Here is a 144,179-nt window from a genome sequence, read left to right on the forward strand (position 1 = left end):
CAGTGCCCAGTGAAATTATTCAAACTAACCAATCCAAAACCTGCTTACCCTGCTTGGCCCATTCCTCTCTCCCTCTGCCTCTTTACCAACCCTGGTGCTTCCCTGTGTGGCCCCCCATGGATCTGTGAGCTTACTAAACTATCTTTTCAATGGCAGTCATCTCTAGATCTGATGGCCTCACCATACTGAATAGTGAGATCTTTATTTTTAAAAAGAGTCATAATTAAGAAGAGAGTATATCTGAGAGATATTAGAGGTTAGTAGGACATGGTGATGGATTGAATTTGGGACCGTGGGGGAAGATAGAGGTCAAGAAGGGTATTTAGATTTCTAACCCGCAGGCAAAGAGAAATAACAGTAAACACTTCCACAACACCTGCAAGGTTCCAGACTCTGTTCTAAGCATTTATGTGTATTAACTCATTCGATTCTCTAAAATCCTGTTTATTATTCCTGTTTCACATAGATAGAAAAGGAAACACAGAGAGAGATCAAGAGAAGTTGAGTAATCTTCTGTGGCAGAGAATAGCTGACTAGCTCTCTTACTTCCTGGGAAAGCAGCTGGGCTATATATCCCAGCCTCCTTTGAAGCTAGATGTGGCCAAGTGACCGATTTCTGGCTATTAGAATATGGTGGAGTTGAGGGACCAATATGCAGCCCTTTGGGGCCTGACTCACAAAACTCTCTTATGTACCATCCATCCTGTGTGCTCTTGTTCCCTCTAGATTAATGAATGGTCTCTGGAAACCTCCTGTTGATGATGGTGGAGCCATAAGGTAGGTGGAGTTTGGATCCCTACATTAAGGAGCAGCAGACTTTTTCTGTAAAATACCAGGGTAAGTATTTCAGCCTTTGAGGACCAAGAAGGAGAATTAAAAATATTGTATAAATACTTCTAGAACCAACTCAATCCTGGCCATTTAAAAATGCAAAACCTGTTCTTAGCTCATTGGTCATACAAAAAACATGCCACAGGCCAAATCCAGACCACAATTTGTAGTTTCCTGAGCCCTGACCTACATCATCATGTAAAGAAAAGTCACCTGATGATCTGGAAAACTTTCTGGGAGCAATTAAATACACTGCTTGTTTATCAAACCACTGTAATTTGGGGACCATTTGATCCAGAGTTAGCCTTCCATTACTTACCCAAGACCACATAACTAGGAAGTCACAAAGTGCAGATTTGAATCCTGGTTTTCAAGCCTCTGCTCACTGATACTCACCAAGCTGCCTCTTGAGAAGAAGGATCAGTTCAATTAACATCTAACAAAGTGTGGGAAGGGGCAGAGGAGGCTCATTCTCATTGCCACTCCCATTCTAAATCTTGATTAGAAGGAATGCACAAAAACAAGCAGTAAGAGTTCTACTTTGTATAATTGTGCCTTGAAAACCCACTGGTGGACCAATTTTCATAAAAAGAGATCTTTTTTGGTACTGTCAAGGAGAGAGGCCTATTACTGTTCCTTCAAGGAGCAGGACCAATGTTTTTCATTTTATAAATACCCCCAAGTGCCATTTCTTCCAACTCCACCTCTACCTGCCATTTTCTAAGGAGGGTTCCCAGTTCCAGAAGCTCCCCAAATCTGGAAACATATTGCCCTTCTGCCGGAAAGAGGGGGAATGGAGAGATGTGTAGGCCTGGCTCTGGGACCATCCTGTACTTTCTAAGGTCTATACCCCTTAGAGACTTTTGACACCTTATTTAAAATGACTACAGATACAGACAAAGAATTTGTTTCTGCAACTTTATAGAAAATAAAAATGGGAGGAGGAAGTTCTGGTATGGATTATCCTGAACATGTGCACATCCCAAATGCTGGGTGATGTAATGTATCTGAAAAACGGGCCTTCCCTGGGATAAATTTACAAAGAAATAAACTGACCTTCTAAATACCATTCCTGCTGTTTCTTGCCATCTTTCCCCACCATGCAGGATTTGTTTACATTGGTGTTTATAGTTACCAGTTGGACTCAAAATAGCTGTTTTAATTCTGAGATTTCACTCATGGATAAAGAATGTGAAAAGTTTTCTGTGCTGATGTTTGCATTTTTAAATTAAGGGTGCAGCTAATTAATCTCCCCTCTTCATCTCAGGAACGTGAAGATGATTAATAGGAACAACGAGATTGTTAGAAAAGAAACCAGTTAATAAGTATATATTTGGGAATTTTCCTGAGACTCTGTTTTGTTTTTGTTTTTGTTTTTGTTTTGTTTTTAATTTTGGTTCAGGAAAGTAGATGAGAGAGATTATTTTTATTTGTACTGTACCTAGTGTTATAAAGACAAACAAATGATGACCTTTGTCTATATCATCTGCTGCTTGTGAATACTCCATTATTGGCTATTGTGGTTTGGTTCTATTGTGTCAAATTCTGGAAATGCAATGCACAGTAAAAGTCACCTTACACAATGCAACCAGAACTAGTAGTTTGCTGGCTGATTTTAAAAAGTCAAGGATAATAAAAACTTGAAACATACATCTTTAAATATTTTCTTTTAATTTAAAAGTCTAAAATGCGGGGCGCCTGGGTGGCTCAGCGGGTTGAGCCTCTGCCTTTGGCTCGGGTCATGATCTCAGGGTCCTGGGATCGAGCCCCGCATGGGGCTCTCTGCCCAGCGGGGAGCCTGCTTCCCCCTTCCCTCTCTGCCTGCCTCTCTGCCTACTTGTGATCTCTCTCTCTCTCTCTCTGTCAAATAAATAAATAAAATATTAAAAAAAAAAGTCTAAAATGCTTATATATTTACCATTTTTTCATGTAGTGTGGTGCACCTTCCTTGCCTTTGAGCATGAGTCTGTGCTTGGAGACCTAGTCAGTTAGCTTAAGTAAAATTCAATCATAACATACTGTCTAAATCCCAATTTCACTTTTTTAAAGAGGAGGGAGAACTTAAAGACATTCAAGAATCAATCAGAAAGTGAAATTATTATTTGTTTTTACATTTCATTTTGAATTTTTTAGAATTGTGTCGCCCATACAAAATGCAATGGCAATTTTTAGTGAGTCACCTTATTTAGTTCAAAAGCGCTTATCCTCTTAGCAGTTATGGGTGCAAGCGCTCTTTCCTTTTGCACTGATACTTCATAGATTTATAGTAGATTTAAATTATGTAACGTCAATAATCCACAAAACTTGCATAAACTGGCTTGGAATTCAGTTCCAACTGCATATAATTCAACTGGCAACAGCAAAAATGCACAGATATATAGAGAGCAACTTTAAGCATTTAGCTGGGTTTGTGGAAAGAATGAAGAGATGCAGTTACTCTTACATGAGTCCAGTGGGTAGAGTTCAGTTTGAAGATCCTGGAACATGTGTGTAAAGTGATGTTTTTATGTGTGTAGGTTTTCCAAATCTTCTTTGTCAATACATGAAATAAACATGGTAATGGTGACACCGCACAGACTAAGATAGTGTCATAGAAACAGTAGAAATCTTGGTGTCTAGCTTACTTGGGTTTGAACTTGATCATCTTTGTAATACCAGCAAGACGCCCTAGTATAAAAGCAGTTCTTGCCATCATTATTTTTACATGGACCGAAATAGTGGGAGTCTACTTAACACAGTATGGGTGCACTTATGTGTCGGCAACTATATTCAGGATAGACTTACAAATGCCTTGAAATATTTTCTCAGACATGAAACCCACAATGTTTGACTCTGAGTTATTGAGGATGAGCCATTTAGGATAAATAAATACATTTCTGTCTGATGAATTTCTAATCCTCTTTATCTGCTTCCCCAGCTTCAAAGAGACCAGTAGTTCTCAACTGGGGCACTGTAACACACATGCCTTCAGGGTCATTGGGAAATTTATGGAGGCTTTTGGATCAGTTCTGTGATTGCAGAATATGAATGGCATTTAGTAGACAGGGTTCTGGGATGCTGGAGTCCCAGCAAGGTGCAGGACAGTTTTGCACAAGTTTCTAATGTCTCTCCAGACACTCATGAAAGTACAACATCTATTTAGAGTTATATGAATGTTAAACAGAACTCTGTTTTATTCTAAAGACAAATAAGACAAGATTTTGAGGGAGGGATGATGTTTAGGAAGTCATTTCTGCTGTAAGAAGACATGTGTGTTCCTAAAAATGACTGTGCTATGCAAAATTGTGCGGTAAAAATCATGGCACATATTAGAAAAATGGGGTTAGGAAGAGAACTCAGCAGTGACACACAAAGAAAAAGCTATGGCCCCAGTAAGAATAGTAGCACCATTTTACACTCATTAAATGGCTAAGAGATACACAAGTACTACAATAAATATAGCACTTTATCTGAAAAAGTCCTGAAGCTAGCTAGTGAAAGTGGGCAATGAAAAAGCTGTAGTGTGTTATTGTGAAGTAGTGAGAGGAGGTTTATCAGAAACTGGACAGAAAGTCTCAATAACATACACTCTGTGTGTGCACGCAGCTCGGGATGCAGGTGGTGAAATGAGATGGCTAGTAGGTATTCGAAATGTGTGAGTGTGTACATGTGTGTATTCCTACAGGGCTCACCCAACTAAGTGCTGGTTTCTGGGTTCACCTCGTGTTTCTTGCTGAAAAAGCCATGCATAAACAAATGTGTTATGTTCAAATTGTTCCCTACCATATCAATTGCATTGGAACAAATCTTTAAACAAGTTTTACAGCAGAACGAACTATAGACTGATTTTTTTTTTCTAGAAGGGCAACAAACATGTAAATCAAGAAAAAATTGTATTTTGTTTTGTTGGGAGCTTTCCAAGATTTATTCTCTGTTTCAGAAAATCATGTCCTGGAGGCAAACGTTACTTGTGGTGCATGAGTCCAGCTTGCTGGTATGAGCTTGCCACTTTTACCTGTCATGCACCTGATGGTCTAGGTAGAGAGGCAAGCATCAAACTCCTTCATTATATCTGCTGTTGTAATCTTTCTTTATAAAGATTTATTTATTTGAGAGAGAGAAAGAGAGGTCGGGGTGGGGAAGGGCAAAGGGAGAGAAACTTAAAGCAGACTCCTTGCTGAGTGCAGAGCCTGACATGGGGTTCAATCCCATGACTCATGAGACCATGACCCGTGAGACCATGACTCATGAGACCATGACCTATGGGACCATGACCCGAGCCCAAACCAGGACTTGATTGCTCAAACAAATGAGCCACTCAGGTACCCCTTCTACTGTAATCTTTAACTGTAATAGTTAAAGACTATTGAACTATTGAGTAAATAAGTAAAAATGTATCATAAATTACTTTTCTGTCTTTTCTCCCTTGTATGCAATTAGGCTATTATATTGAAATTTTTTGAAGAAGCACTGTAAAATACCTATCAGGAAAAGAAGATGGCATTGGGTTTGACAAGATTATGAACCACGGATACACAGAATTTTTTTTTTCCAGAAAAAAGAAAGAGCTACCATAATTTCCCACCTTGATTATGGAAATAGCCTCTGCGCTGACCTATGTCCCCCTCACCCTATCAGATTTATTCTTTCCCCAGCATCATCCAGAAGTACAATGTGAGCCACATATATGATTTCTAATTTTCTGTCCCAACGTTTAGAAAGGGAAACATGGGAAATAATTTTTAATAACATTTTATTTTACCTGCTATATCCAAAATTGAATCATTTCAACATGTTATCAATATGAAAAAATATTTATAATTTTGAGGTATTTGGCATCCTCTTTATGCTATGCCTTCAAAATCTGGCATATGATTTATACTTATAGCATTTATCAATTTGAACTAGCCACATTTCAAGTACAGTTTTGAGAGAGAATTTTATGCTTTCCTGTGATAGTCAATACATAACTTCTGGTAAGCCAGATTTGACAATGCTATGGGGCTTCTATGGAGTTGGGGGAACTCTTCACAAAGAATGTTCCATAGGAATAGTAAGCCTAATGCCCTAGGACACCTATTGTATGTTATGAATTAACTTCTTTCCGATGCATGAGGATGGTCCTAGTTAGGTACTCTCCTTAGGAGATTTGAGAAAATAGTTAACTCAGATCATTTTCTAATGAGCTTAATTCTCTTCAGAAAAGGCTGTATTGTCTATTTTTCTTCTTTATCCAAAATGCACTTATTTTATTTAGTTCACCTGTTTCTGTTGAATATCACTAGATTTATAATCTCACTAGTTTCAAGAGGATAAGAGAGAACCATAGGATGTGTTTAGAGGGAAGAGGTGGGTCCTTGGTGATGGCAGGTTTTCTCCAAGAAGGGAAAATTCACAGTATGGTTGTCCATAAGTTTGGCTATTTAGAACAATGAGAAATAGTGGAAAAGAGAAGCCTTTTCTTCCAGGTTTCTCATGTAGGAGCCAGCATGGCAGCTCAGGTAGAGAAGAGAATATCCTCCATTTCTTCCCGCCCTCTGCTCCCTTTGTTACCATGGGAGAAAGAATGTCCTATGACTGCAAGACAAAACTCCCTTGATGACTTCTTCTTCCTCCCTCCTGTTTACTTATATGTGATAAGCTGAAAAGGAAGGCAGAATTTCTAGGGCCTTGAGACTACAGCTCTCTCCTCCCAGACCTCTACTTCCTGTGTAGAAGCTGTAGGATGACCTGGAACCCTTCTTGGAGCCTGGTCACATCTCTCTTAACCCACTGAAGGGTAGGCATTTAGACTAAGGCAAGATGTGGGAGGCTCCACATCAGTCCTGAGAAGGTGATGCATCCACATCCCAGCTTTTGACAGTGATTTCCAGCAGGAGGGAGAGGAGTCACCTACAGGGAGCCTATCTACCCCTTCATAAAATCAGGGGCTGTTGTTCCTTGGATGAGTTCCAAGGTCCAAGACTCAATAGAAAGAGGAACAACTGATAAGATTGCATCACCAAATTCCTTAACTGGCTATTTAACAGTGAGCATTGAACACAGTTCTATGAAGGCAGATGTTTTATGTTATTTTAGTTTGTTTGTTTTTGTTGTTCACTGCTATATATCCAATACCAAGAACAGAGCTTGGCACATGATGAGAGCTCCATATTTTGAGGGGGGGGGTCCAATTCTTTTTTTATTATTATTTTTTTCAGTGTTCCAAGATTCATTGTTTATGCACCACACCCAGTGCTCCATGCAATACATACCCTCCATAATACCCACCACCAGACTCTATATTTTGAAAATGGATGAATGCAGATAGAGGTGTGGGGTACGACTGGTGCTGAAGCTGGGTTGTCCCACTCAGGACCCACTAGCCACGGGTGGCTACTGAAGTTTAAAGTAAGTATAATTAAGTAAAATTTAAAATCCAGTCTCTCAGTTACACTCACCCCATTTCAAGTGCTCAATAGCTGCAGGTAGCTAGGACTAGGTGATTGTATTAGAAAGTTCAGCAAATAGTCTCTTTCTCCTTGAAAACGACACCTAACTTCTTTGAACCACAGGCTTTGGAGATGCATTTGTAAATGATATGTTGGTTTATCAACCTCTAATTAATTATTTAATAATAAAGCTGCCATGATGCTGCTCAGGAAATGTCATCACTTTATAATTCCACAACTAGAGTTGGCCTCAAAAATGATGTTCTTCAGGTTTTGCTTTCTAGAAACTATCTTGGAGAACTTATGAAAATCAAGTTTTTGAAAATTTCAAAAATGCATCTTTTTGGTTCACTCCCAAGTTGCCTGCCCTCCCTTTGGAAGTCTTCAAATGTCTTCATCTGTCCTTTTGTATGTCCTGAGTGATTTTCTCCAAGTCAGCACCCTCAACTATGACTAAGTGACAAGAAGTGACAAACCAGTCTCCTGCTTAAGTCTTTCTTGAGAGTGAACTCATTCTAAACTTCTTAGAGGAGCTCATTTCCTTACCTGTAGCTGGTACAAACCCACCTGACAGTTAAGGACACTACCCTCTTTCCACTGCCGAAGTCAAGAGTGCCAGTCACCTTTACCCCCTCTTTCTCTCTCATCCCAGACACCAAGTTGGTCACTACTTATTATCAGTTCTTCATTAAGCAAAACTGTCCCTTCTTTCCCCCATCGTCTGCTTGGATTGTTGCTGCTCTTATTTCCATGGAAATGACACAACTTCATAATTCTCCCAACTGGTCCCCTGCCTCCACTCTTTCTGCCTCAAATCCACTATCTTCATTGCTGCCACAGTGATTTTTTTTTTTTCCTAACTAAGAACAGCTCTAGCAACGGCAATGCCACTTTCTTGCTTCATCCCTTCCTTGGCTCAGCTCCCTGTTGCCTGCAGAGCCAGTTCTGATGTCCTTAGGCTGGATTAAGAATTTGGACTTTGATGTGTCTTTTTGGCTTAAGCACACACCACCCTATCACATACGCAGGGAGCCAGTTCCATCTGGCTTTTTACCCACTCTCTGCTTTACACACACTTGATCATCCAACATGCCCTTCCCCCCACTTTTTTAAAATACCTATTAGAATATGAACTCCATGAAGACAAGAACTTAATTTGTTTTGTGCAGCACTGTACACCAAGCACAATGAACAGTGTCCTAAGGTCGGTGATGAGAATTTCTCTGTTGAATAAGTCAATCTACTATTTTAAGGATCTGTTCCAAGGCCACCTCTGTGATGAAGCCTGTCCTTCCCCTCCCTCCATTCTCATCAGGGTAACTGCTTAACTCCTTTCCTTCGTGACAGCAAAAACACACCAAATTTACCATTGTTTAAGCTCTAACATCATATTACATACACTCATATACATGTCTTCCTTTACACTTGAACTCCTTGATGGCAGAAATACTTTCATCATCCCCAATGCCCATCACAGTAGCCAGTTCATAGTAGTCACTCAAAAATTGCTTTATGAATGAGTGAATACAAGAGATGATTTAGAAGAGGAAGCAACTAGAAGGGTTCGCACAAACGCACACACGCACAATGAGGAAAAAGACACACAAATCACCCCTATGTAATGCAATGTTTCAGGGTTTCTTCTCAATGAGAGACAGATTTTAGGCTGGCCACTTGTGTTGACCTTTAATTCACTTCTGTAAAACATAATTTCAAAAGACAGTCCGGCTTGTAAAACCACACAAGTAAGTTGCAAATCCACCAATTTGAGATTTTTATAATGGGAATACTGATAGATTTTGACCTTTAGTGAATCTCCACTTTCATTATTAAAAAGGTTCTACTCTTTTGTACTAAAGAACTGTGATTTGTGGATATTTTAGGGTATATTTATTTCAGTTGGTTTTTGCCTTCAGTCACCTGAGCAAAAATAAAGAGATTTCCCCAGTGGAATTTCAGATATGGATGCCTACTGAGAGGGAGGCAGAAGAGGAAATGATCGTTTGATTTATTCATGACTCTTTGCAGATGCAATGTATTCTGCCCATGCCCATGCTTAGGATCCAGTGACTCCATTTCTAGAGCTCACACGGTGGTGACCACTATCTGTCCTAATTGAATGACATATGGAAGCCACTGACTGTCTTCTCACTTGTTAAAAGCATTCATGCTCAGCATACCTCGGAATGGGCAAAGCCTAGCAATTAAAAGCACAGATGGTATGTTGGTGGTATCAAAATTTCTTTAGAAACAAAATCAAGAAATTAAAATGTAAAACAACACATTAAAAACTAGACACCTCAAGCATGTAATTGTATATTTATTTCTCTTTTTAAAGAACACTCCTTAATGTAATTCAATATACAAACTTGGTTTCACAGAATTATAATCCACTATATAGCACAAAGATAACCCAGATTGTGTGTGTGTGTGTGTGTGTGTGTGCATGCACACACATGTGCGTGTGTGCACACGTGTTGTTGTACCCCCTCCCTTTCTTCCATTCTTCCGGACCTACAAACAAAGGCTCTGCCAACCTTCCACACTAACCAAAGCTCATTCTGCAGGTTGTGTACAAAAGACATCATCCTCCCACAAATTCTCTTCCCTGGAAAGCTTCTTTTCCCTGTTCCCCCTGAGATAGCCAGGAGCCTGACACTCTTCCCCTCTTTAAGAGGGTGAAGTGGCTTCCCCTAAAGCTGATGCCAACCCTGTTACCATGTGGACTGGCTGAGAGGAAAGGCTGGTGAGAGGTCTCCACACCCCTTCCCTGCGTCCACTCCTAACCCTCAGAGTCCAAGCACGTCCCCGCCATCGCAGCCTTAGTTCTGGACACCATCTTGTGCAGCAAGAACCAAGGAGATCTGTAAGCCCAGGTCTTCTCCACAGGCAGCGCACAGCACTGCCTGCCAAGCCACCGGGCCGGCCGATAACCAAGCTCTACACAGTCCCATGTGCTTTGTCACTTTAATTTTTAAAGACACCCTAGCATAGGTCTGTGGCAACCTAGTGTCCAACTGAGTTACATAAAATTGTACCAGTGATGCACTTGTACATATTTACATGGGGCGGAATGTTTTCCCATATTTTTAGATGAGTATATAGATCAACATGTTCACATAAGACCAAATACTTTTAATATTATTTATAACTGATTTATAAAGCTTTGAAAAAACTCACAATAGCACATTGTTTACTTTAATGCTTTACGGTACTATAAGTTTAAAATCACAATCAGCACTTAAGTTATAGTCAATCCAGCAAACAAGAGACAAAAAAATTTACAAGAGTTAAGAACTGACTGATACATCCTTTATCTTTTTTTAACTAATGCATAAGTGCAGAATAAGATACTCTAGTTTAAATATCTTGTTTACAATATACATTTTTGTTCTAGTTACGCAACAGTAAATCCCATGCTTCACATAGAAAAGCAATCCACAACATTAAGAAAAAATGTACAATTTATGAAACAAAGTAAATAAATATTAGTATTACAGAATCAGAGCTGTACATAAAAGCTGTTCAGTTTTAATCATATAAAAATATGTTTTAGTGCAACCTCACATATATATTGATGCTGTTTTGCTTTACATCATTTAGATCCAAGTGTCCAAAAAAAGGAAAGAAATTACATTTATTACAAAGCAGATACACAAATTCTAAAATATGTACAAATTACTGCTAAAAAATGCTTATAAGAATATAAGCAAAGTAAAGAAAAGGCACAAACATCTGTACAATTTTAAAAGTACCAGACCCAATAGGTGAATTTCAAATTTTGTTTTGGTCAGGCTCATGATGACTTGTTAATTTACCTAATTCTTTTGATATAACAAAAGTATATATAATAGCAAACTACGGTAACTTAGGACAGGCATGCTATAAACTTGATTACCTCTATTTCTAGAAAAACAAAAACAAAAACAAAATGGGAAAAATGTGGAAATGAAAGTCTCCATGCATCTTAGATCAATGTAGTTGACTCTTCTCTGCTGAAGGCTCATTGCCTCCCTCTGTGCTTGAAGGTAACTCTTTGCCGCTGTGAAAGCCCGACTGTTTATCATCCACACGACTCGTGCCGTAAAATGTGGCGTGAGCTAATGCAGTCTGTGATGTACCAAAATTGTCCTTTTCACCATCATGCAAGTCAGGGTGGGTGGCTGAGGTACAGGGCTGACCTGGCTCAGGTCCACTAAAGTGTCTAATGCTAACATGTGCACTTTCCAAGGGTTTCTGGTGGTGGGCTTCCTGCACCCGCACTGGCTGATCTGCCCCAAGCAGAGCGGCCTCTTCTGTGGCAATCCGGAGAGAGGCAATGGCTTTTGTACAAGTCTGTATATTTTCCTCCTGTTCCCTCTCTGTTGCATTTAGGCTGTCTTCTGAAGTGCTCTGTTTCATCAACAGCCGAGGGGAGGAGGGCGTGCTAGGTGGACCAGATGACTGCAAAATGTGAGGCGATCGCTTCTCATGCTGCTTTGAGAGGACATAGGGATCCTTGGGGAAGGGTTCCCCAGAGGCTCCCTTCTTTTCCTCAGAGCCCTCCATTGGCAGAGGCAATGCGGGTGGAGGATGTAAACCAGAAAGGGCCGGCGGCATGGAGTGAACCATTTGGATCCCACCAACTGGCACCATGGGGATAGGAGCTCTCACTTGCTGCTGAGAGTGGAGTGGAAGATGACTGAAGACATAGTCATTAGGACCCTCAGGGAAAAGGCTGGAGCCTGGATGTTCATAAGCACCTTCTTGGTCTCCATAGAGACTGAAGTAAGGAACCTGAGGTAATCCTCTTCTTAAATTCTGCACGGGGAAGCAGAGAACACAACCTTTAGGACCTGGTACTCTTCAAGCAAGGTCAAATAGGTCAAGTTATTTCAGTCACTCATTCATTCACTCACTCACTCATTCAAAACACTTTAAAACTACCTCATCCCTTTACCAATTTTTCGCTTTTTAGGACACAAGAGATTTCTCAGTTGTCTTTTAGAAGCCTTGAATGAAGCTGTCAGTCTGTGAAAAGTGACTTTTGTTTTTAAACAGCAACACGATAAAACATGCAGTGTGTTTTCCACCAGGTACAGAGACACATTTCAGTTGTGTGTGTGTGTATGTGTGTGTGTGTGTTTTTTCCATAAAAGAGAATGAAAAGAAAATAATGCATGATTACCAGAAAAAGTTCAAAAAACACTAATAGTAGGTTTTTAAATTCAAAAGAAAGTAAAACAATTGCCATCTGTTTATATACTGGGAAGATTTTTAATATTTTTCTTAAGTGTTGAGTATAATTGGAGTGACAAGCCTGAAAATTGGCTTTTTTTTTTTTAAGTTTTCCACAGAACAGATGATGAAATAGTGGTGATAGACAAACTGGTTAGTCTGATGTGCAACACACTGGTTTAAAGGAACAAATTTCCACTCAAGAGGAACCCTGTGTGGAAGAATAGGTTCTTTATCAAATGATAAATCAAGGCCAGTTTTTTTAAGGCAACTATCCATCAAAATAGTTAACATTAAAAATGTCAAATAGTTTCAACTCATACTCAACTACACAGCCGAGAACCCAAGATTCTTATGTTTTAATATCTTCTGTTGATATTATCATGTTCATTTAAATACCATCTTGGCAATTAATGAATGAGGACACTTAACACTAGGGACCAGAACTCAGATCTTATGGTCCCAGTCCTGAAAGAGAATTTACTTTCTGTAGCAAAACTCAACTTAGACTATGAGATTATCAAGCCTGAATGAAATTAGCAGGGTTTTAATTCCTGAGTTCATTCTTTTAATGGACTGTCATCTAAAAGGTACGCAGTTCTTTTATTTTTATTTTTTTGAGAACTTAAAGTCAGGTAGATATAAACTTGTCAAGTATGATAATAAACCAGGAGAGAGACCCTCCCCTCCAAAAAAGTTCTAATTCATTTCAAGGATGTTTCAGTTCTAAAGCTCAGCGTATGCTCTATACCATCAGTGATTCATTCAGTTCTATTTACACTGTGAGACCAGCCTGGGAATGATAAATTAAGCATTATCTCTGTTACTCTGTGCCATGCTTAGCCCTTATCCTATTTTGGGCTATACCTTGTTCAAGCTAGAAACAAATTATTATCCTGGAAGTGCAGGGGAAGTGATGAAATCAATCCTATAATCACAAGGACCTCATAAGTTAGGGAAGGTGAGAATTTTATAATATGACAGTCATATAAATGCTACAACAACAACAAAACAACAAATCCCTCTTGTCTTTGCTCCAATCTAGAAAAAGTCATGTTTCCTACATCAAACATCAGTTAAGGTGGAGGAACTGTGACACCTACAGTCATAATCTTTGAAGATAACTAAATGAATCCTCTTTTAATTATAATTTAAAAAGATTCAAAGTTTAAAATGAAATGTAGCTTGGTCATTTTTCCATTTTGCTTTGGTTGCTATTCTGTGACATCCACTGCATACACCTAATCAGAATGGGGGTCTGTGAAGGGCCAAAGAGAGCTGCCCCATTCCATGGGGTCTCTGACTCCAGGCTAACAAAGGGAGTGATAAGTGAAGCGTCCTCTAACCCTAGGATATACTCAACACATTCAAAACCCATCAGAATTCTATTTGTGTTAAGAATGAAAGTGTCATATTCAGATCTTTGCTGATCAGCAATTAAATAATGACAACCCCAGAAGTAAGTGTGCCAGTAGAATTTTTACCATGTAAGCACTTCCACTCCCCCAAACACTGCCAGGCCTTTCCTATACATCCTCTTCCCCTGCGTTCACCCCTTCTTCAACCTCCAGAGAAACTCTCAACATGATTTTTCTACCTTGGTTTTTACCCTATCTGCAACTGTATTTTGTCTTATAATTTGAGCCTTCTCATTGTGATATCATTGTAAATCTTGGTAAGAAACGCCTCGATATGGAAATGCAAATAATGAACTCGTGTGGGTTGTGTTATGTGTATGTATGTGTGTGTGTATATATATAACCCAGGTACCAGGTCTCTCACCCCACTCATCTCTTCAATATTGTCAGTAGGTGCTCTGGAAGCAAATGCAAAGAAGGAGGTAGGAGTGTAAGGGGTTCATTGGGAGGCAGAGGAAGCAGGGGATCTGATGTGTGTGAAGGTAAAGAGGAGAGGAAGCAGGGGCTCAGTTGGGATGGATCTAGGCTCAGTCACTGGCTGGGGTCTGCAGGGAGAGTGTAACCTTAGCCTGAAAACTGAGGCCTATCCTGATGGCACTAACAGCAGGAGGCTGTCAGTTTACAGCGTTCCTCACCGCTGAATGGCAAATTCTTTCAAGGACAGAAATCTGCTTGGCCCACCTCCCTGACTGCCACAAACAGATTAAGAAACTGTGGCCAAGAGGTTAAGTGACTTACTCAAGATCACACAGATAGCAAGTGATAGAACTGAATGTTGACTCTTTGACTAGACACAATGTTCTTTGCACTACATACTGGAAAGCAGACACATTTCTCTCTGTCTCCTTTGCTAATTTATCTGCCAAAACTTTAAAAATGGAATAGGAAGGTTTTTTGCTTAAAAAGGTTGAGGCCAGGGGAGCCTGGGTGGCTCAGTCATTCAAGAGTCTGCCTTCGACTCAGGTCATGATTCTAGGGTCCTGGGATCGAGCCCTGCATCGGGTTCCCTGCTCAGCGGGAAGCTTGTTTCTCCCTTTCTCACTCTCCCTGCCTGTGTTTCCTCTCCCTCTCTCTCACGCTCTCTCTCTCTGTGTCAAATGAACAAAATCTTAAAAAAAAAAATTAAAAAAAGTTGAGGCCAGAAATCTTTAACATTTTTTCATCACCATCCTTGAGCCACATGTGTTAGACCCTCAAAAAATACTGAGGAATGAAAGACCTCCCCCCCCACCCTTTCTTGCTTCCTTGCTTCTTCCTTCCTTTTATCTATCTATATATCTATATATCTGTCTGTCTATCATCATCTATCTATATTAAAATTAACCACAGCACATTAGGACAGAAACAGTAGAGCAGTATGATCCCAGTGGTTCAGTATCGTCTCCTCCAAACCTGCTCCCTGGAAACTAGCACTCCAGGCTGATCCAGAGGATAAGTGTGTCATGTTAGCCTAGAAGATCCTTTCATGCCACAGTCACTGGCCTATGACCACTTGGCCCATATCAAGCAACAAGACAAGGAATTACTAAAAGTATTTTTATCAAAAAGGTTTATTTTTAGGGTTATTCTAATTTAATATTTTCATACATTATTCAGAGAGGGTACAGCACTCCTCCAATACAGCAATCATGAGAAAAGCTTCCCATAGTACTGTCACTTCTGTTTTGCCCTGGCAACATCACAGAACGATTAACTCCTTCTCTGCCCCTCAAAAATGATGTGAAAAAACATTAAATGGGAAGTGCTTTGGACCAACTGCCCCTTCTTCAGGGAGCATTCCCAGATCTATTCCCTCTTATCACATGAATGAAGCAGCAGGCTATACATTTTCTAAAGATAATTTAACTGGGTAATAGACCAATGACTCTATAGTTGGCTTTCATCAATGGTAAAGTTTAATCATTGTGTTAAGCATCCAGGTGAACTGGTATTAAAAATAAAAAAAAAAAAACTGGCTGCAAACTCAGTGATTAATAAAACCAATTTCTTTCCAACAACTTTCTGGTCATATATCCAAAAATTAGGTGAATTTCCTTAGTCCCCTCATTCAATTCCTTTGCCTAAATTGACTGTGAGTCGCTATTAGTTTTTAATAACAATAGTGTACTGGCATCAAAGGCTTATATTTTTGTGACTGCAATTGACTGAAGATGTCCAAACATCTCACAGATACCTCAGTCTCAGTCCACCCGGCCACAGCCAGAACAGGAGAGCCTCAACACACAGGCTTTTTGCAGATCTACGACTCTCTACTTACACTGTAGTGGCATAAACTTCAGAAGATCTCTCTTTTCTACTTAACACCACCAAGACACAAAAACCTGTGGGAATGTACCTCTTTTTCTTAGCTTGCTAATTCATTATCTTGGCAAACAAAGCATGTCCTGACTGCGTGCATGTTTCTGCTGTAATTGTATCACAAAGCCTAAATTGGTACCAACTTGTGAAAAGATGATGTTCGGGGCCAGGGAGTGAATTTCAGCAGGGAACTTTCCTGAAGTTTAAAAATGATACACTCAGCTCATGACCCAAGGTAGTGAAAAGGCAATGAGAGGAAGGAGCCTGGCCACCAGGACAGTGATAAGACGGAGCTGGAAATGGGTGGTGCCTTTGGCTGGAAGGAGGTATTGAGCCACACAACAGAAACCCAGAACAAAGAAAGAACAGCAAAAAGTAGACTCCAGGAAACAAAAACACATTTAAAGCAAAGAAACTCAAAAGTCATTCATCTGTCTATGCTAAGTGTCTGCTTCATTCATTTTTTTAAATCCTATACACACTGAAAGAAACATCAAGGTCTGCCATCCTATGGAATTAGCCAGGGCAGATGCTTTTTTTATAGATTTGCATTAGACCCACAGCCTATATTTAATTCATGACTGTTAACTGTTGTTATTTACATTTTAATGAGGGCATACCCTAGAAATCTCTGGAACTTTCTCCCTGAGATCTCCCAACTTTGGGCCCACCACCTCACTGAGCAGTGCACTTGGAGTGACTCTCACTGAGCAGGAGGTGGTAGTAATGACATGAAAAGCAGAGAGGTTCATGCCTTTGATTCACAACATACCACGGGGGTCACTCTCCTCTCCTAGTCACTCACTGGTTTCACATGATCGCTCACTGTGAGCAAGGTCATGAGTTTATTAAAAAAAAAAAAAAAGTATTGAAAATCAATGCTAATGCCTAATCCTGACTTGGCAAAGTTCTATAAGGTGATACCCCAGTGGCCCTGACAGTGTCTGTCTATACAGTTCTGTCATTCCAAAGACTTTACCTTTCCTACTCATGTAAAGGTTTCAGTTCATGTCCATAGTTAGTGAAGCTTAGAAAGCATGTAGAAACGCCTCACCTGTTCCCAGCTGGAAATGCACTACTGCTCTGATGCAATACTACACTTGGGGTAACGCCATAGTCGTGTTACTAACAACAGCATGTGAGAAAATGTCCCCTGCTATTTTCAGTAACCAAGTTCACTGTTCCCCATGAGAGATACCCATGTTATAACAAATTTCACATAAGTGTGTTATCAACACACTTTGGCTTTCACATTAGAAAGAGAAAACTAATCATACTTACAGGAGGCCCCAATACAATTGGTTCTGCTTGCAAATACTGCCCCATGGACAATGGTGGGTTATGGTATAAAGCCCTTCTGGGAGATGGTGCTCTTATGGTGGTCATGTATCTTCTCTCTCTTCTGGGAGAGAAGTCTCTTCTTGCCGTGATATCTTTCCCAGGTGATACTGGCCTCCTTGGGGACAGATGCCTTCTTGGTGAAACATCTCTTTGTGACATCTCTCTTCTCAATGCAGCTTCCTTTCTTGGTGAAAGATGTCTCATGGGTGACAGATCTCTCCTAGGTGATAAATGTCTTCTAGGTGATAAATCTCCTTTGGGTATCAGATACCTCTTTGGTGAATTATCTCGACGGGGTGAAGAGTCATATCCTGGTGAGGAATGGTGGCTTGAGGGTGAGAAGTCCCTCGGAGAGGAGCTGGGCTCCGAAGACAGCATGTACTCTTCATCCGCACAACTTGGGATGTCCAACCTGTCTTTGTCCGGTTCCGAGTCTGTACTTTTGCTCTGGAATAACCTCTGGTATTCTGTCATCTGAGTATCTTCGCATGAGTCACTTGGTGTCATCAGCTGAGTAACCTGAATACTTGGCAAAGTAACCAAATAGCTGATCAATGAAGAATGCCCCAAGGAACTATCTGAAGGAACCCCATGGGGCACAGCGCCAACATTCACAGGCAAGGATGAGAATCTAGGAGGCTGAGGACTGGTGCTTCTTGATCTTGTTTTCGGCGTCAAATCTCCCTGATCATCAAAGTCATCGTCATCTTCATCATCTTCATCATTATCATCTCCATCCTCACCATCCGATTCTTCGGCATCTGAGAACTGATGATCAGTTGAAATGCTGGACATGCTATGCTTCTCAGCTGCTTTGTGCAAATCTTCCATTGTTTCTGAAACAATTGAACAGACAGTGAAGATCAAGGTCCAAACGTCAAGGATGGGAGCTAATTTGGATGCCATCTCTTTCCAAAATCTCCCTTCCAGCCCCGAAGCCCCTAGATATAGTTTCATCTCTAAACTCCTATCACACTCACTAGGAACTTAGCTGGGAGACCTTACACTGGTTCTTATCCTTTTATGACTAATCTGATTCATCCCCATCCAACAAAAGAACTCTAGAGTAGGACCTTATGTCTCAAATGTCACATGACCCATAAAAAACACTCAACAAGTGGGTATGGATAATGCTGTTAATAATGAGGCTAGAAGAAAAGGAGAGCAACAATATGTCTCTATAGGTATAAACTTATATATAAGTGATATATCTCAGAAAGTCTGACTGGACCTCAAGTTTTCTATTCATGTTAATGATGGATTTTTTTTTTCCCTCTTAATAGGAATAATGGCACATTAAATTGTTTTTCAAATTTCCCCAGATGTTTCATAAAATCTAAATCCCTGTCACAACACAAGAATAATTAGATCTCCTTTACAGTTTTAGAAAGAAGTATTTTCATAGTGAGGCCTTTTTTCCCCTTCAGTCAGAATTGAAATGCATTTATTTCTTCTCAGTAGGTTGTCAGCAATTCAACATGTCAGATTTCTTCACTATGTTTCATATTTAATAAAATGAAATGTGATCAGTTTTTTAAAATATCGAAACTTGTTTTGTCACCCCAGCCACAAAGCCCCAGTGTGAAGAATGAAGAGGTCAGTCAACTAAATTTTGTAATACCTGCTTCTTCGTTTTCTGTATCATCCACTGATGTCACTGAAACTCCCAACTCCAAGCATTTCTTCATGTGTGCTTTAGACTTCATATGCTTTGTTAGGTTTCCTAGAAAACACAAGCAAAAAAAGGATAAATGAATTCATTACAAAAATGTGATGATTGCTCCCAAATTAGAAATGAACTATCTTGAGATAACATAGATTTGTTTCTACCCACTACCCCTTGCCTTGAACTTGATGAGAACAATCTGGCTCCTGAATACATGAACCACTCAGAACTTTGGCCCATTTTCAAGTTTCCTTCCCTCTAGAAGACTTGTGGAATAGGGTCATACCTTTTAAGAGCATGTTCCAAGCAAGACTGGGAATCCCAGGCTTTCCTGGCTGAGAAGAGATCTAATATCTCTGGCCCCAACAGGCCAGCCTCCTAGGCCTGGATATAAACAGGGTGACATAAACGGGGTCACATACCTCAGAGAAGGTTCAGATCAAACATTCTCATTAATACACCTGAGACCCCAGACCTTCTGGCACTGATCAAATTTAGATCAACTTCCCAGGCTCCTCACTGGTCATAAGAAAAAAATTATGCAAACTTATGCAAAGGCCAATCTTGTAAATAAATTCAAAGATCCATACATATACTTAGCTAACTACTTACAGGGAATATCATTATCAGTGTTTACCATCTATCTGTCTGGTATATGTTAGCAAACTTATGACAGTAGTTTTTAAAGTTCTGCAATATTCCATCTATTTTGGTAATTCCAAATATTTCCAGGCCGCTACAGTTCTTATTTATCTAAAAATGTTTCAAAGATCTCAAAAATTTTTAGAGCCAGGTCATCAAGAATTCCTAAATCTATAAATTAATTAATACATCTGTATATTAATGGAAAACACTGGCTTCTGCACAGGTGCAAGTTACCTGTGTATGTGGATGGGTGTGTAGGTAGGTGTCAAGATAATTTATTTAGATCTTAATATGTTTCTCTTCATCTATTTATTCTTTCTCTTTTTTCTCCATTTCAATAGGCAGTCAGGCTTTGGACTCTCATCTTCAGGGTAGGTTTTTAGTTAGAAATCTGGCTCTGAAATAACTCCACCCTGGCTTTGGTTGACTGAAGCCCTGAGCTTCTAAAGGGATTCCAGTGGGGGGGGGGGGGGGGGGTAGCCTGGAGGATGTAGGGGAGGAAGGGAGGGAGGGAGGGCCCTGAAAGAGAGGCACCGGGCTTGCAGGAGGTGCTCCTTCCACAACTGCGCTCAGCATCTGCACTCAGATGACATGGTTTGGGACAACAGTCACTTCTATGGAAAACTGAAAGGGTTTCCCAGGATATTGTGCTCATTTTAAGATTCTGAGACATTTGCACATTCCTGAAGGATGACAAGGAAATGCCAATAATGACCAAGAATAAATTATTTCCTGCTGAAATTCCATGACAGTGATCCGGAGCCAAATTTAATTTGATTTTTTTAAGGTTATAGAAACTAAGTCTTTATTTTTTTATTATTATTATTTTTTAATTTGATTTTAAAAAGCCTAGAAATGTGACATTTCTTCACATAGCTATACCCACGGCAAACCCTTATGCCCGGGGAAAATCTACCAGTGGTAATGACTAGCAGATTTGCAGTTTATAAAACCAAAGTTTGTATTTTCTTATGTCCTAGGGAGACTTGAAGAAGTTCTAAATAAAAGGCTTGACTGCAAAGGTGGATGGTATTTAAAGGACCTTATGTTTATCTCTTTTGAAATGCAAATGAACACTCCCTCCTCCTTTACACGGCTTCAAAGGAAACCTCCCAAAACAGAGATACTTCTTAATACAGAAGAAACAGGTATATTGAGAGTCTACTCATTTATACTTCTGACAAACCTGATAAGACAATTTAGGATATTGGCTATGGGAGAAAATAGGTACAAATTTCTCTACCAAAGATGATCTTATCTGATATTTATTTTTCTTGACAGGTAGGGGAGCAGAATAATGGGCCTGCCAATTTTAAGTTAAAACATAGGAAATCATATGAGGTTAGTGAGGGGATAAAAATCCATTAGATCTAAAGTACATCTACAGCAAACAGTGAACGTACTTCTACAAAACTCAAACGACCTCTAAGTTACTATTGTCTGTAATCTGAGAACACTGAGTGTATGTACATTTCCATGATTTTATAAAATGATGGAAATACAATCAAAGCAACTTTCTTGTATAAAATATTTTCATATAAATCTACCTGTAAAAGACAGAGTATCGTTTTAACGCAGGTCCTAGTTTTATGAGATTCACAGTTGTGGCCTGAGAGTAAGAAATTTTCTCTGTGCTGATAAATACATGGAACACAAGCTATCAAACTTCTATGCATAATTAATGCGACTGTGGATGGAGGGGCCCACCTGGGAGTCTGTGGGTCTCTACATTATTTATAATCTTGAAACTGACCATGGGCACATGCTTTCTTCCCAGCTGCTGCCTTGCTTTTCTAATGCCACTGCATGAACTGTCTCCCGGTGGTATATCAGTACCAGTGCAAAGATTATCTAGACCACACAACATTTCCAACAAAGAGTAATAGCAAGAGCAATCCAGGCAATTCTCAGCCACTTCCTTCGGAAACAACTAGCCTGGCCCCAAGTCTATAGCTCTTACTTAAGTCATAAAAGGAGCCTCATTGTCTCATGGACATCCTTTGACTGCTAACATAAGGGAGAAAATACATTTCAAAACCAAAACCGTCTTACTGTCAATGCAAGTGAGTTATCAAATGGTATTCAGAATCCAAGGTAGCCATTAAAAAAAAAAAAAAAAGGAATTTTCCTCTAAAAAGATAAGAATTGTACCTTTCGTTTTGAAGGCAAAGTTACATAACTTGCATACGTAAGGCCGGACATCAGTGTGAGTACGGATATGCTTTTTGAGCATGCTTGGCTTCTTACAGCGAATCCCACATTCTTCACAAATGTACTTTCCGCGTCCACGTCCTCTGACATATACATAATCTTCATTCGATTTATACCTGTTTAGAAAAGGGTAATGCCATGTGTTTTCAAATACTTCCAGTGTTTTATATATCAACCCAGAAGCTGTTCTTTTGAGGGGTACATTTTTTTTTTGAGTGACAAAATTTTTATGAATGTCTTTTATAATTATTCAACTTTACTTCTATGAAGCCTATGAAATTTATGCAGTAAATGCCTGAAACCACCAAAGAATAGATTTGGCATTGAAAGCAAAATAGAATTTTTCTATGATCTTCAAAATGGAATCGGGTCCCTCTATTAAGTGTAGATACAGGGACTTGGGGTATAGATGTTCAAATGGGCTTCCATAAATCTCAGACAGTTGCAGAGTTGTGTCTTACTACTTTTGGATTCGAGTGCAGACTCCACACAAGAAATATCCAAAAAGTTATACCAACATATTCAAATCAACGTGTATCATTCGTTAACATTATATCGTCTAAGATGTGCATGCAGAACACACACGCATCCCTCTAAATTTGCTAAAATAAGTATAACTGATAATAGAATTCTTCATTGCAAGTTTTTACTCTATTTTTACAATCCTGGCATGAGAGTGTCTCCAAAATTTCTAGCTTACACAGGCTGAGCTGAGCTCACCAACTGTTGTCTACAGATTTGATCCACTCTTCCCAAGGACCATGAATTTGCACTAAAGTAGAGTCCAAATTTCAAGTAGCTTCTGGTAAGTACTGTTACATAATAAAAACTAGAGATTCTATTTTTCAATCAAATTTGCATTTGTTTCCAGAAGAATTTAATAGAGAGGCTTGAAAGGATGTCTGAGGTCATCTAGTTTAATCAAATCAGTTAACCAAGTCTTAGGTATTCACTGTGATAATTCATGAAAGAAACCTATCCAGTGCTCAACCATCACATTTTGTTTAGACTACAATGAAACATGATCAATCATAGAGTACAGTAGCATTCTATTGAATAATTCAATGAATATCATTATCTTTAAATCAAAACTAGGCTAGAATTATGGGTCTAATGTCATTCTTGGAAAAATATTCCTTTTAAGGGGCTCTTTTTATAACTTCAAAATGTAAACTGACATATAAAATGCCCTAATTCACTACGGATTTAGTTTAAAGGCACTCCATTTACAGGTCTTTTTGTTTTGGTTTTTGGTTTTTTACATTCTAAGAGCATTGCCACTTCACCATTTTGTCCTAGTAGCTAATCTGTCATCAGGAGTAAAAGTTCAACTTCATTTGTCCAAACAACTGAAGGATTTTTAGGAGAGAAAATCCAACCGCATATTTAAATACTAACTCTGTTATGGATGCTATTCAATCTTAACATTATTTACGTTTTGGTCAGTACCAAAAGATCCAGGTGGGAATTATGTAATATCAAAAATACTGAATAGTCAATTTTGCATGTTTTTTCATCCTTTTAAATCTTTCCCCTTTCACAAAGAATTTCCAACTTCAACTTGTTCTCAAAACTTTCTTAAACTTCACATTTTATTTCACATTGCAGTTTGTAACAAAAGAACTTCAAGTTGCAAAATATCTTTCACCTTTTAATTTCACTCTTCTCTGCCCCTAAATAGATAATATTACCTAAGAAATATAGAATGGAACAAATAATTTTCTAGAAAGCTAATTTTCATCACAGAAGGACACCTTAAGCTTAATGTAGCCCATCATCACAGTTGGTGGGAAATGCATTTTATCTTCAGTTAACATAGTTTTATTTTTAATGTCTTACCTGTTTAACTTGCAAACAGTAAAATTCAGTATAAAATAAAGCTGCATATTAGAAAAATTTGTGCAAATAAAGTATTTTACCCTTCGACAGGTCTGCAGACCCATGAATCTACTTAGTACAAGAATTAATGGATTTTGAAAAAAATAAAAGCTATGTTTAATTAAATTACTAAATCTAGGAATTGCATAAAGCACACATCCACTTAAAAATTTGGTCAGTAATACTTCTTTTTTAAAGTTATTCCTTTGCAATTACCAAAATGAGAGGCAATAGCACACTGCTTGGAATGAACAGCTGGTCACGCACAGGCAGAAGTTGGGTCACAGATTAAGAAATGATTGGGATGTAGCCCATCCCACGGGACAATGAAAGGAGGAAGAAATAATATAAGGGCACAGTCCTTGTGGATCATAAAAACACAGCAATAAAATATTCACATATGCTTTTTCACTTATGTCCTTCGTTGGTGGAGATGGGCTCCCCTAAGGTAATAAGAAAGTTTCTGCTAATCTAGTACAAGTGCACAGCTATGAAGACTGCTGAATATAAGCATGTTGATTCAGTCACAGGGACCTCTTAGTCTCTGAGGAAAGATAAAATCTATATTTCTCTCATTTGTGTTAAAAGATGAGGGATGTCAACAAAATATCAAGACAGGTTTCAAGACTCCATACAACTATGGTTTCAATGTTGAAAATACTAGACATCCAAAAGGGCCAACACTAAGAGGAAAACAACTTTAATAATCCATCTCTACACTGGTGAATCTACATGGGAAACATATTTCCTATCAGTAAACATTCAATGTTTTATAATCAAATAAATAATACTATTCTGTCTTCCAAATGTAACTAGAATAAATTCATGCTCATAGAAACAAGTAAATTACAGATCTATTGCAGAGATAAGGCTCATTACAACATAATGCCCCAAATGTGGTTAATATGCTTTAATATTTTTAAGTTTTCTCTCAAGTGACTGACTGAAATTAAAATACATTTCTGTTGAAATTTAAAACTAGATGTTGCACATATATGTAATTTTTCTTTACCGTATAGATATCAAAGTCATTGGGACCTTATCACTTGTGTTTCTACAACTCAGGATTCAACATTTAAAAAGAAATTCCCAAAGACAAAGAGACTGTCACAAACCAGAAGAGAGAGGGAAAGCATGACAAATAAATGCAGTGTGGTACCCTGGCTTGGATCCTGGGACAGAAACAGGACACTGATGGAACTGGTGAATTCCTGACAAAGTCTGGACTTTAGGTAATAATAAAAGCAATAAAATAAACCATTAAATTAACTAGTTCTTAGAATTATACATGAGTGTATATGATTATATTTTTGTAAGCACACAATAAAATATGTCCATTAATATTACATATAAAAATAACTATAAAAGTAAAATTAAAGAAGGAATAAGCTTAGATGACATCAAGAGTCTACCAATTTAGTTGATTTCATAGTGCATGAGAGGTGTGAAAATTTAAAGCAGAAACTCAAATCTTATGAACAGGGACATTATCATTGAAAGTAAGCCATTGAGAGCAAGGGCATGAACTCATTATCTATTACCAGCCAGACTTCAGAAATGTGAATAGAGAAGGAATTCACCTTATACTTCCAACCAGAGTAGATACTATTTTTCCACGTGTACATTCGTGACTATTTTCTCTGACTTAGAACTGAATGTCTCACACATGCACGTATGTATCCTTACCCTCCTTCAAAGATTTTAATTCGGATTGGCTCCGTTTGTTTAGATCCAATATCTTTATCTCCATGAATATCTCCTTTCCCTCTTTCCTTTAAGATATTTCCAACTAGTTTCCTTTCTAGTTTGCTGCCAAATAAAAAGGATGCATCAGGTTTCATCTGTAGGACAAAAGAGAGAATCATTTCAAATGGTTTCCCCAAAACAGAAGAGAAGCCCACACATTCTGCTCTTCTCTAATCTCTGAAAATTAGCCTAAATTCCATTCTAAAGGGTTGCAGCCCATTTACATGAAATAAGGGATGTTAGAGATAAAAGCAGAGAAGAATGACACTTTTAACGGAATTATCCAACATTTTGTTAAAAAATAATACTCCTCTGTTGGCACTTACTCTGTGCAACACTAATAAAAACAGAAAACATGTTCTGTATTCGGAAATACCAATGAAAACAATATCAATTAAAGACATATTTTCAAAAATTGTTGAAGGGAAATGGTAACCGGATTAAGTAAAATAGATTTTTAAACTCTATTTGTTTCGTTAATAATTTGGTAAAAATTCCAAGTGTCCCTTTTAGTATTTTTTGTAATTTTACGTGTGAGGTATTAATTGTTCATGTAGGAACAAATCAGATAACCTCTTGGAAAAATGAGTTTGGGGAGAGAAATAGAGAAAATAAATTTTAGTAAAAAGTATTGTCAATGCGAACACGCCCCCTGGAGTTTGTGGAGTTCAGTTCTGACACATGCACACTTCCTCCCGGGTCTTTCCAGTCACTGTCCATTCCCATATTCACAGAGTTCTACGTCCTGTATCCACACTTCACAACCCCTCAATTCCTCATATCAAAAGAAAATTGGATCTGCTGGGTCACTAACACAGGCCAAAAAGGAGAAGAACCCAAAGGAATCGGTCCCAGTGGTAGAATTTCACGGCACCTGGATGAAGGAGAGACGTCCCCAAGACCCAGTTCACGGTCCGTGGCTTCTTCTCTCACTAGGGAAGGGAAATCAGTGTCGCGGAGGGCTCCCTCGACTCTAACCTTCATTTCACTTGTATGTTTTAGACCTTACGTCCTTCACTCTGTATTCTACTCAGCAAGCAAATCCACACTACAGGGCTTTTAGAAATGGTATCCATTACCTGAGCAAACTGCTTCCAAGCACTTGATGATGTAAGTTTGCCAGTTCCAGGTCTGTGCATAGCGGCCAGAGTATAAATTTCTGCAGTGATTTTTTGCTTGGACCTCAGAAGAGCCAGAGTGGTCTTGGTGTTCAATCCTGATGGGTTCGGGTTACAGGAACTAATGCACCATGAAGCATAAACCGAGGATTTGAAGGTGGCCTGTTGCACGTAATTGGGTTTTGTATAATTCAAGAAGCACCAACTCACGGTAGTTGTTGTCCGCAGACTAGGGAACTGAAGAATCTGCTGGAAATCTGCCACATCCGTGAAAAGAAGAGTTGAGTTTGCCATTTTCCTGCTTGGGCCAGAGGCCATGTGCACCAGCATGCCAACAGGCAGCTTCTGGCCCTTTCCTTGCTCTTCAAGCTGACTGTCTCCTGGAGGCAATGAGGAGCTCTGTGGGCTCATGCTCATATCAGATGCTGTCTCATCAATATCAAGTTCATCTGAGGACTCTCTGCTTTCGGAAGGCCCACTGGACTTCTGGCCTAGAGAGGGTGCCCTGGAGTTGGGTGGGAATGGCTCCCTCAAAGGCATGCTGGCGGATGGATGGTCTTGAGATGAGGAAGGGGACAGTGAGGAGAAGGAAGATGACCCCGACTGCAAGCCATCCTTTGGCTCAGAAGCACAACCTTGTCGAACCAGCTGGGGTTTCTGTGGGCGGGACATATCCTTCTTGATGTCTGAGCTGGTTAGCTCCACAGCACTGAGTTCCTCGACAATCTGTCCATACATCTTTTCTTCTTTGACCCTTTTCTGCTGCTTTGTTTCCATGAAGAGTTCTAAGCTGCTGGCTGGAGAAAGCATCCGTTTGCTACCTCCCAGCGTGGCCACACCGTCAGACGTGGAAGGCAAACATAAGGGGATGGAGGATTCCAAGCCAAGGGGTAAGGTCTGAGGTACTTTCCAGATGGGGTATTTTTCTAAGCCTGCATGTTGCCCCAACATCTGGGCAATGTTGAATCCTATCCCTTGCATGGCCGCATTGGTCACCAGTGTTCTTTGGGTAGTATTCTCGTCGACTTTGCATATGACAATTGCAGGACTGCTCTGCCCAAGTATCTGAGAAATGCTTGTGTACATGACACTCCCGTAGGACGGGACATGGGTCTGGATCCTAACAGGAACCACTGTTCCTGGCAAGGACTGTAAAGGCCCGGCATTTGCTGAGGCAAAATCTTCTTGAAGAACCTGCTCGGAGGGAGTATCAGGTGACTTGGTGCTCTGGTCTGATGGAAATTTTGGAAGGATGGTCTTCGAGTGTAGCCCTGATGTTCCTGAATAACATGGGTAAGTCTGCTCTTTTGTGTGCACATAATCAGCAGATTTCTTTCCAGTGTGCTCTGTAATATGCTCTAAGGGATAGCCAGGATGGATTTCTGCCTGGAAAGAAGGCTTGCCACAGCTCTTCTGAGGGTGCTGCATGAGGGCATGTGGGAAATGTGCCTGCCACCAGGGAGGCTGCTGAGCTGGTAAATGAACCATACAGACGGTGGGATATTGAAACTGAAACAAGGCATTCTGGATGGGAGAAAATGGAATAGTCTCTTGATGTGGAAATAAGTGCGGCTGCTCAGACAAGTGCTTGCTCGCAATGTAGGATGTTGGTTGTATCAAGGGATTTCTCAGAGATTCCTGGCTGTCCATGTGCACGATCTGCTGCTGGGCCAAGTGGAGTGGCCCTGAGCTCAGCTGGCCACAGGGCCCGACAACCTGCTTCCCGGGGTCCTCTGCCTGGAGAGGAGGCAGCACAGAGGTGGGGGCGTGGTGCCACGCAGCCCTGAGGCCGGCGTGCAGGTGCTCCATCTGCTCCTGCTTCACACTCAGATCTGCACCAGCCTCACCCTGGGCGATCTCCGGAGAACCGCTGAAGGACGCCTGCCGCACCAAGAAACATTTCTTCCTCTCCCGCGACGGAGATAACGTAGTGCCAGCGGATGCCCCTGCCACCGGGGCGTGGGACAGATTCCCATAATCAAAGGATTTGCTTCGGATTTCTGGAACTTCAGTTGGGTGAGGACAAGGCATCTGCTCGGAGGAGCAGCGCCGCATCTCCTTTTGGTGGTGGTGACCCGGGACAGACAATGAGTAGGACCCAGCAGGGACAGTCAAAAACTCAGAATGCTTCCCAAATTCATCTTGCTTAGGAGGTGCGCCAAGCTTAATGGATTCTTCTCTTTCGAAAGACATGGAAAAACTGGAGCTATGGGACAAGTTGCTTTCCTGACTGGGGCTGCGGGAGAGGCCGGTGCCTGTGGATTCAAAGCTGGATTCCCCTGAAGAGTGCTCCATATCGGCAAGGCGCAATCGCTTCTTTTTGGGTGGCAACTTCTCGGCTGGGAGCTGGGAGAGGGTCTCGCTTCTCTGGGGCCACTGGAACTCCTCCACAGGCTTATCGGGCTCTCTACTCTGGGTGTCTTTCTCCTTCTCTGGTTTATCAGGCTCCTCGGTCACTCGAATCTCAGGAACTTGAATGTTGTGCTGGCGCACCAGCCTGGGCTGCGCATGGTAGGACTGCTGCTGTGCATGCTGGGAAGGGGAGGGCTTCCCTCCACTTTCAGCACTGTCTGCCAGTGGAGCCCACTCTGGACTCACCGGGGCTTCAGAAATCTCACTGTCACAGGTCTCAGAAGGCGAAGAGGCTTTATCCTGTGCGCTAGCCCCCAGTTCAGCTGACTCAGACCTTTCGAATGAATTGGGTCGGCTCAGTGAGTTTGTGTGCTGAATCACAGAAATCACATTTCCAGGAGGCTTCCTGCCCGCTAGGTCTGACATCTTGTCTGAATCAGTGGCTGAGGGTGACTCCTCGGACCCAAGAGATGGGCTTCCAGATTGGAGTTGGGGTCGACAGTGCTCAAAGCGCTCAGAGTGGCCGTGAGAAGGGTTTTCGTGTCCAGACATGGAGAATCCACCTCTTAGTCCTTCCTGCATCTGCAACTTGGGGTCGTAATCTGAAGTCATCATGCCCATGGGAGTGCTCACAATGCTGCTGCAAATCATGGGGGTGTCCTCCTCATCTCCTACACTCTTCTCTTTCCGGCGTTTTCTATTTTCACATGTAGTTCCAAACACGGTTGGCACACCCTGCAATGGCACCGAGGGATCCATAAAATATTCGCCACCATGTTTTAAAGAGCTGAAGCAGGAAATGTCCCTGTAGCCTTGCTTTGGTGTCTCAGAGTCTTCCCACTTCTTGTAGGGTTTCCGACAGACATCATAGTCATAGCCCATCCGGTCCCCAGACATTAATTTCTTTTCCTTCAGGGATAAGCCTGTGATACTCTTTGACATTCTGCCATGGTGCTCTGCCTCCATGTGCCCCTCTTGTACCGAAGGCAGTTCAAATGCAGCTTGTCTTCTTAACATGCGCTGAGGGGGTATTCCTACCGTCCCTGGATAGAACACATCATCGGAACCAGACATCCTTTCATCAAATGAGTGACTTCCTCTCAAAGAAGGAGGAATACTTAGATTAGTTGCTGAAGAAGTTGGCATCGAGTTGCTTCTAATAAGAGGTGAAGAGTCCACAGGAGCTTCTAAGAGAATTGGGTTGCTGCCTTGGAAATTTGCAGGAAACAGCTTTCCTTCATTCCTGATAGATGATGGCATAGTCTGGGATTGCCTGGATTCGCTGTTGAATTTCGTGGATTTCAGCATGCTGGTTTGACTGGGGTCGATTTCTCCCTTGCTTGGGATCAGCTGTGAGACAGGATCTTCAAACATCTTGACATCTAACCTGGTGTTTACGTGAGGTAATGACTCCATCATGCCCTTTCTTCCCATTGTGGCACGCTCCTGACTTGCGGTTGTAACACTGAGTGTATTTCTGGGACTAAGCCGACAATATTTTCCAAAGATGATTTCTTCATAAGACTTTGCATTTGTGTTTGGAGGACTTATTTGCTGCTCTGCACTTTCTGAGCGAGAAAAGTAACCGGAGTCAGTACTTCCTTTACTGTGCGGGCTCAGAAGGTTAAGAGATGGCTCAGAATCTTGTCCTTTTTTCTCTGACAGTCTTAGTGCAAGTTTCTGTTTCACTGTGTGAGAATCATCAGGCTTAGTATTTAGAGACGGGTTTGGTAGCATATCAGAGCCTATATACTGAGAGCTTTCACTAGGTAAAGGAATCCCACTTTTGGGGATAATCAAAATGGGCACTTTCATGGGCCCTCCCAGTGATTCTTCCAGTGACCCATGATAGCCCCCTCTGCTGGCAATATCCAGTGGGATCGGTGGGCCAGGACTCATTTTCTCAGAAGCCTCAACAAATAAAGAGCTCTCCTCATCCGTGTCTGTACTCTGCTCACCGTCTGAATGTATTTCTGCTTCTACATCAATAAAACCAGCCTCGAGGTCCAATTTAGATACAGCTGACTCTGTGAAAGGGACTAATCCTGCCTTAATTGCATGGGCATGTGACTTCCTGTGCTTATACAAATTGCTCTTTGTCTTGAACGAGAAACCACAAGGTATACATGGATATGGCCGCTCACCAGTATGGGACCTGATATGTTTTTTCAGTACGCTTGGTTTGGCACATGCCCTGCTGCAGTAGGGGCAAATGTATTTGCCGGGCTTTTTGGGTTTGTGCTCCTTCTTGTGAGCATCTTCTGACTGTTCGATACTTTTCTGAGAGTATTGGCTATAAGCAGGGTTCAGACTTGAAATCTTTTTTCTAGGGTAACCACCACCGTGGCCGTGTATAGGAAAAGAAAATAAGTCCTCAGAGGCAACAGATGGCAAAGGGCCAGGGAAAAGCCACGGAGGGCCTTCGAGGCTCTGATGTGGCTTGTTGCTGTGCATGACCCCCTGTGGCAATGAGTGCTGAGGGAAAGAGAGTGAATGTTGGCATGAGTAAGGACTTGGACGGTGCGGTGGGTATTGCTTCTCTGTGACCTGCTGTGCCACGTCGCTAGGTGAGGCCAGTTTCCCAGAACCAAAAAGTTGTGCTGATGCTGTGTCTCCTATTTGCTCAGGATCTATTTGTGGTTGCCGCTGTCCTTCTTGACTGCCAAAAGTGCTCATCTTAATAACAGCTGATTGTTCCTGTCTCCATCTACCTGAAGCCTTATCAGTTTCTCCAGACCTTGAGGTAGCTTTTTGTCCTAGAGCTGTGTCCCCGGTGTCCATTTTGTTACAAGGTCTTCAGTGCTAGTTCACTTGAAAGCCATGCAGACTCATGCAGTGTCTTCCAAGCTGTGCTTTTCAGAGCTTGTTTACTTCCATGTTGCAGGGTGTCTGCAGACTTACTGAGTGCTCCTTCTCTTTGGAAACTTCCACACCCACCCCGTAGTCTTATGGGCATTCGATGGTAATTTCCTTGGACCAGGGCTATAACACAGTTCTCTCCATTGCAGAAACGTCCATCCAAAAGCTAAGTGCAAATCTATAAAGATTTCTTATGGCATTTGAATATTTTCAACTAGCATGAAATTGGGATGAAGAGCCTGGGAGAAATTTTGCCCATCAACTACAGCAAAGTTCAACTGCCAGTTTCACTAAGATAAAATGATCTGAAAGAAAAAGAAACACAAATAGATCGTCATAACAGTTATCTAGTTAGAAACCAGAAACAATCCCAAATAGCCAGGCTGACATTGGATAAATTGAAAATGATTTTTACTCTAAGGAATACTTTAAAAAACAAAAAGATTTTATTTATTTACTTTAGGGAGAGAGAGAGCATGAACAGGAGGGGCAGATGGAAAGGGAGAGAGAATATGAAGCAGACACCACGTGAGCGCAGTGGGACTTGATATCAGGACCCTGAGATGGCAATTTGAGATAAAACCAAGAGTCAGAGGCTCAACGGACTCTGCCACCCAGGCACCCTTCCAAGGAATGCTTTTTATAGCTGTTACATTAGTTCCACAATTAAAAGATATTAATTTCAAACATGGCATTAAGTCATAAGCATAAATTTCTTCAGTGTTTTAATTTTGGTCATCCTTTTATATACTCCTTAGTTTCAGTTAGAAAAGTATTTAAAAGAAAGCTTTTGATCGACATCATTTATGTAATCATAACATTTTTTAAAGCCTTCATTAAAATAAATTTAGAGCTATTTCTGACCAAGTTGTATAAGTTGCATACTTAAGTGTACTACATATTTCTCTATATGGACATTTTATAGATTAATATATGTATAATAAAACAAATACATGCAAAATATATTTCAACTATTTAAATATATCATATATTTTATATATATCTATATTTATATTAACATACAATACAGATATATTTTATAGATTAAAACCGGTGATCAGCAGAGCTAGCTAAGGCTATAAGAATTAAAGATTGTCCCAAAACTTAGGAAAAGGCAGGAAAGTAAACAATTATAACATCTTCATAAAAATTGAAAAACAAAACACATTTTTGGGATAGTTTGAAAATGTTATGATTACCTGAATGGTTTAGCATTCTCATGGACATGATTGTCTTGACGCTTCCTGGGTAGAAAATAAATGCAGTTAGGAAAAATTGTTCCATGAAACCACAACATTGCTATATATAAAGGTCAGTTTAATGTAATGTGCCCTAAAGAAAAAAAAGATTAACCAGTGACTGCTCTGAATATACTCTGCTAAAGCAGTAAACTTTATATTAACTCTGTGTCCAAAAACAACTGAGAGGGAAAAAATTATTAAAAATTTAGTAGCATTTTCTAATATATAAGATTATTATATCAAAACATCTTAGTTTTTTGACACAAGTAGCCTGGTTCTAATTAGTTAAATATTTTTTAATGATTTTGTTTATTTATTTATTTGAGAGGCAGACAGCATAAATGGGGGTGGGAATAGGTGGAGGGAGAGGGACAAGCAGACTCCCCAGTGAGCAGGGAGCCCCACACGGGGCAGGATCCCGGGATTCTGAGATCATCACCTGAGCTGAAGTCAAGCACTTAACTGACTGAGCCACCCAGGTGCCCCTAATTCCTTAAATATTAAAACTTGAGAATAGTGGAGGGCTTTTATTGAACCTATAGATTTGCACATTTAAATTTATATCACAACAAATCAAGGAATTCTCCAGATGGCTGTGAATGGCTCAGGGAAACTTAACAACTTAGAAATAATTAGATTTTAAGTGAATAGTCATCTTCCATAAGTGAATGGCCATTGTCATACCCAGAGGATTCTGAGAATTTCAGTGTTCAACTCTATCAATTATAATGAAAACTGAGATGCTTCCCTGATAGACAGTGTGGCAGTGCTTATCAAAGTAAGAAAGCACATAGTCTTTGGCCCAGAAATTCCATTGTTGGAAATTTATCCTTACAGAGGTACCTGCACAAGTGCACAAAGACATGCATACAAGGACAGCTTAAATTAAAATATGACTCCGTCAGGGGCGCCTAGGTGGCTCAGTGGGTTAAGCCTCTACCTTCCGCTCAGATCATGATTTCAGGGTCCTGGATCGAGCCCCGCATCGGGCTCTCTGCTCGGTGGGGAGCCTGCTTTCCCCTCCCTCTCTGCCTGCTGCTCTGCCTACTTGTGATCTCTGTCTGTCAAATAAACAAATAAAAAAAAATATGACTCCATCATAAACTCAGCCATTTAAAAAAATAAAGTACGGCAATAAGTACCCATATAGGAGCTCATCCAGAAGATAGTAATATTGAATGTTAAAAACAACAACAAAAAACTCACTGCACCCTAGGATGCATTTAAGAAAAACATGTAATCTACAGGGATGCCAAATGGCTTTTAACTCTCATTAAATTAAACTGCGAAGTAGAATCAGGGAGTCAGAAGAAGGGGCACATGCCCCTTCCTTATCTTTCACTACTTTTTAACTTAAGGTTTTTGGTAATTTTTTCTTTTTGTTTCTTTTTCTTTTCTTTTCTTTTCTTTTCTTTTCTTTTCTTTTCTTTTCTTTTCTTTTCTTTTTTTCTTTTTTTTTTTTAGGTTGAGAGAGAGATCATAAGCAGGGGGATGTGGGAGGGGCAGAGGGACAGAGAGAATCTCAAACACACGCCCTGCTCAGCACAAGCCCAAATCTGGGCTTGATCTCACAACCCTCAGATCATGACCTGAGTCGAAGGAACAATAAGTCTTTTGGGTGAGGAATAAGTAGCCCCCAGATATTTGTAACAAGACATCTGTAATCAAAAGTTCCTTCTGCTAAGAGCCAGAGATTTGTAAAGCAGTAGATGGAAAAACTAAACAATATGCATATTGACTTCGGTTTGCTGGAAAGTTTTACTATTAGATTGAATTTTTCCTCACACCTATCTTCTGCATACTTTTATAGGTAATAAGACAAAAACTGAAAGAGAAGTAATGGCCCTATAATACTGCAATGCAAATTTACTTCGGTCAGAGCAACCGTGCTAACAAGAATATGCAATGTCGAACCCAAATTGACTGAATTTTTTCTCTAATTAACTAAATATTTAAGGTTTATGTAAACACAACCACCATCAGACTTTTAATGGTGAATAGTACCCTCTAAATGGAAAGCACAGTGTATTTTCAACTCAACAGACACATTTGTGAGCCTTTCCTTAACTAGGAGGTAGAGCTTGAACTGAGTAATTTCTAAGTTACTTTTCATATGTAATATTTTACATGACTTTGACCTGTATATGCAGCTCTTTTGCAAGTAATAACAATGATAATGCTTATCATTAATAAGTAATATCAATGATAATGATATGGCATTTACCACATGCCAGATACTGGTACAGAGCTTCCTATGTGTTACCTTATTGGTTCTTCATGACAACCCTATGTGATAAGTGTTATTATACCTATTTGACAGAATCACGATCCTTAGGGAGGATCAATCTCCTTAGGGAAGTTGACTGTCAGAACCAGAGTCAAACCCAAGTTTGGCTCACCTCCAAGCCTATAAAGGTCTCATCTCTCCCATCCACTTAGGCTAGTAAGTTTTATCGTAACTTAAAATAATACATATTCAATAATACTTTCTCCTAAATATTGTCCCTTGGATTTCAATATTTCCAAACCTTAAATTGTTCATAGTCCTGGAAGAATATATGAGTTTTGCATGGTTGCACTATAGAAAGTGGCCTCAACATGCCACTTCCTAGAAATCACACAAATTCATAATTTAAATAATGTTCAAAATGAGTAAATTTTTGTACAATTTACAATTTGTATATATTGTCAAAATATAAAGTATTAAGAACAGTATTATGAGGACAGCTTCTTGTGAGAACATGAGAAGTTATTACAACAGACAATTGAAGTGCTTTGAAAAGCACTCCTTTTTAAGGAAAGTAAGAAGCTCACAAGTGAAAATTAGGCATATGGTCACTTCCCAGTCATTGGTTTGCCCAGAATAATATAAAATTTTGCTTTAAAATACTGACTTCAAATTAAGCAATTACATAAAATTTTTTGGAAAAATAGGATTGGAATAATACATTTAATAATTAAATAGAGTAAAATGTTTTATTTAGTAATGAGTTAATATCTTTATAAATCACACAGATTTAATTTCTGTGGTATACAGTAGTAAATTAAAACCATTATACCCTAAACAACACATACACAATTCTTATTCACTAAGAACATATTACAAAAAAGGAATTAAAATCACACAAAGGGAGTACTATTTTGCTATTAAAGAATGAACCAGAAGATGAAGAAAAGTGACATACCAAAGATTCAAAAGCCGGTATTTCATGGTCAGAACAAAAATTACCTAGAAAGTTTAGTTAATTGTGGAACTTAAATTTTAGGAAAAGAGCCTAATCAGGAAAAGTCAAAATCTACTATTTTATTTAAAAAATCAATTTTGCTGATATCACATGGGACCATCCTATATTCCAATAGCATTTATTATCCAGAAAACTTTAAAATTCAAAACTTTGATCCCAGTCAAAAAATACATTGACAGTACAATACAGTTATGCAAATAGCTTCTGTCAGGGAGACCACTCCCTTTTAAATTTCTAAAGACAATCCTACCTAAAATGTCCAACATGTTATCTCGAAACTGGATGATCGTCTGAACCACGTTCCCTACTCCAGGTCATACAGGAAGAGCTTCTGCCTGTGTCTGAACTAGAGGTCTCAGCAGGACTGGGGATCCCTCTGGTCTACCTTCCTCTAAAATTCAACATCTCATTTTTTACTGCAGTGAAAAGCTTAAGAATATCATGAGGGAATTGGGAACTACTCCTATTTCACATGTACCTTTTACATTAGATTTTAAACATAGCTGAGAATATAGCATTTCCCTTCAACACCAGCCTTGGAGAGGCTTCAAATAACTGCTATCCATAAAATCAGTTTCCTTCTCGCAGTTTCTGAGGCATATGGAGACAAATAGAAGGGAGAAAACATGAGTGATGGGTCCTTAGAGGAATATACTGATCATATTCTTAAACCATTAAAAATGTGACTCTTTTTATTAATCTCTTATCTATAGTTGTTTTATCTTGGAAATGGGAAAGAATTTTCCATGTAAATTGTATGTACCATAGATCTATTACTGGGCATAGCATATTTGTCTTGTTAAAACCAAACAGGATTTGGGAATGTTCCAAAGTCTCTTTGCTGCTCTCTTCAACTTCCAATCCGGGGAAGATTTCACTTTTAATCTCAAGGCTTTCAAAGTTGAATCCAAGATGAGATGATGACATTCATCTTTTTTTGTTAGGTGTTACTTTTACTAAGCAATCTAACTACCAACAATGGTAAATTCCTGAGCTTATGTCTTATTGTTTAAATGTATGAAAATGCTTATTAATAGGGAAATGGTAATAATATTATTATGACCCATCAAAAGTGCCCTTGTATGTACCTGCAGCTTTACTTACATTTTCTCAATAGACATCTATTTGGCACTATGAAATCCATAGTTTTGTGGTTAATTACAGCTATAATATCACCTCTCTATTGCGAAGCTATGTCTCATTTTCCATATTCCTAAATGTATGCTAAAAGTTAAATTTCCAGTTTTCCCAATCAATTGATATGTTCAAAAAATGTAATATTAGAGCAATCCTCATATGGGGAGAAAAAAAAAAAAAACAACCAGCCAGTTATTTCATTCTGTGAGATTTCTTTTTATGGTAAGCAAACCCACGCAGAGTCATTTTTGGCACCCATTGCCAACAAAGGAGAGATATTCCAAACACAATTTCGCATTCACATTTGAAATTTTCCCAATGTCTTTGAGCTCTACGAAAGGAGTGAGATATTTCGTTGGAGAATATGACTCTGGGGTTTCCTGTGGATGGTGCTCCAGCCGGTAGAAACCCTTCAGGCGGTAAAGACAGGCACTGCCTGGCAGCTTAGGCACATTTTTCAGAGGGGGACAGTGTTGAAAAAGATATTATCCTCTGCGTGGCTATTACATGGAAGAGTTGCCATTTTTTTAAAAGTGTGCCCTCTCTCTTGGCCACTCTTCACAGTCCCACTCAAATAAATTTGGCACCCAGTTAAATAATTTCCTCAGACAGGCCTTGAAAGGGAAGGCACAGAAACAGCCTCCCGTATAGACCTCAATAGAGGTCTCTTCAGGATAACAGCTGGGTGGGATTGGCAGGAAGGCAGGCTTGCTCTGCAGATGAATAAAGGCTTACAGTATCCAGAGCTGTCAATCTGGGATCTTTTGCTTAGAAAAACACTATCTTAGAAATAATCTTTACCTCAGGAAATTAATCATTACTTGTGTGGTGGCAAAAGTCAAGTGTGCATCGCATAATAACATCCTAAATAATAATGGTATAAAATGATTGGTAACAGACACTACCTCTCTACTTCCAAAATTTTAGTATTAAACATTTTTTAAAATCAAAGTGGTCATTTGGCCTTTTTTTGAGAATTAGGGGGGTATTATACTTGTAAACAAGTATGCACATCTTAATATAGCAATTACTGAATAAAACTTTGGAGGCTGTTTCCATATATTTGCTTTTAAAATGCCAGAGATCAATTACCAAATATTTTAAGAAATATATGAGCATCTCAGGGCACAATGATGGTCTCACAAATCAATACCACATAGGAGGACTGGATAAGGGGGAAAAGGATCTACAAAAAAACTGTGACCATTGCCAGAATCCTGCTGAATACAGACTTATTTCCACAGGATGATTAAAAAAAAGGCACCATTCTGAGAGCCAAATTCATTATAAATGCTTCTTTTATTAGTAAAAATCCCCATAACAACCTTAGTTCTCCCTAAAATAAGCCAAGTTGCCAATATGAGGAGGATACTGTATATTAATATAAAACCCTGCCAATTGAGAGAACTTTTAGAAAAAAGTAAAAATATTTCGATGATTACCCTCTAATTTGACATATGTTAAAATCCAATTTGATATTTAAAACCTAATGGAAAACTAAACTGTGTATTTTTCCACACTGGCTACACTGAGGGCATGATTGCAGATGTTTGTATAGTTTGCATAATTAGTCAAGGTATTTATGGCTTATTTTGACTGCAGGCTGCTTCTTTCAGTATCTTGTTCTAAAAGTTTTTTGCAGGGTTTTTTGTTTTGTTTTGTTTTTTTGTTTTTGTTTTTTTACAATTGTGATTTTGTTTCCCCCATTGTAGAACCAAAATAATTAGGATTTACTAAGTAGAATTTTACATGAAAATAAACCTTGCCAGAAAGAAATTCTCTTAAATGAGATTATCTCAACTACGGGAATTATCATTGCAACTGGTTTGCAAAACAAAACAAAACCTTCACAACCCCTTTTTCTGGAGAGGGCATATACATTGTTTCCTCCCCGATTTAATAAGGAAGTTGGTTTACATATGGGTACATGGTAGGCCAAAATTGCTTTTCAAGTTAAATATGAAAACAATTAGAATAAAGTAAAAAATTGTAGTTATTAACCTGTTATCCACATATCAAAAGACGGCATCACAACCATCGATGCCTTCCACGAGGCCGACTCTCCCCACAGGAACTCATGCACAACTTCGGGGAATCTAAAAAATGAACAAGACTATTTTTTAAATGATGGCACTTGTAGTCAATTTAAGAGGCATGCTTTCTTCATTCACAGAAACTGCTTTCTTTGAGGAAAGAAAATTTGGAAGAGGATCTCTCAAGAAGATTTTTTTTTTTTTCCTGAAGAAAAAAATTTCCTCTCTTTTAACGTAGTTAAAACCTTTTGAACAAGTACTTGTATTCAAGAGAATTGCCTATACCAGCAAAAGTGGGGGCAATTAGGAAAATAATGGTAGGGATATATCTTAACATATTGGAACTAGAAGTTATGCCTTGGCTGTGCATGACACAGTCCTGCCTTCAAGCTGAGAGTCTTATAAAACTTATTGTGGTATATCAGCAAATAAAGTCCAAAGGATGAAGTCTCAGATAACCTCGTCGCGAATTCTTTTCTATAGTTTATTTCAGCAATGTTATGTTCTGGGCTAAAATTAATTTCTGAAATAGGAAGCCAAAACCAACCAAACTAAAATCCTGAGACTTAACAAGAAATAAAGGAAGGGACATTCTCATACTTAGAATTAATATTTACCCAACTTTAATCCAAAGAAATGCATGCAAAGTCAGTCAAACTACTTAATCCAAGTAGATGAATCAATCAACCGTCTTAAGACGGTTTACCACCCCATACAAAAGGCCCATATAAAAATATTATTATACTATTCTTAGACGGTTATTGTATATTTGTTCCCTTTTTTTTTTTTTAATATTGTTTTTTCTTCCAGACCAGTTAGAGTATTGTAGGAAGGACTAAAGATTCAAGACATGGCAAAATGTGCCTTAATCCAGTCCCACTTCATGTGAGCATTCAAAGTGCTCAAAGGAAGTAGTTTGCTTTAACTTCCCCCCTTTCCACACCACCACAGTAGCACTTCCGGACCCCCTGTGCACTTTGAGATGTGAATCATTATAAGCAAGTAGGCCCACTTGGTTCCTCAAAAGACACAAAAGGTACAAAAATAGCTTCTGCAATTGAAGCAAGAACCTCGTCAGCAGCCAGATGAATGTGGGTGGTCAGATAAGATTCCGTTGCTGCAAAGGGCAAATTATTAAGCAAATCCTAGATTTATTTTCTTTTTAAAACTATGTTCTCCTTGCCTCAAATCAACGATTTGCTGGTACTGAAAATGACAAAGACAACCTCTACTGTTCTCCAAATTGAAAGCTTCATCAAAGCCAAAGAGCATGATTGATTAAATACTGAAAGAAAAAGACATATATTCTATAAGATAATTAACTATATCTATATTTTTATTTATTTTTTTATATCTATATTTTTAACAAACCAAATAACACCTTTTTAAAGAAAAGAAAAAAAAAAACAAGCTAAAGTGCTTTAAAAAAACACACACACACAAAAACTATACTTTGGCAATATGACCAACTCTGAAGTAAAGCATGGCATCCCTCCGGACAAAAAATAAATAAATAAATAAATAAATAAATAAATAATAAATCACTGAGCTATTTTGCACTCCAAACAACATTCACCTATGACATAAACGGACCAAGAATCTATAGATACAGCTATTTACAGGGAACAATAACTTGCAGTGTTCAGTGACTACATATGATTGACAATCCCATAGTCACTAAACTTAAGAGGTAAGTAAGAAAAAGGAGAACATAACCCCCAGAAGGCCAGCACGGGCATCCACTCCTTCCAACTGAGTTGCAAACTATAGATAGGTACCCAACCATTCCCAATCCCAGAAATCTTCATTCTTGCCAACAGCTTCCACAGGAAAAACAGAGCACAAGAGTATCCCTCAGACAAGTTGTGACAGGGCAATGTTCCCAGTTCTGAATCTGCTTTTCCAGGCTTAACTTTCCAGGACTATGGCTACTAGAAATAGGAAACACTTATCTCGTGACACGCACAAATATTTGGAATTTGAGATTAGAGAAGATCCCTCTTTTCCCTCAATAAGAAGATTGAAATTTCTTTGACATGCCTTACAATTCATAACCTCTTCAATGTTTGGTTTTCCCTTGGGGAACAAAAAAATCAGTGGCAGGGATATTACACTTACATTTTATCTTACAGAAACCTCCAGGTAATTAGTGTGATTTTAAGGCAAAGATCTGGGCGGTTTTAACATCAAAGATATGACACCAACCTTGGTGACTGTACACAAATAATTTTGTTGCAAATTAGAAACAGTAATGGCCTCTACAAGGGAGGCAGTTATTGCTATTACCATAAAGACCTGAAGATAACCATCTCAGAAAATGATTTTTGCATTAATTTTTTAAATGAGTTTTGGGGCCTGTTTCCTTATCAAAATATAAGACAAATCTTTCCTCAAATAGCTCTTGAGAATGTAGTGTGACAAGTTATGTTTATGTTCCCTGGAAATCAAGACTTCACACAGTATACTCTTAAACGATGGAACAAAAGAGGAGAGATTTTCATTTCCTTAACTTTGCTTTTAGGTTATTAGATTCATAAGAAATCATCAAGCAATGAAACTTTAATATTTAATAAAACTAACAATTTTAATTCAGGAAAAAGTGTTATTGGATCTTGTTAAATACCCCCACATCATTTAAAATTCTTTCCTAAATAGGGGGTGAAAATTATCTTTCACTTTACAAAGTACAGACTGATTTTTCTGTCACCTATAGGCTTACAGGAGAGTTCCTCAAAAATATTTTCCAATTCCCCCATCTCCAACATGTAAAAAATACTTGGAAAATTTGATCATTACTGTTTCTGTCCCAGTGGTTTCTCAACCCTTCTACTCAAAAAATCTTGGCATTAGATATTTATTCTTGGATGCTTATAAGGTATTGTCACTAAGCCAAGCAAGGAACATGCTGAGCTGTGATAGTAAATGATAGATGAGATAGATAGATAGATAGATAGATAGATAGATAGATGATAGGTAGACAGATAGATAGATATGTTTTAAAATATCCATTACTGGTAGGATTTTTTATTATTTCAAATCTCTATATTTTCCAAATTATTTTAAGACAAGTTAGGACTTAATAGTTTAATATGACTTTCTGATGAGTCTTGCAAAACATTAAAGCTTCATTGGCAAACTTCTTGTGCAAATATAAGTACCTTCCATCATTTTTCCCCCCTTAAGTTAAATAAATGCACACTAGATCATAATTTTAGAAGAGCCAATAAGATAAACCAGTTGCATTTTAGTTGTCACTATTAAAAATAATTATTATTCACATCAACTCTATGAAAAATGGCAAATAGGACTGGAAACAAGATATGGTCCTTCTGTTTCTCATTTAAAAGAAGCATTTAAATATGACATGTTTAAAAGAATGAACACTGCTCTTCACACACTAGAGAAGAGATACTTATATTCAATAGTAGTAAAAGAAATTCCAAAGTAGTAGGTAAAGATGGGAGAAGGGTACTTAAAGAGAAATGCAAGCTCATGATACATTTTATTAATTCCACCAGTTTTTTCAAGAGAGGCATCTTCTCCCCACCCAAAAAAAGAAAAAAAGAAAAAAAAAGGCTCTAAATGGGCCCCTGGTTCCACTTCAGAGTGTCTGGTGTGGCAAGGGTAAGAGGTGGCTGGGAGGTGGTAGAGAAGGCAGGCACATATGATGACAATAAACACACACACACACACACACACACACACACACACACACACACACTTTGACTGGTGTGATGGTTATAAGCTTAGATCTTTGGAAGCAGTTTGTAAATCAAAGTGAAGGTTGGGGCTGGGTTTGAAGTGGAAAGAAGAAGAAAAAGGGTTAAAGAGATACAAATAGGAAAAGGAAAAGGTAGTAATTTTTGGAACATGGAACAATTAATTACTGGGACAAGGCAGAGGCTCTGAAAAGTCACAAAATGTGTGTGGGAAAAGGGAGTTTCCACAGGAGGAAGTTGGGGCAAACTGAATCAAATTCACCTATTTTGTCTTTTTGCTTAGGGTTCTGGTTCTAGAAACTGCTTGTGAACATGATCCCAGAGCTACCTGTGGTCTTTGCTGCTTCTCAGCAGGTAGCTGCTGCTGGAGCACAGACAATACACAAAATAGAACATTGTGTAAATTAATATTACTAAAAACAACCAAAAAAGTAGGCGCATGTGATTTAGGGATATAACTTAAGTCTCCTTAACTAGATTTTTTGTCACCATTTTATGACACTTTTAGGCATTTGTCAATGCCCACTATGCACCAGAAAATGGGCTAAGTTAGCAAAATACAGAATGGGAGAGGTAAGCTCTCCATTTAAGACTTCAGAGCCTAATAGGGTGATATTCGTGAACAAATAATTTTTACAGAAAATAAAATAAATTCAATGGAAATTTTAATTTTCCTAAAATGAGTAAATGGTAGAAAAATTAGTTGTCAAAGTGTTTTTGGTGCTTTGACATAAATATAAATATATTACAGGGAGACCACAAAAGAGGGAATGGTCAGTTTTATCAAGAGAATTCGGAAAGGTTTAGTGAGGAATAGATATTGAGTAAGTCTTCAAAGAAAACTCTGTTAATACACAAAACTACACAGCTCTCAATGTTAGTTTGAGAAATAAATACACTTGTCTGGTATATCATTCCAGTTTTTCTCTAACTGTATATGCTTTTAGCGTGGTGAAATGTTAGTTCACAGAGTTGCTTAAAGAATAAGGTGTTCTCATTAATACAACCTTATGGTTAGGTAAAGACTACAGAGAAAATGATTTTTGTTTTAACATCTGCTAGTGATTATTTTCCAAAGTACATTAGGCTTCTTCTTGAGTTAATTAGAGTCTCCTGAACATAATTTAATCTTTCTTTGATGATTCAGTATCGAATAGTGCTCTCTAGTCCTTACTCTGCATCTGGGCTGTGATCATCTGGTATTGGCTATGCAAACTTCTCCCCACATGTGTTCCTAAGCACATGTTATATTTTCCAAGATCACAGTTGTAACTGAGATTTGTTTTCTTGACCACAGATTTGACATCAAAAAAGTCATATCTAACTTGTTTTAGGACCAGGTATATAACTACCCACTTCTATCATCATTAATTTTTGAATCTATTCTAAATCACACAGGGAGTAATAAGTACTGTGAAACATTTCAGAAATCATTCAATCCATCAGTCAACAAACAGAAGGAAAGGGTGAGAACCAGAGAAATCAAAAGATTTCCTTAAGGAGCTAACCGGTCATTATGATGGCTTGGGGCTATTGTTTAGGTCTTCAAACTTCAAGTCAATTATTTCCCACTCTCCACACTACTTCCTCTAATCTGGCCTTTATTGCAGAAACGGATTAAAAGGAATGAAGAATAAATAGTATTGAACTTTAAATGAGCAAAAACGATTATCATCCATCTTTAAAACTAACTGGTCAAAGAAACAGAAAATAACAGCAGCTAAAAACCAATGCTCCCATTGAACTGGCCAACAATTTTTACAGAAAATAAAATAAATTCAATGAAAATTTTAATTTTCCTAAAATGAGTAAATAGTAGAAAAATTAGTTGTCAAAATAATCAATTTCTATAAGTAGTCCATCATTTCATATCCAAACCAAAAATATTTATTCAAGTCTTTAAATGTATTTAATTTTCCAGCAAAAGCTATTTTCTGTTATCAAGCTTCTTATGTTCTTATAATGAAAAAATTTTTAAATTAAGCATTTTAAGTCAAATTATGCAATCACCTTCCCCAAAGCAAGGATAGCTCTTTCACTAAAAGCCAATGGAGGTATGCCCTTTGGTTCATAATACCACAATTTCACCAAGAAGGCCTGTGGAAATATGGTAACCCCATCTCCACAATTATTATTTCTCTGTCAGAATGGTGTATGTTGCCTTGTTTTTTAAAAAGGGCAAGAAGAATTAGATGTTTTGTATGATTAAAAATCTTACTATTTTTGGTGCAATTTTAAATGGGACAGTTTTCTTAATTTCTCTTTCTACCTCTTCATTATTAGTGTATAGAAATGCAACACATTTCTATATATTGATTTAGTGTGCTGCCACTTCACAGAATTCGTTTATCCGATCCAGTAGTTTTTGGTGGAGTCTTTAAGGTTTTCTATATCTAGTATCATGTCATCTGAAAATAGTGCAGTTTTACTTCCTTCTTAGCAATTTGTACACCTTTTATTTCTTTTTCTTGTCTGATTTCTTGCACAAAAAATAAAAATGTATTTAAGAATAAACTTAACCAAGGAGGTAAAGCCCTATTCTCTGAAAACTATCAACTGATGAAAGAAAGTGAAAACAACACAAACAAATGGAAAGATATTCCATGCTCATGGACTGGAAGAACAGATATTGTTAAAATGTCCATATTACCCAAAGTGATCACAGATTTAATGCAATCCTCATCAAAAAGCCAATAGCATTTTTCACAGAACAAGAACAAATAATCCTAAAATTTGACAGAATCACAAACGCCAAAGCAATCTTGAAAAAGAAGAACAAAACTGGAGGTATAACAATTCCAGATTTCAAGATCTACTACAAAGCTATAGTAATCAAAACAGTATGGTACTGGCACAAAAAACAGATGCATAGATCAACAGAGCAGAATAGAGAGCTCAGAAATAAACCCATGATTATATGGTCAATTAATCTTTGACAAAGGAGGCAAGAATATGCCAGGGACAAGACAGTATCTTCAACAAATAGTGTTGGGAAAACTGGATAGCAACATGCAAAAGAATGAAACTGGACCCCTTTCTCACACCACACACAAAAAATAAATTCAAAATGGATTAAAAACCTAATGTGAGCCCTGAAGTCATAAAAATCCTAGAAGAGAACACAGGCAGTAATTTCTCTGGTATCAGTCATAGCAACATTTTTCTAGATAAGTCTCCTGAGACAAGGGAAGCAAAACCAAAAATAAACTACTGGGACTACATCAAGATAAAAGCTTCTGCACAACAAAGGTACCTATAAGCAAAACTAAGGGACAACCTCCTAAATGAAAGAAGATATTTGCAAATGACACATCTGATAAATAGTATCTACAACATAGAAAGAATTTATACAACTCAGCACACACACAAAAACAAATAATCCAATTTAAAAAAGGGCAGAGGACATGAACAGACATTTCTCCAAAGAAGACGTACAGATGCCTCATAGGCACATGAAAGGATCCTCAATGTCACCCATCATGCACTCTTGGTGGGAATGTAAACTGGTTTAGCCACTGTGGGAAACAGTATGCAGGCTTCTCAAAAAGTAAAAAATAGAACTACCAGATAATGCCAGTAATTCCACTACTGAGTATTTGCCCAAAGAATATGAAAACACTAATTTGAAAAGATATATTTACTCTTATGTTTATGACAGCATTATTTACAATAGCCATGATATGGAAGCAACCCAAGTACCCACCAACAGATGAATGGATAAAGAAGATGTGATATATACATATAATGGACTATTACTCAGCCATAAAAAAGAATGAAATCTTGACATTTGCAACAACATAAATGGATCTAGAGCTAGAGAATATAATGCTAAGTAAAATAAATCAGAGAAAGACAAACACCATATAATTTCATTCATGTGGAATTTAAGAAACAAAATAAATGAACAAAGGAAAAAAGAGATAAACCAAAAACCAGACTCTTAACTACAGAGAAAAAACTGATGGCTACCAGGGGGGGCCGTCAGCGGGAGGACAGGTTAAGTAAATGCAGGGGATTAAGAGTACACTTTTCACAATGAGTACTGAGTAATGTATAAAATTGTTGAATCACTATGTTGTAGATCTGAAACTAATATAATGTTGTATGTTAATTATACTGGAATTAAAATAAAAATATCTTTTTTGTTTTCTTGGTTGTGATACATTTTTATTTTTATATTCCAATTCTTATTTTTTTCCCTTTCTTTCAATTCCCACTATTCTATCTCCTAATGTGATTATGGTAGGTAAATAACCACTTCCTGCCAAGCTATCTTAAATATTTACCCTAACTAAATATTTGGAAGATAAAAGCAGAGGAGGACTATTTGGCTACTCTACTCTAACAAGAAATACAACAGCAAAGTCGTAATTCCGATATATTGTGTTCTCAATTTTTACCTTTTCCAGTGCTTATGCTTACTCTTTGGTTGCTACAGGTAAACGTAAGTAAGGTAATGATTCCTTCTCCAACTTTCCTTTCACTCTTGGATGTGCCAAGATTAACATCAAGGCCAATGTTAACTTCGGATTATGTGAACAAAGAGAATAGAGAAAACAAATAGTAAAATAAGTATTATTTTATAAGTATGCATAAAACAGACTGACTTTGTCTGAAGGGAAAATCCATCTCTCACAGTAGATCCTCCCATGTCAATGGAAATAATACCAAAAGCAATGAATGCATAACTGAAAATAGGAATTGCATTTCGTATCTCATGCTACAACCAATTCTCAGGTCTGAGAGACAAAGAATCATCTTATCTCCCTACATCATGTCTACCCACAATAAAGATCCCTGAAGAAAGAAATCAAGGCAAGGCCTATGACATATCATATGTAACACCTCACCAGATGGGCCCTGTCTGCCTCTAATAACTGAGCAGCTGAAATAATCAATTCCATCTCCTCTCTTGAAAATTCTTACAGAGTGAGGAAGTTGACCCATGTGTCAGTGTAGAGGTGAGCAACCTCAGTAAGTCAAAGAGCACATCTTGATTTAGCATTGGATCAGCAAGGCACACGGACTTCAGAAAAGGACATAATAGCACACAGCAAATATTCTGAACCTCATTCAGTTATTATCAGAGTTCAAGAAAGCATATGATCAAAAAGGACTTGAACAACCAAGTAAGCCTCAACAGAGGTAACGTGGTTCAAACAGAAGCCATGTTTTACCCAAAGGAAGTAAGTAGAAAACCTTTAAAATTGCCTATGCTATGTGGTTGTTCAGGTACTCCCCTGACACTTTGATGAACTCTGGATGGCATTCATATTTTCAGCCCCATCTTGGAATATATTGTTGCCTACAAAGTGTAAGGCTAGAAGAATCTCCAAGTTTCACCAGGCATTTATAAGATCCTCTTGGGTAAACTCTGTCAGATAATTCCAGAATTCCACCTATAGGCCCTTTCACACAATCAAATGACATTTTTTCCAAAGCTTTTATAAACTAATGAAATGAAATAAAATATCATTGGAATGTAAATTTCATATTTATTTGAATTTGAATCCAGATATTGCTGATTTACTTATAATATATATGTAATCTAAGTATCATATATATTACATAAAAATATATATATTATATCTGAAATTTAGACAACTTCAATGAAACTTACCAAGAAAAACTGAATTAAGAATAATGTTCAGGTGTGGAATTCAAAGATAAGTAAGACAAAATTCCTGCCTTCAAATGGCATACTGTCTAGTAAGCAAGAAAACCATATAAACAAGCTAGAAAAGCAACAGAAAAATAAAGTGGTATTACGGATTCACATAAACAAAAGATAGCTCGGGAAAACTGTCTTTAAGAAACATGATCTTGGGCCTTGAAAGGCTAGGATTTGGCAAGCAGAGATGCAAAGAAAAGGCATTTAATGTGAACATACTGTTCAAAAGGGAAGAGCCAGGGATGCTAAAGAAACTGTGACTGGCATATTCAATATAATGAGGTAATGGAAGTGGGACTGAGAAGGGAAGGTGGTGGCAGATGATAAAGGAACTTTATTTGGTAGATAATGAGAGCCAGCAGAGGTTCTAAGCACACTGCCACAATCACAGAAACACTTAGCAAGTTCACATTTATAGCCTATATCTTTCCATCCCTTTTGGGGCAAATTTCTGCAAATATGTAGTCTGAAAAAAATTCAAGATTAAGAAGTTTGTTTCAAGATAAGGATGATGAGAAGCAAAGGGGGAAAGATCCAAGTAATAAGATAATTAGTGGAATAAACTCTCAGAAAAGTGGGAAAGAAAAGCAAACTCAAAAGCATAGATTAAGAGACCAGTTTCAGAAGAAAGAATGGAAACTTTTCAATTTTAGACTGGAAGGACAAAAGAAATAATGAAGCAAGAGAACCCTTTAAATGGAGAGGGGAAAAAATGGAGAAATTCCCTGAAGATGTGTTTAACCTACTCAGAAAAGTAGAAGGCTGATGAGGGTAGGAGAGGGAACTAGAGTTGGTGAGGGCTTCATGAGTTGAAACATCCATTTGTCCTGAGTTCTTAATGCATTTAACAGTCTTAGGAAGAACACTATTTGTTACTAGGCTATTTAAAAAGAGGGTTTTGCCCCAGAATACATGCAAAATTTATCTAAGCTGAGAAATATATCCAAATAATATGATATTATCATATCAAGTAATACAATAAACAATTACATTTATCCTTTATTTTTCAATCAAACTCTGAGGGTAATGAACTATAAGCCACTCTTTATTAACAGTAGATTTAAGACAATTAAAAAAAATTTGGGGTGCCTGGGTGGCTCAGTGGGTTAAAGCCTCTGCCTTCAGCTCAGGTCATGATCCCAGGGTCCCGGGATGGAGCCCCACAACTGGCTCTCTGCTCAGCAGGGAGCCCTGCTTCCTCCTCTCTCTACCTGCCTCTCTGCCTACTTGTGATCTCTCTGTCTGTAAAATAAATAAATAAAATCTTTAAAAAAAATTTGTATACTCTTCTGTTCTGTTTTTTACTGTTTTTTCGAAACTTTGGCTGAAGAAGTCTCTTTTATACTGTAAACGGAAACACTGACCTATATTAATTTTAGAACTCTTACTGGGTTTTAGATGATCAAACTATTAGTTAATACCTGGAATATGGATTTGTTATCTTATTTAAATAACTACATATATTCAAACACATTTGAAACATATTGAAAGTTTAACAGCCATGTGAATGTCTCACAGGACATGGGACAGCAGCTGGCAGAGTAGGAAGACAACAGATACTTGTCAGTTGAGTGAATGATGAAAAGAATTACGTGAGGGGCACCTGGGTGGCTCAGTTGGTTGAGCAACTGCCTTCAGGTCAGGTCATGATCTCAGGGTCTTGGGATCAAGTCCTGCATCCGGCTTCTTACTCAGTGGGAGTTTGCTTCTCCCTCTACCTCTCCCTTTCTCCTCTGCTCATACTCTTTCTCTCCCTCTATCTCCCCCTCCCTCTCTCAAATAAACAAAATCTTTTAAAAAAGAAAATAATTATATGAATAAATGTAAATAAATGAATGAATGAACTAATAAACGGGTGTGAATTCACCATGTGTATGTGTGTGTATGTGTCCCCAGCATGAGGCTTGCTTAATGACTGAAAAAGAGCATCATAAACCCTCATCTATAAAGCATGGAAGGGATCTTGGCCTGTGTACCACCATATCCAACAGTCAAGGACACAGAAACCCATTAAAACTGAGTGACTGACCTGAGTGGATTTTAAGAAAGTTGAGCATCCTAAACCTCAAAAAAGGATTAGTTTTAGAATTCCTGGCTCTTTTTCAGCTACCAAACTAAAGAAAAAAATTTGTGAAAGCTAGATGATATGTTAAAAATTTTAGGTAGGAAAAAAGTTAACAGAAATGTGTATTTCTTTTTTTTTTTTTTTTTTACCAAATAATAAGTGCAAACATTAACCGTATTAACTTTACTTAAAGATCTCATCTCAATACAGTAACTAAATTAACTGATCAAGAGTTAGGCTTAAATGTCTCGACCCTAAAGTAAACAATAAAATCTTAATTTAACTTGGTTTCTCCAGTTTTTCAGTCTCACTTTCCTGCCTTCTTATTGATTGGAGCAGTCATTTTCATCACTGAAACCTGTGAGATTTGATGCTGAGTCTAGTATACTTTTGCCAAATATAAATATATATATATTTTATATAAATATATAAATATTATTATAATTAATATTACATAAATATTTATATAAATATATTTATATATTATTTACATATGTGTGTGTGTGTGTGTGAGAAGATCATTGAAAATCAGGGAGAAGAAAGATGGCTCCTGAACTTGAAGCCCAGAAGCAACACATCAGCAAACTTCTACCTAAGAAATGGTCAAGACAAATAAGGCAATGTCGACTCCAAAGGCCCTTAGATATAAAAAGTCATCCCTGGGTCCCTGGGTGGAGCAGTCAGTTAATCGTTGGACTCTTGATTTTGGCTCAGGTCATGCTCTCAGGGTTGTGAGATTGGGCTCCATGCTGGGCATGAAGTCTGCTTAAGATTATCTCTCTCCCTTTGCCCTTACCCTCCCTTCCTTAAAAAAAAAAGTCACCCCTGGAGTTGTTCATGAATATTCCCACCTCTTGCAGTTTTAGAGTACATTTACTGCACTGACTATCAAGATGCCAGTCTACATGCTAACTACAAGGGAAGAAGAGGGCAGTATTTAAAGCACTGTAGTCAGACAGTCCAGTTCAAATAAATCACGGATCAAGCATTTACTAGCTTGTGACTACAAAAATCTTAGTACAAAGGTAAGTAATAATACCAAATGTCACCTACCAACCTCATTCAATTGTGAGAATTCAATGAGACATAATGAATTCAATGAACCCAAAGCACTTCGTAGACTATCTGACACATGGCATTTGTTCCAAGTGTTACTGTTGTCATTTTTATGAGTTACAACTGCCCTCAGAGACTTCGCGTGGGCCTTGGTCACTCCAATTCCAAGACTATATAGCACCAACCTAGAGTGCCAGGCGACCGCACTGGATGACAGTGGCTCACTTAAGCCTACTCTGGTAGTAACCTAAGCCCTTGAGCCTAGACAGACCACTAAGCATGTCCCAGGCACACAAATGAGGGAGGAGTGACTGGCTGCGTTCCGCTACATAAAGTTTCTCAGGGTTGACAATTATTATGGACTGAATGTTTGTATCTCCCTGAAATTCATATCCTGATGTCCTAACTCAGCATGGGGCTATATCTGGAGACAGGGCTTCGAAGGAAGTAATTAAGGCTGTAAGAGTGGGTCTGAGCCCATAGGATTAGTGCCCTTCCAGGAAAAGGCATCAGAGAGCGGTCTCTCACTTTCTCTCTCTGCACGCACACCAAAAAGAGGGTCTGTGAACACACAATGAGATGATGGCCACCTACAAGACAAGAGAATAGGCCTTGGAATAAAAACCAACCCTGCCAGCACCTAGCCTCTGAAAGTGTGAGACTTAAATTTCTGTTTTGAAGGCACTCAATCTTTAGTATTTTGTTATGGCAGCCTGAGCAGACTAACATGATAATTTAACACAGTTTTATAAAAGTACACGAAATTGTTGAGACAAGGGAGAAAAGATGCAATGAAAAGAATACTAGAATTTGAGTCAGAAAATCCATACTCCTATGCCAGTTTTAATACCTGGCAGCTGTGAAATCTTGGATAATTTACTTAGTGTTTTTAGCCTTCTTTCTTCATTCAGAAAATAAAACAAGAACTCCTCCCAACCACGGTCATTGTAACCAGACTGTGTCATAGTAGGTACTTGATAAATTGATTTTTAAAAGATAATGAGATCAAGTGGGTATTCAGTGAGGGAGAGAGCTATAGTAATTAAAGATATTGTATCTCATAATTCTATACTGCTACCTAAAGCAGAATATTGCAATAGTCAAGCTGTGTTTCATTCTATCAACATTTAGAAAATAGTATTGGTGGCCTAAGTATTCACTTTTTATGGTATCATTAGTGAATGAGGTGATTTTTTTTCAATGCTTTAATCAATAATTTATCAAAGAAAATTGATGATGATTCTATGTCACATTTCCCCCCCAATTCAATGGCTACTAAAGTATGCATTGCTTGCTACCATAGACAAAGAAAGGTGTCTATTCTAATTTATTTAGCAATTAAAAAGTTGTGTGATTTATAATTTTTAATTCTCCCAAATGATGACATGTGGAAGAAATTTGCCTGTTGCCAGGATCAAGAATTTTGTTTTTATTGAAAACTGGCTTTATGGACATTACATTTTAAGCCTACTTAGCATTCCTCTTTAGGATGGCTACTAGAGCACTAAGATCGAAATTTGGCGCCTTCCTCTAGGAAGTACATAGGCTTTCCTGGCACATATTTTGACAATAATATCATTTCTAGCTTCAAGTACTATTCCTACTTCTGTTTCCTATTGTCTCGTACTCACACTTACTAATATGTACATATACACATGCACTCCTCAATAATGGGAACTATTACAAAAGACATAATAAATGTAGCTGGGAACTGTTTCTAAAATTGAACCTGTTTGTATATTTCAATAGTGTTTGGGCAGCACAATTGCGAAAACTAATTGGTTCCAGGAATATAAAAAGTAAGTGGAAACTCCCCAAATATTTGTCTTTTCCCTCTGCTTTCACCTGTATTGATTCCAAGAAAAGGAAGGATTTCATAAATACAACAGCAAAGGTACATATAACACAACTCAAGAGAAACATTAATTATTTTTCCTTCCCTAAGGAATTGCAAATGAATAATATGGAAATAATATGCTCAAATTATATTATCTTTGAGACATGGTCAAATTTCCAGCTACTGTCAAGGCTCAGCGGCAGACATGGTAAATGCATCTGACATATTCTTGGACACAGATAACTTACACTGGCAGATCTACATAAAAATCCTGTATGGTGTACTGAAGGGGTTGGATGAATGTTTTTTATTTGTTGAACATCCATAAGGTATAAAATCAGATTTGGACACATGTACTTGAGCAAGTTTAAAATCTATTTGATCAGAAAGTATTTCAAGTCTCAAATCAACCTCTACATTTGAGCATCAACCATTCTAAATGTTACTAAAATTTCAAACAATGAATTAAGAGTCTAAAAACCATTTTTAGTGCCATTTTGATTAACCAGTTATATGTGATTTAATTTGATCTTTGTATTCAAATAACTCCAAATGCCAGAGAATTTGTCAGATTCCTAATTTGGGGTTTCAGTCAACATTGACCAGTATCCAATATGGATGGACATATTGGCCTAATTTCTACATTCTTCACACCCATATAAATAAATAATTTGTAGAACACAATTTAAACAAGGCAGCCAGAAATAATTCACCTTGACAACATTATAAGAAATAAAAAATAGATATGCTTTTGTTTCAGCTTTAAGAGCGGTTTGCCAAAATCTGCCATCCCACAAATGGTCTTAAATAACTGATGTTATTTGTTATACTGTATATTTGTTATATCTCACTTTCATCCTCTCTCATACATCACTGAAGAGCAAAGAATTTGCTTTAAAAATCTCATTAAGAATTCTTTCTTCACACAAATTCTAGTCAAAATAAACTAAAGTGGAGAAAAAATAAGCAAAAGCAATTAAGCAAATGAAAACACAGAGAAGATTGCAAAATTAAATATTTTATCATATTGTTTAATTTATCAGGCTTGAGCTGATTTCATTAAGGGCCTTAGACAAGGGCCAGAACTAATTTTATTGCAGCATCTGCTCTCTGATTTTAACATGGGTGTAAATTATTTGAATAGGCAGATTATAATACTTCTTTGAACTGATGAGTAGCAATGCAATATAGAGAAGAAAATGTTTTAATATTATTTTGCATATATACATTATGTTATTTTTCAAAGCTTATCATTTCACTCTCATAATATCCTCCTAATGTAAGAAGAGCATGAGGAAATCAAGGCTCAGAGAGGCTAAGCCATTGTCACAACAATATTTAATGGATCACACAATCAGTGCGCAGCTCCCTGGCCTCCTGTCCCCCAACACAAGGCTCCTTTTGTGGACCAAATGGAGCCTATAAACCAGTTAGTTTTAAGAGAGCATGTGTGGAATTTGTGGGCAGAAGACATAGGTTTAAGATCTCCCTCTCCCGTGGATTGACCTTGAATGGTTTCCCTTACTTTCTCTGAGCTTGAATTTCCTCATATGTAAAATGGGAATAAAGATGCTGGCCCACTGTTCTACTCCCCTATTGATAAGCCGACAATTGAGATGACCTATCAAAGCTGTCAATTTTAAATCACCAAATAGTAGATGTTGTTGTTGTGGATACTAATGAACAAAGCAGCTTTTTGCTGAAGAAACTAAAACAAAAGACATTCAAAGGCCTGAGCCTGAATACTTCCTACTTCCCTGAGTGCCCTGAATAAATTCTACCAACTAGTAACAAGTAACCAGTCAGAAAACTTTTTATACAATAGATTAATGGGACTTTGGGATGGCTCATCAAGGGCAGATAAGAGAGGCAAACAATTGCAACCCCATGAAAACCTGTACAAACTTCCACTTTCCTCAGTGTCATGCCTTCTTTATGGGCATGTAGGTAGAGCTAAGAAGTGGGAAACACCAACCAAGGTATTTTATCATAGCATCGTGTGATGCCTTTTTGATAGCAAGGAACAGAGATCCTGACCCAAACTCTCTATGGCAAAAATGTTACCACCATTGACTCACGATCCTCAATAGTCCGGGGGTAGTGTGCTTTCAGGCTACGCTTGATCCAGAGGCCTCTGAAGCCTTTGGGATTTGGCTTCTTTTATTGAGATTCTTTTGACTCTCTCCTCTGTGTGTCAGATTCATCATGAGGTTGGCCCCTCTCCTGGGAGTAGTAATGACAAAAGGGATTCCTGACTTCCTCTCTTCACCACCAAATCAAAGGAAGAGAAAACTTCTCATGGCCGCTCAGGATGAAAATCTTCTTTTGTGTTTGACAGGCACTGCCTACTATTATTGAGAAGCCCAATTCAGAATTATTTATAATACTCTTCTTGACATAAAATCACTACATTAGAAACAAAAGGAAGGATTTTCTAGGCATATGTGTACATACTCTTTGGACACAGCAAGCACATATGTACACAACAGGAAAACTGTCATTCCAGAATGGCCCTTTGTTTACAATGTTGAGTGACATCATCTCCATTCACTGTCTAAATGATCTGTGCCCATTTTAAAGTCCCAATTACTGTCTTTTTGAAGAAAGAATTTCAAATGTATTACTTTTGATAAGCTAACAACTCTTCCCTTTTTTCCACGTAAACTTGTGAAAGAATTTAGAACTAAACATTTTAATTCAATTTGGATTCATTTGAGTAGATCAAGTTTAGTTAATGCCTAAAAATATAAAAAAATAAAAATTATCTCTCCAGAATTTAAGAGTAACTATTTCATACTCTATTTTGTGTCTACTTAGACAGGAAATTTCTATTTAGAAATTAAACCAAATAACAATATAGTTAAAATTTTCTTTGAGATGTTTCTTTGTCAGAGAAAATAAGCTGACCAGAATATGAACACCCTCCATTTATAGTAAACTGTTGGTGAGGAGGTACTATTATAAATATTTTCCATATGATATGCTTAGGTATTTTGGTTCTGAGTACTATACCCATATTGTTTCTTTTCTCTCACTTTTTTCTTATGAGTAAGGAGTTCCACCCCTTGTCCCCTTTTCTTTATGAGAAAAAAAAATAGGAAAATCTATTTTATGAAAGAAGTCATGATAGCAGGTAATGAAGTTAAGGTTTCCCACAAACATATTTGTTACACCCTCCTATTCACTTCTCTCTAGTTTCTGGGGAAAAGAAAAAAAAGTCATATTGTTAGCACCTCTGAAGAGAAGGGATCACTAAGACAAAGTATCACGAAGCAAATATGAATATTTAAGGATTTTTAAAGGTGTTAATGATTCCCTACAATTTTTTTTAAAGATTTATTTATTTTAGAGAGAGAGAAGGGGAGAAGAGGGAGTGACAGTGGGAAAGAAAGAGAGAGAACCCTCAAGCAGACTCCCAGCTGAACACAGAGCCCAATTTGGGGCTCGATCTCAGGACGCTGTTTTCATTGTATCTTATAAAGTAAAAAGTATTAAATAGAGTATCAATGTAAGAATTTCTGTATGTGTGCATGCAGTGTGTGTGTGTGTGTGTGTGTGTGTGTGTGTGTGTGTACATATATACTGGTTGAATGACTAGCCATAAAGCATAGCACATTTCTTGTCTTGTCAGTCAGAAAGTCATCATCCAGGCCCCCATGAGGAGCACCTAAGTCTCTCTAAAAGCACATGGGAATATGAGTCTTGTCAACTTCAGGGTGAGACATGTTTCCATGAGGGACTAAAACACCAAGAAAAAGGAGAGAGAGAAGGTATCAGGTATTATCTTCTTGAGCACTGTGTCTTCCGATCCTATAGAATAGGGATTAAGAATTAGTCAATTTCTGGTCACTAGTAGTTGGTTTCAAAATCAACTAATGAGTTGGAAAATTAACACTTGCTCAAAGCAACCTCCCCACCCAGCCAAAAAAATTATCAAAAGTCCCAAACATCAGAGCTCTGTCAGCTGACTTCTATCATGCAAGCTAAAAACCGTAGTTAAAGTTCAGGCAAACTAGTGACATCAGAAAGCAGGGAAACCTCTGGGCTAAGATCTGGTTAGTGGGAGAGAACAGTTCCCTTGCAGGCTAAAAAGGAATGATACATCAAGGCTAAGCCCCTGATACTCAGACCTTGGCCCACACCCACTGATCAGTCTGAAATTTATTCACCTTCACCTTGTACATGAAAATCTACCTATCACTTAATGTCAATGAATAATGGCTTCTCTTCAAATGCGGGTCAAACAGCTGACGTCAATTTCCACCCCTCCCCCCCATATGTTAAAAACCTTGTTGTTGCCCAAGAAAACCTTCCCAGAAGTCTGATTAAGCAGCAAATATTTTCCCTTTTCTTCAGACTGAGTGTCTGGGTTGCAACACAACTAGATGGCAGCAAATAAATAAATAAATAATCAATATTGGAAAATGTCTGCATTTGGTGTGAAAAACTGTCTTAAGCACTCACAGATAATTGAAGCATGGAACCTAGCAGAGAAAACATCACCATACTCAGCTGCAGAAGTGTGTCTCCATTACTGCAATTTTAGATACTTATCAACCTTCAATGAACATCGATGATATGATATTAGTCATTATTAAATAGCAACTCTACCACACAAAGTGCAGAATTTGAGTTTAAAAAGGTGGCATTCCAACTGCCAGATGGCAGCTCCACTTGATTTATGTTTCTCTATGAAACATTTGAGTCCTTTCCAAGAGACTCACCTCAAGTGTCTAAGTATTTGGCCTTCATTTTTATACATACCCAAAATGCTCTGAGATAAGAAAGGCATGACTGATCATATTGAGTGAATTTATATACAAAAATTTATAAAAAGAACAAATTTTCTTACTACTTAAAGCATCTATTTGATGAGAAAGATTTCAATTTGTTTTTCAATTGCAAATTTTTCATTTTTCAAATTTCAATTAAATTTAAAACCTTAAGATAAAATCTTTCAAGTGGCTTCCTTTCACTATCCCGAGAGATGATAAGCAAAAGAAAAGAAAGAATTTAGGAGATTTAGGAAGAAAAATTCCTAAAAGTGCATGGAAAGTAGTCATGTCTACAGAAAGCATTTAAAGAACTTGTTCTTTTTCCCCAAACTGGAAATATCCTTCTGTTTGAGTACCGAGTGTCTCTCCCTGAGCTAACTACTAGCAATCCAAACAGAAACTGTCATCTCTACCAAACAACAGCTTTAGAGGCATCATAATTTTATCCTTTGCTGCTTCATGTTAATTAGCAAATAATAGAATTGTTTGACAGAGACTGGCTACATAGTGATCATTATGGAGAAGCCTCTCCATTTTGAACAGACTGGGGCTGGCAGGAGAGTCTTCACTGCATGGCAGGGAGAACCCCAGGCATGCACAAGGTGGGTTGGATGGCTCATCCAGTGGCTCAGCCTGCCCTTCCACATGTTCAGAGCACACCAGTAGGGAGAGGATCTTTCCCAAAGCTTCACCAACTATGCAATAAGGCAGTAGCCAGTATCAAAGAAAGAGGGAATGAGGGGCACAGAGAGGCACAGCTACAGGTAAGAGGTAATACGATAACATGAAAAGAACACTGGGCTCTAGAAGTACCAGTACACTTTAAAATACTTCGTTTCATTGAATTCTCGTGATAACATTGAAACATAACTTTTTTCCAGCCAAGGTTAGATAAGGCCAAAGAACAGACAAAGAAAGTAAATGTCAGGAAGAGGATTTTTTTTTTTTTTTTTTTTTTTATTTGACAGACAGAGATCACAAGTAGGCAGAGAGGCAGGCAGAGAGAGAGGAGGAAGCAGGCTCCCTGCCGAGCAGAGAGCCCGATGTGGGGCTCGATCCCAGGACCCTAGGATCATGACCTGAGCCGAAGGCAGAGGCTTAACCACTGAGCCACCCAGGCGCCCCCAGGAAGAGGATTTTAAGCTACTTGTCTTTTACTCGGGAACCCCAATATTCCCACTAATCCATGGCCACTCTCCTTCAGCACACTAATTCAGCTCCCCTGTTTATGTATCCCTGGATACATCACTTAAAAGTGGGCCTTGGTTTCTCCACCTATAAAATGGACTTCATAATTCCTGTCTTGTGACCTTCCTTAGTTATTTTAAGAATTAAATGAATCTATATATGGAAATAATATTAAAATGAAATCACTTGGTCATGGGAAGATCTGAATGCTAATTTCACGGCCCTTCTCAGTCACTGTTTTATAGGTATCTTCACCACAGGCCTTCTGTGTGAAGACTCAAGTTCTAACTTAAGTTCTAACTTCTAACATTAATATTTCACAGACATAGAGAGGTATCTGGCTTATTGTTTTTCATCTTTAAGTCTAAGTATAATCCTTTCTCTCAAGTGTTCTGTGATCCCCTACTAATGATTCATCACAATTTGCCATTGTTTTGATGTATTTATCTCTCAGACTAGAATGGGAGGCTCTTGCAGCTGGGAATTCTATCTCTATTTGTTAACGTACTACTAGCTGCTGTAGCAAACAAAATCTAAAATGCTTAGTGGCTTATTCACAATAACAGTCAAAATGAGGGTCCTGATGGATGGCTCCTCTCAATCCAAGAACCCAAGCCCCTTTAACCTATGGCCCACCATTTACAACAAGGATTGCAAGGCCACCATGATTACCCTCCTTCAAGCCGGCAAGAGGGGGAAGACATGGAGGGTCATCCATGGGAGGGTTTTAGGAGTCAAACATTAATGTGGCACACAGCATTTCCACTCACATTCCATCCACTAAAACTCAGCCACATGGCTCATGAACTACAGGAGGGATTGTGAAATGCAATCTAACTATGAGCCCCAGAAGAACAGGATACAGGATACAGCCAGTCAGGTTCTGCCACGCTTATAATGGAAACTTCAAAGACACTTCCTGAAGGAACTACAGGTATATCCAAGTCTTGGCCACATAGATATTAAGGGGAAAAAAAGGAACTATATGTAAAGCATATAGTATTTAGATCTAATTCACTTAAAATTCACTAATTCACTGCTTCCCTTCCTTTTCCTAATATACCCAAATCCAGTATGAAGGATAAAAACTATATCGTCAAAAGAAAAAATGAAAGCATCATAAGCAAAACCCTAAGTTTCCAAAAAAAGAATCACCCTATAATAAGGGAATATTATGGAGACAAAATTCACTAGCAATACATAAAGGAGAGATAAAGCATGACAGAGTGCACTTACTATTTAATTTACTAGAGAATTTTACACTTACCTAATACTAAGAGGTAAAGTCTTGTCATGTTTCTATATCTAAGTTAGACTATACATCATAAAACTCTGATGTTGATGCTTTAATATCTAAGTGGTTTCCATACCAGTTAACTTTAAAAACTGATCAAATGCACAGATGAAAAAGATACTTAAAATTTTTGTTGTAAGTCAAGTCGCTAAGCATACCAAGAACGAATGCATGGTCTTTTAAAGCCATTATACGAAACTGTAATAGGGAAAGTACTTTTTAGAAATTCACATTTGGCCAAGTCAAGATTGCTAGTGTATTTAATTCATACCAAAAGAAATCTATCAAGTATAATTTTAAACTCCACTTGGGAAATAAGCTCATACACCTTTGGTTCCTCATCACCCAGAAGTTTCAGGTGATAAAATATGATGCTTCTTGCTCCAATCCGGAGACTCTCTTTTGTTTAGTGGAATTTGCTTCACCACACAAGCTCTCAAAATAGGCTTATTTCTGCTATTTTTCTGACTATATTTTAAAAGAGAAATGACCTTGGTTTCGCAGATGTTGGTGAAATAATAACAGTTGCACAGGCAAGGCATATAATTAGTTGAAAAATAGGGTAAAAAAAGACTTCACCTACACTATGTGGGCACAAAGACTTAGATGCAGTGTGAAACAGCTGCTGTCTGGATCTTGCACAGCTGTAGCCAGCACAGAGGCAGAAGCACCAACTACACACGTGTGCACACACACATCACTTGGAACACAAAGAGAAGAAATCCTTCCGAAACTCAAGAGATTGCAGATGCCTACGCTGGAAATAAACTCAGTAGTTGCCTTCACCTCATAGGCGGCCAATATCAGGACAGAGCAAAAACAAGAGAGAGAACAATGACGTGATTCTTCCCTTCCAATCAAGAGCTGCCCAAATCACAGAGAAAGAACATCTCTTCTTTGGCGCCCTGTGTGTGGAAATGTTGCCCTTCATTAACCCAAGTCCTCAGGGAGGGGAACCTGGAAAGGGTGGAAAAGGAGCCAAAGTCTCTCATTTTCATATCAACCTTTGTTGAACTCCTAAGGGTTTCAACTTCTAAGAGGACAGAGCTCTTAAACATGAATATCAAAAGCTTTTTTTTTTTTTACCTGTTTTCGCAATCTCCTTTGATTATTTTATGAAAATTATGAGTCAGTTTACAATGAGTGCAGTGAACTCCAGTTCAAATTTTAATTATACATGGAAGCAAAATACCAGTTTATTTTTACCCAACATGAATAAATTCTAAAGGGAAGATTTGTTCACAGCTTCAACAATCATGTCTTAGTGGTGAAGGGCTCAAAGGACTTGGTAATAATTATAAATGAATACCACCTATGGCGGTGGCCTGGACACTCGTTCAAAAATCGCATCAATACTGAATCAGACTGACTGCCCCACAGAGGCTGAGTTTTGGAAGTTATATAGAACAATAGGTTCACACTCTCCTGATCTAGCTTGATACCTGGATAAACTTTAGAACATCAGGGTACACAATTCTAGTCCCTTTGGGACCAAGCAGATAATGAAAGTATGCGGAGTGGCATGGTGAAGATATGAGGAAGAGTAGTAGCCAAGAACCTACTGAAAAATGAACATCTAGATTTCATGTGAACTTAATGTGATGGACCAATTTTGATCTCCCTTTCCCCAAAATTCACAAGTTGAAATCCTAAACCCCATTGGGAGATGGAATCTTTGGGAGGTAATTAGGTCATAAGCATGGAGCCCTCATGTTAGCATTAGTGCCCTTGTAAGACAAGAGAGCTTGTATTCTCCCTCTCAGCCGTGAGAGGATACAGTTAGTTGGCCATCTATAAGCCAGGAAGAAGGCATTCACCAAGAACTCAACCATGCTGGCACCATGATCTGGGACTTCCAGACTCTAGAACTGTGAGAAATAAATGCTTGTTCTTTATGTCAGTCTATGGTACTTCTGTTATAGCAGCCTGCACTGATTAAGAATAGTTGGTTAATGGGATAAGGACAAAAGTGACATTCTTTTAAGAAAATAGGGCGACCGGAGCACCTGGGTGGCTCAGTGGGTTAAAGCCTCTGCCTTCAGCTCAGGTCGTGATCCCGGGGTCCTGGGATCGAGCCCCGCATCAGACTCTCTGCTCAGCGGGGAGACTGCTTCCTCCTCTCTCTCTGCCTGCCTCTCTGCCTACTTCTGATTTCTGTCTGTCAAATAAATAAATAAAAAATCTAAAAAAAAAAAAAATAGGGCGACCTAATAAGAACATTTGCCTGAATATAAGGCCATTTCATCTCAGCATGATGAAAGGCTGAAGGAATTACTGCAGGAAAAGTGCTAGAAAATTATTTTTAATAGACTTGAGAAAGGTGAATGGGGAATATCAGCCCTTTAAATTTGACTACAAAATTTCAGCCCTTGTCCAAAAAATAAAGAACAAAAAGAAGAAACACATACTCAACAAAATCCCTTAACATTGCACTAACAGATGTCACTCTGTATAGTGCTAAATTGTGAGGTATCCATGCTTTATGATAAACTATGTGCAAAATATACACAAGGTAACTGAATAGAAAGATGTGTGGTATAAACAGAAGAGTAATTATGTGGGTTGGCAAGGGCCAGGAGGCATCCTTAGGGAAATAAGGAGCCAGAGAAGCAAGATAAGTGTGGTGCATGACCTTGTGCCATTTCTCCTCGCCAGCCCCAACCTAAAGGGTAAGGCCTATACTACCCATGCAGGGAAAGGGAAGGAAGTAATGCTAATGTTCCTTTTAAAGGAGCCCTCCAACTCCCCCCCACCCTCAGAGATGCCAACAAGCCTCAGAGACTATAATGGTAAAAAGCTAAATCTCCCTTCACCTAAAACAGGAAGCCCTCACACCAAACTTGTTCTTTCCTTAGTGCGAGAACAGGAACAGAGAGGAAAAGGGGCCCTGCCTTCATTTGCTCTTCACTTGCTCTCTGATCAAGCAGGGCAGAGTTTTACAGAAAGAAATCTTCCACTTTACTTCTGGAAGAGGAGCTTATTCAGAAAAAAGCTACATGGGAACAGTTTCCAGAGAAGGTCTGAGAAGGCTAGGTATCTCTTGACCTAGCTCTATCTTTTCAAAAACTTTTTGAGTTCATTTTCAGGCATACTAAAGCTCTCCAGACTCTAGATATATTTTGTTATACCATCTACAAAGCATCCAAGAGGGACTTGGTAGAGATTGATGACACACAAGATATGTGAGATGCCAAAATCCTCATCATTCACTCATTTGTTCAACAAGTCTGTATTGAGTACATACCTTTAGGTGCTGTGCTTGGTCCTTGGTCTACACTGGGGAAACAAACAGACATGAGCTCTGCCCTAGAGAAATTCTGTTTGGTGGACGAACCTCCCATCATAGGTTAAAACTACTATTCTCCACTTGCATATAGTTTAATGTATATATACATTAACTAATACTTTCATTAAAAAGGCAGCTTTTATATCATGGCCGATACCATTAGGACCTTAGCACCTATAGGGTCACTGCTCTGCATATATGCCCTCATCCCAACTACTGTCAGTACTCCCACCACACTCAGTAGAGTTTGGAGAAATAATACATGAAATGGTTTGTATTCTCAAGTAGCTTACAATCTTCCTTAAGAGACAAAGAAATCTATTTGAAATATAAGTAACAATATAATGGGAAGAGTACCCTGAAGAATTCAAAACTGCAAATATTCCATAAATAGGGTGACCATAAAACTTATTATCCAAACCATTGCATTTTTCAGAGCAAAAGGTGGACTATTAATACTTAATACTGGGACTTTCCCTAGCAAATCAGAGCCTGTCACTTTTTTAATAAATTCCCTTTTTAGGGATGAATTCTGCAACCTAAAAACCAAATTTAGTTCCTTTCTCAAGAAATATTAATGGAATATTTATTATATTTAAACACTACAATAGGCTCTTTTAGAGACAGGCTTTGGGGAAGACCTCACAAAGGTAAATAAAATACAGTGCTTAATCCCAGAGAAGACATGAAAATTGCTCACGTGTTCTGACTACATTTTGTGTGACAGATAACCCAATGTTAAGCTTTGTGCATACATTATCTCATTTAACCATCAAAACAATCCTAGAAGGTAGCTATTACTCCCATTTTACAGATGAGGTTTATAGTGGTTATGTAACTTGTCCAGGGTCACACATATTGTAAAGGGTGGACGCTGTAACCAGGTTTGTCCCATTGCAATGTCTCAGCTCTTGTCTATGATAAGTACTATAAGAATAATCCAGGGGCGCCTGGGTGGCTCAGTGAGTTAAAGCCTCTGCCTTTGGCTCAGGTCATGATCCCAGGGTCCTGGGATCGAGCCCCACATCAGGCTCTCTGCCTGGCGGGGAGCCTGCTTCCTCCTCTCTCTCTGCCTGCCTCTCTGCCTACTTGTGATCTCTGTCAAACAAATAAATAAAATCTTAAAAAAAAAAAAAGAATAATCCAAAGGAGGAAAAATTGTATTTGTGGTTGGAGTAATAATGGATGGCTGAATGAAGGACAGTGGTATTAGACACGGACCCTGAAGAGTTAGAAGCCTTTAAAAATAGTTAATAGAGGGGAGAGCAACCCATGGAGATCGAACAATGAGCCAATAGCCTAGAGATGGCAAACAGTGGGTGAGTAAGAAGGAGTCAACTTGGCTAGTACTTTGTACTTTTAAATAAAGGAATTGAGAACTGTGGGCTGGGAAGGTCAGCTGAGGCCACTCTGCCTTAATGTTTAATTTAAGCAAATATGAAACTCAGTTTGCATGCTCTGAGTACACTCCATATTTAATTTGCATTGAGGATGACCAGTGCATCCAGACCAAGATATCTCGAAAGCAGAGTGCCTTATAAAGCTGGGAGAAAGGCGGCAGCTAGAAGGAAGACCAGCAGACATGTGTATCATCCAAAGACAGGCAAGGGTGCCAACTTGGGGCTGGACACGGTCCTGGAAAATCCCTGTAAGTTAAAATTATGTGAATCAAACCTTATTTTTCCAGTGAAACAATGTTATAATGATGGCAACATTTCATATCAATGTTCAAATACTGTGACAATGGTCCCATAACTTGTATTTACTAAAGAATAATATTTTCAATGTGTATATATAAATTAAACAGAGGGTGTTATAGTCCTAATCTTAATGAACTGAAACCATCCCTAGAAACAAAGCCTCTGTAGGATGGAGAGGCACTGTGGGAGGAGAGGCCAAAGTGATACCCAGGAGGAAAGCTGTGCACAAGGCCACAAAGCCCACCCGCTGGAGGAAAACAGCCATGGACAGAGGGAGTGACCAGTGGCCCCAAATCTGTGGAGTCATCTTGGGCAAATTGCCTGAGGTAATGGTGGGTAATGGAGCTACAGGGTGTCTCCCTATCTCCAAGGCTCCTCCCCAGCTAACTTAACCCACACACCATGGCTGCCACATGAAGCTTCCCAAAACAAGATCTCTAATCTTATTGTTCTCTTGCTCAAAAACTTCCAGTGACTCCCCATTTCCTACCAACTTCCAATCTCTAGCACTGTCATTTCTGACCCTCCAGAATCTGGTTTATATCTGACTATCCAACCTAATCTTCTACTACATCTACCCCAATAATCTAGGCTGTAGAAAAGATGGCTTAGTCATTATTCTTGAGCATGACTGTTTCCTATCTTTATACCCTGTTCAAGTTATGAGCTCTGCTTGGCAAACTCTCATCTTTTCAATCAAGATTTATCAACCTACTTAATACACACAAGATCTAGCAGGTGTGCCTGCTTCTCCACAAAGCCTGATATGTAACAAATGCTCTATATATCTGTTGGATGGATGGATGAATGGTTGAATGGTTGGATGAATGAATGAATCTCTTACCCGATAGTCATCTTTCCCTTGTCAGTGTGCCATAGTACACTTCTGTTCCTTTTATGAAGCTCTTTGCATGCTAACCTTCTTTCATAAATATCTGAATACAGTTCTTCCCTCCCTCATTACATGGAAGGCCCTTGAAGCCTGAATTATATTCATCTTTGTATTCCACACAAATCCAAGTGCAAGTTCTTTTATAACATATGTGTTTTAAAATATAAGAAATAAAGTGATATGGTGTACTTAGCAGCAGGTAACAAATGTACATAATGGACAATTTAATACATGTGAAGGGTAGATACTAGGTACAAGTGAGTACTTTAGTCGGTAAATGGGACCGGGTTAGCCTTAACTGTAAGTAGACAAAGGTTAAGTCTCTAGTCTGAAGTTAACTTTTGTCATAGACAGTCGTGGACATCACCTTCTACTTCTTCTACTGATACCTTTTAAGAACATTCTCCCCATCACACTCCCACAAAGATTCTAAGTACTGTCCTCCATGCTCCCTAGGCACTGTGTGCACGAACCCTTCAAAAGCAAGGACGGCACGCTACTGTCTAACTCTTGCTCCCCATGTCTCTTCTCAGTGCAAGGAAGTCAGCTTTATGATCTCTGTAATCCATCATCCCAAGAGCAGGATCTGGCCCATATTTGGCTCTCAATAAAAGTTTCTTAGTAAGCACTTTACTTTAGAAGTACTTACTTTATGTACAAATTCTACCACTAAGTACATTCATCACTGTTGACAAACCTAGGATATGTTGCTAAATCTCTCAGGGTAGTAGAACTTAGCCTGACGTTAACCCTGCTTCTTACCAAGGATGTGATATTGAACAAGTCACTGATATATCAGGGCTGATTTCCTAATGTTTCTCATGAAGATAAAAGTACCCACCCTGCAGGCTATGGTAAGAGCTAGAGGTTATGTAAATATGGCACCTAACACAGTTTCTGGCAACTGATGCTTGCTTCATAATGACAGCAATTGCAAGTATTACATTAAGAGGACAGGTAAGAGTAAATATTGATATATAATTTTTTAACAAACGTAATTTATTTAAAATGTTGAGTGTTTTTTCTAATCAAACATAAAATTTTGATTTAGAAACTCATAGAGACATGGACTACATCCTTGGGGCTATACATTATTTATCATGCTTCCAGTAAGAATGTCAAGCCAACTGGCAAAGGAAATATAATGGAATTTTTTAGGGGTTGTAGTGAGCTGATAGAAAAACATGCAAAATATAGCACAAGAGGTAAGGTTTAAGGTCTGTCTTCAATCTGATTTCTGTTCCATGAATTGCCAAGGAGAATTAAAAAAGAAAATCAGTGGGGAGGAAAGAGGATGTTTTCTCAACATTAAATATTTAAAGTGGATCGATAAGAGCACTTCATATCAAGAATTCTTCATCAGTCTCCATGACTCCCAAACATTAAATATGTAAGTGGTACATATGTAGGCCATATTGAGAAAAACCAATGTGGAAAATGTGTATCTGACACAGTTTCCAAAGAAAAGAATCTAGTGTCTAGCTTCCTGTGTAAACAAATGTCATCACATTCAAAGAACAGTACATCAGGAAATTCTCTGGAAGATGTCTATGTTTTCATGATGGGTGTGTGTGTGTGTGTGAGAGAGAGAGAGAGAGAGAGAGAGAGATTGAGATCTGATAGCATTCCACCACAGAATGACCTCAGAAGCACTATAAGACAAATCATTAAAAATGCAACACATGTAAACTCTCTTCCATTGTAGATGCAGAGAGGTTAGTGAGAGCAAAATGATCATTTAAGATCAATTTAAGAAACCTGGCTTCTTACAAATAGGAGAAAGTAGGTGGATTTGTCTGAACCTCTCTATTTACATCTTCGAAACCCTATCATTTTGTGCAATGGCTAAAATTTCATGCATGTCACAAGTCTTTCCCCTCCTCCCCTGCCACACAATGTGGCTGCTTTTAAAAATGTCAGATTGAGAATAAGAGAAGAAAGAGCCATTATTTTGAAATTTCACAAATTCACAACTGAATTTAAATCACACAACTTTTAGTTTATTTAAAATGGATAAAACTTTTGAAAAAGGAAGAGCCAGCAATACCTTGCATAATGCTATGAAAATACTTCCTAACATTCTCTCAACAAAGATTTCACAAACCTAACTCCCTATGATAGGTGTGTACATTAGGTTAAATCCTTTATTTAGTGATTATCTAATAGTGCCTTGAATTCTTTGGGTTAATGAGTATTATATAAATGAGTAAATAAGTATGAAAACGGGCTTTGGCTCAGCCTCAGGATCAACATGGAGTAGGAGGCACCAGAGTCATTCTCCTGCTTGCAAAGCACCATAAAGGTAGCTCTCAACATACTGGACATCCAACAGCAAATGACAGTGATTTCCAAGAGAAGGGAAACCTGTAAGGTGAGCCCTAAATTACTGCAGATTACTATCCAGAGAAAATTTTCACCATGGTCGGGAAGGGGAAATTTAAGAAGAGTCCAGTGATCTCCTCAAGTTGAAGAAACAGAGAGGAGAATGCTGGAAACCTAAAGTGTCTGGAGTTCACAGAGCTTGGTGAGGACAGCACTGCACAGAGAGAGCTCCAGAGAGCGAAGATTTAATAGAATATTGACCAGCACACACATATGAAGAAACCACCCAATGTAGGAGAAATGCCACTAAAAGTGTGACACAGAACAGTGCCCAGTACTCAGAAAGGGCCAAGAAGAGTGCCTGTTCCCAACAGTCAGAATAGATAACCTCATAATTATGAAGCTATCAGTCAGAGTATTAAGAAGGGTCTCGATCTGGGTTGAGGGTGAAGGTGGGGATTAACCCCAAACTAAATTCTGCTCTAGTCTTACCTAACAAAAGCCTAAAAGCAAGCTCTGAAAGGACCAAACTATTTGCCCAAGCTCAAGAATATTTTTAGGCATACAAACGTCACTAATACCCAACAAGGTAAAATTCTAGCATCCAATAAAAAATGATCAAGTATGCCAAGAAAGCAGAAAAATCTGACCCAAAACGAGGAGAAAAATTAATGGATCAGCACTGACCCAGAAATGACATAGATGACAGAATTAGTAGAAAAGTCATTGAGAGTTATTTTAATTGTATTGCATATGTTCAAGAAACTAGAGTAAAGAATAAATATGTTAAGTAGAAGCAATATGGTAGACACAAGAAAGGCTTACATTGAACTCTACAGAGGACAACCTCAAAATCTGGGAGGAAAAATACACTGGCTGGCGGATTTGACCTTACAAAAGACTACTGAACTTGAAGACATAGCAACAGAAATTATTTAAGATGAAACATGAGGGTCGAAATACTTGGCTCTACTCAAAGTCCACAGTTTCAAAAAAGTGTTTGTGAGTTGAATGAGGCCAATTGTCTGGATGATGAGATAAAATTCATATATAGTTGCAGATCCACTTAGCACTATGAAAAGAAAGTGCTTATTTTTCTATTAATAAAAGTATATGGCTTTATAGACCAGTCACTTTATAATCCTTCTATTGAAGGTTATATATGGTTTATAAGACCTCTCACCTGCTAAAGAACCTAAAATGAGAACTAACAAAGCTTATAAATAACTTTACAGTTTTAATTAACTAGTGTGACTTCACAGCTACATATATTATACATAAAATATATGCATATAACATATATATTGCAATAATAAAAAGCCCATGGGCAGACTATTACTTTTCAATAATTGTAGATCATTATATTAATGTGATCAAAACTGTTAGAAGGCCTCATTTCACTTGAAAAATTAATGTTTTTTGTCTTTTTTTCATTGAGTTTCTAACTGAGCCATCTTTTGGTTCATCTACATCTCCCAGTTTCTGTTGTTGAATATTCTGTATTCTGAAAATATCACTCACACTCAAGATTTCATTACTCAATATGCACTGATGACACACATATTTCATAAATTCTCCTTAAATTTGTCCCTTTAGTGTAATAAGAAATAGCATATTGTTAAATCATTTAAAGTGAATAATTTATAAACTATAAGACATTTTAATCTGGATTCCTCATCATCAAGTCAGATGATTTATAATAGAACATAAATTCAGGACCTCTTCACAATCTTTCTTTTATTACTTTATTGAATGCTCTGCAGGCCCATGCTGGTCACTGGAAATAGAATGATGAATAAGACACAACCCTCAAAGAGTTTATGCTCTAGGGTCAGATGGGAGAAAATAATTGTACACCATATGTGTGGTCAAGTATGGACAAAGCGCTACAGGGGCAGAAGTGAGAAGATGATTAACGGCCAGGGTGAGGGATGAGGGAAAGGAGGAAGGAAAACTACACAAGTGAGGTGACCTTTACACCTTGTACTATCTGTGGATGTTCACCCAATGGAGACATTGGAAATGACATTTGAGGCTGTACCTAGCAGCTGTAAATGCACAGAGGCATAAGGAAAGGAGATAGAGTTTAGAGATAAACAAATTTGGGTTTATAAATATAAAGTTATGTGTGGCATAATAATGATATTAGAGAAATTATCTGGGAACTCAAAAGTGGGTCAAGATATAAAGTACCATATATATTATGGTAAGGATTCTGGATTTTATCTTAAAACAGAAGGAAGATTTCTCTGTCGGGAACAAAAGAACTTAGGAAGCAGCGTGGGAAACATACTAGAGGTGGTTGGTCCTTAAGGCAAGGGCAATGGTTAAGAGTCTCCTGCAATAGTTCAAGAAAACACAATGAAGAACTGAATGGGACAGAGGGAGGAGCTGCAGATTAAAAGGATGTTTAGGAAGAAGAACCCATGGAATTTGAGAATTGGTTGTGTGCGTCTGTGTGACATGAAGGCAAGCAAAGAATAAAGACTAATTCCAGGGTTCTAGCTTGAAGGACTTACAGGGATGGTGAAGCTTTTAATGGAAAGAGGGAGGAGGGAACAGCCCTTAAAGGGAAACTACAATTCTGGGCGGGTAGAATATGAAATTTATTTGGGCTACTTAAGGAGAGACATCTAGTATATGGCTGGAGGTGCAGAAGTGAGACACTAGAGCTTTCACTACAGAATAGTCAAAGAAACGAAGGAGCATACAGACACTCGGTTGTTATGAATATGTAAAGTGAAAAAGCCCAATGACGTAACACTGCACTGTCATGCTTCTGGGCTGATGGGGGGCAAAATCAATGACAGAGACACTGAAGAGTAATTGGAGAGGCAGGGTGAGAGTGATATGAAAACCAATGCAGGAGAATATTTCAAGGAAGAGAGAGTCACATGTAGCTGAAAAGTCATAATAAGTAAGAAATGAACAATGTCCACTAACAAAAGGGTCATTGGTGTCTTTAACATGAATAACTGCAGGGGGGTAGAGATGTTGAAGCCAGATTCCTAAGAAGATAGGCAGTAAAGAACCTGACATCACTAATACAGATTAATCTTTAAGAAAATCACTGATGGAAGGCCTAGTCAACAGATTACATGAATACTGATAATTATTGTTTTAACAAGTAATTATGGAGGCCTACTATCTGTCAGGCAGTATACCGAGCACTTTATATGCATTAACTTTAATTCTAGAAAATTTGGATGTTTCTAAAACACTCTTTCTGTAATGCCAAATTTCCATCAAATTGCTGATCTTCTAAGCAAAATATCCAGCTTGGTTATCTGTACTTTAAGAATAAGGACTGTGTCTTCTAGATTTTTTTGTATTTTCTTTTTTTTTTTTCTTTTTTTTAATTCTTTTTTTTTCTTTTTTTCTTTTTTTTTTTTTGGCCCTATCCAGTGAAGTTTAAGGGATGTAGTAAAAATCCAATATCCTTTAAAACTCTTAAAAATATATTGAGTGCTTGCCATATGCATGACTTCATATTAGACATTAGAGAATATTTTTATTACACTATCCAATTCTACACAAGTTCAGAGGCTCACTGAAAAGACAAGACATGCAAGTGAAAATTTAAATTACAGCTTTAAACATCAATTAAGTGCCACTACATTTATAATAGTACGATATGAGCTCAGTAAAGAAGAGATTGCTATGAGCTAGTGTTGTGAAAGAAATATTTATGCAGCTGGTACAAGTTAAATAAGGGCTTGAAAATTCTGACAGGAAGAGACAAGGCTTTCCAGGAGATGGAAATGCCTGGGTGAGGGAACGGTTGTGCATCTCATGAAAGCCAAGAATTCATAGCCAACGATTTACTGAGCAAAATCTTCAACTGTATTGCTCTTTGCCCTGAGTTCAGCCCACTTCCAACATGTATCTTTTTTTCCTTCCCTATCTATCCTAAATTCATCTTTTATCTGTAGCTCAGGAGCACAAGTCTCTCTGTTCAAAACTATGAAATACTTTTCACCACTCAACTCCACACCATTAGCACGCCCAATGGATCCTCGAGGCTACTTCTGAAGTCCCTTCCCTGGGTCTCATTTGCAAATCACCCCCTCCAGGGGAGCAGGGAAAAAGGGGAGTTGAAAAATGACAGCTCCTTGAAGACAGGGCACACTTTTGTCCAACTGGAGTTGAAAAGCGTCGACAGGGCACATGAAGACTTAATCCAAAGAAAAGCAAAAGGCTATGCCCTTCAAGCTATCATTGGAGCCCAGATTCTAAAAAATAAAGTATAAATTAAGGCTTTGGGAGCCCCAATTTCCTTCTGAGACCCATGTAATGTATAGGCCTATCCATTTTAGAAATGTAAAAGCACTTTTTTTGTTTTTGTTTTTCCCCAGTCACTTGGTAATTAACCCGACTGAAACTCTGGTGTAAATACTGTGGCTTTGGTTTAGAATACATTCTGGTTGGAGTCAAAGCTTAAGAAAGACATGCTCTCAGTTCCAGATTCTGTGCTCCCACTAGATTTCACTTCAGCTATACATAGCTCATTTGACTTCTCTTCTGAGATGACTAGTGGTCCTATCAATACAATCTAGTAACAATCACAAGCCCACATCCAAATCATTTCATTTCTAATAAGCACTAGACTGTTACTACTAATTTAATGAACAGGAAGTACCTGTGTGTCTTTAGCACTATGCTGGATACAACAAGCATAGAGATAAAGAGATCATTACTAATAAGACACAAGATCCTCAAAAAACACCTTGAGATGTAACCAGTGAAGGACAACATAATTTTAAGAGTAAAGAAATTTACAAAGCAAGAGAAGGTAACTGAGGGAAAGGTGAAAAAAAAAAATATGTCTTGAGGAGTACCAAAAAGATGTGCAAGAAAATGACGTTTAAACTAGATCTTGAGGTGCCTGGCTGGCTCAGTTGGTAAAGCACGTGACTCTTGATCACAGGGTCATGAGTTCAAGCCCCACAGTGGGCACAGAACTTACTTTAAAAAAAAAAATTGTACTTAAAAGATAAATACATTAGATCTCAAAGGGAAGGAAAGAAGAGAAGTAAAAGGATATATATTGAGCGTGGACTAGACACAAGTAACACATTGTCACCTTGTTGCCACCATTTTAGAGAAGCTGAACCAGGACAGAAAAGCTAAGGCAGGACAACTGAAGTCACTTGCTAAAATGCCACACAGCCAGCTTCAAGCCTAGCTTTGTATATTCTGTCCAATGTGTGAGCTCCCTTCCAAGGACAAGGAAGCATTTCTCACATGGAAATAGGAAAGAATTATTATCGCTACAGTTAAAATTTTTTAAGAAGTGCCTCTTATAATACTTTACTCATAAAGAATTAACATTTTATGGCTGTAGGTATAATTTTCTATTTGTCTGTAAAAAGCTGTAAAAACCCAGTCCTTTGAAAAATGCCTGGGGCTCAAGGTCACTGAAGGGATTTGTGAAACTTTTAAAATCATACACAGTATGTTGTGTATATATGCATTTTTCCGGGAAGAAATGGTCAGGAACTTTTAGTAATCCTAAAGAGGTCTACGAACACCTCTTTCCAAGGCGAAGAAACTGCTCTGGTTTCTCTTCAGATCGTATAAATCTTTCGCCTTTTACCAAAGGCTAAGACACACTGACCTACAGAGAGTTTTGCCAGGCTTTTCAACGTTCTCCAAAAATGCATATATAAAATTCAGTTTCACATTTAAGGAAATACATTTTATATGTAATAGGGAAGAATATTACAATATTCTATTAATAATGTAACCACTTGATAATGAGACATTGAAGGGACACTTTCCCATGTTCCAATAACTACTCAGGATGTTAACAGTGAAAGGGTCATTTAGAAAGCTAATTTCCTTTTCATCATGCTCGTTAAGTGTTTACTTTAATTCACATCCTGTGTGACCCTATGGGAAAATTTTTAACTAATACTGGGGAAAATCCCATAGGGTTACACAGGATGTGAACTGGGCCCATACTGAGTTACCTTTGGCTCAAAAAATAAAATTAGATAGGTAAGTTTCACTTTCTGTTTGTCATAAGTTCCACTTTCTGGTTCCCAAAGTTTAGATTCATAGCATATCTGGGTTTCTGAATTGGCAGTGCAATAAAATCCCCAAATTCTCACTCGTTTTAAAATCATTTTTAAGGAATGATTTCTCAGTGTTGTATAGCAAACTCCTTCCTGCTGAAAATTCAAATCTGTAGTGCGAATCCAGACGAGCCTGCGGGAGCACTCTGGCTGCTGGAGCACTCCCAGAGTGCTCCTTCAGAACTGTGCTCACAGTTCAGCTGCCGTTTTCCATTTCCTGTGGAGAACACACATCATACCACTTCCCCTATAGAAAAAAGAAAGCAGCCCAGCTTAATTGCTGATGGAAACACTGTCATACTTTCCACTGGCCAAGCTTGAAACCATTACTGATCTAACCTTCATTAATTTTTCCACAACAATTTGCAGAAATGTCAGGAAGCAGCTGCACAAAAACTGATTAATTGTGCTTATCACCGCTACTTCACCAGGCTATATATATATATATATATTTTTTTTTCTTACAGTTTAAAAATAAAATTTGGGATTTTTCTGTTTTGATTGGTATTGGTGTGGTGTATCTTATTCTGAAAAAACCCAGGTCTATTTTTAACAACTTCCAATAGCCCAACATTTTCAAATCTGGAGTAGACCCCATGAAGTTTGGGACAGCATCCATGAAGGAAGAGATTGCTTCCTGCTGATTACTCAGTTATATCTGTTTAAACAGACGTTAATGAATTCAAGTCTATGGCAACACTGCATTTATTAGTCAATCACAGAAGCTAAAATTCACTTCCGAAATGTGAATTAGAAAATCAAGTGCCCTTTTTCTATTTTTTTTTTTTTTTTCACTTTCTTTCTCCCTCATCATCTTAGTTTGAGCTATACCATCTGTCCCAACCCATCAAGTAATGTATTGGGCATGTCTGGCAAAAACGAGTGGAACAATACACCTCCTAACCCCGAGCATGCAAGCAGTGAGCATCTATAAAAGTGGTACCAGGGCGCCTGAGTGGCTCAGTGGGTTAAAGCCTCTGCCTTCAGCTCAGGTCATGATCCCAGGGTCCTGGGATTGAGCCTCGCATCGGGCTCTCTGTTCAGCAGGGATCCTGCTTCCCCCTCTTTCTCTGCCTGTGTCTCTGCCTACTTGTGATCTCTGTCTGTCAAATGGATAAAATAAAATCTTTAAAAAAAAAAAAGTGGTACTAATGGAATCTGGCCATTTGGGGATAACTGGTTACGGCGAGCTAACTTCTCGAGAAGCCAGCACTCGGATTTGCAGAGGTTTGACTAGTTGGCAAAACATCAACTAGTGTTCAAGAAGAGAAACACTAACAAACTTTATTTTTCAAAACACAAGAATTCAGATATAAATTCTCCAAGACGTTGATATTTGTCAATGTCACTGACAAGAAGTCTTCAAAAGCAAACATCAGAGTACTGTCTTTGTCCTTGACAGGGAGACAAAGTCAACCCAGATCTAGCATTCTGCAACACTATTAAACTTTTTGACTATGAGCCTGTTTTTTCTTTCTCCATATTGCCTGATCACAAGGAGTATGAAGCCCAAGGGAGTGAAGCCCAACAGACTATGGACCAAATGACATGGTACCTTTCGGAGCAAGCTCCAAGAGACTAAAAGAGTTCCTTCTAGGACTGCATCATAATAACCCAAAGGCTGTCTTCACCCCAAATATGTAGACTCCTAGTCTAACCCCAAACAAAGGAAAACAGATCGGACAACAGTGGTGCCTGGCATTGATGTAACAGCTGGATGTGTAGCACCGTGGCCCAGATCATGAACAGTATCTCCTTCAAATTCCACCTCTAATACTTAACAGACACATAAATAACTTCTGGCAAGTTACCTACCCCTTCTGTGCCTTAGTTTTCCCATATGTAATATGTGGGTAATAATAACACTAAAATCCTTAACAGGATTATACAGTGCTTAGAAATGGCACTGACAAGTAAAATCTAAATATTAGTTATGAATTCTACATTTTTCTGCTGATATTTCAGGCATGCGTTAGTCTAAAATAAAGACGGAAGAATCTGACAAGGTTCCTAAATTAATTTAAGAGAGCCCAGGGGCTTGGCTGAAAGATTTCCCCTGCTATTACGGGGCTATCAATACTACCTAAAATTCCACCATTAAAACTGGGCCAAACAACCAGGGTTAAATTTTCTATTCTTTCTGTTGACCCCCTCAGGTATCTTAGGGCAACATGCTTTGTGATGCCTGGGGAGCAAGCACTGCTGGAGATAACCAACTCTCACCACCACCAGCAGCCCGCCTGGAAAGGAGAGGTGGGAGGAAGGACACCACAGGTTAGGGAAGTGCAAACAAAGGACACTGAGTTGGCCTTCACCATAATCAAAGGGTTTGCTGAATAAAACAAAGGAACTAATTCCCTGGCACTGAGATCAGGATTGAGGTGCCAGGAGGCCACATGGTCCAGGAAGGATACCGCTTGAAATTCCTGTTGTACCGTGTGACCTTAAATAACTCACTACACTCTCCAAGTCTTGATCTTCCATAGAGAAATATGGGATCTCATTCATATACATTGAAGCTTCTCATACTTCTTGCTGCCATGAGCCCCTTTGGCAGTCTGACCGCAGCCTGTGGATCCCTCCTAGCATAATGTTCTAACTGCATAAAATTAAATACAGAAGATTATAAAGGAAATTGATTATAATGACATACAACAATCTCAAAAAATTTTAAAACAGACTTGACAGTAATATATGTGATTCCTTATTAGAAATTAGAAACAAGATATAAAGCAAGATAATATCCACCATAATTTTGAGTAGTCATAATCTCAAAGATACTTTGAGATGTTAGCCACAAAAGTGATGATGTGAGACTATCTGTTATTTCTACTGGAGACAAAGGCACAGATATTGCTAAAACTACTGTTTTGTCTATTGCCTAATTAATAATGGAGGGAGGGCTGAAGTTCAGTTAGAGGTTAGTGAAAATAAAATTAGAATTTTTTTTCTAAATCAAATTCTCAGATCCTCTGAATTCTATTTGCAGCTAAGATCCCCAATGTAGGTAAATAATAAATCTATTTATAATTCTAGTGATCTAGGATCAATGATTCAATTGTGTCCCCCCTCTCTCCACAGAGAGTCTGCACAAAGGAAAGGAACTCTCTCATCCTTTCCAGATAGGTGGAGAGAAACAGACCTACAGGATGGAAGTATCTTTCCTCATCCCTATCCAAGGACTTGGAAATGAGTTACCCAAACACTCCAAGAACCTCTCACCCTTTGGCATATACAGATGAAAGGGCATCAATACCAATTAACCACAGCTCCCATTTCAGCCTCACCTGTTCACACAGGACCTCCAGGCCCCCTGAGAAGTCCCAGCCAAGTATTTCTGTAATGCCAGCAAGGGAGACTTACAAGAACCCACAGGCAGCCTGACAGTCAGTCACACCACCACCATCTGCCATTTCTTCCTTCCTGCACCAGCTCCCCCTAGTGTCCTCCTCAAGAAACCCCTCTGCTGCCACTGTAGATGGTGCCCCTCTTGAGCATGCCAGTGGTCAGGCATCCCACAGCGAGGCAGGAGGAGTTCTTGCCTTGGGTCCCACACTTTAGAAGGTTCACAAATACACACAAAAGAAAAGTATTGAGGGCCGCCTAGGTGGCTCAATCGGTTAAGCATCTGACTCTTAATTTTAGGTCAGGTCTTGATCTCAGGGTCAAGGGTTCAAGTCCCACAGTGAGCTCCACAGTGGCCGTGCAGCTTACTTAAAAGAAAAAAAGAAAGAAAAGAAACATACTGAAAAGTACATGTGCAACTCTGTCACCAGCGTCCAAATGTCCTGCAGCCCTAAATGTCCTAGCTCCTGACTGTTGCTGTTTAGGTGCCAGGACAATGTTTCTCTGTATCTGGTGAGCCAACTTGTTGCCCCAATCAAAAACTGACTGAGTCTGAATGCCCTGAAGGTTTGTGGGTTGTGACACTGCAGAGTGTGGACTTAGACACCATTTCAAAAGCAGAAAAAATGTGAGCAGCATTAATGCTTAAGTAAAAGAAAACACGGAGTACCTAGTCATTGTTCTCAAATGGCGCAAAGGCAACAGATTCCTCTGTAACAAAGAACTGCCAGGCATGCCATTTCTTGCTTCTCTTAGTGCTCTGATCAGTAGTTTTAGAAATCTCGGTGCATTAGTGCAGCATTTGGAAAAATTATACATGGTGCCCAAAGAACATTTTACAAGTAAACAATTCTCACTCTTAAATTTGTGATGATGTAAAGTGCATGAATCATATTAATTCTTTACATTAGCAACTAAACAAACATTAAATGCTAATCCATATGTACTTCAATTCATTGGCTAAGAAGATAATTACAAGGGTGCCTGGGTGGCTCAGTGGGTTAAAGCCTCTGCCTTCGGCTCAGGTCATGGTCTCAGGGTCCTGGGATCGAGCCCCACATCGGGCTCTCTGCTCAGCAGGGAGCCTGCTTCCCTCTCTCTCTCTCTCTCTGCCTGCCTCTCTGCCTACTTGTGATCTCTGTCTGTCAAATGGATAAAATAAAATCTTAAAAAAAAAAAAAAAGATAATTACATTTCCAAAAAAGTTAAGACACTTTATTTCAATAATTTTGGATTTAAAATGTTTTATACATTCATTATAATATGGACTTCCTTTTGATTTTAAAGTTATTTTGGATATTAAATTAAAAAATAGCTTTTTGAAAATGTTTAGCTTTTGAATTTGTACTTCCTCTGCTCTATATTATTAATGAAAATATACTGATATTTTATATACTTTGAATACAATTAACATTTTATATTTAAATCTCTTAGGTCATTGAGAATGAAAACAAGTAAAAAAAAAAGCAATAGAAAATCTAAAAGCATCATTCTGCTTAAATTTTTTAAGCTGGAAACAATGCAAGTAAGCAGACTTTTATCAAGCATGACCCACATAAAATTCACTAACAGAACATGACAAATTATTTAATGATCATTCAATTACTGTTCAAAACAACAAAAGTGAGCCCAAAAAGTATTCTCATCGAGCCCACGACTTGACCATCTTCTTCCTTATAAAGACTATCACTGATCAGGTTAAGAAGACTGTCTGTGGGCCTCCAGTTGAACTCTTGCCCTGAAGGCCCCAGAAGTATTGGCGCCAAAGCCAAATCCCGAGTTGTGTGTTCTTAAGGTCCAAACCAAGTGTGGCTTCTAACCAGTTCTCCCTCAAAACTTCCATGGAAGCAGCTCTGTCAGGTTTTTGCCTCCACTCTTCTTTAGAATCTCTCCGAGATTACTGTGTAAAGTAATCGCTGATCCAGTCCAAGGAGCTAGGGAGGTAACAGCACCCTTCACTGCCCCTCTCGGATATCCTCCACCCCATCTCAGCCAGATATAAAACCACAGTTAAATATCACTGAGTGAAAACACATACCAGAAGTGAAAGAGGAGGGGATTGTACAGTTTGAGTCTGAAGAAAACCATTTACCTAGTGTACCTTCTTTCCTCTTTCCTCTGTCTTCTCCCTGCCTCCAAGGCTCTTGGCTGACCTGTACTCCACCATCTCCACACCCCCGGTGCATTTCCCTACCAGACTACTCAAACTAAGGTCTCGTAGGAGGAAGAATGGCAGCAAAGGCCAAAGAGAATGAAGCAGGCCTTTTACATTTTTGTTCATTATCCAGTTCTGAAACTTGGAGGATAAATATTGCAGCAAGTTTTTTCCAACAACTTACATGAACACAATGAATGTTTTGAGTGGAGTTGTCCCTTTATACTTGGAAGTTTAGAGGAAGGACATTTCCTAGACATCTGGATTAAGGGACTGGGTCCTACAATAATCCATATCAACTTTTGTTTAAAGATCTGTATAAAGTCTTGATTTTCATGTTTTAAACAGAGAAAGAATTTTAGAGGTTTTGCAGATATATAGAGAAATCTCATTATATATGTGTGTGTGTATATATATATATATATAAAATACATATATAATAATATTTATAGAAAATCAAGAAGGTGGGTACCGGGATAGGGGAGGGCTGAGCTACTTGCTCAAGGTCTGTCAACTATTCTCTGAGATTCAGGACAAGAACCTGGGTGGCTTTCTGATATTTCAACCAATGTCCTTTCCAGTTAATCACTACTTCCTCCCCCCAACAGTGAACTACCATGTAATGTTCATATGTGGCCAAATAATATTGGCATTCTTCAATTCAGAAATCACTTATGAAGGCTTTGATAATGTTAGAAAACAAAACTTAGAAATCATTTAATTATTAGATCATCCTTCTTACAAGTTATTCTACGTATTATTATTAAATGTAGAAATGCAAGATCTAATTATAATAGACATTACAGAAACTACACAGAACATATCCAAACTTAATTCTCTAAGATATTCACAGAGGATTTAAGTGATAATGTTATTGTGAGTAAAAAGATTTAAAAATGTGTTCTTCAGAAAATGTTAACTAATTGCATCTGTTCTGAAGATTCATTCACAGTGCCAATGTTAACATGGAAATTATTTTAATTTAAATTTTTATCAGTTTTCCAAAATGCATCAAACATGTATATGTAAGATAGGGTACATTAAAGATAATAAAGGATGGTAAGTCTAGCAATATTTAAAATAAAATAATATCTTCAAATAAATGACATTATCTTCATTCACTGGCCCACTTCTATATTTTAAGCAAAATCCTAAGTAGACAGATATTATATCCCATTTGCCATACAAGCCAATCATGCTGCTTCCAAGAAACAAATAAAAAATACCTGATTTAAAAGTTGCTTTTCAATATCTGAAACTAGCTCTTTAAAACCAAACGTATCTTATTATAAAATCTTTACCTTAGGAGAACTTTCCATTAGGTAAGTTTAAATGGTTTAAAAATAAAATCTTATATGAGGAGCTCTGAATAGCTCTACTTTTACTGTAACTAGTGGAAAAGTTATAGATAACTAACCAAAGTATTTTAAGTCTTGTTCCTGCCAGCTGGTAAAGGTTCACAACATGTAAATTGAAAAGCACACATATAGTTCTCGATGTTTTGAAAGGACTGAATCTCTTTGACCTGTAAATGATCAAAGGGAATTTCATAATTAATTCTTTATCAGAATGATGCTGTTATATATTTCCTGATTAGACAGCGATTTTCCATGCATATACAATACACTTAAATTTCCATATTGGTCAGAGCCCCTCACTAGTACTGTATTTCCCAGTAAAAACCCATTAGTTTATCTTGCATTTATCAGAATCAAAAATATAATCATTGGTCAACTTCCTTCCATTCCTATTCTGGATGAATGAATGAATGGATGAATGAATGAATATATTAACTATATACACACATCAGAGTAGTTTTTGTCTTCTCCGTGGCTACAGATACAAGGATTAAGAAAATATATATGGTTTAGAAAATAATACAGGCACAAATGCAAACCATTTAAAAAATAAAACCAAAGTGAAATTAACTTATTTTTTCTCTCTAGAATTAAAAAAGTCCACATAAACGTTTTATCCTTGTCGAATAAATACTTCCAAACTTAGGTTAGGGCAGTCTTAAAATATGCATAATAAGATTTCATATTAACATACTTTAACTAAAGTATTTTAGAAAGTCTATAAATATATGTTAATATGTTCATCAACTCCCCAAACTTAAAATTTACATTTTGACAGAATGAAAATTGTTGCCATTTATAATGAAAATTACTGTCATTTATGCACATATTGTGTTTTATATGCTTTGGAAACAAAAGAACTTGAGATTGAGAGTTCTGTGATGAAGATTCTATAGGTTTCTCACATCAACTTGAATTTTAACTATTTAAAATAGAGGTGAACATGGTGGCATGTTACACTCACCCAAATATTCATGAATGTGTACTGCAAAACAATTAGGGGTATAAACTGAAGACCCTGTCCTCATATACCGTATCACCACGCTGACATGACAACACACTAAATCTTGTGAGACAGAAACCTGTGAGCCACATCACCACAAAAAAAGTAGAAAGTCATAAAAATGAGGCAAGGAGACATAATAAATAAAAGAGTAAAAAAGAAAGTATTAGCTGGCAAGGGACATATCCCTGCACTCTCAGATTTACTGTGCCCTGGGAGACGAGACTGACTCAGTCGCACCGTTCCTTCTCACTCCCAAGTTCGATGGCCAGCTGAAAAAATCTTGACAGTGCTTGCAAAGGCAGAATATGTCCCTACATTTGGGAAATTCCCCGAGGATATTTAGGCTTCTTACATGTATGCACAAAGAAACAAATATCTATGTTAAGGCTTCTGCTAAGATAGTGGGAAAAGCAGCCAGATAAAATACCTTGCCCATTCAATTCTTAAGGAAGGAGAATCCCACGGCTGTAATAGGTAAAGTCTGACAAGAACACACGGCAATTTCTTCAGAAGCTCTGAGGAGTTTCACTCCCATCAATCTAATAACTGGATTACTGTGTTCTAGCAGACTGAACATATAAGAAGGATGTATCTTATTTACAATGTTATAATTCTCTTCTCTACTCAGCTGCATTTCCCAGCCCCCAGCCAGGAATACAAGAGGAATTCAGTAAATGTTTACTGAAGGAGTGATCAAAGGAGTGAACAGATGAATGAAAGAATGATTATAAACACACTCACATTTACTATATTTAACATGTACTATTATGCATTTGTGGGGTTAAGGAGCAATTGCTTCTTCCTCTATTCTACTATTCCTTTTAATTTCCTTCTATTCCTTTAATTTTTTTTAAGATTTTAGTTATTTATTTGACAGAAAGAGAGAGAGAGAGAGCACAAGCAGGGGGAACAGCAGGCGGAGAGAGAAGCAGGCTCCCCACTGAGCAAGGAGCCTGATGTGGGACTCGATCCCCATGACCTGAGCTAAAGGCAGACACTTAACTGACTGAGCCACCCAGGTGTCCCTTTCTATTCCTTTTAAATTGCAAGGTAGTCTGATATAATTTTAAAATTCTTCTTTGTAACACAGACACCTCTGTGAAAGTTATTGTGCCCAGTTTGCTGTAATAATGGATTTAAAACAAACACACCAAAAATCAACCAAATATAACTATGATATAAATGTCACCTTTTCTCCTTTAATATGCTATTCATCTTAGCAAGGTAATTTAAAATTTTTCTTTAAGTTCTATTATTATTCCTAAATGTTAAACCATCAGACGTATCCCTCCTGCCTCCTAGCAGATTCTGCACCCTTCACCTGTTTCCTCACGGTGAATGTATATTTTGTCTGTTTATTGGCACACTAATATCCTTGAGGACAGGAAAAGAAGTGGTGTGTGCGTGTGTGTATGTGTGTGCACGCGCACATGGGCATGCACTTCCCTGGATTGTTCTCATGGAAATCTCCCACATGGGAAAAGGGCCAAGGAGAGCCTGAGGACTTCCCTGACCCTGAGCCAAGGGTGTGGTAAATGTACTCACCATAACCAGCTGGGTGCTTAAAGGGAAGGAGTGGGAAGGAGGAAGGGGAAAGCTGGTAATAAGTGTTGAAATCTTTTACCTGTGAGACAATAATCTAAGAATCTAACATTTTTTGCAATATTTAAATATTTTGTGAAGACTTCTCAGGACTAACATAGTCTCAGGTGATACCTTTAAGCCCAGCCAGAGCACTAAGATCTACCACGGTTTATATAAACTTGACCCATTAAGGAGGAATCACTGAAGGAAGTTCCGCTTTTTCTTTCACTGATGTAGTTTAATTATATATTCAAGATTAAGTTATAACTTTTAGGATGTTTCCACCCCTACCCTACGGAAATCCCTTCAAAAGCCACCCATGATCTTTAAACTGGAGAAGACAGTGGCCCTTCCTTAGATCAGAACACTGGTGACAGCTCTGCAGCACCTGATGCTGTTAGACATACCTTCCTTAAATATTGAGTTCCAGCTCAAAATCAGACACGCAATAGACAATAAGTAAAAGCTCTTCTTCCTATGAAGTTCCTTCCCCCTTAGCTTCTTTGATATTTGCCTGTCTTGATGTCCAGCTACAATTCTGATAGCTAAAATACCTTGGAATCTATCCTCTATCTGATTTTCCAGGCCCAGATGAAGCATCTTCTCCCCTGTATGCTTCACATTTTTCCTGTGTCAAAATTAATATCTCTCTCCTTTGTGTTCTCATAGCCCTTTCTTCTACTCCTGCTATGACAATGATCATGATCTGCTTTGGATTTTAGTTAACTGAAGACATATTTTATAACCACACCTAAGTTTTCAGCTACTTGGGAAGGAGACCACACTTGTTTCGTCAGTACACACCTCTAGCACCAAGCGCAATGTTTTGCACATGCCTGGCTTTCCATAAATATTAGTGGGATTCAAGAGTCTACTGAAGTTGTTGAACGGAACAGAATCTTTAACTTCTTGTTTCCCACCCCTCCATTGCCCATCACAAGCCAAAACCTGCAGATAATTTAATCCCCTCTGTCCCCTCCTGTGTACTCTATTTCAACCAGCCCAGTTTAGAACCCAAAACCTCTCATGGAGACTATTCCAATAGCTTCTAACTTCTCTACCTCCAAGTCTTCTACCTCTTACTTATAAAGTGAAATAAGGTATATTGCCAAAATGTAATCTAACCATGTTACTCCTCGACTCAAAAATGGGTAAAAGTTCTCTGATGTCTACCAGACGAATGTGCTAACTACACACTGAAGGCCCTCTACACGCCGGATCTCTCGACATCGTTCTTTCTGTTTCTTCCATGTCTCCTCCTCACTCAGCGAACACAGCATGTTAGTTTTCACTCCATGAGGACACCCATACCATCCCCCTGTTTCTTTGCCTATGTGCATATAATTCTCTCCACCTGTCAAAACATTGCCCATAGTGAATGAAGCCTTCCTCAGGAAAGACTTCCTGATCCCTAAGCCCTTTCCCCTCACATACCCACAAGAAAGTACATATGATTTCCTCCTCTGAATGGGCAACATGTTTTACTTACACATCTCTGGGGATGCTACTTAAGCTTTCTTTTATCCAAGTCAGGTAATAACAGTTTCATCTCTCTTTTAGATTTGATAAGCAAAGGAAAGGCTAAAATGCAGACTTCCTCCTCGTTTTATTCCTCTAACCACCAGAACACTAAATTGCATATGGCAGAAATGTCATAAATATTCATTGAATTTAACCTAAACTGAAGCTTTTACAAATAGCCAAAAAAGCTCAGGTTCCATGTAAGAAGGATGGGGGCCAAAGCCAAGTTAGTGCTGGCATCTGTGATGATTGGTGTTCTCAAAATTTCCACTTAAGGCTGATGACAGAATTAAGCTCTGCTACAGTCAATGAATAATTTATTTGTGCACAAAACATTCTGTTAATGGAAATCTTTTTATGGCTCAAGATCTAAAATATATTTACTGCCCTATAGTTATTAAATGTTTGCTTTAATCATTAGTACACAAGGTAATGACAAATGATAATTACAGGATCATTATATGCTCTTAAACTGATTTAATCAAGAGCATCTCTTCTGAAATTCAAAAACTCAGTGGATGGGAATGGGGGTGGACTACAATGGAACCCGCCAACTCACTGCCACCATCAATTTAAGAACCTAAAGATTTTGTTGTTAGAAACACCACCAATTGAGAGAATAACTTTAGATTCAAACAGCTAATACATTTTTTTTTTTATTTTAATGCTGAAGTAAAAATCCCACTGCTTCCCTGACGTGGACTGCTCCAACTGAATAAATCATAGCAAAAGAGCAGTTCATGTGTTTGCGCATTCCCTAGATTTCCCAGCCTGCCAAAAAATGTTCCTTTGCTGTGCTATTTCAGCAAGTCGTGAGATGACAATGATTATGCTCCTCAAAAGGAAAAGATAGCTATTTTCCCCATTTTTATTTTTGGACGCTGAAAGGCACACTTCTGGCTGCTGTGAGTACTCTGACAAGTACACATGTTCCTGAGGAGGTGAATTTGTGGGGGATTTTGGCAGGAGTAAGGTTGAGAAAACCTAAAACTATCCTAAGCTCTTGGGAAATATTTAAGGACAGCAACAAGAGGAAGAAGACTCAGGTCTTCCAGTGAATTCCTGTTTCCAACTATCAACCCTCATGGAAAAAGAAAAACCATGTAGTATAAAATATATGCTTTTTATCTACTTTTATCTCAAATTCAACTAGTTTACAATCAAGTTCATCACCCTATTACTGAAACCAGTTTCTCTCTTTACTTCTCTTTTCCTATTAAAAGTAACATTCAAACTCCCAGGCTCAAAACCTTGTGTCCTCATTGACAGCTTCCTTCTGCTCCCCTACCCCCATATTGCATAGATACAAATGCACATGTACACACACACACACACACACACACACACACACACACAACCACCTACACCCAATCAGGCAGCCCTATGCTGACTTCCTGCACACCCTCCCTTAGATTATCTGTGTCCCATCAATCTTTATTGCTACTCCTCCAGTTTAGGCCCTCCACACCTGCCTGAGATCCCACTGCACAAAATCAGATTAGAAGGTAATCTGGGTCCAACTGGTAAATTCCCAAAGGACAGGTTTAGGTACAGTATCCTCAGGTATATGGAATCTAGGAATAATGAGCAGAGGCCGTGACCTGTGGAAGTATCAGGAGAGTCTTAAGGAAAACAGTTGGAGCAGAAAGTAGCCACAAGGGTACCATGATGCATGCATACCTGAGAAGTGGGAAATTGAGGAAGAGATTGGAGCAGTTAAATCAGAAAGAATCTCCTGAACCTCAGTTCAAGTGTTCACTGAAGTTTTCTAAAAGTACCTCTGTCTGTGATGGAAGCGTGGGAGGAGAGGTAAAAGGCACCCCATGAACTGACAGCTCTTGTGCAAACTCGTGTAAGTGCCTCTTAAGTGCCTTCTGTGCTTTTAGGGACTCCTGCACCTACACACCCCATCCTACCCTCACCACTACCCTTGCACCCCACCTTGACCACTACCCCCAACCCACCCTCACCACTACCCCTGCACCCCACCCTCACCACTACCCCCAAACTGCCCTCACCACTATCCCCTGCACCCCACACTCATTACTACCCCTTGACACCCTACCCTCACCACTACCCCCTGCACCCACTCACCACTACCTCCAACCCACCCTCACCACTACGCCCTGCACCCCACCCTCACACTACACCCAAATCACCCTCACCACTACCCCCTGCACCCCATACTCATTACTACCCCCTGAAATCCCACCCTCACCACTACCCCCCTGGATCCTACCCTCACCATTACCCCTCACGCTACCCTCACCACTACCCCTGTACCCCACCCTCATCACTTCCCCCTGCACCCACCCTCACCATTACCCCAACGCCCCCTCGCCACTACCCCCAACATCCTCACCACTACCCCCCTGCACCCCATGCTCATTATTACCCCAACACCCCACCTCCCTCACTATAACCCCCCACCTTACCCTCACCACTACCCCAACCCCACCCTCACCACTACCCCAACCCCACCCTCACCACTACCCCCCTGCACCCACCCTCACCACTATACCCCCACCTCACCACTATCCCTGCACCCCACCCTCACCACTACCCCCACCCTACCTCACCACTACCCCCTGCACCTCACAGTCATTACTACCCCCCGACACCCCACCCTCACCATAACCCCCACCCTACCCTCACCACTATCCCCCTGCACCCCACCCTCATTACTACCCTCTGCACCTCACCCTCACCTGTCCCCCCAACACCCCACCCTCATCACTACCCCCCGCACCCCAGCCTCACCACTCCCCACCACACCCAATGCTGATTACTACCCCCAGACACCAGCCAGCACAACAGGGCTGGATTCATCTTCCTAATTTGCAGGCCTGATTGTGTCTCTCTTCTGCTCAAAAATGTTCAGAGCCTTCCCATCACCACAGGCCGAATTAAATGCATACCCTCCCTACCAGAGTCAAAGACAGCTGTACCCCACATTCACATTACATTTACACCTGTATCTCCTAGGAAGCCTTTACTTCAGAGGCCATGTTTTATTTTATCTCATTAAATCTTTTCAGAGGTCAATTGTTTTTGTTCCCATGGTCAAGACAAGGACAATAAAATGTCCTTGTCAGGGGAATAAAGGGGGTTTTGTTTTATTTGTGGGGGAGAGTACTGTTATTACTCTATATAGAGATTTCTTTGCATTCAAAAAGATCATTAGAAAAACACAAAATTTATTCTTACGGCTCTGCTCTGGGTATTTAATAAGTAGCAGACATGCTGACTCATCTCACTAATAATGATTAAAATTCAATCTGCACCCAGGTATAAATTTGCAGCCCCCAAAATGAACTTTAAAAAGAAAACACACAGCCAAATATTTTTATTGAATTAAACAAATATTTATTGAATATCTACTATTTTTTCAATCACCATTTTCAAGGCTGAAGAGGACACCCACAAAATAGACACAGTCTTTGCCCTCAAGCAGCTTATAGGTATATGAAAAAAATTTCACATAAATTGCTTTAATATAAAGCACAAATCCGTGCAAAAAGTAACGTTAGAGAAGTAAAAATTGTTAAGGGGATTCAGAGGGAAATGGTAAAACATGAAGATGAATCATACTAAAAAAAATAGCTAACCAGTTTCTCAAATCAGTAAAGTACAATTAACCAAAAAATAATAACGCAAATAATAGATGAGGTTGAAAACTCAAAGTTAATTTGTCTTTTGACAATTCATGGATGAGAAGTCAATGTGAGATCAGGTTCAAAAATAAAGATCTCTAAGTGGGTCATTTTGGCCAATATCCACTTCAGCAATTTATTACGAAAACTACCCAAGAGAATCAGAATCTCAAAGGCTATTCTTCATCTATAGGGATGCTGCCTGGAGTCTGTGAGATTCTCAAAGCTGGGAGAGTGTCTGGGTGAACTAAACAGTTGTACCACCAAGGAAAGTAAAGGTACACTGCCTCCAATATTCCCTATCAGACCTGATTTTTCTCCCAAACTTCCATATAGCGTCTATTTCCTTATTTGATTCAATTATTGGAGCATCCACAAAGCTCCAATAACGGAATACTGGCAGTCAGCCAGACCGGTGACGGCAGCTGGTGATACCCTATCTGAAGTTGCGGGAACTAGAGTTCAAGTCTGCCTCTACCACTCACTAGTGCTGCGACTTTGAGCAAATCACTCACTTGTAACCCCCTGAGCCTCCGTTTCCTCATACACAAAATAAAATGTGAGTGCTATGTACATAATAGTTATTGCCTAAAGTGAGATAATGTAACATGGAAGCCATTTGTAAACTGTATAGCATTACACAAATGGTAATGCACGTCATCAGGGAAACAAGGAATATAATTACTAAGTCCTGTTGCGTAGGTTGTGTGTGGAGAATAAAAGATGAGAGGTTTATCCCTCATAACCACACTTCAGTGCATGCTAAAGTCAGGAGGATAGAAGGATAGGCAGAAGGGAATATTATGAAATGATATAAAAGCAAACTTCAGTCGGCTTTCTGGCAACTAAAAAAACGCTCGTGGACCAAATGTGCTTTGTTCATACTGCTGATTTAATTAATGCTTGTTGACTGAATGATGAATACATGAAGGGGTCAGGAACTGAATGTGGGAATGAATGAAGACATAGCCAAGAGAAATGCATGAACAAAGCAGGAGGTATCAGGTATATGTCAGGAGTGAAAGAAATAATTTGGGAAAAATGAACCCATGTGGCCCAAGAAGCCAACAGTAATGGGCTCCATTCACACAGACTATAATGGCAGAAGAAACAGCAGTCCTGATAAATAGAGATTGGTTCTAGGCTTCCTATCATTCCAGCAATACTCATTCATAAATACTGACACCTTCTCCAGTTGCCTAAAAACATAAAGGACCCAAACAGAAGAGCTGCATGCATGCGAAAAACTATAAAAATGACCCCATATGAAAGGAAACATTTTGAAGGCCACAACACATTGAAGCTCATAAGGGCTTCTCTGAATTCTATGTGATAGCTAGAAAAATATATCAAACCCATAGAGAGCAGAGAGTAAATGTAATTTGCAACATTACCAAATCTTTACAAAATCTGCTAAAACATGTCCAAATAGAATGGATTAAATGTTTCCTCAGTTTTATTTTCCCTATTTGTGTAACTAATGACATATATATTTAAATTATTTATTTAATTTATTTACATATTCTATTTTATTATTTATAAATTAAATTTGGATTTCAATAACTTCTGGCTCCAAAAATTACTAACTATAATGACTATGTAATTCTCAGCTAAGTAATTAACTGCTCTGAAACCCAATTTTCTCAAATGAATATGGGATTCTTACTTTTTACTTTAAAGATTTTATTTATTTATTTGACAGAGAGAGAGAGAAATCACAATAGGCAGGCAGAGAGAGAAGGGTAAGCAGGCTCTCTGCTGAGCAGAGAACCCGATGTAGGGCTGGATCCCAGGAGCCTAAGATCATGACCTGAGCCAAAGGCAGAGGCTTAACCCACTGAGCCACCCAGGCACCCCACTTACTTTTAACTTTAAAAAGTTTAAGTACCTATAGCACAGAGCCAACTCACAGAACATGTTAAGCATTTTCACCTTCCTTCTTACCTTTCCTCAGCTTAAAGAAGAAATACCACTTACACAGTTCTTTTTTTTTTTTTTTTTTTTTAAGATTTCATTTGTTTATTTCAGAGAGTGAGAGAGAGGCCGCACAAGCAGGGGGGAGAGCAAAAGGAGAGGGAGAAGCAGGCTCCCTGATGAGTAGGGAGCCCAGTGTAGGGCTTGATCCCAGAACCCTGAGATCATGACCTGAGCCAAAGGCAAATGCTTAACCGACTGAGCCACCCAAGCTCCCCACCATTTACATAATTCTTAAATAATTACAACTAACTGATGCAATGAAAGAATATAAATTTGAACATATTGTTAAAGGTCCATAGTCCACCTAATGGTCCAAAGTTCACCTACCTTAAAATGAATAATTTCAAGACAAATCAAAAGCACTGGCTACATGAAAGAAAATGGCAACAAATGAGGAGCAATATTGTTGATAGAAAGATAAAATTGTTTCGGTTTTTTTTTTACTATATTTTATAAAAAGTGATATAAGAGAAAGATTATCCTAATGGTGATGGTTTTCTTTTCTTGGAAACTGTCTTCTATTTACTACCAATGTGGGGAGGGGGAATTAGGCAAATTTCTAAAATGTATTATTTGAAAAAAATATCCTCACTTGAACTAATGGGCAAAGCCAGGTTCACAGACAAAGTCAGGGAGAGACTGCTGATTATACTCAACGCAGATATCATAAAAAACCATACTAATTTCATATGAAGCGTTTCCTAACCAAAGTATTTGGTTTAATTGAGAAAATGTACCCATCTCAATGAGTTCTGTCTCCAGTGACAGGCTAAAGAATCAGTCACATGATTAATAAAGTGTTAAGTATTGTTATGCTTAAATAATGACACAGCTACCATTACCACTACTAACCATCCTCGTAAACACTAATAGTTGTTGAGCTCCTACCACCTGCCAGGAGTTTAATCCTCACATAATCTTATGAATTTACTTTACAAAAAAAAAAATTATTATTTTAAAACACAGTGACTCCCAGTATGCCGACTTTGAAGCAAAGGTTCCCAGAAAACACATGTGATAAACAATAAGGCTAGCTGTACTCAACGTCCTGGCCAGGTGTATTCTCAGGCAGCACTCAGACAGCATAACCTGCACAGTGTCCTAAACATCCCTTAAGTTAGGTTCCACCAGCCAAAATTTAACTATAACACCATAGGGTCCTTTGCGAATAATTGTAAAAGCCAAACTTGCGAGTACATGGAGAATTAAGTGCAGCAGACAAAAACATTTAGGTTAACGGTGCTCAGTATTCATTATCATTTTCTAATATCTACTCTAGCTATTAAGAATTAAAGTTTTGTTTTAGAAACTGCCTTTTAATGTTTCTCTTCCTGAAGGGTTTTTTTATCGAACTGCCTTATATCCCTTTAATTATCTGATTTTATTTCTTTTTCTGAATGGCACCATATGCCCATAACAATGTAAATTAATGGTCACAAATGAATCTTGGGCCATGAGCCTTACAGACAAAATGAAAAGATGTCCTGGGGTTTCCAAGCTTGGTATTTATTTCTGCACTCACTGAATTGAATACTCAAAAGCCACACTAACAAATCAGGTTCTAGGGCAGTTGTCTCAAGGGAGATCATTTCAGACAAACCTAAAGCAGTTGTTGGCTTCATATGAATTATACAACCATATCTCTGAAAAACCACCTGACCTCATCACGTCTTAAGATGTTGATAGGTGAAGCAGATACTATTAGTTTGGTTTCAAAGTCTGCTCCCCAAATGATTAGCCACTTTCTCCTCTTATTCATTATCATCCATCAGGTTTTTAAATAGCTTCAGTTCATTCAGAGGAAAATTAAATAACAAGCTGTACAATTTAGAATTGTGCATAAAATTTAGAATTTCAGAAACTCCAATCTTGTGACTGGACTAGAAAAATAAATATTTTTTCCAAATTTTCTGTTACTGTGTAAAGGGTTAATTAAAGCATGAGTTTGCCTGGATTAAAAAAAAGAAGAAGAAGAAGAATTACCAAACCTTAAAATCAGTATCATTTAGAGTTCGGATGCCAAAAATCTGTTTGACAGAGCAGGCTTTACTATACTGACATTTTAGCAGTAGCCAAAGTCCTGTTCCCACTAAATTCAGTCTTGGCAACACCAGTAATTTTCTAAAAGCCTTAACTCCTCTTGGTTAGGAGTTCTCTACCTCAAGAGCTTTCCACAAAACACAGTGCAACGAGGAAGTTGAATTGAGCAAGACTTAAAGGTTTCTATTCTTATCACATAAACCAAGTTTTCTGTAAAATGAGAATGGCCTAAATAAAGAAAGATACTAATTTACTCAAAATGTTCATTAGATTTTAGATTTGCCTCTGATACAATACAGTACAATTATACATAAATATCTCACTAATGGTAAAATCTGATATGTTTACATTATTTCAAGATTTCAACAAGCAAATAAGTACTAAAATAGTAAATAAAAGTATCTGGTCCCAAATTACAAGTGACAACATTTTCTAATTTTCTCATCTTTCTAACTGGTACATTCCCAGAAATATTGTAAACACTTACAAACATGTTCATTTAGATAGCATTCCAAACGTCTTTCACAGGTAGTAAGGGCCTCAAATCATCACTGCCAAAATTTCACATAAAGCTTAATATTTTGCTTAAAAGATATTTCCAATAATTTTGAAATCAAACCATATAAAAAGCACTTGACTCAACTTACCCAGCAGTTGACTGTTAATGAATTGGTAAAAGAGTGTTCCAACCAAATCAGTTCACTTAGTTTTTCAAGTGGATCTCATTACCATTGTCTTTTTAAAAATTCAAAGACTCCACCTAATGAGGAAAGGAAAACAAAAACAGAAACAAAAACAGTGTTTAAACCAGAGCAGCATCATGGGATCAATACATTAACAACACAGAAATCAAATCAAGGGACGCCTTGGTGGCTCAGTTGGTTAAGCAGCTGCCTTCGGCTCAGTTCATGATTCCAGCATCTTGGGATCGAGTCCCACATCGGGCTCCTTGCTTGGCGGGGAAGCCTGCTTCTCCCTCTGCCTCTGCCTGCCTGCCATTCTGCCTGCCTGTGCTCATTCTTTCACTCTCTCGCTCTCTCTCACAAATAAATAAAATCTTAAAAAAAAAAAAAAGAAATCAAATCAAGATTCTTACTAAATCTTCTAAGTTACTGTGCTTCTTAAGAGTATAAAACAACAAAAGCATCTGCTAACTAAACCAATCCAGTTTGGGGCAAAATGTATGTTCGAGCATAAAGAAAACAATAAAATGACACAGTCAATGTGAGAGCAGAAAAGTTTATTGTCAGTACTGATTGGCACACAGAAGCAAGAACTATATAATGACAGTTAGGATATGTAAAATTAGACGTGAGTAAAAGAGGCAACTGATTGCTTTAGAACTCAGTTCATTGATTCTTATTAATTTACCAATGCAATGCAAATGTGTAGGCTCTAGTTCCTTAAAGCAGTTAAGTTCTAGTTCCATATATCTCTGTTGAGGAATATAAACTAATACCTATAATCAGTCACTTGGAGAGAATTCACTGCCACGAATTTCAAAATCATCCTCAGAATGTTATACCTGGTCTCCCACAGAAAGTATTTATTCTACTAAAGACCCATAAACAGCTTGATTAGGTTTATAAATAATATCAGTTAATTCCATTCATTTTACCACCTTTTCTACCACCTTACACCTTTTCTAAAGCCCAAATATTAAATTACTATCTCAACTTCAAGAGAAAGTTTGAGAGAAAGCAAGCTATATCTCATCTGATGAGAACCTAAAATAAACGGATGCTGGAGGGCTGAGCAGAAGAGTAAGATACAGAGTTGGCTGGCAGCCAGCTACTCCCAAATCAAGTCTCCCCGGGGTAGATTTAGTATGTCTTAAAGTCCCAGAACATCAAACCCAACCATAGTCAAGTGAAAAATCAAAAACCTATCCCAAAGCCAGAAATACATGATTTTTATCATGCAATTTGGAATTAGCCACATATGGCCACATATGGCCACTCCTCTCTAATCCCAAGACACATAGTAGTAAAAATTAATTCAACTAACCTCAGTATTTTTAAAAAGGTTGAAATGATTTGCTATCCACTATTAGAAGGCAGACGCTCAAAACAAAAACAAAAACAAAACAAAAACGTTCCTAACAATGGAGAAGACAAATAGCAATAATTGTACACACTAAGTAGAAATCCACAGTAGTCATGGGAAATACATTTTCACTTCCAAGACAATCTACTGTCTAGATTCTAGGCTTGACTGCTATTCAGGAAATAGTTATCTAAAAACTCATGTGGATATGGTCTCCAAAGACTTCTTCATTCACAGAGACAAATAGTCTTAATTATTAGTCTAGGGTTCTTGCCATAAATACAGTAAGACAAAAGTTCAAATGGTTTGGTTATTTTTAAATTATTCTGGATCAACAAATATAAGCACCTATAGGAGTTTCAAAACGGTACAACACATCCATTTTTCACACTTGGATATCTAGAGCTGTGAAAATATTTTTGTACTTTTCTAGGACTTGGATGAAAGTTGCAAAGGCCCTTTCAAATAACGATTGGAACTTAGCTTTATAATACTGCCTCTGAACTACTGCCGTGATGGTTCTGCGCTAGTACAGGGTTTCAACTTATCCTTCTGTTGGTCACTTTCTGAGGAAAAGCGAGGGCACTTCCCGTCGGAATGGCTCACAGATTGGCTTGAAGATTCTTAAGAATCCTTTTCTCGCTGATTTGTCAATAAATAATGTGAAATTGACGTACACAAAAGTTTAGATCTACCATCCCTCTTCCTATGCTTATTTCTTAGAGCACTGCTTTCTTAAAGTATGTAGTTCTTGCCTCATAAAAGGACTTAGTACTTGCATGGGGCCAGTCATTAAGCCAGAATCTCAAAAGGTCTTTCATCTAGAATATAGCAAGTATGTTTTCGTTCCAATCTAACTATGCTTATCTGAGTGGCCAGTGATTTCAAATTACTTAGGAATTTTTCAGTGGTGGTACGGACACCTCACATCAAACCTCAAAAGCAGAAAGTACAAAATATATTAGTCATCTGTATGGATGATTTAGTAAAATGATTGCTCCTAATTAGCAAAGAAGATACGGATCTGTTGCCTACATAGCAGGTGTGCCTCATGTGTACAAACCACAATACAACATTCTTTAGAAATGTTCATTTCCTTAGAAATGAACAATGACACCCATGATATGATAGTAGGTTCCCTACGATTTCTATACCACACAGTAGTGCAATGCCTAAAATAATTGTACAACCTGATGAAAGCAGTTGAATCTAAACCTTCTTACCTTTATTTTTTTTTTTTTTTTTTTTACTGCTTGCCTCTACACATTAGGAAAAGGAAAAACAAAAACAATAACAAAAACACCTTGGTGAGTGGTATTTCAGCTTCCTCGGAAAATCTAAAAACATCTGAAACTTTGTATTTCAGTTATGTAGTCTAAACAATGGAGCAATTTATCATTAGCTAATATTTGATCATGCTTGTCACCAACTGGTCTATATTTTAGCCACAATGCTGAACCTGAGTGACCTTCTCTAACTGAATGGTTTACACCATGTAGTATACAGGAACCATGCCCTCTGAGTTGACCAGACCACTCCTTGAGAGCACTTCAGCTGTCCATACTGTTGCAACAGCGACACAGTAAACTTGCCCTTTTAGGAGCACACTAGTGTAGCACTTGGCACCCTGGAGTGTGCTTGTGGATTCTGTTGTTTTTATATCCCTGGACTAATCCTTTGTCCGGGTCCTGGTGTTCAAACACCATCCTTCTATTGATGACGAGACTGAGACGCAGAAGGTCACAGTCATTTGCTCAAGGTCATGCAACTAAAAGGCAGATTTCCTAACCACTATTCCACTATTTTTCTTTTACATCAATGAGCTTCTCTGAGCACCAAAGATGCTAAAGATGCTTCTTAATATATGATGGGAGGGAAATAGGGAAGGCAGTGAGTGCAAAGTGGGCGGCAACAGACCAGCAAATACCACAGGCTCCACACCACCCTCTTTATCATGGTTGCAAGTAACTTCCTTCTTTGTAAACCTAGTAAAAAACTGGCCAAGGAGAATAAGGAAACAGAATAACTTCAGACTTTTAGAGACCCAAAACATCCTGGCCCAAAACCAAAAAAAACCTCAATCTCATCATCCAAACACAATTATTAACATTTTTTTACAAATGTATTTATTTCCCATGGAAGCGTATGTTCACATAGATGTTCTCATAACACGTATAACAATGTATTCTGGTTTTTTCATTTAATATTTCACAAACACATCCTACATTTCCATGTAATTCATACAGTTCTCATTTTTACCAGCCATATAATATTCCATAGTTTGCATATGTAGTCATTTCTTCAACCATTCCTCTGTGTGGAAACATCTAAATTGTTCTCATTTATTTTTAACTCTAGAGATGCTACTAATAGTAGAGATACGATTCTTCCTTAAAAACATTAACAGAAATGGGATTAGTAAATCAGAGTATGAGTATTTTTATGGACTTCACATTTCTAGCCATACTGATGTGAGGAGATTGAAATCACGTATGAAGCTACCAACAATATGTGAGCATTCCACTTTCACAAAACTTACTCACTCTTTCATGTGATTAAATTCTTTTGGTGGTTTATTTAATGTAAACTGGCACTTCTGGGTTGTCTTTTTATTTAATGGTGACCATAATTACTCTCCCATTTAAAAATAATTTCATTGTCTTTCCTTTCTAATGTGAAAATTATCTCTACCCATATAATTTGACTACATTGTAGTCCTGTTTTTTCTTATGCATTTAAATGGCACTTTAATACAATGTATACATTAACTTCTCTACAAATTGTTCTGTACGCTCAATAAATGTAAAGATAAAGAATCGTTAGATTTTTAACCATTTAATATATCTGGATGTATTTGACAAGTTCCAAGTTATCCACATACCATTTACTAAGCTTGCTATATTATATTTTATGTGTTATTGCATCATAATGGGTCCATTTATAGGCTTCTCACTTTCTTACACTGATCTACATATTTAAAATGTAAACTTTGTTCAGACTGAGTAAATGTAATGTGACTGGCATTATCGTAGGAACTTGCTGTTCATGTGTTAGGCAGTTTTAATTATTACTGTTGTTTATAGTATGTTTGAAATCTACAGTAGGGCTAGATTTGATAAGCTTGTTCTCTTTTTTCCCCTCCAAACACTCCTTCATATTTCCTTATGTGTGCATAGATACTTGGAAATTTCTCACCCATTTTTCCCAGATTATATTACCTGATTAAGTGTAATATTTGCCTTCTGCATTCAGCCATACCCAAAAAATCCCATTAGAAGTTTTAATAGAATTGTGTTGAATCACATATAAGCATCCTTTCAATATTTTGTTTTGCCATGTAAAAAATAGTGTATTATCCTGCATCTCTACATTTATTACATTTTTACATTCAATAAATATTTGCATTCTAAAAAACCTGATTCTGTGTCTTCCCAAATTCCATTTCACTTGCTTAGAAATAGTTAATTTCTCAAGTTCAACAACTGAATTGTGTTACTTCCTCATAAGATCCCCTGAATAAAATCCTTTATATGCAGGTAAACAGTGATTAAATAGAAAAGTGTTAAGTTCCAGCTTAAATAAAACATCCTAATTGCCTCAACAATGACGAAATTAAACTATATAAATGACACAACCACCACAAAATAATATCCCACGGAACCACTTTATTTTCTTAGTATATTTACAAGACACCGCCCCAAATTCATTTAAAACACAGCTGAATGGCTGAGAGAACACTTTATCCTCCTTGCTCTTCATCCCAACCACTGTCTGCTATCTGAAGACTAGGTTCAAAGATTGAGCAAAACCAACAGAAAAATGCAAATAATTTAAAATTATGATAATTTATTTTAAAGATTTTATTTATCTACTTGACAGAGATCACAAGTAGGCAAAGAGGCAGGCAGAGAGAGAGGGGGAAGCAGGCTCCTTGCTGAGCAGAGAGCCCAATGTGGGGCTCGATCCCAGGACCCTGGGATCATGACCTGAGCCGAAGGCAGAGGCTTTAACCCACTGAGCCACCCAGGTGCCCCTAAAATTATGATAATATTTTCAACATAAACTTGACTAGGGGCTTCTGGATTGCTCAGTCGGTTGAGGATCTTCCTTTTGGCTTGGGTCATGATCTCAGGGTCCTGGGATGGAGCCCTGCATCAGGGCTTCCTGCACAGTGGGGAGCCTCCTTCTCCCTCTGCTGCTTTCCAGCTCTGCCTCTGCTCCTGCACTCAGGCTCTCTCTCCTTCCCTTTCTCTCTCTTCCTCTCAAATAAATAAATAAACCTTAAAAAAGAAAAACCCATAAACTTGACTGAGAATATTGTACACGTTACTGCACATTTAATTGAGTCCATGTGTTATCTTCCTTGATGTAACAGACCTAGGGACTCTCAAGGAATCTTGTATTTTATAGAATGTATGAGTACCTGAAGAATTCTAGACACCATAGTGAAAAGGAAGTAAGGGCAGATGGAAGAAACGGGAGGGGAAAGACCAGGAATATCTGCACGAAGATAGACAAATAAGGACAGAAGCTATTTTCCATCCTCACTTTGAACGTCACACTATGTGTCAAGTTGAGTGAAAGCATGAGTGACGTGCCTCTCCAACTTCCTGAAGAAAGAAACACACAGAAAATGTGGCAAATATTTAATCTGAGCCTTGTTTCCTGAAAGACTGCAAGATGCCCACAGATTTTCTTTCCCAGAGTTCAAAATAGCAAGCTGAGTGGGTGTAGCACTTCAAGTGCAAAAGAAAAAAAAAAAGGTAACTAAGGAAAAGGAAATCATACTTTTTGCTTCTCTGTATGAGAATTCTAAAAGAAGCCAGTTAAAGGGATTTTAATGATTTACATCTAGAGCTGTCTTGAATCAGGACATAAATACAGTCCTGATACTTAACCAGGGCCTTCTGGTCACTTTTAAAGGTAATAGTTTCTATGAAAAGACTAATTTCCAACCTCACTGGTGGAGTAAGAGCGAGCAGTTCCACTCCAATACAGCCAGGGACCTAAATGATGACAGTACAACACTGGCAAAAGGGAGATTTGAAGGTTCCTGGGGTCTCTACCCTTCCCAGGGAGAGAAACCTTCCCCCACAATGCTTTTAAAACTTTAACGTGCTTATGAGTCACCAGAGAAGTGTGTTGAAATGTGGATTCTAATTCTATGGGTCTGGATGGGGTCTAACTTGGGAGAGTTCCATGGTGATGCTGATGGCTGGTCTGAGGTCCCCATTTTGAGAAGAGCGGTAACACCGGTTTGCTAACAGCCAGACAGCAGAAGTAACAATCAACCAATTAAGAACATATGCAAAGGTGTCTCACACTGCACTAGCTGTTCTAAGAAATAATAAAGTAGACCATAATAACAAAGCCCTGAGCCAACATATAAAAACTATTTTAAAAAGTTAAGTGCCAAATACTAAAATGTGTGGTAGTGATTCTAGACATGACAGATGATGAGAACAGGAAGAGTTGTATACGGGCTAGTTTAGTGGCAAATGGTTTCCCAGAATAGGCTATACTCCATCAGGCTCCAGGTTTGGGGTGGTGTGGACAGAGAGTGTGCAGGAGCCCAGAAAAGGTAATGCTGGAAGACACGCTGAGAGTTCTCAAAAACGAAGACTGCAGTGTGCCTGTTTTGTGGGTGTAGATATTATCATTTGAAATTTTAACTTGAATTCACTTGAATCAGGTGACAGGAACTTCTGACTTTGTTTAAAATTTGTAAGTTTGGGAATGATAGCGCTATTCTAGGGCAGTAAAGAAATGGGTAGATTTACCTGAGTCTTATGCAAATTTTCTCCACTGGCAATAGCAACAGTATTATTAATGATATTTTAAATTTAAGCCTGGTAGCAAAAATTACCGTGAGTGTGTGTGTGTGTGTGTGTGTGTGTATGCATATGTATGCCTTTGATTAACATATGTCTCTAATGATTAACAGGTTTAAAAGCACTAGAATGTAACTTTTCACTACAACAGAATTAATAGCCTTCTGTTATTTGGAATGTTGAATTTTACTTTTATTATAAAAATAAACACTTTTTTCTTCTATAAAGTACTTTTAGATGGCACATACCCACACACACACTCAGCTCCAACATTATTCTTCCCTTTCCTCCCACACTGGCTGACAATGGGAAGAAAACACATCCAGAAACAGAATGAAATTCTTAATGAGTTATACCTTAGTTGTTTTTTAAATCTCCTTAGAAAATTCCTGTCAACCTACAATATTTTCAGTATATTGCCCAGTGGATTTAACAGGAAAAAAAAAAAAAAAAAAAAAAAAAAAAAAAAAAAAACCAGAAGATTGCAAAAGTCAATAAAACATTAAAAAATCGATCTTTAACTTTTTTTTTTTTTAATTGAAAAAATTTACGGGGAGATGGAGTACCTTTAAGCTGCAGGAGGGAAGGGAAGCATTTGAAAGAGAAATAATACATTTTAGCATTGCGGGGTCAGGTCAACAAACTTACTGAGTTTCAGTTCCATTTTTGAACTACCAACTTCATCTTATTGTAAGCAATAAGAAATGATATATGGAATACTAGCTCATTTCCTATTAATGTTAAGTGCCTAACTATGGTTTAACCACAGCTTTTCTGCCTTCCAGTTTCCTGTCCTACAAAACTTACTTCCCTGTGCTTGCTGGCAGATGGGATTTAGGAATGGATTATGGCAAAACTCTGCAATTTCAAAGTATCTAGACTTGAATGTTTAAAAATACCTGCATCAGGGTAGCTGTGGAAAGTAAGGCCCTGGCATTCAGATGCACCAATGGATTTACCTATCTCCCCCAATCTAATACACACACACACACACACACACACACACACACACACACTCATTACTAACAAGAAAACGGTATTACTACAAGGACCCTAAATTGTTGCTCATGAATGGCTTGCAAAAGAGAATGCAGTCCGGCCCTAAAAAGACCATGAAGTTTGTCTTCTAGAAATCTCTTCCCCTTTCTACTCTGAACTTTTTCAGGTGTCCTCCCCTTACTAGGTCATGGGATCCTGCAGGCTGCATTCCCCAACTACTGCAAAAAAGAGCTAATAATCATTTTCAGGCCTGACTGCCAAAAATGTAATGTGTTCTCATTAGAGAAAACAACACATGAATCAACCAACCTTGGGACATTATAAAACTTCATATAAAGAAATAAATAATAGTTGATGAAGAGATATATTTGGGGGGAACAAGTTTTACAAAAATGGAAGCAAGAGACCCCCTCTGTGGGAAATGTTATTATTAATCCTATTAAGATACAGTGCAAAGGACTGTGCCACCTAAACTGGAACAAGATATGGTCTGCTTTCAGTTTTCTGAGGCAATTTCTATTTGAATCAAACAGACAGTTAATCAATGAGAAACTCTCTCTCTCTGACTCTCTCTCTCCCTCTCCTCTCTCTCTCTCCCTCATGAGTCTGGCCCTTTCTTAGTTATAAGGCATAGCCCCGTTTTTACTCCCTCAGTATCTATCATTACAATCCTCTGTGTTTACGTGTCCACCTGCTTTTAAAATTACTGATTGATATTATCCAAAATGACAGCAGTTAAATTTGCAACAGCACAGGCTTCTCCCTGCAATCCCGGAATCATGGTGGAAATCGCTTCAGTTGAGAAAGATTTCCCGAGCCAGAATTTTTGTCCTCCCTAACCAGGCTGCCAGGCCCAGATCAAATGAAGGTCGATGCAACGTCCCCAGAGGAAGCTGCTCAACTCGCTGGGTCGGTTCCCCTGAGCGCTGCCAAGGAGGCCCTTCGGTCTGACAGCTGACCTGGCAGCGCTGGTGTCTTCCCCAGGCGGAGAGTCTCCCACCCCCACCGGGACGACACAGAGCACCAAAGCCAGCAAAGTAAAGCTGAGCAGCTGGGGGCAGCCACTTGTGGATGACAGGAAGGCAGGCTCCCTCTGCCGTGGGAGTGTTAGAAACCTCTGACGGTGGCCTGAGCTGTTGAAGTGTATACTGTGAGACAGGACATCCCTCCTGGCATTCTGGGTGAGTAAAGCCTGGGCCAGGGCAACAACAGCCTGGCCTGAGGACAGTCTGCTCCTCACATCAAAGCCGAGGCCCTGGGAGGCTGGCCAGCGGCCAGAGACGCAAAGAGCAGCAGGGGAGTGTGTTGCCTTAGGACAATAGCAAACCGGGACCGTGGTAGAGTCTGTGAATTCCAAGCACTGGGGAGGTCTGCTCAGAGATTTCACCCTCTCCTGTCAGGGCTGTGATTTAATTTCCTTTGAAGAAAAAAAAAAAAAAAAAGAAGAAGAAGAAGAAAAGAAAAAGAAAAAGAAAAGAACATACATTCCCAAACCTTCCGTCTGCAAAAGCAGACACCACAGTGCAAGTTAATGCACTCTGGTCCTTTTCAGCCGCAGCCACTGTCTAGAACAATACAGCTAAGTGAGCTGTGACATTCTCCCGCTCATCTTATTAGGGCATTAAGTCTAAGGGGTAATTAAGATCATTTAAATGCAAACATCACTGTTCCATTGCTAATATCCTCCCAGATCGTTCCCATCAGTTCTGTTTAATTAGAAGGGCATCACTCCTTAATGATAACCTGACAGTTTTGTTTATTTGACAGGACAAAGCAGAGAGTCTCATTTGGGGTAACAAGAACTGAAAGGAGAAGCGCCAAACTCTCAATCACAAAGATGACTCAGCTGTTGGACCTGAGAGGTTGTACCTGGAAAAGCTTACCCCTTGCTCAACAGACACGGGATTAATTCAAGAACCATCTCCTAGCCTCCTCACTTTGTAGGACAGCTTTTTGCACAAAAACATACAGAAAACAAACGAAGGGGAAAAAAGTCTGTAAGAGAGGAGAAGAAAACTCGATCAATCACTCTCCCTCCCCGGGGTCTTAAAAGGGGATTCCTAAGAACAGGGATAAATGCCATAAATGTCCCAGTGCCCCGTCAGGGAAGCAAGCAACAAAGGCGAACGTGGCGTACCTCCGCCTCTGGGGTGACGGGGCACCATCGTGAGAATCTTCACTGCATAAACGCTCATTGGAACAGAGAGGACCTTGTGAGTTCTCCTTTCAGAGGAAATGAATATGAGTTGAGATCACTCAACTCTAATCCGCCCTGTAGCTCAGGGTGAGCCTCTGGGCAGCCCATGCCCCGTTTAGGCAGCAGGCTGTCCTGGCCCCGTGTGTCATCCCTAGTCATGCTACGGGTGGAAGAGCTCCCAGCTCCTTGCTAATCCCATGTGCGGAAGGCCAAGGTACAGAGTTTTACTTGATTGCATAAAATGTGGAGCTATTTTCAGCTTCTGAATCATCATTCTGGCTGTTTCACCAGCCTTAAACCCTATTACAACCCTTTAGAAATATCTTTCCTATTCAATTTTCACATATTTTCACCTAAGCAAACACTTAAAGTAATCCTGGGAAGTTTCAAAAAGATGAGACCCTGACATGGAAGAAGGAGAAAAAAAGAAAAAACCTGAAAAGAGTTTTACAAGTATCTGCAATTGAAAACGGTCACCGTTGCAGAGGCGGTGGGTCAGGCCCTACACTTCCGTGATCTTCAAGCCCTTTATGAAACCCCTGGACAATTAACACCTAGCAGGACTTCATTCAGTGCTTGAGGACACAAATCGATTTTGTTTAAGTCACACTTCTAAGAGAGGAAAACCATTAAATGATGGAAATAAAAAAAGCTGCTAACTGATATAGGAAGAACCTAAGCTATTTCTGTAATAATTCCACTGGGATTGATGCTGGATAGTATAAAAACAGGATGTTTTGGTTGTTGCTCCTCCTAAGAGACTACCAAACCAGCATAAGACTACAAAACACATCAAAATTACAAATCTATGTGAAGTTTCTAGTATTAAGAAAGCCAGATGGAATTTTTATTCATGTATTTAAAATTTTTGCTCAATGTGGGATGACCTCTGGAAACATGCTTCTTGTTTTTATGAATGCCAAAAGGGAAACAGTTACATAACAATGGTCCAGCATCCTAGGGCAGAGAACTTAATCTTCAATATGGGATAGTCGCAGATGAGTCTTCACGGCTAAGACTTCTTATTTTTAAAATTAACATGGATTAATTCATGGTATCTGGATATCTGTTCTATTTAGTTAGAAGCTAATCCCCACAATATAAGGATTCCAATAACAAACTGTTTCTAATGTTCCTTCAATGCAACATTTTGAAGCTATCACTACTCAAGGATGAACTTAATATTCACGGCCTATGGATAATTTTAGATGGATAGGACTAGCACACTCAGATATACAATCTTAACTGTGTGTAGGAGGAAGGGAGAGAAGGATGGAGCAGGAGACAGGTTATCATCTCTGTAACTGAAATCGTGGTTTTTCATTACTTTTTGCCTAAGTCAACAGAAGCCTACATACCGTGCCCTTATTCTGACCCATAGCGCCCCATTTGGGAAGGTAGAATAAATCGGAGGAAGTGCAAATAGGAAATATTTGCACCTAAATATTCTCCCAAGCAGACAGCTGAGTTCTGCTGTGTGCACTCAGATGTTTTTTGAAATAGCTGGGAAAGTCACTCAAAACACCACACGTGCTCCCATAATCCCAGGAATGAGTCTCCATTCAAACCAAGCCCAAGCACCAAGTCAACCATGAGTCTAGGAAGGAAATAAATAGAAGCTTCTCTAACTCTCTGAGGTCCCAGAGCCTACAACAAATCAATAAGGCTGATGGTTTCATTTTTTGTAAAACTATAAAATACATCTTTTTAATATTTAACCACTTATAAACTTTTCTGCTCAGTGAAATAAAAATTTTGTTTCCTTTCTCACTATCTATAATATACTATTTCTGCCATCTGTTAGCATATTCAACAATCACTTTGTTAAGATTTTATTTTTTAACTAATCTCTATACCCAATGTAGGGCTTGAACTCACAACCCTGAGACCAAGAGTCACATTGGTTCAGGTGGTAGAGCATGTGACTCACTATCTATAATATACTATTTCTGCCATCTGTTAGCATATTCAACAATCACTTTGTTAAGATTTTATTTTTTAACTAATCTCTATACCCAATGTAGGGCTTGAACTCACAACCCTGAGACCAAGAGTCACATGCTCTACCACCTGAGCCAGCCAGGTGCCCCTCAACATCATTTACTAAGCACCTGTCACACATACTAAGCACTGTCGTGATCAGAAAGCACACAAATGTGGTTTCTGACCTCAGTGAATACCAAACTTACAGGCAGGATGAAAAGTGCTATAGTAGAAGTTACGGCAGGGCCCCCAGCAAGGGGTAGGTGTCAAGAAAGGGCTGAAAATGGACACACTTGAAATGGATTTGGAGTAATCAGCAGAAGCTTGCCAAGGCAGACAAGGAGAAAAACAAGTTTGAGAGGAAATAGAGTATATTCAGTTTTAGAACAAGCTACGTTTGAGGTGCCTCAGAAACATTTGAGTAGAAATGTCCAGGCAGACAGACAGGTATAGAACCCATAGGATACATGAGCTGAAAATCCAGTTTGGAACACCATGAGGGTCACCAGCATTTAGAGCTGATACTTAAAACAACAGGCCTGGGTACACAGTTTGAGGAGCTACAGGAAGAAGAGGCCCAGGGCTGTGCTTTGGGGAAAGCCACAACAACAGGGAATGTGGGAGGGGCTGGGAACAGGCGTAGGGCAGCAGATCCCAGTGTCACAGGGCCATGCAGAGAAAACTTCAAATGATAAACAGAGTCAAATACAAATCATCAACAGTAGGTCAAATAGGTCGAAGACCTGAAAGATTTCACTGAATTTCAAAACGAAGAGGTTACTGACACTCCTTTCTAAAGCAGGTGATGCAGTTGAGATGGGTGGTATAGAAGCTAGAACAGCCATTAGGATTACTGGTTCTAGTTTGTTTGTTTGCTATCAAAATGGGAGATATTTAAACACATTTAAGTTTCCAGGTTGAGAGACCCTTTTAGTAGCTGTGGTCCTGGGGTGGGGAGTGGGGGTGGGGAGTCTGAACAATAGTTTACTGGATTAAATGTTGGCCATAGTGAAGAGATACAACCAAGACTTCATTGTGTTAAAGTAAAATTTCAGATTCTCAACAACTAAGTCTAACTACTAATGAGGATTTATTGATTTGGGGAGCCAAAAATAATCAGTGAGAAACCATACGAAACTGGAGAAATCTTAAAACTTCTAAAAGACAAAGGTACACTTCGATCATAGAACTGGCCAGCTGAACACAATTTTATAGATCATCCATTTCAAGCTCTTATTTGAAAACAAATTTTAAAGCAATGCAATAATAACAACTTCCGTTGGGAAACATCAGAACCAAATTTAAATTGTGCAAGATGAAAGAAATTGCTCGTAACAAAGAGGAGGCACAAACTATCCTGTTTCAGAAACTTTCACACATTTGATTCAGCCGTCTTGATAGAAGGCCATAACTAAACCTGGTGATAACAAGTTATTATTTATAAGCATACCAAGAAAATTTCTGAAGCAACACTCTAGAACCCGCTGACCTCTCACACACTTAGTACCTAATAACTAACTCTTCCTGCTCACGCTGGGGTCACACCCCAAGGTGGCTTTCACCCTTTGTCTCAGGACAAGGAACCACTGCATTATCAAAGAGTAAACAAGGAATGACACGAAGTGAAAAATGTAGTTTTACAGTGTAATGGTTTGTGTTGTATGATTATAACTGAAAACCCAGTTTTATTCATGTGATGAAAAATTTACAAAACAATGCTTCTTTAGAACTTAAAAATGACTTATAAATTGGTTTCTGGAAAATATAAAAATAAGAGAGGTTCTTTCATACTACTTTTTAAAAAGTTTTCCAACTCCCTCTGTCTTCATGTTTTAAGAAATGAGAGAAAAAAAAAAAATCACCCAGAGGAAGCAACTTTATCAGGCCTGAAATAAATAAAGTCTGGTAATAAGATTTGACTCCCAGCCAAGAGTGGGGTCCACCTGCCCTCGGTCTGGGAAGGCTTAGGATTGTGCTTCTTTCATAGTTAGATACAGACATATACACCAAGCATTATCTCTTTCTTTATGAGATGTAGCAGATAGTTTGGTAGCCTAGATTCTCTTTAGACTGCTCTGGTTTCCATAAAAAGGAAGCTTAAAAGTTTGGGCTTACTACTGAAAGCATGAAGAAAATGAAAGACCTAGAAATAGTAATGGGGTTTGAAACAATCAGCACATAGAATGATAAAAATAATCAAAATTTACTGAATTTACCAAATCCGTGTGTTCCAGCAACATGCTACATGATTTATGTGTATTTTCTCATTAAATCCTTTACGAGGCAGGCACTAATAGGACCTCTCTTACAGACGACTTAAGGTCCCACGTTAAAAGAGCTTATCCATTGCCGCACAGTACAGGCTGAAAGTGGTTTTTTAACCCAGTGAATCTGACTCAAAACCAATGCTTTTGAAAACATATACATAGTAGCAATACAAAAAGATGCTTGATTTGAAGAAATCCAAGTACCCAGCAATTATTTGCACTCAGTTTTCAGTTTCACTCATGATTTTGATCTGGCAAATGAACCATCGGTGCCAAGCCAAAAAAGTGTAATATATTGAACCATTCCTATTACTCACTATCTATACTGGTGTGACTGAACCACATGGCAATAGTTTCAGGTGAGTCAACCTGTCTGCAACAATGATGGAACACTTTCACACTGAAAATGAAGGTCACTGCTCTAAATTGGGCAACAAAATCAAAATCTTTCGTATACAGCTCAAGAGTACTCTTTTACCCAGATCATTGTCCTAATTTACTTTGGCACTGAAAAATGTTTATTATTATAAAGTAAGACTAAAATTGATTTTGGGTTTGGAGGACTTTATATGTCTACGTTCCGCTAGATTAATTTTGGAGGGCAATTCCATGCTCTCCTTCTCCAGAAAATACAGTATTTCTTTGTTCTTAAATAAAAGCCACAAATTTCCAAAAAGGAAACAAAACTTCACTACATGATATTCCTTTAAGTTGTGTTTTAACTTTGTTATTGGGAAATGTCTTCATTTAATTTTTCTATCAAAAATTATGCTTTTCTTATAAAATGTTCATGATGAACTCTTTTTTCCCCTCATTTATTCAATTACTCATTCAACAAACAATTATGTACTCCCAAAGCTGTGGTTCTTGTCCTCATAGAACTTAGGGGCTAGCGAAGAACAGACATTAAAAACAGATTGTTACTGTGTAGATCCTACAACAAAAGGCAAGTCATATAATCAGAGAGCCATTTGAGAAAGGCAACTCTTTTCTAAGTGTGCACAATTTAAAAAATTTAAAATGTGGAAGCGAAGCATCCCTCTTGTCATGATCTGAAGCCTCAAATTTAGAGGTGGTTAAAAGAGACATATGTTAAATCCACCACAACTATATTTTCTTTCAAAACGGTAAATGTCCCAGAGCACCCGGAATCCAATTTGGAAATCATTCAGCACAGATGATCTAGAAATTTCCCAAAAGAAGTCACTGGCCACTATTTTCTTATTCTAGCTTGCACAGATTTATCACTGAGTCTAACACACCAATTTGTGCAATTTGACAAATTTAGAGTGAAGGGTTAGGGGAGCCAGATAACATGATCAGAATTGCAGAAAACCCTTCCAAGTCTTGAAGTAGCGGACTTTTCCTCTGTTACCTGTCTAGTCTGAAATGATAAACATCTGTCTCTTTGACAAATTGATGTCAAAATGTGTTATTTGCAGTCAAAAGCTCTACCACTGAGCTATACCCCCACAAAATTTGTTATTTGATGTAGAAACAAAAAGTAACTATTTTTTGTTCTTATCTTTCAGTTAATCTCAACTCCCCTTAGTTTAACTGCATACATGTACAACATTTATCTTTTCTTTTACTCCTTTTAGAGCCTGCTAAGATTCCAGCTGTTTTGTTATTGATTTCCTTCAGCTGGTATGTCAGTCCTTAGATTAAGGTGTTTGTCTTTTCCTCCTTTGGCAGACTTAGGCAGACTAGTCCATTTGGCAAAGATTATCTACAAGAGCATGGCCAAATGGAATTCAAGGAGACTGCCAGATGTCTATTTTTTCCACATCAGAGAGAAGCAAACCATAGACGGTCCAGCTTGTCTGCCCTCCAACTCTAGGACTTAGAGTGGGAAGTCCCAACAGAAAGGAAAGTCCAAGCTGCCTACTTGAGGGTCTCCTTGTGGATTTGGTGAAGAACTCACTTGGAACAGGCACAAGCTGGACGATTACACTTCATCTTCCAGCCTGCCAAAAAGGTTCCTTCTTAAAATAAGTCACATAGCCAAAGTTCCCTTTAATGATTACTACTTGAAGTCTGGAATGCCTCTCTCTAGAACCAGAGTCACAAACAGTGATTGGCATCCCAGACTAGCCTAAGGCGATGTAAGAAGAGTACTACAGAACCTGTATCACCTACATGTCATAGATTTTATTTGAAAAAAAATAGACACACTGAGGACTTGAGTCAAAAGGATATGAAACTATTCCCCCCCCTTTTCCTACATGGGCCATAAAAGTGTAGGTAGAACCCTAAGAGGTAAATAATAATGGAAGAACAGCAAGACACATTCTTCAGGGGCAGAGGGATGGCTCGGGGGCAATAGCAGGGAGAATCTTGGTGGTGCTAGTCTTTCCCAAAGGCAGCAGGGGTGGTCCGGTTACCGGTAGTGACTGGGGTGGCTGGGGTGGCCGGGGTGGCCGGATAGAGGAAGAGAAAAGCTGACCCCGAGAATAGGTCAATCAGAAACTTGAACAGTGGTGAAAAGGAAGTGTCCTCAAGCTGAGGGCAAGAGGAAGAGAAAGGGAATTCCTGCCACAAACCGACAGGGGAAATCCCCTGGTTTGGGTTGCTATTCACTGGGTCACAGGATTAGGAATATTCATCATTTAGTAATTTAACCCTCCCAAACCTTACTTTCCTTCTCTGGCTTCTTAAGGTCAAGCTTTCTGTTGTAAATGTGAATCTGATTCAGGCTGGCATATGTGCAGTGCTTCTCAGATTGGCTGTCTGCCTAGAGAGATTCTGAATCAGAGCAATTTTGACCCCCAAGGGACACTGGGCAATGTCTGGGCTTATTTCTGGTTATCGCGGCGGGGAAGGGGGTGCTACTGTCATCCGGCAGGTAGAGACCAGGAATGCTGTTTAATATTCTACAATGCACAGGACAGCCCCCGACACCGAAGAATCATCCATCCCCAAATCTCAACAGCACCAAGTTGAGAAAGGCTCTAACTTCCTAAGTGTGCTACGGTAACTTTCTGTGACTTGTTACTGTGCTTGTGACGTGTCTGAGCAAGTGATCATAGCACACAGATCCTGCAGGTCACTATATTATTAAACTCCATTGTGGAAATCCTGGTCAACTAAGAGAAATCCTACAACCAACATCATTCTTCAGATTAACAGAGTATGACATCCGATTTTCAACTGAAGAAATACAATCAAGAGAGCCAAACACTGAGAGCCTGGCAGGAAGGTTTCGGCATGAACCTGGTATCACCAGGGTCAAACTGCGGAGTTCCAGAGCACGGTGTGCTGCGAGGTCCCAGGTGAACGCGGACCTTGCCACCGATGCTGCATCCTGCTTCTTAAGCATTTCCATCAACAACGGCTGTATTCCTCACTGAGCGTCCAGTGACAACCCAGGAGTGTCTGCTCGCTCCCGAAATGCTCACAGCGCACCCCTGTTAAAGCAAAAGCAATCATCTCCCCTCAGGAAATCATTTACTGGGCTGGATGTGTGAAAAAGAATGAAAGCAGGGTCACGAATCAGGGCACAACTAGTTCTGTGATCAGGACAGGGGACATAACCTTTCTCTGGTCCTCTCTTCATCAGAACAGAGAAAGAGTTGGACTTAGTCATCTCCAGCCTCCTTTTCAATCCCCACTCCCATGATTTGTTTTCTTTCCAGATGGTAATGAGAAGGGGGCTGCTCAAAAGAAAGTTGGCAAAAGCGACCTTGTGAAGCCCTCTGCCCTGAGGGTTCCCATGGCGGGGTGGGGGGGGGGGGGGGGGTTGGTCTGTGAACCCAGCAGACCAACCACCCAGGCAGTGAGCAGTCCCACAAGAGAAGCCTTTTCCAACAAAAGTGAAAAATGGCCCCAAGCTTGACAGAGCAAGTCTCCTTTGAGCTGCAGGCTGTTAGAAATGATGACTGTAAGAAACCAAGGCACAACCTCCGTGTGTGCGCAGCAGGGGAAGGATGAATGATTACACTCTGGCCTCGTCAGCCACAGCCTCCTGCACAGATAGCCATCACCTCCCGAGCACCCTCTTCTCATTAGGAAGGACAGAGCAAGAGTACAGTGCGTTTTTAACTGTGCCTTTGTAATAAAAACACAGGCAAAAGCAAAATGGAAGGCAACAACACCACCAAATTGAGGAGCCTTGAGATGTAATGGACAAATGCTTTACATATTTATATCCATTTGGTAGGGACCCAAATTAGTTCTAGTTCTAGGAACTGCTCAGCAGGACTGAATTATCTGCTGGGATAGTTTCCATTCACTGCCCTACAATAAGAAAGGAAACTGTTTTCTTAAGTGTCTCCCCTACTTCCTCACACCACCCCCCCAATCAAGATTTTTATGCCCTGCTTCTAGAAGTTCAGATGCTTAGTGTGGCTATTTAAAAGTAACAGTGTCAAAAATAAATAAATAAATAAAAGTAACAGTGTCAAAGACAAACTCAGGCCCTATCAAGTAGAGAAAGTCAAAGACTGTATTCCTAGTCCTCAAAATTTTAAAAATCTGAACATGAAAACACATTAAAAAAAAAAAAAAAAGCCACAGTGGAGCATATGCAAGAGAAAGGGGGACAAATAAAAATCTATTTTTCTACCCTTTCAACTTTATCACAACTTCCCTGGGCTCTGTTTTCCCCACCCCTGGCAGAAACACCAGGATTTAAATATGCGTTTGAAATACGGGGCCTTCTGAAAAAGCAGGTTTGTTTTCTGGATTTGTTTTTTGTTTTGTTTTGTTTTGTTTTGTTTCAGGAAGCGCATCCACCATATGCATGTGCGAGTCCTGGACAACTACCATCTCACGATTTTTTGCCTCATGCTGTTGAGGGGGAAATGGCAGATACTTTCCCCCCATTTCACGGAGAACAAGACAGGAAGGGGTTAAACTTAGGTGGCCTTTCCACCCCCCAACCAAGTTCTACTTCCTGCTCCTCATTACTACTATCTAGGACTCTCCCCAAGCCACCCCCAGCGTAAGGGGGGAAAAGAATCCCCCTTCAGCTCCTGTCACTGCCATTGAAAGACTGCAGACTCCAGTACTTTTCTGGTAAAATGAAAAAGCAGACCGATGCCAAGAGTTGAGTTCCCTTTCGTTGCAAAGAATCTAACATGGCCGATGTGCTACCAAAAAATCAATAGCAGTAATGATTGCCTTTTTTGGAGTGGCCCGGACTGTCAGCAGGACAGGGGACACTGCTAAGCCCAGGCACAGCAAACATGCTTCACAACAGACAAGCATGAGTAATTTACTTATTAAAGAGATAACTGTAAAGGCTGATACCAATGGGCAAGTGTAAATCCTTCAATGCACAGACCAAGTGCTTGGCTGGGCGACCACAATGCTATGAGCAATGAAATCTAGGTTATGTTACTCAACTTCCAAAAATCTAATGCCCCTTTTAGCCTGAAAAAGATGACCTCTCCACGTGCACAAAGAAATGGCCTGCAAGGGAGAGCTCTGGTTTAGAGGGGCTCCCCGATGACACTGAAGCCACACAGGAAGTTGAGGGGAAACCTCTGTGACTAGTCTGCACTAACCCAGTCTTTGTGTATGAATACCGGGCAGATAAGGGAACTACTCCATTTCAGCTTGGCTCTAAAGCATTTTACATGATTCAGAAGAACACAAACCTAATCGATAATTGCCCAAACCATCCCTTCTGTGATCATTTTCCCCATGTTGTCCACAAATGCAGCGGTGATGGTGCATTTCTGAGATTCAGAGAACAAGAGACAACATCTCTGTGATCTCATTTTTACTTCTGAAATTGTTATTTCATTGCCACCAACCAGCAAACGTTAGCCAAAAATAAAGAGGGCTAAAACATAATTAGAAGGTAGAGCTTGAGTTAATAAGCAAATTAGAAAAAATATTATGTCACTTGCCATCAAATGTTATCTGTCAGCTGAAAATAAAAATCCAAAGAAAGAGGTTTCCAACAGTCTTTCTACAATAAGCTATTGTATGGTTCACAGGTCTGGGTCATTCACAACTCCCGGAAATAGCTGCATTTTCGCCAAATGCTCTTATTTTGTATGTTCCCACGAGCTTTCAGGACTTGTGCAAATTGTTTTCCAAGCACCATCCGGCCATAATGACCAGGTTACTACTGATAATTATGCTTGCCTGTCTATAGGTTTGTCAGTTAAAGAAATCCACAGACGGCTGTCATAATGAGCAGAAATCTACTTCTGGCACAGCTGGGCTGACCACAATGCATTAGAAAAACAACCCTCTTTGCAATAACCAGTTCTGGGCATCACTGGTTTAAAAAGACTAGTTTCCTGTTTTTCTCAAAAACTTCAGAGTGTGGGTATTGCTATTTTTTACCCCACCCACACCTTTTCTCTTTAATTGTTGAAGATTTGGTGCTGTAAACACCTAATCATGGGCATTTATATATATATATATATATATATATATATATATATATATATTATAGCTCACAGTTTAATTTTAGGTCAGATTTATCCTTTCCAAGCCAGAGTCTGCCCTGTGCCAAGGTGTGGGCAGGAGAGAGAGCTGGGGGCACTGGCTTGGGGGCTTCAGGAGAAAGGGAGCATCCCCCTGGAAAGGGGATCTCGACCCAGGCTTGGGTAATACCCAGTCACTCTGGCTAGGGCCAGAACCAGGAGCAGGACAATGGTTGGTTCATGTTGGTTGAACCTAGCTGGAGTCTGGTGGCCTTAATAGGGGCACAAAATATCAAGAGCTCTGCCAGACATATCACCTCAATTATTCTAAGTTATTCTTCTTCCCCACTTTGAAATGTTAATTCCTTTCCAGGAGAGATCTAAGTACTCATATGCAGTGCATAGTATCACAAAGGCTGCTGTTCCTTCTGCCTGACCCCATAAGGTCCCTGCTCCAATGTCACCTTCTCCCATAGCCTCTCCCCACCTAATTAACACACATACACACAAAGCATGTGTGCTAGTAAGGCTGACATACATCTGTCCCCCATACTAGGATAGAAGCTTCTCAGAAGAGGCAATACTGCTTCGTTTCCCCATTGTATCCCTGACACATGAACAGTACCTAGAAATGGCAGATGACTGATTAATATTTGCTCAGAATGAACGCCCCCCCACCCCCCCACACTGTTAATTCACTACCACCTTTAGCTCACCTCTTACCCCCTCGTGCCCAACTCTGCAGAAACCCTCATCATTGTACTGTACTTTGTTTGCTTCTGCCTTTCTTATGCACCCAGGGCTCCTGGGGACAGAAACTGCACCCTGCTCACTGCTCGGGACCTAGCACATAACAGGTGTTCAATAAACATCTGCGGACCGGTGTTAAAGGAATCACCTGTGATTGGGGCCAGGGCCAGGGTAGACACTACAGAAATATAAAAAGGGGTAAAACACAGATTTCTATCTATAATTTTTTCTTTTACCCATACTCTAGCTTTTGGTCACTGCTAGAAGTTTCCTTAGTCAACAGCATCAGCTCAAAGGCAAAGCAATAAGAATTAAGGTGCATAAACTTGTCAAAACAAGGTAGGGGGCGGACACAATTTAAAGGAAGTTGAAAGCAAAATGTTTATTGCTGTCCTGCTAGGCAAGTAGTTGAAGTAATATCCTCTGAAAGTCACTGAAGAAGGGAAAGGATGCTACTAACCAAAATTAAATCTTCATTTTGGTTAAACTTCACAATAGGGAAAATGTAAACATTTTTTCCTCCTATAGATTCTCCTTTTAAAAGAAAGGCAGAAATTCTTCAAAGGCCTCTATCCCCTCAGACCTTCTACATTTTTTCTGGAACTGTAAAAGGGACAAGAAAGACTCTGAGCCACAATTACTCACTGGTTTTATGTGATTCCCATAATGTTAAGAAGAACCAAGAGGATAAAAATTTAAATGAGCAGAAACAAATTTATAGTTTTATCACCTGTTTCAAGATTTTTAAAAATTACTGATATGTACACTAATACTGTCAAGTTCTACAAGCTATCAGTTACTGTCACTACTGGCCCTGAGAGTAGGCCTTATTCCTAATAAATTTGGCAACTTGTCTAAGTAATAAATCAACTTTTTAAGATGAGGTAAATCCTCTTTGATTCCTATGTGCTTCATTTAACTATGAAAAAAATAAAAGAGGGGCACCTGGGTGGCTCAGTGGGTTAAAGCCTCTGACTTCGGCTCAGGTCATGTTCCCAGGGTCCTGGGATCGAGCCCTGCATCGGGCTCTCTGCTCAGTGGGGAGCCTGCTTCCTCCTCTCTCTCTCTCTGCCTGCCTCTCTGCCTACTTCTGTCAAATAAATAAATAAAATCTTTAAAAAAAAAAAAAGAAAAAAAAGGAAAAAAAGAAAAGAGAAATAGAAGTTAAATCAACCAATATTTCACAGAAGACTTGGATCAATTTTCAAGGAAATTAAAAAGCTACTTAGTACATGCATACATCAGATAACTGAAAAACTCTGCAGAGCCACATAGCAACAATGACACAAGGAGGCAACAGAACAACATAATCAAACACTTAAGTGAATTCACAAAGGAAAATGGTTGGAATAACAAAGCCTCTTTGCTTCTGTATGTTTGGAAATAAACAAGATCATTGTTACATTTTGTTACTAAGGAGCAAAATCTTTCCCTACTGATTGACAGATCAGTTACAATGACCTTCCCCAATATTAATACTCACATGACTGATCTCTAAGAAGCAATGTGCTAATAACGACAAGCTCTAAAATATGCACTATAAGCTTGAGATGAATAAACCACGGTTTCTATATATGAAAAAAAAAATGGAATGCCATGTCTAATGTAAACCAAAGATCTAATGCAAGAACATTTGATGAACTATGAGCAACATGACCAGCCCAACAAAATAATTCTGTTTCTTCTAGGTGTCCTTGGGAAAAAACAGAATAGCACCATACAAAGAACACAAATTTATAAAAGACATATACATTTTGTAATCAGGTTGACGCAAAAAAATAATAATAATAACATTCCAAGAAACAGATCTTTTGGCTTTCTTTCTAACTCATTAATAAATGCCCTTAAAACTGTCCCTCTCCCTCTAAACAATTTAATGCTGGTTTAAGTTCTAAGTTGCCAAGCCCCATACTTTCAAATTATAAATAGATAAAATTCAGTGTATGGAACTTCTTTTTAGAAAAGGATTCCATTTCAAAGTAGACTCCTAAGAACGAAATGGTAGGCAGACCAGACAGTGTGGCAGTCTTACTGGAGATTAGAATTGGGTCCACCTGCAAGAGCAGATGGTTCCTCTGGACAGCTGCAGGAAGATGGGGAAAATAGCTTGAGAGCTATTGATTTCCATAATGATTAAAAGCACCACCAACAACAATAAAACAGCATTCAGGTTTTCATAATGTTACCTGAAAAGTTTCTCGGGAAATTTTCGGTTTGTAAAATTAAGGAGGCACATCAGCCTGGCAATCTCTGTAAGCCTCTGTTATCAATATTTTATACCTGAATCTTTTCGCGGCCCTACATTCTCTTTTCCCACTGTATAAATCTCCATAACAGGCAAGAAACACTAATAAATTAAACATGGTTTTAGCTAATATAATTACTAGAAAGAATGAAACAAATTTATTATACTAGATTCCAGATGTGAAGGACAAGCAACAGTTCTTCCTCAAACAACTTTACTACTTTCAATGGTTATATATATATATATATATATATATATATATATATATATACACGAGCAAATCCATTTATATATATATATAAATGGATTTGCTGTTGTAGCAAATGAAATATATAAAAATGGAAAAAAAACAGGTTTTTGTTATATTTTCCCTATAAATTCTCTGCCCCCGGCTCCATACATAACACACCACAAAATTTAATATGAAACCTCAGATACCAGAACTATATGCATAAATAAACTCTGAATCATAGTATGTTTGGATTTCTTTAATATAAGTCCTAAATACAAGCCAACACTTTTCTCAGCCTTGTCAGTGTTCCTGACATTAACACATATACTGTTTTTGGTTTCAAAACCCTAAATCTTTTTGGAAATTACAAATTAACTTCTTTAGACTATTAATGGCTATTAATAGTTACCATGCATAAAATAATTCCTAAAATAACTGCTTTCTGAAGAATCAAAAAGCATACAGGGTACAATATTACAAAATATTTCTAAAGACAGTGCATAGCAAATAACAAGTTATGAATCTTTCTACAGATTTAATTGAATTCTCAGAAATAAAGAGGAAATAAAAGATATTTAGAAAGTCTTTCCCCAAAGAGGTCAAATTCAGTAGTAAATGTCATGCCAGATTTAGAGTAAATCAGAAGTATCAAATGAAAATTTTCACAATACTTCACAGCTACCTACATCTAACCACACTTTTTACATACTACACATTTTGAGGCCCCACTCTGGATAACTCAGGGACAGGTGTTAGGATGTCCCATAAGGAATAAGAGTATTTCTTTCTATGGAAAAGCACACATTCCATTGAGAACTGATTCAAGGAATATTTACAGTTCAAACATCCTTAAAATACATTTCTAAGCAAAATCTTTATTTAAATTTCATCCTTATTATTTCATGGAACTTTTGTTCCAGTATGGAAAAATGTTTATACTGCTATAAACCAAGATCGTATTAAAAGGATACATATGTGTTAGCAATTCTCAAATTAAACATGCATGATTTACCTTTGCCTCTTCCACCAGAAAGACCACCCAGTAAGCAGATCCCTCTCTTTTCTTTCTGCTGCCCACTCTGAGGATTTCCCTCTCCTCCTAGTCCCGCAGCCTGGAATTAGAGCCATCTTCACTGGCTCTTTCCTTCAATCTCCAGCCTCCAGGAATGTCAGCAAGAGCCTCCCCAGATCCCTTCCACCAAGAACTCTAGAAGTAGCTAAGAAATCAGGAGTGGTAGAGATGCTGCTCCCACAATAGCAGAAAGATCCATGTTCCCCAATGTCACAGCTTCTCACTCGGAATGCCTTTTTCCAGAAAAACTAACACCCAGATATATAACTCCTTACCCATTACTAATACAGCAAGTGCTTTACAGGTCAACTCAGTTTTTGTGGTTTAGCAAAGAAAAATATAATCCAAGAAAACTGTTTGAAGTTGGCGGTATCTTATGTGCACACAGAAGGAGAAAGAAACTGGAATCTTTATACATGACACTTGTTCATTCAATTACTTTTTGAGCACCTCGTAGCTTCTAGATATTATACATCTGCTATTACATACCTCAGTTAAATGTCTTTATTCTGCTCTTTATTGCCTGTTCTTTTCTTTAAAATATTGCCTTTTTTGGAATTTCAGTTCAATCCACCCCACACCCACACAAAATTACATACAAAGAGGGGAAAATTCACAGCACACAATCTGTCATTTGCCTGGATGATACTTTGATTATGTCCCTCAATATTCTCCTTTCCTCAAAGGCCCAAACCCCAAAAGAATAAATTTAGTGCATTCCCTTACAAACTGCAATTATCTCCCATGGGGCTGAAACACTTAGAAAAGTGATCAATTCTCACCTTCCATAACATATATACACACACATATACATGTGCTAGAGTTTAAAATTAAAAAATAGGCTCTTCAAAAATTATTTCCTCTAGTAAGAGTTTTATTACAGTTCATTTGGTTTTGTTTCTATTGTAGTTTTTTTATTCTCTGATAAGAAAATAAATATATTGACTGTCACGATTGCTCTAGAAAAACCAAATTTCCTCTAAATGATCTTAGGTATCTAACACATTGCCATTTTTATCATTTAAGTTAGAGTTTGGACTGCTATTTCCATTGTATTTCTAAATGTTACTCAGTTAGGATGTGTGGTGCTGTGCATTAATGCTCTCAGGAACATTTTAAGAAAATGCTGAGTGATGAGAAAATAAGAAAACATAAAAATCATAGTTTTCATTAAAAATTAACCAAAAAAGACATTAGGGTTATGTTACAAACTAGTGAGAGTCTCAAGCTATTAAACTGAGAGAGCAGAAATGGAAAAAACTTTTAAAGACCACTGTTACCCTTAGCTTTCTCTTTTACCCGGTTCAAAATCCTTGCATAATGAATACAGTAATACTTAATAAATGCATATGAACCTACCACCTTTCTTCTTTTGCAGTTTAATTAGGTGGCTGACTTCAGGCATACTATAAATTATAATGACAATTTAATTACTTCTTCAATGTGCACACTTAAAAGATTTATAAACAGGAATAGAACACCCCAGTACATTGAAAAAGAGGCACACCAAGCGAAATGAGGCACAGCCCAGGACCATGACAGAGACAGACGATTTCTCTAAGACGTAGCTGAACCAACCAGAAGGGGTTTGCATGCCTCCGTAAACAACTGCTCTCCTGCCTCCCGACGGATTATGAACAACCTCTACAGCCTTCTTTGTAACCTTAAAACTGTCTTTACAGGCAAGGAGCGGGACCTGCCGTATTTTCTTTGTCAGCGATGCCTTTCTGAACCTTCCCCAAAAGACTTCCTCTTGCTGTGAAAAAGCACAGAACTTCTAAGAGGCTCAGACCTTGGTTCAAATCCTTCCTCCGCCATTGGCCTCCTGTGACTTTTGAGGAAGCTGACCTCCCTGGGCTTCAGTGTCTTCCTGTGTAAAGTGAAGAAAATCCCTCCTTTGCAGGGCTGGGTTGGGCAGTGCATTGGTTAAGAGGCATCCTTCAGCTTCTTACTGCCTCTAATCGAGCACAATATTGATTCTCCTTGTGCCTCAGTTTCCTCACCTAGGAAAGGGGAGACAGTAACAGTAACTGCCTCAAACGCTGTGGGAGAAGAAACGAAGTTAAGGCATCTAAAGCACGCCCACCTGGCACACCCTAAGTCTTCAGTAAAGGTTAGCTATCAAGGAATGACTGAGGGGCCACTGGGTGGCTCAGTCACTAAGCACCTGCCTTCAGCTCAGGTCATGATCCCAGAATCCTGGGATCAAGCCCCACCTCTGGCTCCCTGCTCAGTGGGAAGTCTCTTCTCCCTCTCCACTCCCCCTGCTTCTGTTTCCTCTCTCACTGTGTCTCTCTCTGTCAAATTTTTTAAAAAAAGAAAAAAAAATCTTGAAAAAGAAAAAAAAGAAATCACTGAGCATGATGGCTTGCACACACTTCCTTTCCCCCAACGCCCAGCAACACCGGTATTTCTAGCAATGAACAGTCCCTGAAATTTCATCTCTGCTGTAAAGCTTCCTTTGGGAACTAGGTAAGAGCTCACTCCTTTATCTTTTTGCCCTATGTATATCCATATCAAAGTGGCTATCTTTCAACTTGAGTCACCAGAACACAAGTATTTTGTCTGGAAAGTTGTTTCTGGGAGGCACCTGCAGTCTTAGGAATCTGGACATGCCATCAGTTATTCAAAAACATGTGGACGGGGCGCCTGGGTGGCTCAGTGGGTTAAAGCCTCTGCCTTCAGCTCGGGTCATGATCCCAGGGTCATGAAATCAAGCCCCACATCAGGCTCTCTGCTCAGCAGGGAGCCTGCCCCCCCCCGCCCCCGCCACCCACCTCTCTGCCTACTTGTGATCTCTGTTTGTCAAATAAATAAAATCTTAAAAAAAAAAAAATGTGGACAATCCCCAAAGCAGTGTGTATCTTGATGATACAGAGGAGATATGATGATAAAATGATATGATGATATCATGAAAAAATGATAAAGAGGAGAATTACTGCGAGGATCAATATGTAAAGTTGTACAAAGGGCTTTCTTTTTATCTTTAAGGTAAGTCTCTCCCTTAATTGATTTAACCATATCGGGATTTCATTTTACTCCAACCAGGTTAAAATGCAGAGACTCAGCCCAAAAAGGCCAATTAATACCTTTCCAACTGCTAAAAAAAAAAAAAAAAAAGAAAAAAATTCTCATTCCCTTGAACAGTCTTTATTAAAAAAAGAGAGAGAGAGAAGATAAAAATTAAGCTACAATTTTTTTTACAAGCTTATTTGTTTGTTTGTTTGTTTGTTTGTTTGTTTTAGAAGGGAGGGGCAGAGGGAGAGGGAGAAATCTCAAGCTGGCTGCACACTGAGCCCTGAGATCATGGCCTGAGCCAAAACCAAGAGTGAGCCTGAGCCACCCGGCGCCCCTGAGCTACAATTTTTTGATGGGGATTTTTAGTTCTCTTCCCTGCCCCCACGGTAAACTAGAGAATGGGGGAATATGGAAGATGGGGAATAAGGAGATCCAGTAGTTATGAGGAATCTTAGGTAAAGCTATACAGACTCCTGGATTTCTAAGCAGCTTTGGTAAGCGCGGTGTTAGTATTCCTCTGAAGAGCAGCGGGATATATGCCTGCGTGTAAATATTTATTTTAATCAAAAGACACTTAATTAGAAAGCACTACTGCCTGCTTATATCAGAAAACAAACATTTTACCCCTTTGCTCTTCTGTATTTTCATTTGTCTTTCTTATAACTTCGCATGCTATTAAGAATCAAACTTTCTGTTTACAACTTTACAGAAAGGCTGCAGCCAAAACTAAGGAACACTACTCATTCATGAGTATTTCTTATTATCCAAGTCAGGCAATTGGATATATTCGACGAATTGTTATTAGCTCTTAGTGGTATTTACCACTATGGCATCCATCCACTGTACATTTGGTCAAAGATAAAACAAGTATCTGACTTGAACTGCCTTCTACAAGCCAGTTGTTGTCATCACAGATTGATTGCAACAGATACGCTTTTGATACCCAGAACCTGAACACACCATCCCTGATTCTTCCTCCGCCCACTTCTGTGAGAGCTTTGGTCAGCAACAGCTGCAGCTCATACATTACTCAACTTGTCTGAGTACAGGACAGAAGTATAAAGATTAGATGACATAAAGCCTTGAATACTGGACATAGCTCTTCCAAAGCATTCCTGAACTAGTCAGAGAAAAAAAAAAAAAGACTCTCTATGTGCCATCACTTAGAAAACATGTGGAACAAATACCTGCTTTCCATAATTAAAACATGAACACTGAAGGAGTAGCATGCAAGTGTTGGAAAGTAGCCCGGTGTTTTTAAGACAATGAAAATTCCAACAGGATCCCATGTGAAGTTCTTGAAATGCTGTGCTAGAAAATGCTACTTATTTTTGTAGACGTTCTTATTTTTAAAAAAAGAAAAAGAAATTCCCAAGGGTCTCGGGGTCACCCATCTAAACAAGCTAGTTTCAAGCTTTCTATATTATCATTTTATACCACTAATCTGGCACAGATTAGCAACAGAAAGGAAACATATGTCTATCATCTTAAAACTAGAAAGACATCACATTGCAAGACTGCTGTGTCAGAAATTTCCGTTTTTAAGAGTGACACAGTGCTTAAACAATAGTTATCCCGCTGAGCTATAGTTCACTTAACCTCACGGCGCAGCTGATGACTGATGAAGGGTCAAGAGGGTACCAGACTTTGGGTGCACAACACTTCAATCCGTTATCAAAGATGGCAAGAGGCCATGTACTACAATAACGGAACAAATACTTCCTTTTACCATACAGTAAATTCCTTTCCCTGATTGGCTAAAGCTTCAGCCCATGGTTCACAGAATAAAGATATGTTCTATTGTTAGCAAAACACATTTTACAAAGCAGCCTCTTGGTTCCTATGCCAAGTGAAATGTCTCTTTCCCCATGGCAGTTAATAACCAGGTGTAGCTCTCTGCCTCCTTATGCAAAAGCATCTACTAAGAGGACCATAAAGAAACTTAGAAAACCCAACCTCAGCACTTTTTTGCACGATTACTTCATTGAGGCAGATGCCCATCTGTAAAGGCAATTAAACCTTCCAGTAGGTGCGAGAGGAACACACAGAATGTTCTAATCAGAGAGAGCATTTAATATGTGGCAAATCATACTATCATTTCCACTTATTTGCAGTTTTTCAAAAACACTATCAAGTCACGGTTATAAATGAATTCAGAATCAAGGGGATATATCTATTTTGAAAGAAAAGAAGGAGAACAATGTTTATCCGAATGTTTGGACTTCTGGTTAATTCGATTTGTTATGATAACTGTTAATCAGATAACATTTCAACCCATTTTATTGAAAAATCTTACTTTTTCATAATGGATAAGTCCAATGTATTGCCTCTAGAGTATTTTTCCCCTGTGGGTGTGATTCTGAACATCTATTCAAAATTACAGAATAATCCAGATTTAAGCGATGCAGAAGATTTGAATACATAGAGAAAATCCTAGATCAGGGGCTCACAACCCAGGATGATTTTTGCTCCCTCGGGGACAGTTGGCAATGTCTGGAGACATTTGTGGTTGTTAGGACTGAGTACAGGGAATACTATCAGTATCTACTGGGAAGTGGCCAGGAATGCTACTAAACATCCTATAATGCACAAAATAGATCCCCTGAAACAAAGAACTGTCCAGACCCAAATGTCAAAGGCACCAAGGATGAGCAACCCTAACCTAGATGTTGCTTCAAAAAAATGTCACTGTTACTTACCACTTCTCTGAAAAATAAAGTGCTCATAGACAAAAAAAAATAAGGGTTGTATCATGGCTGATCAAAATTTTAATGCATAAAACAAATGTATTTATTTGCCAAAAATATACCAACTATATACAAATTCCTCATTCAGTCTAGAAAATGATTTCATAAAAACCACGTATTCAAATATAATATTAAAATCAATTTAATCTTTAGTCATTAACATGCCTGAAACAGTTCTTCCAATTTTAAAATTTGTTTTCAGCATTTTACAAATACTGAGGTTTGGATTATATATGTTAGTAGCTTTCCTTAGTAACTTCAAGTTCAGCCACAGTAATCCAAAAAAGGCCTGGTTAAAAGTATATTCATATTACTAATCTTATAGCCTATGTGTTCAATCAGGGAACAGGTGTTCATTACCTTCCTTCGTAGCAGAAAAGAAAGACTGACGATTTCTCCCAGAACACTGATCTGAAACGGCCCTTCACAGAGATGAAACACAATCTTCACTCCGAGGCCAGGAAGAGTAGAGGACGCTTTAAAGCTCCCAGCCACAGCAGCAAGGCCAGCCCTGAACAGCTGCAGGTTAGTGCACTCAGTCTACAGAAGGAGGTCCCCGGGTCCCCACCGCTACCCCTCGGAGTATCTGTGACAGCACAGCACCCTCTGCTCCTTTGGCATTCTGCACCAGGGTTATTATAAAAATGAGCACTACTGGGCACCTGGGTGGCTCAGAGATCCTTCAGCTCAGGTCATGATCCCAGGGTCCTGGGATCGAGCCCCGCATCAGGCTCTCCGCTCAGCGGGGAGCCTGCTCCCCACCTCTCTCTGCCTGCCTCTCTGCCTGCTTGTGATCTCTCTCTGTGTGTCAAATAAATACGTAAAATCTTTTTTTTTTTTTTTAAATTAACATTACTATGCAGCAGAGAAGGACCCGTGTATTGGAAGAAAGGAAGTTACCACCTAAGTTCGGGAGGTCTGCTTCTCTGGCCTCACCCTACCCCTCACTGGCTGCTTATCTATCAGCCCGTCACTGAGTGTCTCCGAGGCAGAATTCCTGTATCTGTAAAATGGCGTTGTTGTGACAATGAGGCGAAATGTATCTAGAAGACCTTTTCACACCACCCAGCTGCATAAAGCCCATGAGTTTGTACCTACGAAGGATCCCTACCGCACAGCCCCTTCTTTGTTCTTCGCGCATCCTTCTCTCTATCCACCCCTGCCTGTTCCCTTCCTCCTCCTCTCGGAAGATGTATTATCAAAGTCAACCAAATTCCATTAAATAGAATTTAAAACAGTATAGGAGATGGTAGCTTTCATCCCATCAAAATAGAATTTTATTTCCTCTTTGAACCTAGATGAGTGCAAACTGCTTCAGATCCATTTTTCCTCTTAGGCTTCACAAAAGGGCGCCTGGGTGGCACAGTCAGTTGAATGTCTGACTCTTGGTTTCGCCTCAGGTTGTGATCTCAGGGTCGTGAGATCGAGCCCCATGTCAGGCTCCCAGCCCACAGCAGAGCCTGTTTCGGATTCTCTCTGCCTCTCCCTCTGCTCCTCCCACTAGTGCGTGCTCTCTCTCTCTCAAATAAATAAATAAATAAATAAATCTTTTTTTTTAAAGTAAAATTAAATAAAAAAAATAAACTTCACAAAAGCCCTGCCATGTGATAAAATTATCCTTATTTTACAATATAGAAAAAAACTGGGGCACATGGAGGAAAAACTTGCCCAATTATCACCCAGTTGGAAGTAAGGCATGACAATTTAATTCCAGAGCCTATAATCTTAACCACTACCAAGAACAATCTCTCCCTTTATAGATAAATTTATTTATATGAGCAATATCAGTTTTTGTAAAGTGAGCCTTACAACGCTCAGATAGCCAGACACTGCACAGTGACCACACAGTACAAACACACTGAATCTTTTCCCCTCATAAACTTCCTCATCCCCTCGCTGCTCCCCAGGACACAGACAACAGGCCTGGAGAAATCAACTTTTTGCCAAAGACAAGGTCCATCCGTGAACCAAATTTTCTTGAGCTCAAGAAGAAAGTAGCTTCCCCAATGAGATAATTTCTGACATTGCAGAAGTGAGTTACGGGCATGTGTAGTGAGGTAATAGGAAGAGTGACTATGTGAAAACAAGAGTGGCAATGATAATCACACTGACACGTGCTTATTCACAACACTTCACAGCTTACAGATTATTTCCTCATACATTATCTCATTAGACTTGGATCATCCAGCCACAAGGAAAGAAGATCTGCAAGTATCAGAAGGAAAAAGGCAGGTCAAGTGTCAAAAGATCCAAGGAGAGACCTAGTGTCTTATATTCCCAAATTTAAACTGGTTACTCCATGGACAAAAATGCAATTGTAGAGCTTCTGAACACATCTGTCATGATTCCAAAATAATTTTGAAAGTCATTTCTTCTGAGAAAGATAATAAAGCAAAACAAATCAAAACCTTTATAAAAGTAGTTCTATGGGCATTTTTATATAATAAATAAAATCTTAAAAATACAAATTTACCCTTATGGAACACACGACGTGCATAGATTCAGAAGCTAAAATCACAGAAACGTGTTTATAAAAGTACAATGGCATACGTTTGCATCAACACCTCATTCGACCGTCTTCATGTTGAGCTCTCATCTCTGCAGTTACTACTACAGCTCAAAGGCGGCCACAAATGACTTACCTTTGCCTCTCTGCCCCAAGCCTAACGCAGGACTTCGTATATGGTGAGAACTCAACCAAGGCACGGATTGGCTAATTAATGGAAATTAAGCTGGTAGCCCACTACTATGAAATAAATGGTCTTAAAATATATACTGTTGGAAACACAGACAAGCAACGCTAAACCCAGCTGAAATGCAACTTTGAGCAAAAGTAAGCCACAGATTTAAGGGCATGGCAACAAAAATGCTCCTTTTGAATTTGACAGCTCTCAGTCATTCAGGCCCAGAGTAACACACAGGGAGCAGCCCTTTAAAACTACTGTGGTATCTTCTGAATCACTGCCATCACCCGAGAAAACCCCAGGAAGTGGTTTGATTGAGTAGCTGGACCAGAGCTTAGGCATCAGCTGATGTCTCTCACACATACACACAAGCTAGTAATAACGGGGACATTGTGAAACCAGGAATAACCTTCCCCTGTCTTCAGCAGTTTGGGAAATCATTTCTAACCCAGTGAGTATATAACTTGGGAACAAGTCAAATGGTTAATTATTCACTGAGAGATTAGTAATTAATCTGTTTTAGACCAAGTATGTAAGACCTGAATAACATAAGGATGTCCGATGTCTGGAACAATGAGTCTTTGGGACCATTTCCAAAAGGCAGCAATCTTTCCTAAACAGTTATGACTAACCAAGAACAAAGCCTAAGTGCTGGCAGCTACTGGCAAAACCGAATAAAAATGGGCAGTGATTTCATAAAACCTTTAAACTCACTTTATCTTAAAATATATATTGATGACATCTTTTTTCTTTTCAATAAATGATTGGTGAAAATCACATGACTCTTCAGTAAATCACGTTTAAACAGCATTTGCATCTTTACCTGAAAATGAAAGGACAAAGTCCAGCTCACCTTACCTAACCAAAACTAGGAGATACTGTGATTTATCAAAACATGTAAGTTAGAATGAAAGATCTACCCCTTTCCTGCAATAGAAGTTAGTTCTTTTATGGCCAATTTTGAGAGGAAAGTAAGATTTCAAGCAATACTGAGTTTCTTACAGTTCATAAATTTCCCATTTGGTATTTTTCAATGTATTATTCCCATAGTTTCCAGCCTTTTTTGACCAAGGCACCCTTAATCCACGATTTCTCTGTATTTCCAGTCTCCCCAACCTTAACCTCTGCAGATATCAATTCTCTACAGAATCTAACAAGGTAACACCAACAGCCATAAGACACAGCTTTTCCACCACCCATATCGACAATATTCCCCTAACAGAAAAGATCTGCAATTGCAATGCCAGTCTTAATGCATTATACAGCCTCTTTCCAGACACCATGCGGCTCAGGCAATGGCATGAGGCCGCTGCACAGAAACACAGAATCGAGATCCACCTGCCTTCAGTCCTCAGCAGTGCACCCAACACATGCTCTCCCATGCAAAACTACACCAACCTTTCAGGAAATAATCCTTCACATCTACTCACTAGAGGGAAAAGGCGGCGGGGGGGGGGGGGGGGGGGGGTAGTGGTTATCCCAAACAAGATATTTATAGAAACAGAGTTTTTTCTCATCTTTACTCTTGCAAAAGAAAAGGATGGCTTCTTGAATAAAGCTGTTTATGCAAAACAGCAGATTCCGGTATAGACTGAGAATCCAATCACTGGCATTATCTGGAATGACAATACTATTCACAAATAACTGATGTGCACAATGATTACCATGAGCCACTACGTGCCTTTAATGTTATTAAACATAAAAAAATACTGTAAGTGTATTTGACTGAATTCTTTGAAAACAGTTAATCCATGAATGGAATACATAGTTACTCTTCACTTTGAGCGTGCGTGTTCCAGGTACTCCGGAATGAATTAACCATTTGTGTATACTGAATTGAGTATAATCATATAGCATTAGGATCACACACTAAGTGAAGAAGCAAAGCTATGATTGTCCTCAACACTAGCTCTTCCCAGCTAGCCCACGGACGTTTTAAGAACGGCTTCTGAAAGGATGATAATAAATCAAGAGTAGATGAGGTGTTCCCCAGCTTCTGAATTTTTTTTAAAGTTGACCAGTAATTCTTCTATTTGTGTGAGGAATGAGTAATGTCCTTCTAAAACACTGTGTTTTCAGGGATCTGACCAACAACGAAAAAAAGAAAACATATTTGCACCAGTCCCTAAGCAGTTAGCATGACTTTTGCTTGGAACAGGAGGACATACTGTACTTAAATTTACCCACTACAAATGGTTCCCCTCCACTCAGCCATTGCTATTAAAAGAACCAAGCTGTTCTAAAGACAAGCAGGAAGAGGATATCCAAAATGTGTAGGTGGGATATTTTCATAGAACTTCTCGAAATTCCAAATACCTGAACAAACTGAAGCAAGTTAAAACCCCAACTCAAGCTTTAACCCAAATTAATTAGAAAAACAATGTCCACGTATTGCTCTGCTCAGTTCCATGAATATATTTTTATAAAAAAGCTATTTGGGTAAGACCATTTACAAATGTTTGCAAAAAACCATGTCATCCAAAGTCTAAATTTTTTTTTCACATTTTTTTCCCTCCAGCTTGGTCTTAAAAAAGATATAGACCTATTTGCCTTTTAAAAACCTATTTTGTCCCATGTAAATTAGTAAAACAGTCCAAACCTTCTTAGAGTTCTGAAAGCAATGTTTTTGAAAGACATCATGCCCTTATTAATTGAGTTATAAAGGATATACTGAGTACGCCCTATATGCTTGCACCGTAATAACTGCCATTGGGATTCAAGACTTATGACTATAAGTCATAGTCCCATGAAAGAGGAGTTAATCTCATATAGGCAAGACATGTACACATAAAATTATTATATTCCCTTCTGAGGGGTATAGACAAAAGGAGAAGGAAAATCCTTAAAGAATTTGGCTAGCATGGAAGAGAAGGAAGGACAGTAGGGAGAGAACAGAATAAACAAAGGCCTGAAAACCTGAAAAAACACAGCCTATTTACAGGACATTAAGGAGGTCACTGGATGCCTCAGAAGGCTAGAAAAGTGATAAGAACTAAACTACCTAGGTGGGACAGGTTCAGAGGTCACCTGTCCTAACACCTTTGTTTGCCAGATAAGGAAACCAGGCTCAAGGTGATGAATATATCAACAAATACTTGGAAGTACTATTTACTCTACTATGCGCTGAGATGCAAGGATGAGTGACAAAATGTCATTGACCACAGCAAGTCTGTTGGGGGGCGGGGAGGGGTGGGGAGTGAAGACAGGAAAAAAAAAAACCACATAAACAATTAAATTGATTATTCCAGGTTTTGGTAAGTCCTAGAAAAAAAAATGTGATAAAAGGTGAAATGGAGATAGAGGGAAGAAACTGCTCAAACCCGAGTCATAGATGGCCCGTTCAAAAATGTGACATTTGAGCTGAGACTTGAACAAGGAGCTACACCTGAGAAGATGTGGGTAAAGAGCATTCTAAACAGGAAAAACAGTGAGGGCAAAGACCAAGATGGGAACAATTCAGCAAATCTCAAGAACAGCATGAAGGCCAACGTGGTTGAACCCTAACAGGGAATGAAATGTGTTGGAAGGATGCACTGCCAGCCTGAACAGCTTAGATTTATTCCAAGGGTAATAAAATTTATTGGAAAATTTTGAGCAAGGGAATGCATTATATAATTTATACTTAATAGACTATTCTGAGGAGTGTCAGGGAGGGTAGTGAAGAGATTTTGCAGCACACTAGGCCAGTGTGTGGCCAGAAGGACACTGATGTTCCCCTTTCACTATCATAACTTGATATACCCATGGGACAACCAAGTGAACATATTAAGAAAAGTATTTAAGTTGGGAACTAAGGAGAAGATGCATTCATGGCTAGAAAACTTTGAAAATTATCGGTATATGCACAGTATTTGAAACCATGTGATTATCGCTATCTGCTAGAAAGAGCATTTAGATACAGAAGATAAAGGGATTGAGAACAGAGCCCGAGGAGGGGACTACAGGGGAAGACCAGCAAAGGAGACTAAGAGGCAGTGGGAGAAAAGCCTCAAAATAAGGGCAGTGCACGGAAGTTGGGAGAACCAAGCATTTTATCAAGCAAGGCATGACGATCAACTAATCCAAATGCTATTAAGAGAAAGTCAATTATCATATGGAACATTAGGAATAACATGAAGGACATTAGGAGAAGGAAAGGAAAAGTGAATTGGGGGAAATCAGAAGGAGAGACAAAGCATGAGAGACTGTGGACTCCAAGAAAAAACCCGAGGGTTTTAGAGGGGTAAGGGTGGGAGGATGGGGTAGCCCAGTGATGGGCATTAAGGAGGACACGTATTGCATGGAGCACTGGGTGTTATACGCAAACAATGAATCTTAGAACACTACATCAAAAACTAAGGATGATCTGTATGGTGACTAACATGACATAATTAAAAATAAATAAAACCCAGAACCAAAAAATTTTAAAAAAGAGTTGAAAATATGAAGACAGAGAATGACCACAGGCTTTGGCAAGATGTATGGGAGGTGAGGAACTTGAGACGTTAGTAGAGGTTATGGGCATTTGGGGAGTGTTGATGGACAGACTCCATAGTCTACAGCTCCAGAGTGACATGAGTCGACATTTGTTGGGCCAAGAATGGGGATGCATGGGCCACAGGGTCAGTTCTGAAGACCACAAAGCACCACAGCAAGTTATAATGGCTTTCAACTGAGCGCTACCAATAGCAAAAATCACTCAACAGGGTAGGAGAGAATAATGGGGTGAAATACAAAATGGCCAAGTTCTTTTGAAAAATGTCATCACAGGATACATTGCATGGCATCTGCCTTTTAAAAGATGGAGTAAAGATATCTACAAAAATATCAACTTCCCATATTTTTGTTCCTCTCTTTATTATATATTAGGAGTGGGCTTCTTTTAGTATTGCTAATACTCTGAATATAAGCTAGTCTTTCCAAGCATCATTCAACCAATTGTACAGTCTAACACAGGTACTACCAAACTCATAAAGTACATATATGCCTAATTATTTTAAATCAGGAATGCCCCTTTAATTATTCAATTTTTATTAGCTAGCCCACTCACTGTAATTAGGCCCAGAGAAAAATGTAAGTTCACAATATAAATCACTATTTCCAATGAGTACCCTAATAAATAAAAAAATTTACTTACCTAGAAGGTAAATAATACAATATTAATAGCTCACCATTAAAATCCCATTTCAGAAATATTTCTATTTAATGTTACTTAAAATTTACATATCTTGTTGCCTCCCTAAAATGATGTACTACCAAAGTCCAAATTGTATCTCATTCCAGTATATTGTATATCATTACACCTTTGGTCCACTTAAAGAAAGTAAAGGGGAAAAAACACAGAGTTTGGCCTTGGGCTCCTTCATACTATCCCATACCTTTATTGACCTTTTAATCCCAACATGAGAGGCGCTAGGAACATGAAGATGTATCTCAGCCTCCTGAGGAACTATGTGATTGTCTCCAGGAGGAATTCACCATTATAAGGGGGAAAAAACAGTGAGGATTATGAAACACTTTTTTTAAACAAAAAAGTACTGCAACTATTCTTTCTTAGTTTTTCTCATGACAAAGCTGCAGATGCTGGGATTTTCTGTATGTGTGCAGCTCTAAGGGCAACGCGGCACTCTTGGAATATATTATTTCACTAATCTACATGTACATATTTCCTTTATCAATCTTTATAGGAGTGGAGGCAATTCTCGATATTCTAGACAATTATCAGGCATTTTTTTAATGTCATTTAAACTTGTGATGCAGTAAATTCTCTCTCAAAATTCTGTCAAACCCCAATTATATTGGCTTCAGTACAATGAGAAAACAATGAAAACAGAGTATACTCCAAAATCACGTTAACACAGACTCATTAAACATTGCATTACTAACAAATGTTCCAGATTTTAATACGTAGTTCAAAACATAGCTCCATATTCTTCTATATACAATATTTTCCAGAATTATTCATTTCTAAACAGGAACAAAACTATACATTAATTGATACAACAAGAGAATGCATTTTTAAACAAGTTTTCAGACATTAATGGCTCTGGATAAAAATACAAAGCATGCTTCAGAGGTACACCCTCTTGGAGAGAACAATTGAAGGAGGAAGCGATGGTCCTGGCAGTGGTCAAAAGCCATCCCATAATCCAATGCAAAGTCAGTGGCAACCCTCTCCAAGTTCCATATGAGACACGCAGACACTGAGAATGACATCAGGGAAGGACAGAGTGTTGTCTGTGCCTCCCCAGATGTCCTGGCAGGAGATAGACTTTTCCCTATCAAAGGGAAAATCAGTCAGCAAATGTGTCTCAGTTGACAGCTCTAGATCACAACTTTTGAGCAGTGACAGGCCAGTGACCAGAGGGACACCAAGAGGCTTCTCTGTGATGCTAGAACTAGAGGCACATCACTTCATCATCCTAATTACAGAAACTAGAGGCTGAGAAAGGAAATGAGGTTCCACAGGCAAGGGGAGACCAAGCTATGGTACAAAGCACTTAAATTTGAACTCAGAAGATCTGACTTCTATTCCTGGCTTTGCCATTCATAAACTGTGTAGCCCTGGGCCCATTATTTAGTCTCTCTGCTCCTCTGTTGTGTGACTTATCCACTTAGGAAGACAGCAACATCTGTCTTGTCTGCCATATGGATTTTATAAGAATTCAGTGAGACTATGTATTTAGAAGCTCTTGGTAAATTATGAAGTCTTGTGGACTTCTCATTTTAGGCAGGAGCCCATCCTTTAAAATTGTAGGCAGTACGTAGGCAGGGTTTTAGGTCTTCACAGTAACCCATTAAAAATGGTATTTTAGGAAGATGAGCCTTGCAGTACGGAACTGACCACTGGCAGAGAGACTTGAGTCAGGAACACCATCTAACAGGCTGTAGTAGGCTAAGTGGGACACAGTAGAACTTTTCTAGGGCAGTGGTGGTTGAAACACAGGTAGGGGATCTTTTTTGGACCACGTTAAGCATAAGGGATAATAATGTATTACAGATGAATGTCATAGGAGCTACCATTCGAATCACCCCAATCACTCCATCCTGCAGCTCTCTGTTAACATCCTAAATTTAATTCCATGACTCTCCTGGGCCTTCTCTTTCTCCTCTGTCTCAAACTCAGACCTCTACTGGCTAGTGCCAGACTCCCTTCTCAAAATTTTTTTCACTTCCTCACAGCTGCTGAGGAAGCTCTTTGCCCCCATGTGGACTTCTGGTCCCTTAATCTCAGGTTCCTTCCCAGGCATCTCACTTCCGCAGTTTTGGCCTCACGGCACTCCACCTGTCCTCCTCATGCCCTGCCCCCATTCAAACAGGGCTCACCCCATGGGCTGCTTCCGTGGTTTCCCTGGGTCACATGGCAACAGCAGCAAAAACCACTGATAGAGCCACCTGGGTTGTGATCTCCAACTCCCAATGAATTCTTTCAGGATGAGGACGATGTCTGGTTCACTACTGTATCCACAGAAGCGGGCCCAGGGCCTGGCATCTAGAACATCCTCAGCGTATACTGCATGAGTGAAAATGATGATATTTGGAAATCCTAGAAGCCACCTCTCCTATTACTTGGATCTTCTTGGCTTCCACCTACCCCCTTGCTGCTCCTCTTTACAAGTTCTATTTTCCTTCCTATTCCCCAAAGAAAAGTATTTCCCAGGGTTCTAAACTCAGCTCCCTTGTATTCCCCTTTTGTTCACTCTCCAGCAGAGACTAGTTGCCACCAACAAATACAGGAGAATGTCGAGATACTGTGACTATTTCCACTAGGACCCAAACTAACACTCTTGCTGAGAGTCCCACAACTTGAACCCTGCTCCAGGAGGGTGAAGCCTCACAAGAAAAAAAAAAAAAAAAAAAAAAAAAAAGACTCCAGTGAGACAGAACAAAGGTTAGAGAGGAATTTGACCCTCCCAGTGGGGCAACTGAGCCTCAAGTGGGATTGACAGGCAAGCCTTTGCCACCACACAGTCACCAACGTGTCCTACATTAATGACAAAGAAGCCTCTTTTCTCAGGAATCATTACTTGCCTTTAAAAGTGCAGGTTCTCTGAGGCCTGAGGGCTTTACACCTTTACCATCATTTGGTGCCCTTCCTCTAAGACAGCTTTTCACCTAAAAGAGAAAGGTTTGCTTCAGCACTTCATTATAAATGGGGAAAATGGACCCATTCCACTGAGACGCTAGGCCCAAATCTGTCCCTTTAGCCTACATGGATTTGGCTTGGACAAAATGTCCAAAGTTCAGCCTCTAGCTGGGCTCTGTATCTTGATTCCTCCCACCCATCAATGCCCAGGCACAACTCAAAGCCACATTTATAAACACAGGTTCCTCATAGCCCTATCTGAACAGAACAGATACATAAAATCAAATTTGTCTTTGCCCCAGTGGCTTTTCCTTTCTTTTCTCTGTTATTGGGACCCTCACTCCTTAGCCTCTGGGGCTCAAATCTCAGTCATCCTTGATGCCTCAAGTGCTCAGTTTGGATCAGGCATGGGACATATGCAGTCTTCTCACCATAACAGACTCCAGTTTCTTGAGGGCAGAGATTTTTATCTTACTCTTTATGGTGAAAAAGGCAAAGGTCTTTTTTCATGGCTGGTAATATATATTCCTGGTTTTTCTTGAACTTATTCCCCCAGGAGAAAGATAAATTATTTACTGGACTATGCTATGTGGTCTTATGAATACCTCTCAACTCATATAAAACTAACCTAAATAACAGAAGAAAACCATTTTCAATATGACCTTACCTAGTTCACACAGAAGTTAGGTTGTGATTTTATAGAAAATGAGGCACTTGTGGGCAATTAGTTATTTAAATACTTATAAATCTCCAAGTTAAAAAAATTTTAATGTCCAGTAAAAAATCTGAAGGTTTGGAAAGGGGGAAATTTTTAAAATAAAATTCTGTAGCAAGTGAGTTTGAGATGAGTGTAGATAATTACAGCAACCTGCCTGACACATGGCAAGAATTTCCCCATACATATGCTTAGAAGATATTCCTATCCATCCTTTAGTTTTGAGGTACTCAGATAGCATCACGTAACTTTAGTAAGTTAGAAGAATGCCTCTGATGAAAATTATTGGACCTGAGAGCCATTGCTTGCATTTAAAATAAAATGGCCTATAAGCTCCCACTTTCAGGATAGTTCCCACACAAAGTTTTCTTTTACATAAAATATATATTCTTCCAGACTAAGTGAAAAGAGTAGAATAAAATATTTCCACTACAATACATTTATCTCCATCCGCTGTTGTCTACACAGTGCTTTTCATCTATTCCTGAGCTCCCAGGCTCCAATTCTATGAAAGCCTTTCCCTTCGCCACCACTCAACAGGGACTTCTACCCTGCTGACTCAAATGCTGACACCTCGCTGCAGAAATCTAAGTACCTCACAGTGGATCCATGCATCAGTCATTGAGGGACGGTGCCAACCTCTGTCACAAGAAGATTAAGACAACACACATAAAGCTGCAAACATTGCCCTAACTAATTAGCAGTTCTGTTTCCATTATTGGGGCTGCAGAAGGACTGAGTCCGGCATCGCCAAGCTCACTACTGACATCGCACCTACGAGGTGAGAGCCTTCCAGCTCCTAAGCCCCAACAGATCATCTCCAATGAGGGGGCTTGTCCTTTAGCCCCATCAAGATGATGTGTTTTGAGTATAAAGTTCATTGGTTTATGAGCCCTCATAATCTTCATCTGAAAATGATGACAATAAGATATAAGACTTTTTAAAACTTGAATAATCACTAAGCAGAATTCACAAAACTAAGGAATCCTTCGATGCTCTTAATGTACCAGTTATCTAGTAAGAAGGGGAAGAATCATTTACCAAATGAAATATTTTTACACCCTCCCAGAATGAGCCTTATAAATGGGTCATTCAATTGTTCTGATACTATCACTTAGGTATTATCCTAATTGTAGGTGATTTTGAGGGTTTCTTTTTACCTTATGTAATACCAGAGCAACATGCCTACAAGAAGGTAAAATTAAGTGTCATATCTCCACAGTGTTTTAGGTGGCTTGCTGTCTGCATCACCCTTGTAAGCCGTCCAACATAATAGGAACCTTCGTTAAAGGGTAACATATTAACCAGGAAACTATCAGCTGCACTGACCAGAGTCGATACGCCAATCACTCATCTACATTTGAGCAGTCTGATTATCCATAAGTAATAAAAGTGTCTCCATAGAAACCAAGTATACAGTGGAATTTACACTTGCAGTAAAGGATCTACTTTAACAAAAAGACTTCAAGCCAAGATTTTGCTCTAACTTAGGTTTACACATCATCTTTCACTGATATCATTAGATATTACACCTTTGGGATTTCACAGTCTTGAAGATTACAGAAAGCTCTGCACATGGGGAGAGGAAAAAAAAGGTTTGAAAGAAAAGATTTGCATATGTAGTTATAAAAATACCAAAGCAGATTCCATGCTAAGCTCTGCCAAAAAGAGAATAATTACCATTGCCCATCAGCATGCAGCCTTGAAATCATATTCTCTTCTCCCTGCAGAAGCAGTCATCATATTATTAAAATGAGGTTATCCTGACTAAACTCAAATAGTTCTTATACGGAATAAGCACAATGCAATCAACAGACAAGCTGCGATTTCCCTCCCACACAAACTATAATCTTTTGTGAAATATATTTTTAATGAAGAATACATAGCCCTCCTCCACGTTTGGTTCTGCTCTCACACTCCTCCACATAAAAGCATACATACATTTTAAAGAGTAGGTGAAGAATTTTATAGCATCTAATAACATCCCCTACGATGTACGGCAAAAAGGAATGTTAGCATCTGAACTAACCCCAAATGTATCTTTTTCATATAACGTCATTCTTATGAAAATAAAGCAAGTTACCAATGGCTCCTGGGTGACAGTAGGCTGAAATAAACCTAAACAATGGATCTCACCAAAATTTTAATGATTTCTTTCTAATTAGATGCATTATGAAGGCTTAATTCGTTCAATGACTAATGACTCAAAACCCAAGAAAATGAATTTTAATCTTTCACAAATTTCAAATTATAAATTGTCATGAGTCATACTGCTTATTCAAAAAGCAAGTTTTTGAAAGGAAAGTTTTTTTGTAGGTGAGGTTGATAGTGGCACTCATTTTTCTTTCTCCTCCAGTAATCTGAATTTTAAATGTCAAAAATTAAAACAATATGACTGGATAGTTGGATAGATTTTTACCATTAGGACATCAAATTGGAAATGAGGCTACAAAAAATAATTATATATGCCCATGCCCACTCAATAGAATTGAAAGAGGCAAAAAAGAAACAAAAATGTCTCCACTAGGGCTTATTTACCCCATATAGCACCTGTTTTAGCAGTCCTAGGCTCTGGAGTATATTTCTGAATTTGATTCCTAAGAAGCATGCCATGAAGAAATTAGTTACAGTAACAAATAACCTTGGTAATCTGTTACATCAAGGGGCTAAGCCTTCATGGGAGTGGGGAGAAGAAAAAAAGGAGTAAGATTTGCTAAAGCCTAATCAATCAAAGTAATTTTTCCACAAAGAAACCGTCTTACAAGATCAGAAAACCAGTTTCACCTAAATGCCTAAATGATGTAATTGCTTTACACTAAAAGGAGTGTTTTAATTTTTTCTAATTGTCATTTAAAAAACAAAATCATCACTGAAGAGGTAGCCTGCAAACAGGGGCAAAGCAGAGTTGGTTGAATTCACATGTGTACCTCAGCCCATCTGCATAGAACCTGCTGTTCTCTAACTCAGCAAGAGGTCAAGGACTACTTTTGCCAATAAAGCGACATCAGGGAAAGGGAGAGAGAGGAGGAGATGAAAAGAGAAAGAGGCAGTATAGGAGGAGATGGAAGACAGGACTAGGAAAAAAGTTCAGGAGATAGGTTGGCGCATCGGGAAGCAAACGTAGCTGCTGACATGCTGGGGAGTCATTCCAAAGACAGTTCAGGAGCCTCATTCTCACAGGTGTAAGAAAGATATGGGAAGATAGAAGAAAATGAGAAAACATTTTTGTGAATGCAGTCGTAATTCCTTTCCACACGCGTCCACTGGTGCCGGGCTCTACTCCCCAAAGCCTGTCGATGTGAGGTGCAGGCTAACTTTCAGAATCACCTCCAAACACACCTGGATGCGAGACAACACAGAGCCCCACGTATTACCAGGAATGCCGGCACACCTTTCAATTCAAAGCCCCTATTTCGTACTTGGGATCCTAACAGTCCCGCTCTCGTGGATAAAATCTGGCCAGTGGATTTGAAAAACAAAAGCCCAACTCGTTAAAGAGAACTCAGTGCCCTCCCCGGCCAACCCCACAGAGTCCCCGGGTGCCTCCACGGCAAGGTTCTGCCGGTCCGCTTTCTCAGGTTCCGGAAATGCACCTTTCCCCGCACGCAGCCTCGCAGGGCTAAGGAACCCGCGGAGCCAGAATTGCCGCTGTTCACAAAAGGAATTCCTCCTCCCTTCCCCTCCTTCTCCCTCCCCTTTCTTCTCCTGTCCCTCCTCCCATCCTCCGCTGGTAAAGAACAGCACTCTGCTACCTGCCTGGATCAACACACCGTGAGCCCCTGTCTTCAAGCATTCAGAGAATTTAACAGCCTGGAAATTCCTGTTGTCCGTCCGCTGAGGTCACAGATGAAGCTAAACGACGGCCGTGGTTCCCATCAATCATAAGTCACTCACTGATAGAATGTATGGTAGGAGACCTGATGTAAGCAAGTCACCAGAGAAAATACCCACTGATGACGCATATCCAGGCATAAAAATAGTTACAGGGCCCTCAAAGGGATTATTCAACAGCCTACATTTAGACTTTCTTACAAGAGACCTGAAGTCAACGTGCTGCAGTTTAATGGCTGGAGAGAGTTGAAGTTTTAAGCTTCCTCAACAGACATAACCACAAATAGCTGGTTTAAATAAGCGCCCGCAATAACAAGCTGTTTAGTAAATTTTAACACGACTTTATAAGCATTAAACGGGACCGCCAACTATCTTATAAAATGCACGTAATCTTCTCTTTTATGCATGTTCTCCCTCATGTAACAATTCCTCTCTTTTAACGGAAGCTCCCCAAACACGAATACTTAATTGGCCCAAAGAAAAACAATATCCATTGCTTTCCAAATAGATGTTAGGAAAATAACATACATTGCAGTTCTGCATCTATATCCTCTTAAAACATGCTTTTAAGGAGAGCTGAGCTTAATTATAAGTTTCGCCAATGAAACTGACATGCTGCATACTGTATTTGCAATTATATTTCTTCCTGCATGCGTTTGATCATTTATAGACATAATTATCACGTGCACCAGATACACAGACCATGGTACCTGACACAAAGTAGGCATTATTACTGTTTGCCAAATAAGTGAATGAATAAATGAATCAATGAATGTTATGTACCAATATTTTAATTGAGTGACAAGTAAGATGGTAAGAAAGACTGAAATCCTGGTGGTTTTTTTTTTTAATTTTATGAGGAGGAAACTAACTTTTTACATGTGTAACAATTTTAATAGTTTCAAGTCATCTGTTCTCTTTTTCCTCCCACTCAAACATATGCACAGTTACCCTGCAGAGAAAGGGCTTTCACATACTTTCATATTAGAAAATGCTGGATTTTCTTTACACATTTTAATATCTGAATATATAAAAATGTTCCCTTCCTGGGCTCCTTTAAGCAAATGTGCTGACACAATGAACTACAAAGGCAACCATCTATGCCTCCGAACTTGCATACCCTACTTGTTACTGTTCATCTTAGTTACCAATCCCTTCCCAACAATGGACAGATGTGCACTGTTGCCCAGTTAATTACTAGCTGTGATAAAATTTATCTCAGTGCTTACTGATATTAACTACCCCACCCACAAAATTGGCAAATACCTATTAGCGGCATTGCCATAACTTTCGACAAATATAAGGGCTTTATTCTAGAGGGTATTTTTCTAGCAACAGGAACCAGGTAACATTTTTCTTCCAATCCTGGTAGGTTCTACATCACTTTCCTCAAGTATGACAACACTGCTATAAATACAAGTGAAAATTATTTTTAGTACTAAGATTTCGCAAAGCATTCACGTTTCTCTCCTGTGCATATGTGTCAACAGTATGTGTCCTAGTTTAGCGAATCTAAACGGAAATGTTCACTAGTGCCCTCTAGGTGAGCACTGCGAAGGCACTTTTGAAGAAACACACGTGTACCTCTTATCACCGATATCACCCACTGACGAACACTGCAAAAACCATCAACAGTTCAGCAATGAATTACTCACACAAAATGGAGAAAAATAAAACAGATTAAATCTAGGGTCTCTTTAATTTCATAAGGTCTCATTATTCATTTTTGAAAATGCATCAAGAAAACATTTTAAAAACAGGGGAAAAATCAAACAGACAAGATAATGAGACATATTTGTGTTTGCTGAAGAACACGGAATGTACTTAACTGACTCAGAGACCAAAAATGCTTTATGAATTTTACAGAAGCTCATGTTTTTAAATAGCTCAAAAACTAGACAAGGCACCCAGAAATAATCAGATTTCACTGCGCATCATACATGTGACAGCCTTCAGTCATGGTGATCTATACTGGTCAAGTCTAAATTCAAGATCCTCAGATAATTTAAAACAAAGCCAATCTCCAAAGCAGGCACTGTTTCAAATTGCACAGACATAACCTATCAATCCAGAGATCACAGATCAAGTTCCATAAGAAATTATTTCCATCAGCACTCCTGGTTTTAGTAATTCTATGCCTGTTAAAATTTACTATCAGGAGCACAACTCATTTTTTTTAAAGAAAATGGAACTTCCTTATCCTATAGTAGAACCTATGCTATCATTACAGTAAGTTAAATCTGTGACAGTATTTTCTGCTGCAACAAAGAAGTTAAACCACTGCTTGAGAAATGCCAACAACCATGTTCAAGGGGCACTTGCTAACTTTTATCTTTTTGAAATATCAAACAGCACAATCACCTGGTCACTAAATTAAGACCAAGTCATTTAATTATCTGGACAGAACTAGGGGTTGGGTTGGGGAGCATATACTGAAGATGATGTAGCAAAAAAATCTGCTTTTTCAACTTTAGGCTCGCTAGAAGCTGTATTTATATCTACCATGTCACTAATAGAATACCACAATAATAAATCTTTTTTACATCCCGTGGCTCTAATAAAAAAAAGGGGGGGGGGGAATGCATCCCTAGTTCACTATCCTGGGCTCAGCCTAGGACAAACCCATTATGTTCAGACTATAAGGTTAATTCCCCCTTCCAGATCCAGTATTATGGCAGGATTGTTTTTATTTTAATTTATTTAACCAAATACTTAAAATGTCTCATTGTTTAACAGCAGACTTTTCCAATTACCAAATATGATTGCTTTCTGGACATTTTATGACTCGTGGTCAATTAGGCCATTGTCTTTACCCTGTTGCACCATGCAATGCATCTACATGAGCACATGTGAGCGAGCGTGCGCACATGTACACACACACACACACAACCTTTTCCTCATACCTCATCTCCTTTGAGGAGGCCAAACTTTCACCAAACACCAGCTC

The 144,179-nt window shown here is 38.8% G+C and overlaps 1 protein-coding gene across 1 annotated transcript; it reads right to left on the reverse strand.

The window, feature by feature from the left end:
- Positions 1 to 9,547: 9,547 nt before the first annotated feature.
- Positions 9,548 to 94,903, reverse strand: LOC111147651 (human immunodeficiency virus type I enhancer binding protein 2). The gene is given in 9 exon segments (XM_022503848.1): positions 9,548 to 12,041; positions 17,456 to 18,351; positions 19,137 to 19,238; positions 21,978 to 22,153; positions 25,602 to 25,756; positions 26,741 to 31,922; positions 31,924 to 32,295; positions 33,190 to 33,234; positions 94,815 to 94,903. Coding segments are annotated over 7 exon segments (7,503 nt in total). The 5' UTR covers positions 32,088 to 32,295; positions 33,190 to 33,234; positions 94,815 to 94,903; the 3' UTR covers positions 9,548 to 11,213.
- Between the last annotated feature and the right edge of the window lie 49,276 nt (positions 94,904 to 144,179).

The sequence above is a fragment of the Enhydra lutris genome, unplaced genomic scaffold (genome assembly GCF_002288905.1).
Source record: "Enhydra lutris kenyoni isolate GAN:26980312 unplaced genomic scaffold, ASM228890v2 scaffoldscaffold17, whole genome shotgun sequence".
NCBI classification, from domain to species: Eukaryota; Metazoa; Chordata; class Mammalia; order Carnivora; family Mustelidae; genus Enhydra; species Enhydra lutris.